At 53.1% G+C, this 144,179-nt stretch overlaps 2 protein-coding genes and 1 pseudogene across 2 annotated transcripts; 1 reads left to right on the top strand and 2 right to left on the bottom strand.

The window, feature by feature from the left end:
* Positions 1-42,130: 42,130 nt before the first annotated feature.
* Positions 42,131-85,284, bottom strand: LOC147118689 (uncharacterized). Its single transcript, XM_085983955.1, has 2 exons — positions 85,173-85,284; positions 42,131-42,768 (listed from the first exon to the last, which is right to left on the bottom strand). Exons 1-2 carry the CDS (start codon positions 85,282-85,284, stop codon positions 42,131-42,133), a joined length of 750 nt encoding a protein of 249 aa, XP_085840081.1.
* A 2,597-nt stretch (positions 85,285-87,881) lies between these two features.
* On the top strand, positions 87,882-136,247 carry LOC147118687 (uncharacterized; annotated as a pseudogene).
* Positions 117,603-124,156, bottom strand: LOC147118688 (uncharacterized). The gene is made up of 2 exons (XM_085984523.1): positions 123,996-124,156; positions 117,603-122,719 (listed from the first exon to the last, which is right to left on the bottom strand). Exon 2 carries the CDS (start codon positions 122,445-122,447, stop codon positions 121,416-121,418), a length of 1,032 nt encoding a protein of 343 aa, XP_085840649.1. The 5' UTR covers positions 122,448-122,719; positions 123,996-124,156; the 3' UTR covers positions 117,603-121,415.
* Positions 136,248-144,179: the final 7,932 nt, after the last annotated feature.

The following is a 144,179-nucleotide window of genomic DNA, read 5'->3' as shown; positions in this document are numbered from 1 at the left end:
CAGTGTGCTACGGTCATCAGTGCGTACGCCCCAACACTGACACCCTAGCCCAGAACCAGTGTGCTTCGGTCATCAGTGCGTACACCCCAACACTGACACCCTAGCCCGGAACCAGTGTGCTTCGGTCATCAGTGCGTACACCCCAACACTGACACCCTAGCCCAGAACCAGTGTGCTTCGGTCATCAGTGCGTACGCCCCAACACTGGCACCCTAGCCCGGAACCAGTGTGCTACGGTCATCAGTGCGTACACCCCAACACTGACACCCTAGCCCAGAACCAGTGTGCTACAGTCATCAGTGCGTACACCCCAACACTGACACCCTAGCCCGGAACCACTGTGCTCCGGTCATCAGTGCGTACACCCCAACACTGACACCCTAGCCCGGAACCAGTGTACTACGGTCATCAGTGCGTACACCCCAACACTGACACCCTAGCCCGGAACCAGTGTGCTTCGGTCATCAGTGCGTACACCCCAACACTGACACCCTAGCCCAGAACCAGTGTGCTTCGGTCATCAGTGCGTACGCCCCAACACTGGCACCCTAGCCCGGAACCAGTGTGCTTCGGTCATCAGTGCGTACACCCCAACACTGACACCCTAGCCCGGAACAACTGTGCTACGGTCATCAGTGTGTACACCCCAACACTGACACCCTAGCCCAGAACCAGTGTGCTACGGTCATCAGTGCGTACACCCCAACACTGACACCCTAGCCCAGAACAACTGTGCTACGGTCATCAGTGCGTACGCCCCAACACTGACACCCTAGCCCGGAACCAGTGTGCTTCGGTCATCAGTGCGTACACCCCAACACTGACACCCTAGCCCGGAACCAGTGTGCTTCGGTCATCAGTGCGTACACCCCAACACTGACACCCTAGCCCAGAACCAGTGTGCTACGGTCATCAGTGCGTACGCCCCAACACTGACACCCTAGCCCGGAACCACTGTGCTACGGTCATCAGTGCGTACACCCCAACACTGACACCCTAGCCCAGAACCAGTGTGCTACGGTCATCAGTGCGTACGCCCCAACACTGACACCCTAGCCCAGAACCACTGTGCTACGGTCATCAGTGCGTACACCCCAACACTGACACCCTAGCCCAGAACCAGTGTGCTACGGTCATCAGTGCGTACACCGCAACACTGACACCCTAGCCCGGAACCAGTGTGCTACGGTCATCAGTGCGTACACCCCAACACTGACACCCTAGCCCAGAACCAGTGTGCTACGGTCATCAGTGCGTACACCGCAACACTGACACCCTAGCCCAGAACCAGTGTGCTACGGTCATCAGTGCGTACACCGCTACACTGACACCCTAGCCCGGAACCAGTGTGCTTCGGTCATCAGTGCGTACACCCCAACACTGACACACTAGCCCGGAACCAGTGTGCTTCGGTCATCGGTGCGTACACCCCAACACTGACACCCTAGCCCGGAACCAGTGTACGACGGTCATCAGTGCGTACACCCCAACACTGACACCCTAGCCCAGAACCAGTGTGCTACGGTCATCAGTGCATACGCCCCAACACTGACACCCTAGCCCAGAACCAGTGTGCTACAGTCATCAGTGCGTACACCCCAACACTGACACCCTAGCCCGGAACCAGTGTGCTACGGTCATCAGTGCGTACACCCCAACACTGACACCCTAGCCCGGAACCAGTGTGCTACAGTCATCAGTGCGTACACCCCAACACTGACACCCTAGCCCAGAACCAGTGTGCTACGGTCATCAGTGCGTACACCCCAACACTGACACCCTAGCCCAGAACCAGTGTGCTACGGTCATCAGTGCGTAAACCCCAACACTGACACCCTAGCCCAGAACCAGTGTGCTACGGTCATCAGTGCGTACACCCCAACACTGACACCCTAGCCCAGAACCAGTGTGCTATGGTCATCAGTGCGTACACCCCAACACTGATACCCTAGCCCGGAACCAGTGTGCTTCGGTCATCGGTGCGTACACCCCAACACTGACACCCTAGCCCGGAACCAGTGTGCTTCGGTCATCGGTGCGTACACCCCAACACTGACACCCTAGCCCAGAACCAGTGTGCTTCGGTCATCAGTGCGTACACCCCAACACTGACACCCTAGCCCAGAACCAGTGTGCTACGGTCATCAGTGCGTACACCCCATCACTGACACCCTAGCCCAGAACCAGTGTGTTACGGTCATCAGTGTGTACACCCCAACACTGACACCCTAGCCCGGAACCAGTGTGCTTCGGTCATCAGTGCGTACACCCCAACACTGACACCCTAGCCCGGAACCAGTGTGCTACGGTCATCAGTGCGTACGCCCCAACACTGACACCCTAGCCCGGAACCACTGTGCTACGGTCATCAGTGCGTACACCCCAACACTGACACCCTAGCCCGGAACCACTGTGCTACGGTCATCAGTGCGTACACCCCAACACTGACACCCTAGCCCAGAACCAGTGTGCTACGGTCATCAGTGCGTACACCCCAACACTGACACCCTAGCCCAGGACCAGTGTGCTACGGTCATCAGTGCGTACACCCCAACACTGACACCCTAGCCCGGAACCAGTGTGCTTCGGTCATCAGTGCGTACGCCCCAACACTGACACCCTAGCCCAGAACCAGTGTGCTACGGTCATCAGTGCGTACACCCCAACACTGACACCCTAGCCCGGAACCAGTGTGCTACGGTCATCAGTGCGCACACCCCAACACTGACACCCTAGCCCGGAACCAGTGTGCTTCGGTCATCAGTGCGTACACCCCAACACTGACACCCTAGCCCGGAACCAGTGTGCTTCGGTCATCAGTGCGTACGCCCCAACACTGACACCCTAGCCCAGAACCAGTGTGCTTCGGTCATCAGTGTGTACACCCCAACACTGACACCCTAGCCCAGAACCACTGTGCTACGGTCATCAGTGCGTACACCCCAACACTGACACCCTAGCCCGGAACCAGTGTGCTTCGGTCATCAGTGCGTACACCCCAACACTGACACCCTAGCCCGGAACCAGTGTGCTACGGTCATCAGTGCGTACACCCCAACACTGACACCCTAGCCCAGAACCAGTGTGCTACGGTCATCAGTGCGTACACCCCAACACTGACACCCTAGCCCAGAACCAGTGTGCTACGGTCATCAGTGCGTACACCCCAACACTGACACCCTAGCCCGGAACCAGTGTGCTATGGTCATCAGTGCGTACGCCCCAACACTGACACCCTAGCCCAGAACCACTGTGCTACGGTCATCAGTGCGTACACCCCAACACTGACACCCTAGCCCAGAACCAGTGTGCTTCGGTCATCAGTGCGTACACCCCAACACTGACACCCTAGCCCAGAACCAGTGTGCTACGGTCATCAGTGCATACACCCCAACACTGACACCCTAGCCCGGAACCAGTGTGCTACGGTCATCAGTGTGTACGCCCCAACACTGACACCCTAGCCCGGAACCAGTGTGCTACGGTCATCAGTGTGTACGCCCCAACACTGACACCCTAGCCCAGAACCAGTGTGCTTCGGTCATCAGTGCGTACGCCCCAACACTGACACCCTAGCCCAGAACCAGTGTGCTTTGGTCATCAGTGCGTACGCCCCAACACTGACACCCTAGCCCAGAACCAGTGTGCTTCGGTCATCAGTGCTTACACCCCAACATTGACACCCCAGCCCAGAACCACTGTGCTACGGTCATCAGTGCGTACACCCCAACACTGACACCCTAGCCCGGAACCAGTGTGCTACGGTCATCAGTGCGTACGCCCCAACACTGACACCCTAGCCCGGAACCAGTGTGCTACGGTCATCAGTGCGTACGCCCCAACACTGACACACTAGCCCGGAACCAGTGTGCTTCGGTCATCAGTGCTTACACCCCAACACTGACACCCTAGCCCAGAACCAGTGTGCTTCGGTCATCAGTGCGTACACCCCAACACTGACACCCCAGCCCAGAACCACTGTGCTACGGTCATCAGTGGTTACACCCCAACACTGACACCCCAGCCCAGAACCACTGTGCTACGGTCATCAGTGCGTACACCCCAACACTGACACACTAGCCCGGAACCAGTGTGCTTCGGTCATCAGTGTGTACACCCCAACACTGACACCCTAGCCCAGAACCAGTGTGATACGGTCATCAGTGCGTACACCCCAACACTGACACCCTAGCCCGGAACCAGTGTGCTTCGGTCATCAGTGCTTACACCCCAACACTGACACCCCAGCCCAGAACCACTGTGCTACGGTCATCAGTGCGTACACCCCAACACTGACACCCTAGCCCGGAACCAGTGTGCTACGGTCATCAGTGTGTACGCCCCAACACTGACACCCTAGCCCGGAACCAGTGTGCTACGGTCATCAGTGCGTACACCCCAACACTGACACCCTAGCCCAGAACCAGTGTGCTACGGTCATCAGTGCGTACACCCCAACACTGACACCCTAGCCCGGAACCAGTGTGCTACGGTCATCAGTGCGTACACCCCAACACTGACACCCTAGCCCAGAACCACTGTGCTACGGTCATCAGTGCGTACACCCCAACACTGACACCCTAGCCCAGAACCAGTGTGCTACGGTCATCAGTGTGTACGCCCCAACACTGACACCCTAGCCCAGAACCAGTGTGCTACGGTCATCAGTGCGTACACCCCAACACTGACACCCTAGCCCAGAACCAGTGTGCTTCGGTCATCAGTGCGTACACCCCAACACTGACACCCTAGCCCAGAACCAGTGTGCTACGGTCATCAGTGTGTACACCCCAACACTGACACCCTAGCCCAGAACCAGTGTGCTTCGGTCATCAGTGCGTACACCCCAACACTGACACCCTAGCCCAGAACCAGTGTGCTACGGTCATCAGTGCGTACGCCCCAACACTGACACCCTAGCCCGGAACCAGTGTGCTACGGTCATCAGTGCGTACACCCCAACACTGGCACCCTAGCCCGGAACCAGTGTGCTTCGGTCATCAGTGCGCATACCCCAACACTGACACCCTAGCCCAGAACCACTGTGCTACGGTCATCAGTGCGTACACCCCAACACTGACACCCTAGCCCGGAACCAGTGTGCTTCGGTCATCAGTGCGTACACCCCAACACTGACACCCTAGCCCGGAACCAGTGTGCTTTGGTCATCAGTGCGTACACCCCAACACTGACACCCTAGCCCAGAACCAGTGTGCTTCGGTCATCAGTGCGTACACCCCAACACTGACACCCTAGCCCGGAACCAGTGTGCTACGGTCATCAGTGCGTACACCCCAACACTGACACCCTAGCCCGGAACCAGTGTGCTACGGTCATCAGTGCGTACACCCCAACACTGACACCCTAGCCCGGAACCAGTGTACTACGGTCATCAGTGCGTACGCCCCAACACTGACACCCTAGCCCAGAACCAGTGTGCTACGGTCATCAGTGCGTACGCCCCAACACTGACACCCTAGCCCGGAACCACTGTGCTACGGTCATCAGTGCGTACACCCCAACACTGACACCCTAGCCCGGAACCAGTGTGCTACGGTCATCAGTGCGTACGCCCCAACACTGACACCCTAGCCCGGAACTAGTGTGCTACGGTCATCAGTGCGTATGCCCCAACACTGACACCCTAGCCCAGAACCACTGTGCTACGGTCATCAGTGCGTACACCCCAACACTGACACCCTAGCCCAGAACCAGTGTGCTACGGTCATCAGTGCGTACACCCCAACACTGACACCCTAGCCCGGAACCAGTGTGCTACGGTCATCCGTGCCTACACTCCAACACTGACACCCTAGCGCAGAACCACTGTGCTACGGTCATCAGTGCGTACACCCCAACACTGACACCCTAGCCCGGAACCAGTGTGCTACGGTCATCAGTGCGTACGCCCCAACACTGACACCCTAGCCCGGAACCAGTGTGCTACGGTCATCAGTGCGTACCCCCCAACACTGACACCCTAGCCCGGAACCACTGTGCTACGGTCATCAGTGCGTACACCCCAACACTGACACCCTAGCCCAGAACCAGTGTGCTACGGTCATCAGTGCGTACGCCCCAACACTGACACCCTAGCCCGGAACCACTGTGCTACGGTCATCAGTGCGTACACCCCAACACTGACACCCTAGCCCAGAACCAGTGTGCTACGGTCATCAGTGCGTACACCCCAACACTGACACCCTAGCCCGGAACCAGTGTGCTACGGTCATCAGTGCCTACACCCCAACACTGACACCCTAGCCCAGAACCACTGTGCTACGGTCATCAGTGCGTACACCCCAACACTGACACCCTAGCCCGGAACCAGTGTGCTACGGTCATCAGTGCGTACACCCCAACACTGACACCCTAGCCCGGAACCACTGTGCTACGGTCATCAGTGCGTACACCCCAACACTGACACCCTAGCCCAGAACCAGTGTGCTACGGTCATCAGTGCGTACACCCCAACACTGACACCCTAGCCCTGAACCAGTGTGCTACGGCCATCAGTGCGTACACCCCAACACTGACACCCTAGCCCAGAACCAGTGTGCTACGGTCATCAGTGCGTACACCCCAACACTGACACCCTAGCCCTGAACCAGTGTGCTACGGTCATCAGTGCGTACACCCCAACACTGACACCCTAGCCCAGAACCAGTGTGCTACGGTCATCAGTGCGTACACCCCAACACTGACACCCTAGCCCGGAACCAGTGTGCTTCGGTCATCAGTGCGTACACCCCAACACTGACACCCTAGCCCGGAACCACTGTGCTACGGTCATCAGTGCGTACACCCCAACACTGACACCCTAGCCCGGAACCACTGTGCTACGGTCATCAGTGCGTACACCCCAACACTGACACCCTAGCCCGGAACCACTGTGCTACGGTCATCAGTGCGTACACCCCAACACTGACACCCTAGCCCGGAACCAGTGTGCTACGGCCATCAGTGCGTACACCCCAACACTGACACCCTAGCCCGGAACCACTGTGCTACGGTCATCAGTGCGTACACCCCAACACTGACACCCTAGCCCGGAACCACTGTGCTACGGTCATCAGTGCGCACACCCCAACACTGACACCCTAGCCCAGAACCACACTGTGCTACGGTCATCAGTGCGTACACCCCAACACTGACACCCTAGCCCAGAACCAGTGTGCTTCGGTCATCAGTGCGTACACCCCAACACTGACACCCTAGCCCAGAACCACTGTGCTACGGTCATCAGTGCGTACACCCCAACACTGACACCCTAGCCCGGAACCAGTGTGCTACGGTCATCAGTGCGTACACCCCAACACTGACACCCTAGCCCAGAACCAGTGTGCTTCGGTCATCAGTGCGTACACCCCAACACTGACACCCTAGCCCAGAACCAGTGTGCTTCGGTCATCAGTGCGTACACCACAACACTGACACCCTAGCCCAGAACCAGTGTGCTACGGTCATCAGTGCGTACACCCCAACACTGACACCCTAGCCCGGAACCAGTGTGCTACGGTCATCAGTGCGTACGCCCCAACACTGACACCCTAGCCCAGAACCAGTGTGCTTTGGTCATCAGTGCGTACACCCCAACACTGACACCCTAGCCCGGAACCAGTGTGCTACGGTCATCAGTGCGTACGCCCCAACACTGACACCCTAGCCCAGAACCAGTGTGCTACGGTCATCAGTGCGTACACCCCAACACTGACACCCTAGCCCGGAACCAGTGTGCTACGGTCATCAGCGCGTACACCCCAACACTGACACCCTAGCCCAGAACCAGTGTGCTACGGTCATCAGTGCGTACACCCCAACACTGACACCCTAGCCCAGAACCACTGTGCTACGGTCATCAGTGCTTACACCCCAACACTGACACCCTAGCCCGGAACGACTGTGCTACGGTCATCAGTGCGTACGCCCCAACACTGACACCCTAGCCCAGATCCAGTGTGCTACGGTCATCAGTGCGTACACCCCAACACTGACACCCTAGCCCGGAACCAGTGTGCTTCGGTCATCAGTGCGTACACCCCAACACTGACACCCTAGCCCGGAATCAGTGTGCTTCGGTCATCAGTGCGTACACCCCAACACTGACACCCAAGCCCAGAACCAGTGTGCTTCGGTCATCAGTGCGTACGCCCCAACACTGACACCCTAGCCCGGAACCACTGTGCTACAGTCATCAGTGCGTACACCCCAACACTGACACCCAAGCCCGGAACCAGTGTGCTGCGGTCATCAGTGCGTACACCCCAACACTGACACCCTAGCCCGGAACCAGTGTGCTTCGGTCATCAGTGCGTACACCCCAACACTGACACCCAAGCCCAGAACCAGTGTGCTTCGGTCATCAGTGCGTACGCCCCAACACTGACACCCTAGCCCGGAACCAGTGTGCTTCGGTCATCAGTGCGTACACCCCAACACTGACACCCTAGCCCGGAACCAGTGTGCTACGGTCATCAGTGCGCACACCCCAACACTGACACCCTAGCCCGGAACCAGTGTGCTTCGGTCATCAGTGCGTACACCCCAACACTGACACCCAAGCCCAGAACCAGTGTGCTTCGGTCATCAGTGCGTACGCCCCAACACTGACACCCTAGCCCGGAACTAGTGTGCTGCGGTCATCAGTGCGTACACCCCAACACTGACACCCAAGCCCGGAACCAGTGTGCTGCGGTCATCAGTGCGTACGCCCCAACACTGACACCCTAGCCCAGAACCACTGTGCTACGGTCATCAGTGCGTACACCCCAACACTGACACCCAAGCCCGGAACCAGTGTGCTGCGGTCATCAGTGCGTACGCCCCAACACTGACACCCTAGCCCAGAACCACTGTGCTATGGTCATCAGTGCGTACGCCCCAACACTGACACCCTAGCCCGGAACCAGTGTGCTACGGTCATCAGTGCGTACACCCCAACACTGGCACCCTAGCCCAGAACCAGTGTGCTTCGGTCATCAGTGCGTACACCCCAACACTGACACCCTAGCCCGGAACCAGTGTGCTACGGTCATCAGTGTGTACACCCCAACACTGGCACCCTAGCCCGGAACCAGTGTGCTACGGTCATCAGTGTGTACACCCCAACACTGGCACCCTAGCCCGGAACCAGTGTGCTACGGTCATCAGTGTGTACACCCCAACACTGGCACCCTAGCCCGGAACCACTGTGCTACGGTCATCAGTGCGTACACCCCAACACTGACACCCTAGCCCGGAACCAGTGTGCTACGGTCATCAGTGTGTACACCCCAACACTGGCACCCTAGCCCGGAACCAGTGTGCTACGGTCATCAGTGCGTACACCCCAACACTGACACCCTAGCCCGGAACCAGTGTGCTACGGTCATCAGTGCGTACACCCCAACACTAATACCCTAGCCCAGAACCAGTGTGCTTCGGTCATCAGTGCGTACACCCCAACACTGACACCCTAGCCCGGAACCAGTGTGCTACGGTCATCAGTGCGTACACCCCAACACTGACACCCTAGCCCAGAACCAGTGTGCTATGGTCATCAGTGCGTACACCCCAACACTGACACCCTAGCCCGGAACCAGTGTGCTATGGTCATCAGTGCGTACACCCCAACACTGACACCCTAGCCCGGAACCAGTGTGCTTCGGTCATCAGTGCGTACGCCCCAACACTGACACCCTAGCCCAGAACCAGTGTTCTACGGTCATCAGTGCGTACACCCCAACACTGACACCCTAGCCCAGAACCAGTGTGTTACGGTCATCAGTGCGTACGCCCCAACACTGACAACCTAGCCCGGAACCAGTGTGCTTCGGTCATCAGTGCGTACACCCCAACACTGACACCCTAGCCCAGAACCAGTGTGCTACGGTCATCAGTGCGTACACCCCAACACTGACACCCTAGCCCAGAACCAGTGTACTACGGTCATCAGTGCGTACACCCCAACACTGACACCCTAGCCTGGAACCAGTGTGCTACGGTCATCAGTGCGTACACCCCAACACTGACACCCTAGCCCAGAACCAGTGTGCTTCGGTCATCAGTGCGTACACCCCAACACTGACACCCTAGCCCAGAACCAGTGTGCTACGGTCATCAGTGCGTACACCCCAACACTGACACCCTAGCCCGGAACCAGTGTGCTACGGTCATCAATGTGTACACCCCAACACTGACACCCTAGCCCAGAACCAGTGTGCTTCGGTCATCAGTGCGTACACCCCAACACTGACACCCTAGCCCGGAACCAGTGTGCTACGGTCATCAGTGCGTACACCCCAACACTGACACCCTAGCCCAGAACCAGTGTGCTACGGTCATCAGTGCGTACGCCCCAACACTGACACCCTAGCCCAGAACCAGTGTGCTACGGTCATCAGTGCGTACTCCCCAACACTGACACCCTAGCCCAGAACCAGTGTGCTACGGTCATCAGTGCGTACACCCCAACACTGACACCCTAGCCCGGAACCAGTGTGCTACGGTCATCAGTGCGTACACCCCAACACTGACACCCTAGCCCGCAACCAGTGTGCTACGGTCATCAGTGCGTACACCCCAACACTGACACCCTAGCCCAGAACCAGTGTGCTACGGTCATCAGTGCGTACACCCCAACACTGACACCCTAGCCCAGAACCAGTGTGCTATGGTCATCAGTGCGTACACCCCAACACTGACACCCTAGCCCGGAACCACTGTGCTTCGGTCATCAGTGCGTACACCCCAACACTGACACCCTAGCCCGGAACCAGTGTGCTACGGTCATCAGTGCGTACACCCCAACACTGACACCCTAGCCCAGAACCAGTGTGCTTCGGTCATCAGTGCGTACACCCCAACACTGACACCCTAGCCCGGAACCAGTGTGCTACGGTCATCAATGTGTACACCCCAACACTGACACCCTAGCCCAGAACCAGTGTGCTTCGGTCATCAGTGCGTACACCCCAACACTGACACCCTAGCCCAGAACCAGTGTGCTACGGTCATCAGTGCGTACGCCCCAACACTGACACCCTAGCCCAGAACCAGTGTGCTACGGTCATCAGTGCGTACACCCCAACACTGACACCCTAGCCCAGAACCAGTGTGCTACGGTCATCAGTGCGTACGCCCCAACACTGACACCCTAGCCCAGAACCAGTGTGCTTCGGTCATCAGTGCGTACACCCCAACACTGACACCCTAGCCCGGAACCAGTGTGCTTCGGTCTTCAGTGCGTACACCCCAACACTGACACCCTAGCCCAGAACCAGTGTGCTTCGGTCATCAGTGCGTACGCCCCAACACTGGCACCCTAGCCCGGAACCAGTGTGCTACGGTCATCAGTGCGTACACCCCAACACTGACACCCTAGCCCAGAACCAGTGTGCTACAGTCATCAGTGCGTACACCCCAACACTGACACCCTAGCCCGGAACCACTGTGCTCCGGTCATCAGTGCGTACACCCCAACACTGACACCCTAGCCCGGAACCAGTGTACTACGGTCATCAGTGCGTACACCCCAACACTGACACCCTAGCCCGGAACCAGTGTGCTTCGGTCATCAGTGCGTACACCCCAACACTGACACCCTAGCCCAGAACCAGTGTGCTTCGGTCATCAGTGCGTACGCCCCAACACTGGCACCCTAGCCCGGAACCAGTGTGCTTCGGTCATCAGTGCGTACACCCCAACACTGACACCCTAGCCCGGAACAACTGTGCTACGGTCATCAGTGTGTACACCCCAACACTGACACCCTAGCCCAGAACCAGTGTGCTACGGTCATCAGTGCGTACACCCCAACACTGACACCCTAGCCCAGAACAACTGTGCTACGGTCATCAGTGCGTACGCCCCAACACTGACACCCTAGCCCGGAACCAGTGTGCTTCGGTCATCAGTGCGTACACCCCAACACTGACACCCTAGCCCGGAACCAGTGTGCTTCGGTCATCAGTGCGTACACCCCAACACTGACACCCTAGCCCAGAACCAGTGTGCTACGGTCATCAGTGCATACGCCCCAACACTGACACCCTAGCCCGGAACCACTGTGCTACGGTCATCAGTGCGTACACCCCAACACTGACACCCTAGCCCAGAAACCAGTGTGCTACGGTCATCAGTGCGTACGCCCCAACACTGACACCCTAGCCCAGAACCACTGTGCTACGGTCATCAGTGCGTACACCCCAACACTGACACCCTAGCCCAGAACCAGTGTGCTACGGTCATCAGTGCGTACACCGCAACACTGACACCCTAGCCCGGAACCAGTGTGCTACGGTCATCAGTGCGTACACCCCAACACTGACACCCTAGCCCAGAACCAGTGTGCTACGGTCATCAGTGCGTACACCGCAACACTGACACCCTAGCCCAGAACCAGTGTGCTACGGTCATCAGTGCGTACACCGCAACACTGACACCCTAGCCCGGAACCAGTGTGCTTCGGTCATCAGTGCGTACACCCCAACACTGACACCCTAGCCCGGAACCAGTGTGCTTCGGTCATCGGTGCGTACACCCCAACACTGACACCCTAGCCCGGAACCAGTGTACGACGGTCATCAGTGCGTACACCCCAACACTGACACCCTAGCCCAGAACCAGTGTGCTACGGTCATCAGTGCATACGCCCCAACACTGACACCCTAGCCCAGAACCAGTGTGCTACAGTCATCAGTGCGTACACCCCAACACTGACACCCTAGCCCGGAACCAGTGTGCTACGGTCATCAGTGCGTACACCCCAACACTGACACCCTAGCCCGGAACCAGTGTGCTACAGTCATCAGTGCGTACACCCCAACACTGACACCCTAGCCCAGAACCAGTGTGCTACAGTCATCAGTGCGTACACCCCAACACTGACACCCTAGCCCGGAACCAGTGTGCTACGGTCATCGGTGCGTACACCCCAACACTGACACCCTAGCCCAGAACCAGTGTGTTACGGTCATCAGTGCGTACACCCCAACACTGACACCCTAGCCCGGAACCAGTGTACGACGGTCATCAGTGCGTACACCCCAACACTGACACCCTAGCCCAGAACCAGTGTGCTACGGTCATCAGTGCGTACACCCCAACACTGACACCCTAGCCCAGAACCAGTGTGCTTCGGTCATCGGTGCGTACACCCCAACACTGACACCCTAGCCCAGAACCAGTGTGTTACGGTCATCAGTGCGTACGCCCCAACACTGACACCCTAGCCCGGAACCAGTGTGCTTCGGTCATCGGTGCGTACACCCCAACACTGACACCCTAGCCCGGAACCAGTGTGCTTCGGTCATCGGTGCGTACACCCCAACACTGACACCCTAGCCCAGAACCAGTGTGTTACGGTCATCAGTGCGTACGCCCCAACACTGACACCCTAGCCCAGAACCAGTGTGCTACGGTCATCAGTGCGTACACCCCAACACTGACACCCTAGCCCAGAACCAGTGTGCTTCGGTCATCAGTGCGTACACCCCAACACTGACACCCTAGCCCAGAACCAGTGTGCTTCGGTCATCAGTGCGTACACCCCAACACTGACACCCTAGCCCAGAACCAGTGTGCTACGGTCATCAGTGCGTACACCCCAACACTGACACCCTAGCCCAGAACCAGTGTGCTACGGTCATCAGTGCGTACACCCCAACACTGACACCCTAGCCCAGAACCAGTGTGCTACGGTCATCAGTGCGTAAACCCCAACACTGACACCCTAGCCCAGAACCAGTGTGCTACGGTCATCAGTGCGTACACCCCAACACTGACACCCTAGCCCAGAACCAGTGTGCTATGGTCATCAGTGCGTACACCCCAACACTGATACCCTAGCCCGGAACCAGTGTGCTTCGGTCATCGGTGCGTACACCCCAACACTGACACCCTAGCCCGGAACCAGTGTGCTTCGGTCATCGGTGAGTACACCCCAACACTGACACCCTAGCCCAGAACCAGTGTGCTTCGGTCATCAGTGCGTACACCCCAACACTGACACCCTAGCCCAGAACCAGTGTGCTACGGTCATCAGTGCGTACACCCCATCACTGACACCCTAGCCCAGAACCAGTGTGTTACGGTCATCAGTGTGTACACTTCAACACTGACACCCTAGCCCGGAACCAGTGTGCTTCGGTCATCAGTGCGTACACCCCAACACTGACACCCTAGCCCGGAACCAGTGTGCTACGGTCATCAGTGCGTACGCCCCAACACTGACACCCTAGCCCGGAAGCACTGTGCTACGGTCATCAGTGCGTACACCCCAACACTGACACCCTAGCCCGGAACCACTGTGCTACGGTCATCAGTGCGTACACCCCAACACTGACACCCTAGCCCAGAACCAGTGTGCTACGGTCATCAGTGCGTACACCCCAACACTGACACCCTAGCCCAGGACCAGTGTGCTACGGTCATCAGTGCGTACACCCCAACACTGACACCCTAGCCCGGAACCAGTGTGCTTCGGTCATCAGTGCGTACGCCCCAACACTGACACCCTAGCCCGGAACCAGTGTGCTTCGGTCATCAGTGCGTACGCCCCAACACTGACACCCTAGCCCAGAACCAGTGTGCTACGGTCATCAGTGCGCACACCCCAACACTGACACCCTAGCCCGGAACCAGTGTGCTTCGGTCATCAGTGCGTACACCCCAACACTGACACCCTAGCCCGGAACCAGTGTGCTTCGGTCATCAGTGCGTACGCCCCAACACTGACACCCTAGCCCAGAACCAGTGTGCTTCGGTCATCAGTGTGTACACCCCAACACTGACACCCTAGCCCAGAACCAGTGTGCTACGGTCATCAGTGCGTACACCCCAACACTGACACCCTAGCCCGGAACCAGTGTGCTTCGGTCATCAGTGCGTACACCCCAACACTGACACCCTAGCCCGGAACCAGTGTGCTACGGTCATCAGTGCGTACACCCCAACACTGACACCCTAGCCCAGAACCAGTGTGCTACGGTCATCAGTGCGTACACCCCAACACTGACACCCTAGCCCAGAACCAGTGTGCTACGGTCATCAGTGCGTACACCCCAACACTGACACCCTAGCCCGGAACCAGTGTGCTATGGTCATCAGTGCGTACGCCCCAACACTGACACCCTAGCCCAGAACCACTGTGCTACGGTCATCAGTGCGTACACCCCAACACTGACACCCTAGCCCAGAACCAGTGTGCTTCGGTCATCAGTGCGTACACCCCAACACTGACACCCTAGCCCAGAACCAGTGTGCTACGGTCATCAGTGCATACACCCCAACACTGACACCCTAGCCCGGAACCAGTGTGCTACGGTCATCAGTGTGTACGCCCCAACACTGACACCCTAGCCCGGAACCAGTGTGCTACGGTCATCAGTGTGTACGCCCCAACACTGACACCCTAGCCCAGAACCAGTGTGCTTCGGTCATCAGTGCGTACGCCCCAACACTGACACCCTAGCCCAGAACCAGTGTGCTTTGGTCATCAGTGCGTACGCCCCAACACTGACACCCTAGCCCAGAACCAGTGTGCTTCGGTCATCAGTGCTTACACCCCAACATTGACACCCCAGCCCAGAACCACTGTGCTACGGTCATCAGTGCGTACACCCCAACACTGACACCCTAGCCCGGAACCAGTGTGCTACGGTCATCAGTGCGTACGCCCCAACACTGACACCCTAGCCCGGAACCAGTGTGCTACGGTCATCAGTGCGTACGCCCCAACACTGACACACTAGCCCACAACCAGTGTGCTTCGGTCATCAGTGCTTACACCCCAACACTGACACCCTAGCCCAGAACCAGTGTGCTTCGGTCATCAGTGCGTACACCCCAACACTGACACCCCAGCCCAGAACCACTGTGCTACGGTCATCAGTGGTTACACCCCAACACTGACACCCCAGCCCAGAACCACTGTGCTACGGTCATCAGTGCGTACACCCCAACACTGACACACTAGCCCAGAACCAGTGTGCTTCGGTCATCAGTGCTTACACCCCAACACTGACACCCTAGCCCGGAACAAGTGTGCTACGGTCATCAGTGCTTACACCCCAACACTGACACCCCAGCCCAGAACCACTGTGCTACCGTCATCAGTGCGTACACCCCAACACTGACACCCTAGCCTGGAACCAGTGTGCTTCGGTCATCAGTGCGTACGCCCCAACACTGACACCCTAGCCCAGAACCAGTGTGCTTCGGTCATCAGTGCGTACGCCCCAACACTGACACCCTAGCCCAGAACCAGTGTGCTACGGTCATCAGTGTGTACACCCCAACACTGACACCCTAGCCCAGAACCAGTGTGCTATGGTCATCAGTGCGTACACCCCAACACTGACACCCTAGCCCGGAACCAGTGTGCTACGGTCATCAGTGCGTACACCCCAACACTGACACCCGAGCCCAGAACCAGTGTGCTTCGGTCATCAGTGCGTACACCCCAACACTGGCACCCTAGCCCAGGACCACTGTGCTACGGTCATCAGTGCGTACACCCCAACACTGACACCCTAGCCCAGAACCACTGTGCTACGGTCATCAGTGCGTACACCCCAACACTGGCACCCTAGCCCAGGACCACTGTGCTACGGTCATCAGTGCGTACACCCCAACACTGACACCCTAGCCCAGAACCACTGTGCTACGGTCATCAGTGCGTACACCCCAACACTGACACCCTAGCCCAGAACCAGTGTGCTACGGTCATCAGTGCGTACACCCCAACACTGACACCCTAGCCCGGAACCACTGTGCTACGGTCATCAGTGCGTACACCCCAACACTGACACCCTAGCCCGGAACCAGTGTGCTTCGGTCATCAGTGCGTACACCCCAACACTGACACCCTAGCCCGGAACCAGTGTGCTTCGGTCATCAGTGCGTACACCCCAACACTGACACCCTAGCCCGGAACCAGTGTGCTACGGTCATCAGTGCGTACGCCCCAACACTGACACCCTAGCCCGGAACCAGTGTGCTACGGTCATCAGTGCGTACACCCAAACACTAACACCCTAGCCCAGAACCAGTGTGCTTCGGTCATCAGTGCGTACACCCCAACACTGACACCCTAGCCCAGAACCAGTGTGCTTCGGTCATCAGTGCGTACACCCCAACACTGACACCCTAGCACAGAACCACTGTGCTACGGTCATCAGTGCGTACACCCCAACACTGACACCCTAGCCCAGAACCAGTGTGCTACGGTCATCAGTGCGTACGCCCCAACACTGACACCCTAGCCCGGAACCAGTGTGCTACGGTCATCAGTGCGTACACCCAAACACTAACACCCTAGCCCAGAACCAGTGTGCTTCGGTCATCAGTGCGTACACCCCAACACTGACACCCTAGCCCGGAACCACTGTGCTAAGGTCATCAGTGCGTACACCCCAACACTGACACCCTAGCCCGGAACCAGTGTGCTACGGTCATCAGTGCGTACACCCCAACACTGACACCCTAGCCCAGAACCAGTGTGCTACGGTCATCAGTGCGTACGCCCCAACACTGACACCCTAGCCCAGAACCAGTGTGCTACGGTCATCAGTGCGTACACCCCAACACTGACACCCTAGCCCAGAACCAGTGTGCTACGGTCATCAGTGCGTACACCCCAACACTGACACCCTAGCCCAGAACCAGTGTGCTACGGTCATCAGTGCGTACGCCCCAACACTGACACCCTAGCCCAGAACCACTGTGCTACGGTCATCAGTGCGTACACCCCAACACTGACACCCTAGACCCGAACCAGTGTGCTTCGGTCATCAGTGCGTACACCCCAACACTGACACCCTAGCCCGTAACCAGTGTGCTTCGGTCATCAGTGCGTACGCCCCAACACTGACACCCTAGCCCAGAACCACTGTGCTACGGTCATCAGTGCGTACACCCCAACACTGACACCCTAGACCAGAACCAGTGTGCTTCGGTCATCAGTGCGTACACCCCAACACTGACACCCTAGCCCGGAACCAGTGTGCTACAGTCATCAGTGCGTACACCCCAACACTGACACCCTAGCCCAGAACCAGTGTGCTTCGGTCATCAGTGCGTACACCCCAACACTGACACCCTAGCCCAGAACCACTGTGCTACGGTCATCAGTGCGTACACCCCAACACTGACACCCTAGCCCGGAACCAGTGTGCTACGGTCATCAGTGTGTACACCCCAACACTGACACCCTAGCCCAGAACCAGTGTGCTGCGGTCATCAGTGCGTACACCCCAACACTGACACCCTAGCCCAGGACCACTGTGCTACGGTCATCAGTGCGTACACCCCAACACTGACACCCTAGCCCAGAACCACTGTGCTACGGTCATCAGTGCGTACACCCCAACACTGACACCCTAGCCCAGAACCAGTGTGCTACGGTCATCAGTGCGTACACCCCAACACTGACACCCTAGCCCGGAACCACTGTGCTACGGTCATCAGTGCGTACACCCCAACACTGACACCCTAGCCCGGAACCAGTGTGCTTCGGTCATCAGTGCGTACACCCCAACACTGACACCCTAGCCCGGAACCAGTGTGCTTCGGTCATCAGTGCGTACACCCCAACACTGACACCCTAGCCCGGAACCAGTGTGCTACGGTCATCAGTGCGTACGCCCCAACACTGACACCCTAGCCCGGAACCAGTGTGCTACGGTCATCAGTGCGTACACCCAAACACTAACACCCTAGCCCAGAACCAGTGTGCTTCGGTCATCAGTGCGTACACCCCAACACTGACACCCTAGCCCAGAACCAGTGTGCTTCGGTCATCAGTGCGTACACCCCAACACTGACACCCTAGCCCAGAACCACTGTGCTACGGTCATCAGTGCGTACACCCCAACACTGACACCCTAGCCCAGAACCAGTGTGCTTCGGTCATCAGTGCGTACACCCCAACACTGACACCCTAGCCCAGAACCACTGTGCTACGGTCATCAGTGCGTACACCCCAACACTGACACCCTAGCCCAGAACCAGTGTGCTACGGTCATCAGTGCGTACGCCCCAACACTGACACCCTAGCCCGGAACCAGTGTGCTACGGTCATCAGTGCGTACACCCAAACACTAACACCCTAGCCCAGAACCAGTGTGCTTCGGTCATCAGTGCGTACACCCCAACACTGACACCCTAGCCCGGAACCACTGTGCTAAGGTCATCAGTGCGTACACCCCAACACTGACACCCTAGCCCGGAACCAGTGTGCTACGGTCATCAGTGCGTACACCCCAACACTGACACCCTAGCCCAGAACCAGTGTGCTACGGTCATCAGTGCGTACGCCCCAACACTGACACCCTAGCCCAGAACCAGTGTGCTACGGTCATCAGTGCGTACACCCCAACACTGACACCCTAGCCCAGAACCAGTGTGCTACGGTCATCAGTGCGTACACCCCAACACTGACACCCTAGCCCAGAACCAGTGTGCTACGGTCATCAGTGCGTACGCCCCAACACTGACACCCTAGCCCAGAACCACTGTGCTACGGTCATCAGTGCGTACACCCCAACACTGACACCCTAGACCCGAACCAGTGTGCTTCGGTCATCAGTGCGTACACCCCAACACTGACACCCTAGCCCGTAACCAGTGTGCTTCGGTCATCAGTGCGTACGCCCCAACACTGACACCCTAGCCCAGAACCACTGTGCTACGGTCATCAGTGCGTACACCCCAACACTGACACCCTAGACCAGAACCAGTGTGCTTCGGTCATCAGTGCGTACACCCCAACACTGACACCCTAGCCCGGAACCAGTGTGCTACAGTCATCAGTGCGTACACCCCAACACTGACACCCTAGCCCAGAACCAGTGTGCTTCGGTCATCAGTGCGTACACCCCAACACTGACACCCTAGCCCAGAACCACTGTGCTACGGTCATCAGTGCGTACACCCCAACACTGACACCCTAGCCCGGAACCAGTGTGCTACGGTCATCAGTGTGTACACCCCAACACTGACACCCTAGCCCAGAACCAGTGTGCTGCGGTCATCAGTGCGTACACCCCAACACTGACACCCTAGCCCAGGACCACTGTGCTACGGTCATCAGTGCGTACACCCCAACACTGACACCCTAGCCCAGAACCACTGTGCTACGGTCATCAGTGCGTACACCCCAACACTGACACCCTAGCCCAGAACCAGTGTGCTACGGTCATCAGTGCGTACACCCCAACACTGACACCCTAGCCCGGAACCACTGTGCTACGGTCATCAGTGCGTACACCCCAACACTGACACCCTAGCCCGGAACCAGTGTGCTTCGGTCATCAGTGCGTACACCCCAACACTGACACCCTAGCCCGGAACCAGTGTGCTTCGGTCATCAGTGCGTACACCCCAACACTGACACCCTAGCCCGGAACCAGTGTGCTACGGTCATCAGTGCGTACGCCCCAACACTGACACCCTAGCCCGGAACCAGTGTGCTACGGTCATCAGTGCGTACACCCAAACACTAACACCCTAGCCCAGAACCAGTGTGCTTCGGTCATCAGTGCGTACACCCCAACACTGACACCCTAGCCCAGAACCAGTGTGCTTCGGTCATCAGTGCGTACACCCCAACACTGACACCCTAGCCCGGAACCAGTGTGCTACGGTCATCAGTGTGTACGCCCCAACACTGACACCCTAGCCCGGAACCAGTGTGCTACGGTCATCAGTGTGTACGCCCCAACACTGACACCCTAGCCCAGAACCAGTGTGCTTCGGTCATCAGTGCGTACGCCCCAACACTGACACCCTAGCCCAGAACCAGTGTGCTTTGGTCATCAGTGCGTACGCCCCAACACTGACACCCTAGCCCAGAACCAGTGTGCTTCGGTCATCAGTGCTTACACCCCAACATTGACACCCCAGCCCAGAACCACTGTGCTACGGTCATCAGTGCGTACACCCCAACACTGACACCCTAGCCCGGAACCAGTGTGCTACGGTCATCAGTGCGTACGCCCCAACACTGACACCCTAGCCCGGAACCAGTGTGCTACGGTCATCAGTGCGTACGCCCCAACACTGACACACTAGCCCACAACCAGTGTGCTTCGGTCATCAGTGCTTACACCCCAACACTGACACCCTAGCCCAGAACCAGTGTGCTTCGGTCATCAGTGCGTACACCCCAACACTGACACCCCAGCCCAGAACCACTGTGCTACGGTCATCAGTGGTTACACCCCAACACTGACACCCCAGCCCAGAACCACTGTGCTACGGTCATCAGTGCGTACACCCCAACACTGACACACTAGCCCAGAACCAGTGTGCTTCGGTCATCAGTGCTTACACCCCAACACTGACACCCTAGCCCGGAACAAGTGTGCTACGGTCATCAGTGCTTACACCCCAACACTGACACCCCAGCCCAGAACCACTGTGCTACCGTCATCAGTGCGTACACCCCAACACTGACACCCTAGCCTGGAACCAGTGTGCTTCGGTCATCAGTGCGTACGCCCCAACACTGACACCCTAGCCCAGAACCAGTGTGCTTCGGTCATCAGTGCGTACGCCCCAACACTGACACCCTAGCCCAGAACCAGTGTGCTACGGTCATCAGTGTGTACACCCCAACACTGACACCCTAGCCCAGAACCAGTGTGCTATGGTCATCAGTGCGTACACCCCAACACTGACACCCTAGCCCGGAACCAGTGTGCTACGGTCATCAGTGCGTACACCCCAACACTGACACCCGAGCCCAGAACCAGTGTGCTTCGGTCATCAGTGCGTACACCCCAACACTGGCACCCTAGCCCAGGACCACTGTGCTACGGTCATCAGTGCGTACACCCCAACACTGACACCCTAGCCCAGAACCACTGTGCTACGGTCATCAGTGCGTACACCCCAACACTGGCACCCTAGCCCAGGACCACTGTGCTACGGTCATCAGTGCGTACACCCCAACACTGACACCCTAGCCCAGAACCACTGTGCTACGGTCATCAGTGCGTACACCCCAACACTGACACCCTAGCCCAGAACCAGTGTGCTACGGTCATCAGTGCGTACACCCCAACACTGACACCCTAGCCCGGAACCACTGTGCTACGGTCATCAGTGCGTACACCCCAACACTGACACCCTAGCCCGGAACCAGTGTGCTTCGGTCATCAGTGCGTACACCCCAACACTGACACCCTAGCCCGGAACCAGTGTGCTTCGGTCATCAGTGCGTACACCCCAACACTGACACCCTAGCCCGGAACCAGTGTGCTACGGTCATCAGTGCGTACGCCCCAACACTGACACCCTAGCCCGGAACCAGTGTGCTACGGTCATCAGTGCGTACACCCAAACACTAACACCCTAGCCCAGAACCAGTGTGCTTCGGTCATCAGTGCGTACACCCCAACACTGACACCCTAGCCCAGAACCAGTGTGCTTCGGTCATCAGTGCGTACACCCCAACACTGACACCCTAGCACAGAACCACTGTGCTACGGTCATCAGTGCGTACACCCCAACACTGACACCCTAGCCCAGAACCAGTGTGCTACGGTCATCAGTGCGTACGCCCCAACACTGACACCCTAGCCCGGAACCAGTGTGCTACGGTCATCAGTGCGTACACCCAAACACTAACACCCTAGCCCAGAACCAGTGTGCTTCGGTCATCAGTGCGTACACCCCAACACTGACACCCTAGCCCGGAACCACTGTGCTAAGGTCATCAGTGCGTACACCCCAACACTGACACCCTAGCCCGGAACCAGTGTGCTACGGTCATCAGTGCGTACACCCCAACACTGACACCCTAGCCCAGAACCAGTGTGCTACGGTCATCAGTGCGTACGCCCCAACACTGACACCCTAGCCCAGAACCAGTGTGCTACGGTCATCAGTGCGTACACCCCAACACTGACACCCTAGCCCAGAACCAGTGTGCTACGGTCATCAGTGCGTACACCCCAACACTGACACCCTAGCCCAGAACCAGTGTGCTACGGTCATCAGTGCGTACGCCCCAACACTGACACCCTAGCCCAGAACCACTGTGCTACGGTCATCAGTGCGTACACCCCAACACTGACACCCTAGACCCGAACCAGTGTGCTTCGGTCATCAGTGCGTACACCCCAACACTGACACCCTAGCCCGTAACCAGTGTGCTTCGGTCATCAGTGCGTACGCCCCAACACTGACACCCTAGCCCAGAACCACTGTGCTACGGTCATCAGTGCGTACACCCCAACACTGACACCCTAGACCAGAACCAGTGTGCTTCGGTCATCAGTGCGTACACCCCAACACTGACACCCTAGCCCGGAACCAGTGTGCTACAGTCATCAGTGCGTACACCCCAACACTGACACCCTAGCCCAGAACCAGTGTGCTTCGGTCATCAGTGCGTACACCCCAACACTGACACCCTAGCCCAGAACCACTGTGCTACGGTCATCAGTGCGTACACCCCAACACTGACACCCTAGCCCGGAACCAGTGTGCTACGGTCATCAGTGTGTACACCCCAACACTGACACCCTAGCCCAGAACCAGTGTGCTGCGGTCATCAGTGCGTACACCCCAACACTGACACCCTAGCCCAGGACCACTGTGCTACGGTCATCAGTGCGTACACCCCAACACTGACACCCTAGCCCAGAACCACTGTGCTACGGTCATCAGTGCGTACACCCCAACACTGACACCCTAGCCCAGAACCAGTGTGCTACGGTCATCAGTGCGTACACCCCAACACTGACACCCTAGCCCGGAACCACTGTGCTACGGTCATCAGTGCGTACACCCCAACACTGACACCCTAGCCCGGAACCAGTGTGCTTCGGTCATCAGTGCGTACACCCCAACACTGACACCCTAGCCCGGAACCAGTGTGCTTCGGTCATCAGTGCGTACACCCCAACACTGACACCCTAGCCCGGAACCAGTGTGCTACGGTCATCAGTGCGTACGCCCCAACACTGACACCCTAGCCCGGAACCAGTGTGCTACGGTCATCAGTGCGTACACCCAAACACTAACACCCTAGCCCAGAACCAGTGTGCTTCGGTCATCAGTGCGTACACCCCAACACTGACACCCTAGCCCAGAACCAGTGTGCTTCGGTCATCAGTGCGTACACCCCAACACTGACACCCTAGCCCAGAACCACTGTGCTACGGTCATCAGTGCGTACACCCCAACACTGACACCCTAGCCCAGAACCAGTGTGCTTCGGTCATCAGTGCGTACACCCCAACACTGACACCCTAGCCCAGAACCACTGTGCTACGGTCATCAGTGCGTACACCCCAACACTGACACCCTAGCCCAGAACCAGTGTGCTACGGTCATCAGTGCGTACGCCCCAACACTGACACCCTAGCCCGGAACCAGTGTGCTACGGTCATCAGTGCGTACACCCAAACACTAACACCCTAGCCCAGAACCAGTGTGCTTCGGTCATCAGTGCGTACACCCCAACACTGACACCCTAGCCCGGAACCACTGTGCTAAGGTCATCAGTGCGTACACCCCAACACTGACACCCTAGCCCGGAACCAGTGTGCTACGGTCATCAGTGCGTACACCCCAACACTGACACCCTAGCCCAGAACCAGTGTGCTACGGTCATCAGTGCGTACGCCCCAACACTGACACCCTAGCCCAGAACCAGTGTGCTACGGTCATCAGTGCGTACACCCCAACACTGACACCCTAGCCCAGAACCAGTGTGCTACGGTCATCAGTGCGTACACCCCAACACTGACACCCTAGCCCAGAACCAGTGTGCTACGGTCATCAGTGCGTACGCCCCAACACTGACACCCTAGCCCAGAACCACTGTGCTACGGTCATCAGTGCGTACACCCCAACACTGACACCCTAGACCCGAACCAGTGTGCTTCGGTCATCAGTGCGTACACCCCAACACTGACACCCTAGCCCGTAACCAGTGTGCTTCGGTCATCAGTGCGTACGCCCCAACACTGACACCCTAGCCCAGAACCACTGTGCTACGGTCATCAGTGCGTACACCCCAACACTGACACCCTAGACCAGAACCAGTGTGCTTCGGTCATCAGTGCGTACACCCCAACACTGACACCCTAGCCCGGAACCAGTGTGCTACAGTCATCAGTGCGTACACCCCAACACTGACACCCTAGCCCAGAACCAGTGTGCTTCGGTCATCAGTGCGTACACCCCAACACTGACACCCTAGCCCAGAACCACTGTGCTACGGTCATCAGTGCGTACACCCCAACACTGACACCCTAGCCCGGAACCAGTGTGCTACGGTCATCAGTGTGTACACCCCAACACTGACACCCTAGCCCAGAACCAGTGTGCTGCGGTCATCAGTGCGTACACCCCAACACTGACACCCTAGCCCAGGACCACTGTGCTACGGTCATCAGTGCGTACACCCCAACACTGACACCCTAGCCCAGAACCACTGTGCTACGGTCATCAGTGCGTACACCCCAACACTGACACCCTAGCCCAGAACCAGTGTGCTACGGTCATCAGTGCGTACACCCCAACACTGACACCCTAGCCCGGAACCACTGTGCTACGGTCATCAGTGCGTACACCCCAACACTGACACCCTAGCCCGGAACCAGTGTGCTTCGGTCATCAGTGCGTACACCCCAACACTGACACCCTAGCCCGGAACCAGTGTGCTTCGGTCATCAGTGCGTACACCCCAACACTGACACCCTAGCCCGGAACCAGTGTGCTACGGTCATCAGTGCGTACGCCCCAACACTGACACCCTAGCCCGGAACCAGTGTGCTACGGTCATCAGTGCGTACACCCAAACACTAACACCCTAGCCCAGAACCAGTGTGCTTCGGTCATCAGTGCGTACACCCCAACACTGACACCCTAGCCCAGAACCAGTGTGCTTCGGTCATCAGTGCGTACACCCCAACACTGACACCCTAGCCCAGAACCACTGTGCTACGGTCATCAGTGCGTACACCCCAACACTGACACCCTAGCCCAGAACCAGTGTGCTACGGTCATCAGTGCGTACGCCCCAACACTGACACCCTAGCCCGGAACCAGTGTGCTACGGTCATCAGTGCGTACACCCAAACACTAACACCCTAGCCCAGAACCAGTGTGCTTCGGTCATCAGTGCGTACACCCCAACACTGACACCCTAGCCCGGAACCACTGTGCTAAGGTCATCAGTGCGTACACCCCAACACTGACACCCTAGCCCGGAACCAGTGTGCTACGGTCATCAGTGCGTACACCCCAACACTGACACCCTAGCCCAGAACCAGTGTGCTTCGGTCATCAGTGCGTACACCCCAACACTGACACCCTAGCCCAGAACCAGTGTGCTACGGTCATCAGTGCGTACGCCCCAACACTGACACCCTAGCCCAGAACCAGTGTGCTACGGTCATCAGTGCGTACACCCCAACACTGACACCCTAGCCCAGAACCAGTGTGCTACGGTCATCAGTGCGTACACCCCAACACTGACACCCTAGCCCAGAACCAGTGTGCTACGGTCATCAGTGCGTACGCCCCAACACTGACACCCTAGCCCAGAACCACTGTGCTACGGTCATCAGTGCGTACACCCCAACACTGACACCCTAGACCCGAACCAGTGTGCTTCGGTCATCAGTGCGTACACCCCAACACTGACACCCTAGCCCGTAACCAGTGTGCTTCGGTCATCAGTGCGTACGCCCCAACACTGACACCCTAGCCCAGAACCACTGTGCTACGGTCATCAGTGCGTACACCCCAACACTGACACCCTAGACCAGAACCAGTGTGCTTCGGTCATCAGTGCGTACACCCCAACACTGACACCCTAGCCCGGAACCAGTGTGCTACAGTCATCAGTGCGTACACCCCAACACTGACACCCTAGCCCAGAACCAGTGTGCTTCGGTCATCAGTGCGTACACCCCAACACTGACACCCTAGCCCAGAACCACTGTGCTACGGTCATCAGTGCGTACACCCCAACACTGACACCCTAGCCCAGAACAACTGTGCTACGGTCATCAGTGCGTACACCCCAACACTGACACCCTAGCCCAGAACCAGTGTGCTTCGGTCATCAGTGCTTACACCCCAACACTGACACCCTAGCCCTGAACCAGTGTGCTTCGGTCATCAGTGCGTACACCCCAACACTGACACCCTAGCCCGGAACCAGTGTGCTACGGTCATCAGTGCGTACACCCCAACACTGACACCCTAGCCCGGAACCAGTGTGCTACGGTCATCAGTGCGTACACCCCAACACTGACACCCTAGCCCAGAACCACTGTGCTACGGTCATCAGTGCGTACACCCCAACACTGACATCCTAGCCCAGAACCAGTGTGCTACGGTCATCAGTGTGTACACCCCAACACTGACACCCTAGCCCGGAACCAGTGTGCTACGGTCATCAGTGCGTACACCCCAACACTGACACCCTAGCCCGGAACCAGTGTGCTACGGTCATCAGTGCGTACACCCCAACACTGACACCCTAGCCCGGAACCAGTGTACTACGGTCATCAGTGCGTACACCCCAACACTGACACCCTAGCCCAGAACCAGTGTGCTACGGTCATCAGTGCGTACACCCCAACACTGACACCCTAGCCCGGAACCAGTGTGCTACGGTTATCAGTGCGTACAACCCAACACTGACACCCTAGCCCAGAACCAGTGTGTTACGGTCATCAGTGTGTACACCCCAACACTGACACCCTAGCCCGGAACCAGTGTGCTACGGTCATCAGTGCGTACACCCCAACACTGACACCCTAGCCCGGAACCAGTGTGCTACGGTCATCAGTGCGTACACCCCAACACTGACATCCTAGCCCAGAACCAGTGTGCTACGGTCATCAGTGTGTACACCCCAACACTGACACCCTAGCCCGGAACCACTGTGCTACGGTCATCAGTGCGTACACCCCAACACTGACATCCTAGCCCAGAACCAGTGTGCTACGGTCATCAGTGTGTACACCCCAACACTGACACCCTAGCCCGGAACCAGTGTGCTACGGTCATCAGTGCGTACACCCCAACACTGACACCCTAGCCCGGAACCAGTGTACTACGGTCATCAGTGCGTACACCCCAACACTGACACCCTAGCCCAGAACCACTGTGCTACGGTCATCAGTGCGTACACCCCAACACTGACACCCTAGCCCAGAACCAGTGTGCTACGGTCATCAGTGCGTACACCCCAACACTGACACCCTAGCCCGGAACCAGTGTGCTACGGTCATCAGTGCGTACACCCCAACACTGACACCCTAGCCCGGAACCAGTGTACTACGGTCATCAGTGCGTACAACCCAACACTGACACCCTAGCCCAGAACCACTGTGCTACGGTCATCAGTGCGTACACCCCAACACTGACACCCTAGCCCAGAACCAGTGTGCTACGGTCATCAGTGCGTACACCCCAACACTGACACCCTAGCCCGGAACCAGTGTGCTTCGGTCATCAGTGCGTACACCCCAACACTGACACCCTAGCCCAGAACCACTGTGCTACGGTCATCAGTGCGTACACCCCAACACTGACACCCTAGCCCAGAACCACTGTGCTACGGTCATCAGTGCGTACACCCCAACACTGACACCCTAGCCCAGAACCACTGTGCTACGGTCATCAGTGCGTACACCCCAACACTGACACCCTAGCCCAGAACCACTGTGCTACGGTCATCAGTGCGTACACCCCAACACTGACACCCTAGCCCAGAACCAGTGCGCTTCGGTCATCAGTGCGTACACCCCAACACTGACACCCTAGCCCAGAACCAGTGTGCTGCGGTCATCAGTGCGTACACCCCAACACTGACACCCTCGCCCGGAACCAGTGTGCTACGGTCATCAGTGCGTACACCCCAACACTGACACCCTAGCCCAGAACCAGTGTGCTACGGTCATCAGTGCGTACACCCCAACACTGACACCCTAGCCCGGAACCAGTGTGCTACGGTCATCAGTGCGTACACCCCAACATTGACACCCTAGCCCAGAACCAGTGTGCTATGGTCATCAGTGCGTACACCCCAACACTGACATCCTAGCCCAGAACCAGTGCGCTTCGGTCATCAGTGCGTACACCCCAACACTGACACCCTAGCCCAGAACCAGTGTGCTTCGGTCATCAGTGCGTACACCCCAACACTGACATCCTAGCCCAGAACCAGTGCGCTTCGGTCATCAGTGCGTACACCCCAACACTGACACCCTAGCCCAGAACCACTGTGCTACGGTCATCAGTGCGTACACCCCAACACTGACATCCTAGCCCAGAACCAGTGCGCTTCGGTCATCAGTGCGTACACCCCAACACTGACACCCTAGCCCAGAACCAGTGCGCTTCGGTCATCAGTGCGTACACCCCAACACTGACACCCTAGCCCAGAACCAGTGTGCTTCGGTCATCAGTGCGTACACCCCAACACTGACATCCTAGCCCAGAACCAGTGTGCTTCGGTCATCAGTGTGTACACCCCAACACTGCCACCCTAGCCCAGAACCAGTGCGCTTCGGTCATCAGTGCATACACCCCAACACTGACACCCTAGCCCAGAACCACTGTGCTACGGTCATCAGTGCGTACACCCCAACACTGACACCCTAGCCCAGAACCAGTGTGCTACGGTCATCAGTGCGTACACCCCAACACTGACACCCTAGCCCAGAACCAGTGCGCTTCGGTCATCAGTGCGTACACCCCAACACTGACACCCTAGCCCAGAACCAGTGTGCTTCGGTCATCAGTGCGTACACCCCAACACTGACATCCTAGCCCAGAACCAGTGTGCTTCGGTCATCAGTGTGTACACCCCAACACTGACACCCTAGCCCAGAACCAGTGCGCTTCGGTCATCAGTGCATACACCCCAACACTGACACCCTAGCCCAGAACCACTGTGCTACGGTCATCAGTGCGTACACCCCAACACTGACATCCTAGCCCAGAACCAGTGCGCTTCGGTCATCAGTGCGTACACCCCAACACTGACACCCTAGCCCAGAACCAGTGCGCTTCGGTCATCAGTGCGTACACCCCAACACTGACACCCTAGCCCAGAACCACTGTGCTACGGTCATCAGTGCGTACGCCCCAACACTGACACCCTAGCCCAGAACCAGTGTGCTACGGTCATCAGTGCGTACACCCCAACACTGACACCCTAGCCCGGAACCAGTGTGCTACGGTCATCAGTGCGTACACCCCAACACTGACACCCTAGCCCAGAACCAGTGTGCTACGGTCATCAGTGCGTACACCCCAACACTGACATCCTAGCCCAGAACAACTGTGCTACGGTCATCAGTGCGTACACCCCAACACTGACACCCTAGCCCGGAACCAGTGTGCTACGGTCATCAGTGTGTACACCCCAACACTGACACCCTAGCCCGGAACCAGTGTGCTACGGTCATCAGTGCGTACACCCCAATACTGACACCCTAGCCCAGAACCAGTGCGCTTCGGTCATCAGTGCGTACACCCCAACACTGACACCCTAGCCCAGATCCAGTGTGCTACGGTCATCAGTGCGTACACCCCAACACTGACACCCTAGCCCGGAACCAGTGTGCTACGGTCATCGGTGCGTACACCCCAACACTGACACCCTAGCCCAGAACAACTGTGCTTCGGTCATCAGTGCGTACACCCCAACACTGACACCCTAGCCCAGAACCAGTGTGCTACGGTCATCGGTGCGTACACCCCAACACTGACACCCTAGCCCAGAACAACTGTGCTTCGGTCATCAGTGCGTACACCCCAACACTGACACCCTAGCCCGGAACCAGTGTGCTTCGGTCATCAGTGTGTACACCCCAACACTGACACCCTAGCCCAGAACCACTGTGCTTCGGTCATCAGTGCGTACACCCCAACACTGACACCCTAGCCCAGAACCAGTGTGCTACGGTCATCAGTGCGTACACCCCAACACTGACACCCTAGCCCAGAACCAATGTGCTACGGTCATCAGTGCGTACACCCCAACACTGACATCCTAGCCCAGAACAACTGTGCTACGGTCATCAGTGCGTACACCCCAACACTGACACCCTAGCCCGGAACCAGTGTGCTACGGTCATCAGTGCGTACACCCCAACACTGACACCCTAGCCCGGAACCAGTGTGCTACGGTCATCAGTGCGTACACCCCAACACTGACACCCTAGCCCGGAACCAGTGTGCTACGGTCATCAGTGCGTACGCCCCAACACTGACACCCTAGCCCGGAACCAGTGTGCTACGGTCATCAGTGCGTACGCCCCAACACTGACACCCTAGCCCGGAACCAGTGTGCTACGGTCATCAGTGCGTACACCCCAACACTGACATCCTAGCCCAGAACCAGTGTGCTACGGTCATCAGTGCGTACACCCCAACACTGACACCCTAGCCCAGAACCAGTGTGCTACGGTCATCAGTGCGTACACCCCAACACTGACACCCTAGCCCGGAACCAGTGTGCTACGGTCATCAGTGCGTACACCCCAACACTGACACCCTAGCCCGGAACCAGTGTGCTACGGTCATCAGTGCGTACACCCCAACACTGACACCCTAGCCCAGAACCACTGTGCTACGGTCATCAGTGCGTACACCCCAACACTGACACCCTAGCCCAGAACCAGTGCGCTTCGGTCATCAGTGCGCACACCCCAACACTGACACCCTAGCCCGGAACCAGTGTGCTACGGTCATCAGTGCGTACACCCCAACACTGACACCCTAGCCCGGAACCAGTGTGCTACGGTCATCAGTGCGTACACCCCAACACTGACACCCTAGCCCAGAACAACTGCGCTTCGGTCATCAGTGCGTACACCCCAACACTGATACCCTAGCCCAGAACAACTGTGCTACGGTCATCAGTGCGTACGCCCCAACACTGACACCCTAGCCCAGAACCAGTGCGCTTCGGTCATCAGTGCGCACACCCCAACACTGACACCCTAGCCCGGAACCAGTGTGCTACGGTCATCAGTGCGTACACCCCAACACTGACACCCTAGCCCGGAACCAGTGTGCTACGGTCATCAGTGCGTACACCCCAACACTGACACCCTAGCCCAGAACAACTGCGCTTCGGTCATCAGTGCGTACACCCCAACACTGATACCCTAGCCCAGAACAACTGTGCTACGGTCATCAGTGCGTACGCCCCAACACTGACACCCCAGCCCAGAACCAGTGCGCTTCGGTCATCAGTGCGTACACCCCAACACTGACATCCTAGCCCGGAACAACTGCGCTTCGGTCATCAGTGCGTACACCCCAACACTGATACCCTAGCCCAGAACAACTGCGCTTCGGTCATCAGTGCGTACACCCCAACACTGATACCCTAGCCCAGAACAACTGTGCTACGGTCATCAGTGCGTACGCCCCAACACTGACACCCTAGCCCGGAACCAGTGTGCTACGGTCATCAGTGCGTACACCCCAACACTGACACCCTAGCCCGGAACCAGTGTGCTACGGTCATCAGTGCGTACACCCCAACACTGACACCCTAGCCCGGAACCAGTGTGCTACGGTCATCAGTGCGTACACCCCAACACTGACATCCTAGCCCAGAACCAGTGTGCTACGGTCATCAGTGCGTACACCCCAACACTGACACCCTAGCCCGGAACCAGTGTGCTTCGGTCATCAGTGTGTACACCCCAACACTGACACCCTAGCCCGGAACCAGTGTGCTACGGTCATCATTGCGTACACCCCAACACTGACACCCTAGCCCGGAACCAGTGTACTACGGTCATCAGTGCGTACACCCCAACACTGACACCCTAGCCCGAAACCAGTGTGCTACGGTCATCAGTGCGTACACCCCAACACTGACACCCTAGCCCAGAACAACTGTGCTACGGTCATCAGTGCGTACACCCCAACACTGACACCCTAGCCCGGAACCAGTGTGCTCCGGTCATCAGTGCGTACACCCCAACACTGACACCCTAGCCCGGAACCAGTGCGCTACGGTCATCAGTGCGTACACCCCAACACTGACACCCTAGCCCGGAACAAGTGTGCTTCGGTCATCAGTGCGTACCCCCCAACACTGACACCCTAGCCCGGAACCAGTGTACTACGGTCATCAGTGCGTACACCCCAACACTGACACCCTAGCCCAGAACCAGTGTGCTTCGGTCATCAGTGCGTACACCCCAACACTGACACCCTAGCCCGGAACCACTGTGCTACGGTCATCAGTGCGTACACCCCAACACTGACACCCTAGCCCAGAACCAGTGTGCTTCGGTCATCAGTGCGTACACCCCAACACTGACACCCTAGCCCAGAACCAGTGTGCTTCGGTCATCAGTGCGTACACCCCAACACTGACACCCTAGCCCGGAACCAGTGTGCTTCGGTCATCAGTGCGTACACCCCAACACTGACACCCTAGCCCGGAACCAGTGTGCTTCGGTCATCAGTGCGTACACCCCAACACTGACACCCTAGCCCGGAACCAGTGTGCTTCGGTCATCAGTGCGTACACCCCAACACTGACACCCTAGCCCGGAACCACTGTGCTCCGGTCATCAGTGCGTACACCCCAACACTGACACCCCAGCCCAGAACCAGTGTGCTACGGTCATCAGTGCGTACACCCCAACACTGACATCCTAGCCCGGAACCAGTGTACTACGGTCATCAGTGCGTACACCCCAACACTGACACCCTAGCCCAGAACCAGTGTGCTTCGGTCATCAGTGCGTACACCCCAACACTGACACACTAGCCCGGAACCAGTGTACTACGGTCATCAGTGCGTACACCCCAACACTGACACCCTAGCCCAGAACCAGTGTGCTACGGTCATCAGTGCGTACACCCCAACACTGACATCCTAGCCCAGAACCAGTGTGCTACGGTCATCAGTGCGTACACCCCAACACTGACACCCTAGCCCGGAACCAGTGTACTACGGTCATCAGTGCGTACACCCCAACACTGACACCCTAGCCCGAAACCAGTGTGCTACGGTCATCAGTGCGTACACCCCAACACTGACACCCTAGCCCAGAACAACTGTGCTACGGTCATCAGTGCGTACACCCCAACACTGACACCCTAGCCCAGAACCAGTGCGCTTCGGTCATCAGTGCGTACACCCCAACACTGACACCCTAGCCCGGAACCAGTGTGCTACGGTCATCAGTGCGTACACCCCAACACTGACACCCTAGCCCGGAACCAGTGTGCTACGGTCATCAGTGCGTACACCCCAACACTGACACCCTAGCCCGGAACCAGTGGGCTACGGTCATCAGTGCGTACACCCCAACACTGACACCCTAGCCCAGAACCAGTGTGCTTCGGTCATCAGTGCGTACGCCCCAACACTGACACCCTAGCCCAGAACCACTGTGCTACGGTTATCAGTGCGTACACCCCAACACTGACACCCTAGCCCGGAACCAGTGTGCTACGATCATCAGTGCGTACACCCCAACACTGACACCCTAGCCCAGAACCAGTGTGCTACGGTCATCAGTGTGTACACCCCAACACTGACACCCTAGCCCGGAACTAGTGTGCTACAGTCATCAGTGCGTACACCCCAACACTGACACCCTAGCCCGGAACCAGTGTGCTACGGTCATCAGTGCGTACACCCCAACACTGACACCCTAGCCCGGAACTAGTGTGCTACGGTCATCAGTGCGTACACCCCAACACTGACACCCTAGCCCGGAACCAGTGTGCTACGGTCATCAGTGCGTACGCCCCAACACTGACACCCTAGCCCAGAACCAGTGTGCTACGGTCATCAGTGCGTACACCCCAACACTGACACCCTAGCCCGGAACCAGTGTGCTACGGTCATCAGTGCGTACACCCCAACACTGACACCCTAGCCCGGAACCAGTGTGCTACGGTCATCAGTGCGTACACCCCAACACTGACACCCTAGCCCGGAACCAGTATGCTTCGGTCATCAGTGCGTACGCCCCAACACTGACACCCTAGCCCGGAACCACTGTGCTACGGTCATCAGTGCGTACACCCCAACACTGACACCCTAGCCTGGAACCAGTGTGCTACGGTCATCAGTGCGTACGCCCCAACACTGACACCCTAGCCCGGAACCAGTGTGCTACGGTCATCAGTGCGTACGCCCCAACACTGACACCCTAGCCTGGAACCAGTGTGCTACGGTCATCAGTGCGTACACCCCAACACTGACACCCTAGCCTGGAACCAGTGTGCTACGGTCATCAGTGCGTACACCCCAACACTGACACCCTAGCCCGGAACCAGTGTGCTTCAGTCATCAGTGCGTACGCCCCAACACTGACACCCTAGCCTGGAACCAGTGTGCTTCGGTCATCAGTGTGTACACCCCAACACTGACACCCTAGCCTGGAACCAGTGTGCTTCGGTCATCAGTGCGTACACCCCAACACTGACACCCTAGCCCAGAACCAGTGTGCTACGGTCATCAGTGCGTACACCCCAACACTGACACCCTAGCCCAGAACCAGTGTGCTACGGTCATCAGTGCGTACACCCCAACACTGACACCCTAGCCCAGAACCAGTGTGCTACGGTCATCAGTGCGTACACCCCAACACTGACACGTTAGCCCGGAACCAGTGTGCTATGGTCATCGGTGCGTACACCCCAACACTGACACCCTAGCCCAGAACCAGTTTGCTACGGTCATCAGTGCGTACACCCCAACACTGACACCCTAGCCCGGAACCAGTGTGCTACGGTCATCAGTGTGTACACCCCAACACTGACACCCTAGCCCGGAACCAGTGTGCTACGGTCATCAGTGCATACGCCCCAACACTGGAATCCACAGACGAGACCAAAGAGGAATTCTACTCCAGCCTCGAACAATCCCTGTCCCGAGTCCCAACGGGCGACAAGCTGATCCTCCTTGGCGACTTTAACATCAGAGTTGGAAAGTACACAGACCTCTGGGAGGTGTGATCGGCAGAGAGGGGGTAGGGAAAGCCAACTCCAACGGTACCCTCCTCCTGACGAAATGCTTCGAACATGGCCTTGTCATAACCAGAACCTTGTTCCAGCAGAGAGACAAGTACAAGGCTTCATGGCAGCACCCTCGCTCCAAGCAGTGGCATCTGCTGGACTACGTCATCGTCCGAGCGAGGGACCGCAAGGACATCTGCATCACCCGCGCCATGACAGGAGCTGACGACTGCTGGACAGACCACCGCCTAATCCGCTCTGTCATCTCCATCAATGTAGCCCCAAAACAGCAGCGGTAGCAGAAACAGTGCCGCAGGAAAATCAACGCTGGAGCACTGAAAGACCCTGCTAAGAAAGCCCTATTCAGCCTGCGCCTCACACCCAACCCGACGACTCCCAATGATGCAGAGACACAGAGTGTCCACAGCGCCTGGTCTGCACTCAAGGCCTCCATAATCAGCACCTGTGAAGAGACGCTCGGTCACTCAACCAGGAAACACCAAGACTGGTTTGACAAGAATGACCAGGAGATCCAGGAGCTAATAAGCCGCAAGCGCAAGGCATTACTGATCTGGAAACGGCAACAGAACTCGAGAGCAAGAAAGCAGCTCTACAGATGCCTGAATGCTGAGGTCCAACAAAAAACTCGCGACCTAAAGAACAAGTGATGGGTGGAGAAAGCGCAGGAGATCCAGCAGCTAGCCGACAACCACGACGTGCGTGGATTCTTTAGCGCAGTCAAGACCGCCTACGGCTCAAGCACACAATGTCCTACCCCACTGCGGGCCAAGAACGGAGAGGTACTCATCAAGGACAGAGAGGCAGTCAATGCCCACAGGAAGGAGCACTTCGAAGATCTCCTTAACCGCGACTCTGCCTTCGACGCGAGTTTCCTCAACTCCATCCCGCTACCCGGCACCATCTCAGCCCAACCCCAGCCCGGCATGAGGTTGAAAAGGCCATCCGACAACTGAAGAACAACAAGACCTCAGGAGCAAATGGAATCCCTGCTGAGGCACTAAGTCATGGTGGAGAAGCACTACTGGTGCGAATTCATGAACTCATTTCTCTTATCTGGAAGGAGGAGAGCATGACGGGATCTCAGAGACGCCATAATTGTGACCATGTTCAAGAAAGGTGACGAGCCCGATTGCGGTAATTACAGAGGAGTTTCCCTGCTGTCTGCCACAGGGAAAGTCATCGCAAGAATCCTCCTCAATCACCTTCTCCCAGTAGCTGAAGAGCTCCTCCCAGAGTCGCAATGCAGATTCCGCCCACTAAGGGGCACAATGGACATGATCTTCACCGCGCGCCAATTACAAGAGAAATGCAGGGAACAGCACCAACTGCTGTACATGGCCTTCTTTGCCCTCACAAAGGCCTTCAACACTGTCAACCGTGAGGGATTATGGAGTGTCCTCTTCAAATTCGGCTGCCCTCAAAAGTTTGTCACCATCCTCCGCCTGCTTCACGACGACATGCAAGCCATGATCCTGACCAACGGTTCAGCCACAGACCCAATTCATGTATGGACCAGGGTCAAGCAAGGCTGTGTCATCGCACCAACGCTCTTCTCAACCTTCCTTGCGGCAATGCTCCATCTCACCCTCAGTAAGCTCCCCGCTGGAGTGGAGCTAATTTACAGAACAAACGGGAAACTGTTCAAACTCTGTCGCCTCCAGTCCAGATCCAAGGTCATCCCATCCTCTCTCGTTGAATTACAGTATGCAGACGATGCTTGCGTCTGCGCATACTCGGAGGTCGAACTCCAAACCATCGTCAACACCTTCACGGAAGCGTATGAAAGTATGGGCCTCACACTAAACATCCGTAAGACAAAGGTCCTCTACCAACCTGCCCCCGCCACACAGTACTTCCCCCCCGATTATCAAAATCCATGACAAGGCCTTGGACAAGGTGGACCACTTTCCATACCTCGGGAGCCTACTGTCAAAAAGGGCAGACATCGATGACGAAGTCCAACACCGCCTTCAGTGTGCCAGTGCAGCCTTCGGTTGCCTGAGGAAGAGAGTTTTTGAAGACCAGGACCTCAGACCCGGCACTAAGCTCATGATCTACAGAGCAGTAGTAATAGCCGCCCTCCTGTATGCCTCAGAGACATGGACCATGTACAGCAGGCACCTCAAAGCACTGGAGAGGTACCACCAACGCTGCCTCCGCAAGATTCTGCAAATCCATTGGCAGGATAGGCGCACCAACATCAGTGTTCTCGCTCAGGCCAACATCCCCAGCATCGAAGCTTTGACCACGCTCGATCTGCTCCGATAGAGGGGTCACATCGTCCGCATGCCCGATACGAGACTCCCAAAACAAGCGCTCCACTCGGAGCTCCGACACGGCAAGATAGCCCCAGGTGGGCAGAGGAAACGCTTCAAGGACACCCTCAAAGCCTCCTTGAAAAAGTGCAACACCCCCACTGACACCTGGGAATCCCTGGCCCAAAACCACACAAAGTGGAGGAGAAGCATCCGGGAAGGCGCTGAACCCCTCGAGTCTCTTAGCCGGGAGCAAGTGGAAGCCAAGCGCAAGGAGTGCACGTCACCACAAGCACCCCACCCACCCGCCCCTTCAACCACCATCTGCCCCACCTGTGACAGAGACTCATCAGTCACCTGAGAACTCATTTTTAACATGGAAGCAAGTCATCCTCGGTTACCTAAGAAGAGGTGTAAAACTGCGATCTGTTCCTGACTGAAAGTGAAACAGGTTTAAGTTTCCAGTGTAAAAATGACTGGCAATTATTCTATGAAGATTTAAAGTGTTTGTGTGACAGTCCTGAGTCTACCATTGTAAGGCAGGTTAAAATATAAATTGGTTAAAGTCTGCATTAAAATAGCAGAGGGAGGAGTTCACAAGAGCCTGTTAACTGCTGGTACAATTATACAACAGACATTTGATCTCCAGATAAAGAAGGACCTGCAGCGTGTTTCCAGGAATTCCCTGTTTTATTGATGTGTGTGTTAGTCACCAGGATAACTAAAAATACATGACCTGGAACATCCACAGGGGTGCGATCCCGACAGTTACTCTGGGATCACTCCCGCTGCGGAACTCCAGCACTGACCCTGCTGAAGGTTGTAGGCTCAGGGAGTGGGGTCTCCAGAAGTGGACGGTAAGGAAGCTGGGCTTCAGTATCCTGACAAATATATGGCGAGGAACCAGAGGAATCCTTACTGAGGAACCATCTGGGGTTTTACCGGCCAGCGTAGGTCTAAGGATGAATGATTCCTGACTCCCCGAACTGTCTTACATTGAACCCAGTTCAGATCAAGGTGAGTTCAGTTTATAGGAGAATAGGGACAAAAATCACCCACAATTGAGAGAGTCAAAAGCAGCCATTAGAGAGGCTAAGAGATCTTTTGGAAGATGGTGTACAATTATGGTAATAATAGTAAAAGCTTTTCCAGCTATGTCAGGAGTCAGAAGACACAGTTACACAGAGTTACATAGAATTACAGAGTCTACAACACAGGAACAGGCCATTCGGCCCAACTGGTCAATGCCGGTGTTTCTGCTCCACACGAGTCTCCTCCCACCACTCTTCATCTAACCCTATTAGCATATCCTTCTATTCCTTTCTCCCTCATGTGCTTATCTACCTTCCCCATGAATGTATCTGTGTTATTCGCCTCAACTACTCCTTGTGGTAGCACGTTCCACATTCTGACCTCTCTTTGGGTAAAGAAGTTTCCCCTGAATTCCCCATTGGATTTATTAGAGACTGTGTTATATTTATGACCTGTAGTTTTGGACTCCCCCACAAGTGGAAACATTTTCTCCAGGTCCACCCGATATAACCTTTTCACAATCTTAAAGACCTCGATCAGGTCACCCATCGGCCTTCTCTTTATTCTAGAGAAAAGAGCCCCAGCCTGTTCAGCCTTTCCTGATAAGTATAACCTCTCAGTTCTAGGATCATCCTTGCAAAGCCTTTTTCCACCTTCTCCAGTGCCTCTATATCCTTTTTATAATATGGAGACCAGAACTGTGCACTGTACTCCAAATGTGGTCTAACCAATGTCCTATACAAGTTTAACATAACTTTTCTGCTTTTTAATTCTATCCCTCTAGAAATGATCCCCAGTCCATTGTTTGCTCCTGTTATGGCCTCATTAACCTGCGTCGCTACTTTTAGTGATTTGTGTATCTGGACCCCGAGATCCCTTTGCTCCTCTACCCCATTTAGACTCTTATTTTCCAAGTAGTTTGTGGCCTCCTTATTATTCCTACCAAAATACACCACCTTTCTTAAAATTCATTTGCCAATTACCCTCCCATTCTGCAAGTTTTCCTGCATGTTCTCACACTCTTCCTCAGTAGTAACTCTACCTCCCAATTTGGTGTCATTGACAAATTTTTAAATTGTACCTCTGATTCCCGAGTCCAAATTGTTTCTGTCAATGGTGAACAACAGTGGTCCCAGCACCGATCCCTGTGGAACACGACTTCCCACCTTTTGCCACTCTTAACCCCTACTCTCTGTTTTCTGTTTTGTAACCAGCTTGCTATCCATAACAGTTTGTAAGATCTAGAAGATGACCAAGGTCAGGCCGTGTGGAGTGATGGGCCAAGCAGCAGAATGGATGGAAAGATGGCTACAGAACAGAAATCAGGATGGGCGGGGCCCATGGGAGGGGGGTCACTCTGGCTGCCTGCCTCTCTCCCGCGGTCTTGTCCCTGCCCGGGTGGCCCTGGAGAGAGAGCAGGCGGTGTCCACCGATTCACTTGATACCTTCCTCGACCGGTGGGCACCTTGGGTTAAAGAGGTGATAATCGATCCTCACAATCACATTGTGATGTAATTATTAATTGTGTGTATGTCACAAATACATTTCTTCTATTTTGATACAAAAGCTCTACTAGACATGTTAAACTACTAGTTATTTAATCCGGGCTGCAGCTGCTGAAAGGTTGACTGTACTGAGGTTTGTGGCCAGAGCTGGCAGACGTGTTGTTCTGAAGTCTGATGTCTCACACCTGAAGAGTCTGTTTATGTCGTGTTGTAATGACCTTTTTCTGTTGCCTGGTGTCAGAAATAGAAATCAAAGGGAGATGATGCCCCACTCTGTTAATCAACTCTTTGACACATTTCCATGCATTTCCTTTCTTAATTTACAAAGATCACAACTCCATTAGTGAACAATGGATTGCCAGTCTGCCACTTTTTAGTGAGGCTTGAAAGGATTCGCTGTGAAGCTACACCTGCCCATCTGTCTGTGTGTCACTGTGTTTGGATTGTGTTGGACAACAGTCCTAATATCTCGCCTACATCCATTACAATTTTTGAAATGTTAGATTGTACTTGGAAGAAGTTGAGTTTGAATCTGACAATTCTGAAATTGGGAGCTGTTAATGATTTCTGTTTTTCACATAACTCTATAGTGATGTGATCAGTCAAAGCAAATTAAAAGATGCTGCTATTTACTGAACACAACTGAATAATTCTACAAGGATGTTATCGCAGTCTTCCTCAATATTAACTACAACCCCCAATTTAGTGTCATCAGCAAATTTTGAAATTGTACCTCTGATTCCCGAGTCCAAATCATTCATGTAAATGGTGAACAACAGTGGTCCCAGCACCGATCCCCATGGAACACCACTTCCCACCTTCCGCCCGTCTGAGTAAATACCTTGAAATCATCCCGTCTCCATTCCCGTGCCGAGGGGATTGCTGTACCAGACGGGAGGGGAAACATTTGGGGACTCTCGATTCTCCACCAATTCCCATTCCCCTTCTTTCTGGTGGATAATGGAGGTGCCACTGTGTGTAATGTGCAAGTCAGTAAGAATTGTCAGCGAGGATTAATCAGCACTTTCTAATTGGAGATGTTAATCAGTGGAAACTTTCAGACACTGAATTGTAGATTTTGTACCAAATATCAATTTAGGATTGAAGTAAAAGTTCATAATTTTATTGTAAAATAATTCAGGGACTTTCATCAGAAATTAAGGGGAAAGATCAGACAGCGGTTCTTAAACAATCACTGCAGCCCCGACAAGTCAATCAGCTATATATCCAGAATATTAAACTCCAGCCCAGTTATAGGGGTTATTAATATCAGCAGAAACAAACCCCAACTGTCAGAATGAACATGGTTCAGTCCCGGATGTGATTAAGAGCAGAATCCAATCCCTGCAGTCACATGTGAACTCGCTGGTGTGTCAGCAAGTTGGATAAACGATTAAATGCCTTCTCACACAAGGAGCAGGTGAACGGCCTCTCCCCAGTGTGAACTTGCTGGTGTGTCAGCAGTTTGGATGACTGATTGAATGCCTTCTCACACACGGAGCAGGTGAATGGCCTCTCCCCAGTGTGAACTTGCTGGTGTGTCAGCAGTTCAGATGACTGATTAAATCCCTTCCCACACACTGAGCAGGTGAACGGCCTCTCCTCAGTGTGAACTTGCTGGTGTGTTAGCAGGTGGGAAGACCGAGTGAACCCCTTCCCACACACGGAGCAGGTGAACAGCCTCTCCCCAGTGTGAACTCGCTGGTGTAGAATGAGGTTGGATGACTGCTTGAATCTCTTCCCACAGTGAGTGTAGCTGAATGGTCTCTCGTCAGTGTGAACTCGCTGATGTGTCTGGAGAATGCACAAGCGAGTGAATCCCTTCTCACACACGGAGCAGGTGAACGGCCTCTCCCCAGTGTGACTGCGTTGATGAGTTTCCAGCTCAGATGGGTAATTGAATCCCTTCCCACAATCCCCACATTTCCACAGTTTCTTCGTGGTGCGGGTGTCCTTGTGTCTTTTCAGATTGGACAATCGGCTGAAGCCTCATCCACACACAGAACACGTGTACAGTTTCTCCCCACTGTGAATGGTGCGATGTTTTTTCAGGCTGTATAACTGGTTAAAGCTCTTTCCACAGTCAGTGCACTGGAACACTCTCACTCAGGTGTGTTTGTCTCGGTGCTTTTCCAGTCACACTGATGTTTGAAATCTTTTCCCACAGACAGAAAAGACAAACATTTCTCCTTCCACATTCAAAGGCCGATGATATTCAGGTCCTGATGAATGGAGTGACCCTTGTCAGATCTCGATGTGATGTTTGGTTTGAGTTTGCGGTGTGTAAATGCTGCCCTTCTCACAGCCTGTAAAAGGAGTTTACAAAAGCCATCGCTGTGAGTCCAGGATAGAAATTGACAAGATTCTGTCCTCCTGGTTCCTGGCCAAGGGGGCCGCGCATGCGTCCTGCTGCCCCCTGAGCCTCTCAAGATGGTGGCCGTTAACCCGGGCCTGTAACCAGGAGAAAGCCCCGCAGCTGCCGCCCCGCTCGGGACAAACGCCCGGCCTGGAGGCTCTTGTTTGGGGCCTGAGACCCACCCCGGGTGTGTGTGAAGTGGATAATGTTGAGTGTTTTAATAATAGGGCCTGGGCCCACCCTCGGGGTGTGAGCAGCCCGCGTCCCCCTGGGGTTTACGTTTATTTTTATTTTTTTTGAGTCAAACATATTTATTTAAATATGGTAGTACTTGTTACAACTCATCAATTACATAATAAATCCATTACAACCATTAGCCGCAATAAAACAAAGCCTTAGAAAGAGAAACATAGAAGATAGGAGCAGGAGTAGGCCATTCGGTCCCTCGAGCCTGCTCCGCCATTTAATGAGATCATGGCTGATCATCCACATTCAGTACCCTGTCCCTGCCTTCTCCCCATATCCCTTGATCCCTTTAGCCTTAAGAAATATATCCAACTCCTTCTTGAATATATTTAATGAACTGGCTTCCACCGCCCTCTGTGGTAGAGAATTCCACAGGTTCACCACTCTCTGGGTGAAGAAATTCCTCCTCATCTCTGTCCTAAATGGCTTACCCCTTATCATTAAACTGTGACCCCTGGTTCTGGACTCCCCGGCCATCGGGAACATCCTTCCTGCATCCAGTCTGTCCAGTCCTGTTAGAATTTTATAAGTTTCAATGAGATCCCCTCTCATTCTTCTAAACTCCAGTGAGTACAAACCCAATCAACTCAATCTCTCCTCATACGTCATTCCTGCCATCCCAGGTATCAGCCTGGTGAATCTTCGCTGCACTCCCTCCATGGCAAGAACATCCTTCCTCAGATAAGGCGACCAAAACTGCACACAATATTCAAGATGTGGTCTCACCAAGGCCCTGTACAACTGCAGCAAGACATCCTTGTTCTTGTACTCGAACCCTCTCACTATGAAGGCCAACATACCATTTGTCTTATTAACCGCCAGCTGCACCTGCATGCCTACCTTCATCGACTGGTGCACAAGGACACGCAGGTCTCGTTGCACTTCCCCTTCTCCTAATCTATTGTTATTCAGATAATAATCTGCCTTCCTGTTTTTGCCACCTCGCATTTATCCACATTATACTGCATCTGCCATGCTTCTGCCCAATCACCCAACCTGTCCAAATCATACTGGAGTTTCTCGGCATCCTCCTCACAGCACACACGCCCACCCAGCTTTGTGTCATCTGCAAACTTGGAGATATTACATCTAGTTCCCTCGTCTAGATCATTTATATATATTGTGAATAGCTGGGGTCCTAGGACCTAGTCCTGTGGTACCCCACTAGTCACTGCCTGCCACTCGGAAAAAGACCCGTTTATTCCAACTCTTTGCTTCCTGTCTGCCAACCAGTTCTTTATCCAAGTCAGTACCTTGCCCCCAATCCCATGTGCCTTAACTTTACACGCTAATCTCTTATGCGGGACTTTTTATCGAAAGCCTTCTGAAAGTCCAAATACACCACATCCACTGGTTCTTCCTTATATATTCTACCAGTTACATCCTCAAAAAATTCCAGTAGATTAGTCAAGCATGATTTACCTTTTGTAAATCCATGTTGACTTTATCCGATCCTGTCACTGTTTTCCAAGTGCTCTGCTATTACATCTTTTATAATGGACTCTAGCATTTTCCCCACTACTGATGTCAGGCTTACCGGTCTATAATTCCCTGTTTTCTCTCTACCACCTTTTTTGAATAGTGGGGTAACATTAGCTACCCTCCAATCCATGGGAACTGTTCCAGCGTCTACAGAATTTTGGAAGATGACCAGCAATGCATCTACTATTTCTAGGGCCACTTCCTTAAGTACCCTAGGATGTAGATTATCAGGCCCTGGGGATTTATCGGCCTTCAATCCCATCAATTTCCCTAACACCATTTCCCTACAAATACTGATTTCTTTCAGTTCCTCCCTCTCATCAGACCCTATGTTCCCTGACATCTCTGGGAGGTTATTTGTGTCCTCCTTTGTGAAGACAGAACCAAAGTATGTATTTAATTGGTCAGCCATTTCTTTGTTCCCCATTATAAATTCCCCTGATTCTGACTGCAAGGGACCTACGCTTGACTTCACCAATCTTTTTCTCTTCACATATCTATAAAAGCTTTTACAGTCAGTTTTTATGTTCCTTGCAAGCTTACTCTCATACTCTATTTTCCCCTTCTTAATTAATCCCTTTGTCCTCCTTTGCTGAATCCTAAACTGCTCCCAATCCTCAGGTTTACTGCTTTTTCTGGCCAATTTATATGTCTTCTCCTTGGATCTTATGCTATCCTTAATTTCCCTTGTTAGCCACGGTTGAGTCACCTTTTTTGATTTATTTTTATGTCAAACAGGGATGAACAAATTCTGTAGTTCATCCATTCGGTCTTTGAATGTTTGCCATTGCCCATCCACCATCAACCCTTTAAGTAACATTCCCCAATCAATCCTACCCAACTCGCACCTCATACCATCGTAGTTTCCTTTATTTAAATTCAGGACCCTAGTCTCTGAGTCAACTACTTCACTCTCCATCTTAATGAAGAATTCTATCATATTATGATCGCTCCGACCTAAGGGGCCTCACACAACAAGATTGCTAATTAATCTTTTCTCATTACATAATACCCAGTCTAAGATGGCCTGATCTCTACTTGGTTCCTCGACATATTGGTCCAGGAAATCATCTCGTATACACTCCAGGAATTCCTCCTCCACAGTATTGTTACTAATTTGGTTAGCCCAATCTATTTGTAGATTAAAGTCACCCATGATAACTGCTGTGCCCTTATTGCACGCATCTCTAATTTCCCATTTAATGCCATCCCCGACCTTCGCATTACTGTTTGGAGGTCTGTATACCACTCCCACTAATGTTTTCTGCCCCTTGGTATTTCTCAGTTCTACCCATACGGATTCCACATCATCAGAGCTAATATCCTTCCTTTCAATTGTGTTAATCCCCTCTTTAACCAGCAAAGCTACCCCACCTCCTTTTCCTTTTTGCCTATCCTTCCTGAATATTGAATACCCCTGGATGTTGCGTTCCTAGCCTTGGTCACCCTGGAGCCATGTTTCCGTAATCCCAATCATATCACATCCGTTTACCTCTATTTGCGCAGCTAATTCATCCACCTTATTACGAATGCTCCTCGCATTAAGACACAAGGCCTTCAGGCTTGTTTTGTTAACACTCTTAGACCTATTAGAATTATTATTTACTGTGGCCATGTTTGATTTAAACCCTTGATTTCTCTGACTGCCACTTTTGTTTTTCTCCTTACTATCTTTGAAGTGGATAATATTGAGTGTTTTAATAATGGGGCCTGGGGCCGCACTCAGGGTGTGTGCAGCCCGCGCCCCCCGGGGTTCATGAACCCGCTCCCTGAGCTCGGGGTGTGAGCGTCCCGCGTCCCCCCGGGGTTCATGAACCCGCTCCCTGAGCTCGGGGTGTGAGCGTCCCGCGTCCCCCCGGGGTTCATGAACCCGTTCCCTGAGCTCGGGGTGTGAGCGGCCCGCGTCCCCCCAGGGTTCATGAACCCGCTCCCTGAGCTCAGGGTGTGAGCGTCCCGCGTCCCCCCGGGGTTCATGAACCCGCTCCCTGAGCTCGGGGTGTGAGCGGCCCGCGTCCCCCCGGGGTTCATGAACCCGCTCCCTGAGCCCTCTCACCTGATGTGTCAGCGGCTGAGCCAAGGTCCGCGCTTACTCAGCTCACACTGCCCGGGTGATTGACGGGAGCTCCGGACCAATAGGAAGAGCGGGGCGGGGCTGGAGGACCGAGCGGGCGGCGGGTCCTCCAACTAATCGGAGTGTGTGAGGGGCGGGGCTTGCGCCACCCAGTGGGCGGCGCTCAGTCCGGAGCTCCCTCATTGGCTGAAACTCTGCATCATTTTCAAACCTGATTTCTCTCCAACTCCAGGAGAAAACTGGGCCTCTCTGTTGTGGCTTTAAACAGATGAAACCCTGTGGGGTGGAGCAAACATTGCAACATTTGGTAGTGAAATGGATTCATTCAGGACAGACAGCAGGGATTATTTCAGGAAATAACTCAGTGTAGTTGTTGTTTCTCTTTGAACTCTTCCCTTGGAGAACAGTGTGAAACAGTGGAAGGATATTTATTATTGAAGGATTCTCCGGCTGTTTAACGCTCCTTCCATGGCCGTTACCATTCTGATACCAGCTGATAGGCTGGTTAGTCCTTAACCAAGAGTTTTATGAGCTCCCACAACTCATACAATGGGGGTGGGCACCCACACCCACCGGACACGCCTGTCCGACCCGATACCAACCCAGAATGAGCTGGAGATCCGTCTCCACTCGCCAGGACAGTCTGCAGCGGGGCTCAAACTTTACACACTTCTGACTCAGAGGTGGGAATGTGATCAGTCATTGTTTATTATTACAAGTGTCACCTAACTGACTGACTCTCTTCCTTTGTATATCCACCTCATTTTCCATATAAGCTCTTGATTCTGTCTTCCACAGCTCAATGTTGGCACGTACGTCATCTAACGCCCTCCTTCCCCCTGACAGTGCGGAACTGCAGCTGCTGCAGAAACCACATCCTTCTCGACACTCTCCCACTGTCGGCCTGATCCTCTCAGACTCAACTCATTCCCATCTTTGTCCAGTATTTTCATTACCCTGAAATTAATTGCATCAGTTTATTATTAATTGTGCTTTATGAATCTAATCCAACTTCTCCAATGTTTATTCTCATTCAGTTTGCATTGTGGTCAATCATAGACTGTCACATCTGCTTCTGTTTCCGCCTTAACTTCCTGTTCCCTCTGGTTTATGGAGAATGTGCTTCCTGTGGTCAGAATTCAGTTACTCAGTGTCGAGCTGCATGTATTCTCTCAGACTAACTTGGTTGTGCCCCTGGTGCCTGTGTTAGCCATTGTCACTGTTTAATGCTCAACCTCTGTAGAAGCACTTTTATTTTCCAACAGGTGCTGTGCTCAGTTTTACACAACAGACCACAGGATGATATATTGGCCTTGGAGCTGATCCTGCACAGATTCACCAGGGCTGAACGGGTTAAATGATGAGGACAGGTTGCAGAGCCTTAGATTGCATTCCCTTGAGTTTAGGATGACGGGTGATCGAAGTGAGGTGTTTGAAACGATTAAACGGTTTCAATGGAGTAGATTCAAAGAAACTATTTCCTCTGGTGGGGAAATCCAGAACAAGATGATGAATCCTCTTGGGGGAACAAAATAAACTAGAATTGTCTGTTCTGAATTTCTATCCTGGACTCTCAGTGATGGCTTTTGTAAACTCCTTTTACAGGCTGTGAGAAGGGCAGCATTTACAGACCGCAAACTCAAACCAAACATCACATCAAGATCTGACAGAGTCACTCCATTCATCAGGACCCGAATATCATCGGCCTTTGAATGTGGAAGGAGAAATATTTGTCTGTTCTGTCTGTGGGAAAATATTTCAAACATCAGTGTGACTGGAAAAGCACCGAGACACACACACCCGAGTGAGAGTGTTCCAGTGCACTGACTGTGGAAAGAGCTTTAACCAGTTACACAGCCTGAAAAAACATTGCACCATTCACAGCGGGGAGAAACCGTACACGTGTTCTGTGTGTGGACGAGGCTTCAACTGATTGTCCAACCTGGAGAGACACAAGGACACCCGCACCACGGAGAAACCGTGGAAATGTGGGGACTGTGGGAAGGGATTCAGCGCCCTGTACCGGCTGGAAACTCATCGGCGCAGTCACACTGGGGAGAGGCTCCATGTGTGGGAAGGGATACAGTCAGTCATCCCAGCTGGCGTCGGAAGAGTCGCGAATGTAGGTGGGAAGAGACTGGACAAGGGGAGAAAAAATAGAGTCGAGATAGGAAGAGATTCCTACGCCCTCCGTCACTTTAACAGTTTCCAGTTTCCTGGCCCCAACCGTCTCCTTTTCACTATGGATGTCCAATCCCTCTACACCTCCATCCCCCACCAGGATGGCCTTCGGGCGCTCCGTTTCTTCCTTGAACAGAGGCCCAACCAGTCCCCATCCACCACCACCCTCCTCCGCCTGGCTGAACTTGTTCTCACATTGAACAACTTCTCCTTTGACTCCACTCACTTCCTCCAAATTAAAGGTGTTGCTATGGGAACCCGCATGGGCCCTAGCTATGCCTGCCTTTTCATGGGATATGTGGAACATTCTTTGTTCCAGTCCTACTCGGGTCCCCTCCCTCACCTCTTTTTCCGGTACATCGATGACTGTATTGGTGCCGTTTCCTGCTCTCGCCCTGAACTAGATAAGTTCATTCACTTTACTTCCAATTTCCACCCTTCCCTCACCTTCACATGGTCCATCTCTGACTCTTCCCTTCCCTTCCTTGACTTCTCCGTCTCCATTTCTGGTGATCGGCTTTCAACAAACATCCACTACAAGCCCACCGACTCCCACAGCTACCTGGACTACACTTCCTCCCACCCCGCTTCCTGTAAGGACTCTATTCCATTCTCCCAGTTTCTCCATCTCCGCCGCGTCTGTTCTGACGATGCCACCTTCCATACCAGTGCTTCCGACATGTCTTCCCTTTTCCTCAACCGAGGATTCTCCTCTACTGTGGTTGACATGGCCCTTGACTGTGTCCGTTCTATTTCCCGCACTTCTGCTCTCACCCCTTCCCCTCCCTCCCAGAACCACGATAGGGTTCCCCTTGTCCTCACCTTTCACCCCACCAGCCTCCACATTCAACGGATCATCCTCCGCCATTTCCGCCACCTCCAACGTGATCCCACCACCAAACACATCTTCCCCTCACCTCCCCTTTCAGCATTCCAAAGGGACCGCTCCGTCCGCAACACCCTGGTCCACTCCTCAATCACACCCAACAGCCCTTCTCCTTCACCTGGCACCTTCCCGTGCAAGCGCAGTAGATGCAACACATGCCCTTTTACCTCCTCCCTTCCCACTGTCCAGGGCCCCAAACACCCCTTCCAGGTGAAACAGCGATTTACTTGTACTTCTTGCAATCTAATATACTGTATTCGCTGCTCACGATGTGGTCTCCTCTACATTGGGGAGACCAAACGCAGATTGGGCGACCGCTTTGCGGAACACCTCCGTTCAGTCCGTAAGGGTGACCCTGAGCTTCCGGTCGCCTGTTGTGGTAAACCACTGTTATTGTTACACTGTTGTTATCACCTACACAAGGTTACCTCTTGCCTCGCACACTGTTATACCTAGGCATACCTCAGCTGACTCCGCCCATGGCTCCGCCTGCTTGCCCAGGTATAAAGGTGATTGCTTGGCTAGTATTCTTCCTTGCTGGAACCGATCACCCACGAGGGTGGGCTCTGTTATTTAGCCAATAAAAACCTATAGTTACTATCTTAACTCGTTGCTTTTCATGGAATGAATTGATAGGTATATCAATTTTATTGGCTAAATTTTGAAATGACTGACCAGCCCCAGCAGCCGACCTGGCTGCGAGCCCTCCGACCGCCGTACCTGGATCTAAATCCACAGGCAGCGAATTCAGCCCTCGACTTTGACCACTGGCTGAGCTGCTTTGAATCCTACCTGGTAGCCTCCGGCGTGCCATCGGAAGCTGACAAGCTAAGAGTTCTGACCGCCCAGGTGAGCCCTAAAGTATTTGCACTCATCCGGGACCTTACTACATACAAGGAGGCCCTCGACCTGCTAAAAGAGCAGTACCGGAGCCCAGTAAATTCAATGTATGCCAGACATCTCCTAAGATCCCGCTCGCAACAGCCAGGAGAGTCTGTAGATGAATTTTTACGGGCGCTACAAACACTCGGCAGGGACTGTGACTTTAAAGCTGTATCGGCTGCACAACATGCTGAAGGAAATATCCGTGATGCCTTCGTGAAAGGCCTTCGGTCCGACTACTCACGGCAAAGACTGCTTGAATCAAAGGACCTCGACTTGAAAGCAGCTACAGCCCTCGCTCGCTCCCTGGAAGTGGCCCATCGGGACCTCGAGGCGTACTCCGGGTACAGTGCTGCGCGACCGTGGGACTCGGGCCCGACTCCGGCCGCAATACCCCTCGCACCGCCGCTCCTGGGACCTACTACGGCGTCGGTGTCCCGGAATCGATCGGGACCGCCACCCCCGGGACCTGCTGCGGCAGCGGAGCCCCGCGATCGGGCCGCCAGCTGCTATTTCTGTGGCCAGGCGAGACATCAAAGGGCGCGCTGCCCTGCAAGGAACGCGACCTGCTCCGGCTGCAGAAAAAAAGGCCACTTCGCGAACGCCTGCAGAGGGAAAGCCACAGATGCCAGCAGTGCCTCATGTGAGTTGTGGGGGTGGCTATCTTTGATCAAGGCCACAGACGCCAGCAGTGCCTCGTGTGAGTCGTGGGGGCGGCCATCTTCTCCGCCATTTTGTTCGCCGCACTCGGCCGCCATTTTGTCTCCAGACCCGACCACCGCCTCACCTGCCGACGACAGCAGCACACTCAGCCATAAACTGGCCTCCGTCACGCTGGACCAAGCTCTCCCGCATCATCTGTCCAGGTCCATGATGGACATCGAGGTAAACGGCCACGCCACGACCTGCTTGTTCGACAGCGGGAGCACGGAGAGTTTTATTCACCCAGACACAGTGCGCTGCTACTCCCTCACTGTCCGGCCAACGCGCCATCGGATCTCGATGGCATCGAAGTCCCATTCAACAGACGTCAGCGGATACTGTGTGGTGACCCTGTCGGTTAGGGGCACGGAATATAAAAACTTTAAACTTCTCGTCCTGTCCCAGCTCTGCGCTGCCGTCCTACTAGGGCTGGATTTCCAATGCCACCTCCAAAGTGTCACTTTGGCATACGGTGGACCCCTCCCCCCACTCACAGTCTACAACCAGCAGTTTTTAAACTGCCCGCCGCATACCACCTGCGGCCTCTCCACTCTCAAAGTCCCGCCCCCCTCCTTGTTCGCTAACCTCACCCGCGACTGTAAACCCGTCGCTACCAAGAGCAGGCGGTACAGCGCCAGGGACAGAGCTTTTATTAGCTCTGAGGTGCAGCGTCTCCTGAAGGAGGGCATCATCGAGGGGAGCACCAGCCCCTGGCGTGCCCAGGTCGTAGTCGTTAAGACCGGCAATAAAAACCGCCTGGTCATCGACTACAGCCAAACCATAAACCGGTACACCCAGCTGGACGCATACCCCCTTCCCCGCATATCTGACATGGTCAACCAGATTGCACAGTACCGGGTATTCTCCACCATCGACCTTAAGTCGGCCTATCACCAACTCCCTATCCGCCCTGAGGACCGCCTTCGAGGCGAATGGCCACCTCTACCACTTCCTTAGGGTTCCCTTCGGCGTCACCAATGGGGTTTCGGTCTTCCAAAGGGAGATGGACCGGATGGTTGACCAGAACGCGCTGAAGGCCACGTTTCCTTATCTAGATAACGTCACCATCTGCGGCCGCGACCAGCAGGACCACGATGTTAATCTGGAGAAATTCCTCCGTACGGCCCAACGGCTGAATCTCACTTACAATAAGGAGAAATGTATATTTAACACCTCGCGCCTTACCATCCTCGGCTGCGTAGTAGAGAACAGAGTCATCGGCCCCGACCCCGAAAGAATGCGCCCCCTCATGGAGCTTCCCCTTCCCCACTGTCAAAAGGCACTGAAGAGAACCCTGGGGCTCTTCGCTTACTATGCCCAATGGGTGCCCAATTATGCGGACAAAGCCAGACCCCTCATGAAGTCCACCTCCTTCCCCCTGACAGAAGAAGCATGCGCAGCCTTCTCCCTCATAAAAGGAGACATTGCGAAGGCCACAATGCTCACAGTGGATGAGTCCATCCCTTTCCAAGTGGAGAGCGATGCATCCGACTTCGCCCTAGCTGCAACCCTTAACCAGGTGGGGAGACCTGTGGCCTTCTTCTCAAGGACCCTCCAGGGCCCTGAGAGCCGACACTCTTCTGTCGAGAAGGAGGCCCAGGCGATTGTGGAAGCGGTACGACGCTGGAGGCATTACCTGGCAGGCAAACGATTTACCCTCCTCACCGACCAGCGTTCGGTTGCTTTTATGTTTAATAACAAGCTGAGGGGCAAAATCAAGAACGACAAGATCTTGAGGTGGAGAATCGAGCTCTCCACCTACGAGTACGATATCTTGTACCGGCCGGGTAAACTCAACGAGCCCCCAGATGCTCTATCACGAGGTACATGCGCCAACGCGCAAGTTGATAGACTGCGGACCCTCCACAACGACCTCTGCCACCCCGGGGTCACTAGACTTTACCACTTCATTAAGGCCCGCAACCTGCCCTACTCCATCGAGGAGGTCAGGACCATGACCAGGAACTACCAATGGGGGAACGGCCAGGTGGAAAGAGAGAACGCGACAGTTTGGAAGGCCGTCCTCTTAGCCCTAAAGTCTAAGGGCCTCCCAACCTCTCGCTGGCAGGAAGTCCTCCCGGCAGCGCTCCATTCCATCCGGTCACTGCTTTGTACTGCCATTAACGCCACCCCTCATGAGCAAATGTTCATTTTCCCCAGGAAGTCGACTACGGGAACCTCGCTACCAACATGGCTGACTTCTCCGGGGCCCGTCCTGCTGCGGAAGCACGTGAGGACCCATAAAACGGACCCCCTGGTCGAGAGGGTGAACCTCCTGCACGCCAACCCCCAATATGCCTATGTGGAATACCCAGACGGGCGGGAGGACACAGTCTCCTTGCGAGACCTCGCACCCTCGGGCACCCGAGACACCACCGTTATCCCCCACCACTCCCCCAAATCCAGCTCCTGTAGGCGGCATGCCGGAACCTCAGGGGCCTTCGTCGACCATGCAGACACCAGCATTAACATCGGATACGGCACCACTGCCGCGCCGGTCAGAAAGGCTTACGAGGCCTCCTGATAGACTGACATACACGAACTAGTAGTACACTTCACCCCGCCGGACTCAATTTTAAACAAGGGGTGAATGTGGTAAACCACTCTGTTATTGTTACACTGTTGTTATCACCTACACAAGGTTACCTCTTGCCTCGCACACTGTTATACCTAGGCATACCTCAGCTGACTCCGCCCATGGCTCCGCCTGCTTGCCCAGGTATAAAGGTGATTGCTTGGCTAGTATTCTTCCTTGCTGGAACCGATCACCCACGAGGGTGGGCTCTGTTATTTAGTCAATAAAAACCTATAGTTACTATCTTAACTCGTCGCTTTTCATGGAATGAATTGATAGGTATATCACCTGTCACTTTAATTCACCGCTTCACTCCCACTCTGATCTCTCTGTCCTCGGGCTATTGCATTGTTCCAATGAAGCTCAACGTAAGCTCGAGGACCAGCACCTCATCTTTCGACTGGGCACTTTGCAGCCTGCCGGACTCAACATTGAGTTCAACAATTTCAGATAATTATCTCTGCCCCCATTTTTCATGCTGTATGATTTTTGCCATTCCCATTTGCAACATTTTATCTTTCCTGCCTCTTACAAAAGTACAGGATGTTCTTTCTATTCCTTCCTCCCCTCCTAACCGCCGCCCCCCTTGTCTCTGCACCTGCTTAATACCTGTTACATCTCCAGCTTTTTCCAGTTCTGATGAAGGGTCCCAGACCTGAAACATTAACTCTGTTTCTCTCTCCACGGATGCTGCCTGGCCTGCTGAGTATTTCCAGCATTTTCTGTTGTTATTTCAGATTTCCAGCATCCACCGTATTTTGCTATCATATATGTTCAGTATTGTGTTTCCCTGGAGTTCCGGTTCTGAGTTTCAGACACTTCAGTGCCAAGTGGACCAGGTGTTTAAAGCTCATTCATTTCCCTCGCTCCATGTCGCTGTTAGTTAAAGGTACAGAGATTGATTTCCCTTATTGTGCATCTGTTGGTGATATTTAGAGAAAGAAAGACTTGCATTTATATAGCACCTTTCATGACCAGCGGACCTCCCAAAGCGCTTTACAGCCAATGAAGTACTTTTTGAAATGTAGTCACTGTTGTAATGTAGGAAATGCGGCACCCAGTTTCTGCACAGCAAGCTCCCACAAACACCAATGTGATAATGACCAGATCGTCTGTTTCTGTGATGTTGATTGAGGGATAAATACTGGCCAGGACACCGGGGATAACTGCCCTGCTCTTCTTCAAAATAGTACCCTGGGATCTTTTACGCCCACCCAAAAGAGCAGACGGGACCTCGGTTAAACATCTCATCCGAAAGGCAGCATCTCCGACAGTGCAGCAGCTCAGTACCACACTGGAGAGTCAGCCTACATTTTTGAGCTCAAGTCTCATGGGGTGGAATTTGACCCCACAAGCCATTACTGACTCAGAGGTGAGGGTGCTACCAGCTGAGCCCATGGCCTGACACAAGCACAATGGTTCACCTCTCTACACCTATAGTAGTTAAAGTAACATCCTTCCTGTTAGTAGTGAGCCACATTCTGTACTGGGGGAGATTGCTTTCTATTTTGGTGGCTTCAGCTTTTAAAATTCTCATCCTCCAGCCGTACAACCCTCCGAGACCCCTGCACTCCTCCAACTCTGGCCTCTTGTGCAACCCCCACTTCCTTTGCTCCACCATTGGCAGCCATTACCACAGTTGCCGAGGCCCTAAGTCTTTGACCAAAGCTTTTAGGCACCAGTTCGAATGTCTCCTTCTCTGGCTCGGCGTCAATTTTTGACTGATTCTGCCCTTGTGAAGCACCTTGGAACATTTTACTGCATTAAAGGCGCTGTGTAAATGCACGTTGTTGATGCTGTGCTACTATAGGTCTCAACTTTGCCAGACAGAATCAGCCAAGGATGGCAGCTGTGCTGCTCCCCATGGTCGAAATGCTGGCAGCTCACTCGACAGACCCACAAGCTCAGAATTACCACTTGGTGAGGTACTGGAGGGCAGACAGTGACTGGGGCCGAACCCCACCATCACACAGCACCTTCAGTATAGGCTCACAGCTCAGAATTCCCACTTGGTGAGGTACTGGAGGGCAGACAGTGACTGGGGCCGAACCCCACCATCACACAGCACCTTCAGTATAGGCTCACAGCTCAGAATTCCCACTTGGTGAGGTACTGGAGGGCAGACAGTGACTGGGGCCGAACCCCACCATCACACAGCACCTTCAGTATAGGCTCACAGCTCAGAATTACCACTTGGTGAGGTACTGGAGGGCAGACAGTGACTGGGGCCGAACCTCACCATCACACAGCACCTTCAGTATAGGCTCACAGCTCAGAATTACCACTCGGTGAGGTATTGGAGGGCAGACAGTGACTGGGGCCGAACCTCACCATCACACAGCACCTTCAGTATAGGCTCACAGCTCAGAATTACCACTTGGTGAGGTACTGGGGGGCAGACAGTGACTGGGGCCGAACCCCACCATCACACAGCACCTTCAGTATAGGCTCACAGCTCAGAATTACCATTTGGTGAGGTACTGGAGGGCAGACAGTGACTGGGGCCGAACCCCACCATCACACAGCACCTTCAGTATAGGCTCACAGCTCAGAATTACCACTTGGTGAGGTACTGGGGGGCAGACAGTGACTGGGGCCGAACCCCACCATCACACAGCACCTTCAGTATAGGCTCACAGCTCAGAATTACCACTCGGTGAGGTATTGGAGGGCAGACAGTGACTGGGGCCGAATCCCACCATCACACAGCACCTTCAGTATAGGCTCACAGCTCAGAATTACCACTTGGTGAGGTACTGGAGGGCAGACAGTGACTGGGGCCGAACCCCACCATCACACAGCACCTTCAGTATAGGCTCACAGCTCAGAATTACCACTCGGTGAGGTATTGGAGGGCAGACAGTGACTGGGGCCGAATCCCACCATCACACAGCACCTTCAGTATAGGCTCACAGCTCAGAATTACCACTCGGTGAGGTACTGGAGGGCAGACTGTGACTGGGGCCGAATCCCACCATCACACAGCACCTTCAGTATAGGCTCACAGCTCAGAATTACCACTTGGTGAGGTACTGGAGGGCAGACAGTGACTGGGGCCGAATCCCACCATCACACAGCACCTTCAGGAGAGAAAGGGAGAAAATTCAGAGCCTGCGATGAATCTGGATTTCAAACGGCAAGTGTGTGGGACGGGGGAGAGTGTGTGGGACGGGGAAGAGTGTGCGGGACGGGGGAGAGTGTGCGGGACGGGGGAGAGTGTGGGGGACGGGGGAGAGTGTGCGGGACGGGGGAGAGTGTGCGGGACGGGGGAGAGTGTGCGGGACGGGGGAGAGTGTGCGGGACGGGGGAGAGTGTGCGGGACGGGGGAGAGCGTGCGGGACGGGGGAGAGCGTGCGGGACGGGGGAGAGTGTGCGGGACGGGGGAGAGTGTGTGGGACGGGGGAAGAGTGTGTGGGACGGGGGAAGAGTGTGTGGGACGGGGGAGGGTGTGCGGGACGGGGGAGAGTGTGCGGGACGGGGGAGAGTGTGCGGGACGGGGGAGAGTGTGCGGGACGGGGGAGTGTGTGCGGGACGGGGGAGAGTGTGTGGGACGGGGGAGTGTGTGGGACGGGGGAGTGTGTGGGACGGGGGAGAGTGTGTGGGACGGGGGAGAGTGTGTGGGACGGGGGAGAGTGTGTGGGACGGGGGAGAGTGTGTGGGACGGGGGAGAGTGTGTGGGACGGGGGAGAGTGTGTGGGACGGGCGGAGAGTGTGCGGGACGGGGGAGAGAGTGCGGGACGGGGGAGAGTGTGCGGGACGGGGGAGAGTGTGCGGGGACGGGGAGAGTGTGCGGGGACGGGGAGAGTGTGCGGGGACGGGGGAGAGTGTGCGGGGACGGGGGAGAGTGTGCGGGGACGGGGGAGAGTGTGCGGGGACGGGGGAGAGTGTGCGGGGACGGGGGAGAGTGTGCGGGGACGGGGGAGAGTGTGCGGGGACGGGGGAGAGTGTGCGGGACGGGGGAGAGTGTGCGGGACGGGGGAGAGTGTGCGGGACGGGGGAGAGTGTGTGGGACGGGGGAGAGTGTGTGGGACGGGGGAGAGTGTGTGGGACGGGGGAGAGTGTGTGGGACGGGGGAGAGTGTGTGGGACGGGGGAGAGTGTGTGGGACGGGGGAGAGTGTGTGGGACGGGGGAGAGTGTGTGGGACGGGGGAGTGTGGGACGGGGGAGTGCGGGACGGGGGAGTGTGGGACGGGGGAGTGTGGGACGGGGGAGAGTGTGCGGGACGGGGGAGAGTGTGCGGGACGGGGGAGAGTGTGCGGGACGGGGGAGAGTGTGCGGGACGGGGGAGAGTGTGCGGGACGGGGGAGAGTGTGCGGGACGGGGGAGAGTGTGCGGGACGGGGGAGGGTGTGCGGGACGGGGGAGGGTGTGCGGGAAGGGGGAGGGTGTGCGGGACGGGGGAGGGTGTGCGGGACGGGGGAGGGTGTGCGGGACGGGGGAGAGTGTGCGGGACGGGGGAGAGTGTGCGGGACGGGGGAGAGTGTGCGGGACGGGGGAGAGTGTGCGGGACGGGGGAGAGTGTGAGGGACGGTGGAGAGTGTGCGGGACGGGGGAGAGTGTGCGGGACGGGGGAGAGTTTGCGGGACGGGGGAGGGTGTGCGGGACGGGGGAGGGTGTGCGGGACGGGGGAGGGTGTGCGGGACGGGGGAGGGTGTGCGGGACGGGGGAGGGTGTGCGGGACAGGGGAGGGTGTGCGGGACGGGGGAGAGTGTGTGGGACGGGGGAGAGTGTGTGGGACGGGGGAGAGTGTGTGGGACGGGGGAGTGTGGGACGGGGGAGAGTTTGCGGGACGGGGGAGAGTGTGCGGGACGGGGGAGAGTGTGCGGAACGGGGGAGAGTGTGCGGAACGGGGGAGAGTGTGCGGGACGGGGGAGAGTGTGCGGGACGGGGGAGAGTGTGCGGGACGGGGGAGAGTGTGCGGGACGGGGGAGAGTGTGCGGGACGGGGGAGAGTGTGCGGGACGGGGGAGAGTGTGTGGGACGGGGGAGAGTGTGTGGGACGGGGGAGTGTGGGACGGGGGAGATTGTGCGGGACGGGGGAGTGTGCGCGGGACGGGGGAGAGTGTGCGGGACGGGGGAGAGTGTGCGGGACGGGGGAGAGTGTGCGGGACGGGGGGAGTGTGTGGGACGGGGGAGGGTGTGTGGGATGGGGAAGAGTGTGCGGGACGGGGGAGGGTGTGTGGGACGGGGGAGAGTGTGCGGGACGGGGGAGAGTGCGTGGGACGGGGGAGAGTGCGCGGGACGGGGGAGAGTGTGCGGGACGGGGGAGAGTGTGTGGGACGGGGGAGAGTGTGTGGGACGGGGGAGAGTGTGTGGGACGGGGGAGGGTGTGTGGGACGGGGGAGAGTGTGTGGGACGGGGGGAGTGTGTGGGACGGGGGAGAGTGTGTGGGACGGGGGAGAGTGTGTGGGATGGGGGGAGAGTGTGCGGGACGGGGGGAGAGTGTGCGGGACGGGGGAGATTGTGCGGGACGGGGGAGAGTGTGCGGGACGGGGGGGAGTGTGTGGGACGGGGGAGGGTGTGTGGGATGGGGAAGAGTGTGCGGGACGGGGGAGGGTGTGTGGGACGGGGGAGAGTGTGTGGGACGGGGGAGAGTGTGCGGGACGGGGGATTTACAGCTTAGGAGGGGCAAGAGAGGAAAGAATGTTCCTGAGAAACTAGAACTGTCTGTTGAGAATTTCCATCCTGTACTTCCAGAGGTGACATTTGTAAGTTATGACGACAGGTTGCACAGACTGGGCTTGTATTCCCTTGAATATAGAAGATTACGGGGTGATCTAATTGAGGTGTTTAAGATGATTAAAGGAGGTGACAGGGTAGACAGAGAGAAACTATTTCCTCTGGTCAGGGAGTCCCCAGCAAGGGGACACAACCTTGATTTAGACCCAGGCCATTCAGGTGTGATGTCAGGAAGCACAACTTCACACAAATGCTGAGAGGCTGTTTCCTTTGGCTGGAGAGTCTAGGACCAGGGGTCACAGTCTCAGGATAAGGGGTCGGCAATTTAGGACTGAGATGAGGCATGTGACTCTTTGGAATTCTCTACCCAGAGGGCTGTGGGTGCTCAGTCATTGAGAATATTCAAGACTGAGGTCGAATTTGGACACTAAAGGAATCGTGGGATATGGGGATAGGGCGGGAAAGAGCAGGCTCCAGGGGCCCTATAGCCGACTCCTGCTCCTGTTTCTTATATTCATAAAGGGTCGTGGAAATCTGGAATTCTGTCCCCCAAAAGCTGCTGAGGTTGGGGACCAAATGAAAATTTCAAAACTGTGTGTGTGAGATTTTTGTTAGGCGAGGATAGTAAGGGTTACAGAATGAAGGCGGGAAGATGGGAAGATGGAGTTCGGATACAGATCAGCTATGATCACATTGAATGGCGGAACAGGCTCGAGGGGCTGAATGACTGACTCCTGTTCCTATGTTCCTACTTACTGTGACGAATTTCGTAAACAGCTTTTACCGGGAATTAGACAGGGAGGATACACAGACGGGATTAAGCCTGGGCCTCTCCTGTTCCTATGACTCAGCTGCACTGGGCGGTGCCTTTACCCACTGAGCCATTGGGAGGAGGGTCCAGTGACCCTGCTGGAAAACGCACGTGTGAGGCCTCAGGTGAGGACAGTGGAACAGCCTGTCGACACTCACTGTCGAGGTTCACACATGGAGATTGGGCACATGGGTCACATATTGGAGAGAAACTGCTGAGTATAGAACTGAATCCAGCCAGAGTCAACACCTTCAGGGGAGGAGAGGGAGGGGAACCAGTGAGTGTAGAACTGAACCCAGCCAGAGTCAGCACCTTCAGGGGAGGAGAGGGAGGGGAACCAGTGAGTGTAGAACTGAACCCAGCCAGAGTCAGCACCTTCAGGGGAGGAGAGAGAGGTACCAGGGAGTGTAGAATTGAACCCAGCCAGAGTCAGCACCTTCAGGGGAGGAGAGGGAGGGGAACCAGTGAGTGTAGAACTGAACCCAGCCAGAGTCAGCACCTTCAGGGGAGAGAGGGGAACCAGTGAGTGTAGAACTGAACCCAGCCAGAGTCAGCACCTTCAGGGGAGGAGAGAGAGGGGAACCAGTGAGTGTAGAACTGAACCCAGCCAGAGTCAGCACCTTCAGGGGAGGAGAGTGAGGGGAACCAATGAGTGTAGAACTGAACCCAGCCAGAGTCAGCACCTTCAGGGGAGGAGAGAGAGGGGAACCAGTGAGTGCAGAACTGAACCCAGCCAGAGTCAGCACCTTCAGGGGAGGAGAGGGAGGGGAACCAGTGAGTGTAGAACTGAACCCAGCCAGAGTCAGCACCTTCAGGGGAGGAGAGAGAGGGGAACCAGTGAGTGCAGAACTGAACCCAGCCAGAGTCAGCACCTTCAGGGGAGGAGAGGGAGGGGAACCAGTGAGTGTAGAACTGAACCCAGCCAGAGTCAGCACCTTCAGGGGAGGAGAGTGAGGGGAACCAGTGAGTGTAGAACTGAACCCAGTCAGAGTCAGCACCTTCAGGGGAGAGAGGGGAACCAGTGAGTGTAGAACTGAACCCAGCCAGAGTCAGCACCTTCAGGGGAGGAGAGAGAGGGGAACCAGTGAGTGCAGAACTGAACCCAGCCAGAGTCAGCACCTTCAGGGGAGGAGCGAGTGGGGAACCAGTGAGTGTAGAACTGAACCCAGCCAGAGTCAGCACCTTCAGGGGAGGGGAACCAGTGAGTGTAGAACTGAACCCTGCCAGAGTCAGCACCTTCAGGGGAGGAGAGGGAGGGGAACCAGTGAGTGTAGAACTGAACCCAGCCAGTGTCAGCACCTTCAGGGGAGGAGAGGGAGGGGAACCAGTGAGTGTAGAACTGAACCCAGCCAGAGTCAGCACCTAGAATTGTCTGTTCTGGTTTTCTATCCTTGCTTTGCAGTGATGACTTTTGTAAACTCCTTTTACAGGCTGTGAGAAGGGCAGCATTTACAAACCACAAACTCTAACCAAACATCAGGTCAAGATCTGACAGTCACTTAATTCATCAGGACCCGAATATCATCGGCCTTTGAATGTGGAAGGAGAAATCTTTGTCTGTTCTGCCTGTGGAAGAAGCTTTCAAACATCAGTGTGACTGGTAAAGCACCGAGACACACACACCCGAGTGAGAGTGTTCCAGTGCACTGACTGTGGAAAGAACTTTAACCAGTTACAGTGCCTGAAAAAACATCGCACCGTTCACAGCGGGGAGAAACCGTACACGTGTTCTGTGTGTGGACGAGACTTCAACTGATCGTCCAACCTGGAGAGACACAAGGATGCCCGCAGCATGGAGAAACCGTGGAAATGTGGGGATTGTGGGAAGCGATTCAATTACCCATCCCAGCTGGAAACTCAGCGACGCAGTCACACTGGGGAGAGATCGTTCAGTTGCTCTCACTGCCTGAAGACTTTCAAAGAATCATCAAACCTGCTGAAACACCAGTAAATTTACACTGGGGAGAGGCCGTTCACCTGCTCATTGTCTGGGAAGGGATTTTCTCAATCCAACCACCTGCTGACACACCAGCGAGTTCACAGTGACGAGAGACCGTTCAGGTGCTCTAACTGTGCAGAGACATTTGCCCACTCATCCAACCTACTGAAACACAAGCACTTTCTGGGGAGGGAGAGGACTGGAGAGGAAATAGTAGGAATTTGTGAAATGCTCCTTGTTCTCTCCCTGGATCCTAAAACTACTGAACTCAGTCTTCCCCTCCTGAAGTCTACAGGCTCTAAAACTGAAGCTTGGTGTCCCTCAGTCCCGACTCCTTGATTTACCTCCCCTTCTCTCCTCCTCTTTCCCCCTTGGTTGTGTTCCACACTCTGGGCCTTGGGCCTTCCCCGGGGATTCTCAGTATGAACAGGTGGGATGTGTTTGGAGACAGGGTGTCCCGGCTCTCCACCTTTAAAGGGACAAGGAGACGACCAGCTGGGCTGAATGGCCTTGCTTTATGACATCACTGCAGTGCCTAGCAACCAGCCTCCCTGAGCCCTGCTCATTATGGGCTGGGTTTAGCTCAGTGCTGTTACAGGAAGGGAAACAGGAGCAGGATTCACCCCGTGTGGAGCCCAGGATTAATGGGGAGAGGTACAGGATCAATTTATACCTTATTGAGTGAGAAATGTCATTATCCTGGGCACTCCCTGTCCCTCGGTATCTGTGTCAGGGAGCGGCTGATGGGTTTGTGTTACCTTCTTTAGGTGCATCTTTGTGCTCATCGAGGTGATGGATGTCAGAGCCGGGGAGTGAGACATTTTATCAGACAGAGCACCTTTGTTAGCTTCTGGGACTCCCGAGGCACGGACAGCACAGTTTACATCCAGAATAAAGCTCCCTCGTCATGGCCCTGGGAGTGTTTGATGGGACAGTGTAGAGGGAGCTTTACTCTGTATCTAACCCATGCTGTACCTGCCCTGGGAGTGTTTGATGGAACAGTGTGGAGGGAGCTTTACTCTGTATCTAACCCGTGCTGTACCTGCCCTGGCAGTGTTTGATGGGACAGTGCAGAGGGTGCTTTACTCTGTATCTAACCCATGCTGTACCTGAGCTGGGAGTGTTTGATGGGACAGTGTAGAGGGAGCTTTACTCTTTATCTAACCTGTGCTGTACATGCCCTATGAATGTTTGATGGGACAGTGTAGAGAGAGTTTTACTCTGTATCTAACCCGTGATGTACCTGCCGTGGGAGTGTTTAATGGGACAGTGTAGAGGTGGCTTTACTCTGTCTCTAACCCGTGCTGTACCTGCCCTGGATGGGACAGTGTAGAGGAAGCATTACTCTGTCTCTAAACCGTGCTGTACCTGCCCTGGGAATGTTTGATGGGACAGTGTAGAGGGAGCTTTACACTGTAACTAACCCGTGCTGTACCTGCCCTGGGAATGTTTGATGGGACAGTGTAGAGGGAGCTTTACTCTGTATCTAACCCACGCTGTACCTGCCCTGGGAGTGTTTGATGGGACAGTGTAGAGGGAGCTTTACACTGTATCTAACTCATGTTGTACCTGCCCTGGGAGTGTTTGATGGGACAGTGTAGAGGGAGCTTTATTCTGTATCTAACCCGTGCTGTACCTGCCCTGGGAGTGTTTGATGGGACAGTGTAGAGGGAGCTTTACTCTGTATCTAACCCGTGCTGTCCCTGCCCTGGGAGTGTTTGATGGGACAGTGTAGAACATAAGAACATAAGAAATAGGAGCAGGAGTGGGCCAATCGGCCCCTCGAGCCTGCTCCGCCATTCAATAAGATCATGGCTGATCTGATCCTAACCTCAAATCTACTATCACTCTACATCCCTCCCGAACCCATGTGATCTCCTGGGAGAGGCGAAAAACCAGGTAAAAAACCCAATGGCCAATTTGGGAGCAAAAATCTGGGAAAGTCCTCTCCGACCCATCTAGGCGATCGAAACTCGTCCAGGAGATCACTCTGTCCCTATATTTTCTACAGTACTTACCTTCTGTAAAAGGTGATCTCCACCCCAGCCAGGAACAGCAATAGAACCATCTCCTGAAATCTAACACAGAATTAGAACACAAGAAGTAGGAGCAGGATCAGGCTACACGGCCCCTGGGCCCGCTCCGCTACCCACAGGGCCATGACCGTTCCGAACCTAGACTCATGTCCAATTTCCTGCCCTTTCCCCGTAACCCCTAATTCCCTTTACTTCTAAGAAACTGTCTATTTCTGTTTTAAATTTATGTAATGATGTAGCTTCCACAGCTTTCTGGGGCAGCAAATTCCACAGACCTACTACCCTCTGAGTGAAGAAGTTTCTCCTCATCTCAGTTTTGAAAGAGCAGCCCCTTATTCTAAGAATATGCCCCCTAGTTCTAGTTTCACCCATCATCGGGAACATCCTCACCACATCCACCCGATCAAGCCCCTTCACAATCTTATATGTTTCAATAAGATCGCCTCTCATTCTTCTGAACTCCAATGAGTAGAGTCCCAATCAACTCAACCTCTCCTCATATGACCACCCCCTCATCACCGAGATTAACCGAGTGAACCTTCTTTGTACTGACTCGAGAGCAAGTATGTCTTTTCTTAAGTATGGACACCAAAACTGTATGCAGTATTCCAGGTGCGGTCTCACCAATACCTTGTACAACTGCAACAATATCTCCCTGTTTTTATATTCTATCCCCCTAGCAATGAAAGCCAACATTCCATTGGCCTTCTTAATCACTTGCTGCACCTGCATACTAACTTTTTGAGTTTCGTGCACCAGGACCCCCAGATCCCTTTGTACTACAGTATTTTCCAGTTTCTTGCCATTAAGATAATAACTTGCTCTATGATTTTTCCTGCCAAAGTGCATAACCTCACACTTTCCAGTATTGTATTCCATCTGCCAAATCTCTGCCCACTTACTTAGCCTGTCTATGTCCCTTTGCAGGTTTTTTATGTCCTCCTCACTCACTACTTTCCTTCCCATCTTTGTGTCATCTGCAAACTTTGATATGTTACACTCGGTTCCCTCCTCCAAATCGTTAATATAGATTGTAAAGAGTTGGGGACCCAGCACTGACCCCCTGCGGAACACCACTAGTTACTGATTGCCAGTCTGAGAACGAACCATTTATCCCAACTCTCTGCTTTCTGTTAGATAGCCAATCCTCTATCCATGCCAGAATATTACCCCCAATCCCATGATTTTTTATCTTGAGCAATAATCTTGTGTGGCACCTTGTCAAATGCCTTTTGGAAGTCTAAATACACTACGTCCACTGGTTCCCTTTTATCCACCCTGTATGTTACTTCCTCAAAGAACTCAAGCAAATTTGTCAAACATGACTTCCCCTTCATAAAACCATGCTGACTTTGTCCTATTAAATTATGTTTATCCAAATGTCCCGTTACTGTCTCCTTAATACTGGACTCTAAAGTTTTACCAACCACAGATGTTAGGCTAACCGGTCGATAGTTTCCAGCCTTCTGCCTACTACCCTTTTTAAATAAGGGTGTTACATTAGCAGTTTTACTCTGTATCTAACCCATGCGGTACCTGCCCTCGGAGTGCTTGATAGGACAGTGTAGAGGGAGCTTCACTCTGTATCTAACCCATGCTGTACCTGCCCTGGGCGTGTTTGATGGGACAGTGTAGTGGGAGCTTTACTCTGTATCTAACCTGTGCTGTACCTGCCCTGGGAGTGTTTGATGGGACAGTGTAGTGGGAGCTTTACTCTGTATCTAACCCGTGCTGTACCTGCCCTGGGAGTGTTTGATGGGACAGTGTAGAGGGAGCTTTACTCTGTATCTAACCCGTGCTGTACCTGCTCTGGGAGTGTTTGATGGGACAGTGTAGAGGGAGCTTTACTCTGTATCTAACCCGTGCTGTACCTGCTCTGGGAGTGTTTGATGGGACAGTGCAGAGGGAGCTTTACTCTGTATCTAACCCGTGCTGTACCTGCCCTGGGAGTGTTTGATGGGACAGTGTAGATCAGGGGTTCTCTGAGGCCCCTCCTGTGTTATAAAAATTCCCCGGACCACCTGTAACACAACACGCTTTGGGACATCCTGAGATCACAGAAGCCTCTCTATAAATGCAAGTCTTTCCATTTCAAATCACTGTGCTTTATTTTTTGAATTAAATAGTTATTTGACGATTAAGTGCGGCAATAGTATGTTTTAAACTCCCTCCTCCTTGATTCTCCAATACAAGAGGCCCAGTGACCTCACAAGCTGCCTTGTGGCGGCCTTCCTTCCAGCCCACGTGATCTGCTCACCTGAGCAAAGCCCAGCTCCCAGGCGGAGAGTGCACTGATTGGCCCTTTATCGCCCCGCCCACCCCCGAATCCACCAATTGGAGTGAGCAGGCTGCAGTGGGCGGGGCTGCCATTTGATTGACAGTTTGAGCTCCCGCTTGCGGCGCTTTGAATTTTGCCCCAACAATGGACGGCGGTTGGAGGCGGGACTTGGGCCAAGCGGATTGGCTGCTGGCCTTTGATTGACGGTTCCAATCCCTGAGGCCGCGGGCTGTCCTGCTCAGTGGCGCCGCCTGGTGTGAGGGCGAGCGGCGGCTGGAGCTGCGGGTCCCGCAAACTGCGCCTGCGCACTGCTCCTGTTCCAGTGGGAGGTGTTCAACGGGCTGGGCTCCTGGAATTGGGAATGGCCCCACCCTCCAATTAACCCCAGCCTGGATTTGTAGGGGGGAAGGGGGGAGATGGGGGCAACAGGCTGGATGGAGAGATTGGCAGCGAGAGAGGGGGGGCTTCCGCAGCCTTGGCCCCATCGCGCCCCACATCGCTTCCCCCGCGGCTGCTCAATGGGAACTGAGCCGGCGCCCGGTGTGAGGGCTGCTTGTGAGAGAAAGAATGAAAAAGGGAGAGTTTCTGGGCCCGCCCCTTGAAACCTTCTCACGGACCCCGGTTGAAAACCTCTGATCGACAAGAGGCGCTGCAGCAACTCGCCAAGGCTTCTTCGGCAGCACCTTCCAAACCTGCCACCTCCACCACCGAGAGGGACGAGGACAGCAGACGCAGGGGAACACCACCACCTCCAAGCTCCCCTCCAAGACACACACCATCCCGACATGGAAATATATCGCCGATCCTTCGTCGTTACTGGGTCAAAATCCTGGAACTCCCTCCCTAACAGCTCTGTGGGAGAACCTTCATCACACGCACTGCAGAGGTTCAAGAAGGTGGCTCACCACCACCTTCTCAATGGGCAACTAGGAATGGGCTATAAATGCTGGGCCATCCAGCGACGCCCACATCCCATGAATGAATTTTTTAAAATTCCTACCACAGTCGTTAATATAGGAATAACACTATTTAATATATATATACCATAAGTACATAAATATATATACACATAAATATACATACAAAAAAACATTTTCTCCAACTTTGACGAGTTTATCCTGTCTGATAAAAACCAACCCCAGTCACTGACACCAATCTCCTCCTGTCTGATATAAACCAAACCAACAGTCACTGACACCAATCTCCTCCTGTCTGATATAAACCAACCCCACAGTCACTGACACCAATCTCCTCCTGTCTGATATAAACCGACCCCACAGTCACTGACACCAATCTCCTCCTGTCCGATATAAACCAACCCCACAGGCCCAGAAAGATTAAACTCAGCCCATTACTTGGATTGGACTTGTCTCCGTTCCCGTGCCGAGGGGATTGCTGTACCAGACAGGAGGGGCAACATTTGGGGACTCTCGATTCTCCACCAATTCCCATTCCCCTTCTTTCTCGTGGATAATGGAGGTGTCACTGTGTGTAATGTGCAAGTCAATAAGAAATGTCAGCAAGGATTAATCAGCACTTTCTAATTGGAGATGTTAATCAGCAGATCCTTTCAGACACTGAATTGTATACCAAAGATTAAAGGATTGAAGTAAAATGTATAATTTTATTGCGAACTAATTTCTGATGAGAGTCCCTGAATTAAGCGGAAAGATCACAGACAGCGGTCGTTAAAGGGACACTACAGCCCCAAGAACACAATCAGCTATATATCCAGAATATTTAACTCCAGCCCAGTTATAGAATTTAATAACATCAGCAGAAACAAACCCCAAATGTCAGAATAAACATGGTTCAGTCCTGGATGTGATTAACAGCAGGAAAAGCAGCAGAATCCAACCCCTGCAGCCACTGGTGAACTCGCTGGTGTCTCAGCAGGTGGGTTGAATTCGTAAATCCCTTCCCACACACGGAGCAGGTGAACGGCCTCTCCCCAGTGCGCCGATGATTTTCCAGCTGGGATGGGTATGTGGATCCCTTCCCACAATCCCCACATTTCCATGGTTTCTCCGTGGTGCGGGTGTCCTTGTGTCTCTCCAGGTTGGACGATCAGTTGAAACCTCGTCCACACACAGAGCACGTGTACGGTTTCTCCCCGCTGTGAATGGTGCAATGTTTATTCAGGCTGTGTAACTGGTTGAAGCTTTTTCCACAGTCAGTGCACTGGAACACTCTCACTCGGGTGTGTGTGTGTGTCGGTGCTTTTCCAGTCACACTGATGATTGAAATCTTTTCCCACAGACAGAACAGACAAACATTTCTCCTCCACTCTCAAAGGCCGATGATATTTGGGTCCTGATGAATGGAGTGACTCTGTCAGATCTTGATGTGATGTTTGGTCTGAGTTTGCGGTCTGCAAATGCTGCCCTTCTCACAGCCTGTAAAAGGAGTTTACAAAAGCCATCACTGTGAGTCCAGGATAGAAACTGACAAGATTCTCTCCTCCTGGTCCCTGGCCAAGAGGGCCGCGCATGCGCCCTGCTGCCCCCTGAGCCTCTCAAGATGGCAGCCATTAACCCGGGCCAGTCACCGGGAGAAAGCCCCGCAGCTGCCGCCCCGCTCAGGGCAAACGGCCGGCCCGGAGGCTCTTGTTCGGGGCCTGCGGCCCACCCCAGGTGTTTGTGAAGCGGATAATGTTGAGTGTTTTAATAATGGGGCCGGGGGCCGCACTCGGGGTGTCAGCAGCCCGCGTCCCCCCGGGGTTTATTAACCCGCTCCCTCCACCCATCTCTCACTTCTCACCTGCTGCCTCACCCACAGTCGCCACCATCGCCCACGCATACTCAATTCACACTGCCCAGGTGATTGACGGGAGCTCTGGACCAATAGAAAGAGCGGGGCGGGGCTGGAGGACCGAGCGGGCGGGGCGGGGCTTGCGGCACCCTGGGTCATAGAGGCCACGATTAAACCATCACAAACACTCTCAGCGCAGGCAGCTGGTGAGAAAACCAACACGCAGGAATAACCTACTTGACCGCATCCTCAGCAATCCACGTGTCACAGATACATCTGTTTATGACAGTATTGGTCGGAGTGACCACTCCACAGTCCTTGTGGAGACCAAATACTGTCCACACACTAAGGACCCCCCACCATCGTATCGTGTGGCACTACCACCGTTCTAAGTGGGATAGATTAAGATCAGATCTAGCAGCTCAAAACTGGATGTCCATGAGGCGCTGTGGGCCCACAGCAGCAGCTGAATTGTGTTCCACCAAAATCTGTAAACTCATGGCCCTCACTCCTCCATCACCATCAAGGCAGACAACCAGCCCTGGTCAATGAGGAGTGTAGAAGATTCAACCCGGCCAATTACCGTCCTGTCAGCCTGCTCTCAATCATCAGAGTGATGGAAAGAGTCATCAAGCAGCACCTGGTAACCAATAAGGGCTGGAAGTGATGTTACAGCTGTACAGAGCTCTGGTTAGACCCGATCTGGAGCACTGGATTCAGATCTGGGCTCGGCCCCTCAGGAAGGATATATTGGCCTTGGAGAGGGAGCAGCGCAGATTCACCAGAATGATCCCGGGGCTAAAAGGGATAAATTATGAGCACAGTTTGCACAGACTCGGCTTGTATTCCACTGAAGATCAAAGATTAAGCGGTGATCCAAACTAGGTTCACTGTCAGACAGTTCGGCAAGTCAGACGCTATTGACCTCTAGACCTATGCTGGCAGGTAAAACCCCAGACGGTTTATCCAGAATAATAAGAACCCCTGTAACTGAGCTGGAGTTTAAGATCAGCAGAAATGAAAGCCAACTGTCAGAGTGAACATGGTTCAGTCCTGGATGTGATTAACAGCAGAATCCAACCCCTGCAGTTACTGGTGAACGCCCTGGTGTTTTAGCTGGTCGGATGAACGGGTGAATCTCTTCCCACCACGGAGCAGGTGAACGGCCTCTCCCCAGTGTGAGTGCGTTGGTGTGTCAGCAGATCCCTTGTGCTTTTAAAGGTCTTCTCGCAGACAGAACATTTAAAAAGTCTCTCGTCACTGTGAACAAGTCGGTGTCTCAGCAGGTTGGATGACCAAGAGAATCTCTTCCCACACACGGAGCAGGTGAACGGCCTCTCCCCAGTGTGAGTGCGTTGGTGTGTCAGCAGATCATTTTTGCTTTTATACTTGTTCTCACAGTCAGAACACTGAAAAGGTCTCTTATCAGTGTGAACAAGTTGGTGTGTGTCTGGAGCTTAGACAACTCTGTGAATCCCTTCCCACACACAGAGCAGGTGAACGGCCTCTCCCCGGTGTGAATTCACTGGTGGGTCACAAGGCCGGATGATTTAGTGAAACCCTTCCCACACACAGAGCAAGTGAACGGTCTCTCTCCAGTGTGAATGTAATAATCAGTTTCCAGCTGGGACGGGTATTTGAATCCCTTCCCACAGTCCCCACATTTCCAGGGTTTCTCCATGGTGCAGGTGTCCTTGTGTCTCTCCAGGCTGGACGATCAGTTGAAGCCTCGTCCACACGCAGAACACATGTACGGTTTCTCCCCGCTGTGAACGGTGTGATGTTTTTTCAGGCTGTGTAACTGGTAAAAGCTCTTTCCACAGTCAGTGCACTGCAACACTCTCACTCGGGTGTGAGAGTCTCGGTGCTTTTCCAGTCACGCTGATGTTTGAAATCTTTTCCCACAGACAGAACAGACAAACATTTCTCCTTCCACATTCAAAGGCCGATGATATTCGGGTCCTGATGAATGGAGTGACTCTGTCAGATCTTGATGTGATGTTTGGTTTGAGTTTGCAGTGTGTAAATGCTGCCCTTCTCACAGCCTGTAAAAGGAGTTTACAAAAGCCATCACTGTGAGTCCAGGATAGAAATTGACAAGATTCTCTCCTCCTGGTTCCTGGCCAAGGAGGCCGCGCATGCGCCCTACTACCCATTGAGCCTCTCAAGATGGCGGCCGTTACCCCGGGCCTGTCACCGGGAGAAAGCCCCGCAGCTGCTGCCCCGCTCGGGGCAAACGCCCGGCCCGGAGGCTCTTGTTCGGGGCCTGAGGCCCACCCCGGGTGTTTGTGAAGCGGATAATGTTGAGTGTTTTAATAATGGGGCCTGGGGCCGCATTCGGGGTGTGAGCAGCCCGCGTCCCCCGGGGTTCATGAACCTGCTCCCTGAGCTCGGGGTGTGAGCAGCCCGCGTCCCCCGGGGTTCATGAACCCGCTCCCTGAGCTCCGGGTGTGAGCGTCCCGCGTCCCCGCGGGGTTCATGAACCCGCTCCCTGAGCTCGGGGTGTGAGCGTCCCGCGTCCCCGCGGGGTTCATGAACCCGCTCCCTGAGCTCGGGGTGTGAGCGGCCCGCGTCCCCCCGGGGTTCATGAACCCGCTCCCTGAGCTCGGGGTGTGAGCGGCCCGCGTCCCCCCGGGGTTCATGAACCCGCTCCCTGAGCTCGGGGTGTGAGCGTCCCGCGTCCCCCCGGGGTTCATGAACCCGCTCCCTGAGCTCGGGGTGTGAGCGGCCCGCGTCCCCCCGGGGTTCATGAACCCGCTCCCTGAGCTCGGGGTGTGAACGGCCCGCGTCCCCCCGGGGTTCATGAACCCACTCCCTGAGCTCGGGGTGTGAGCGGCCCGCGTCCCCCCGGGGTTCATGAACCCGCTCCCTGAGCTCGGGGTGTGAACGGCCCACGTCCCCCCGGGGTTCATGAACCCGCTCCCTGAGCTCGGGGTGTGAGCGGCCCGCGTCCCCCCGGGGTTCATGAACCCGCTCCCTGAGCTCGGGGTGTGAGCGTCCCGCGTCCCCCCGGGGTTCATGAACCCGCTCCCTGAGCGCGGGGTGTGAGCGGCCCGCGTCCCCCCGGGGTTCATGAACCCGCTCCCTGAGCTCTCTCACCTGATGTGTCAGCGGCTGCTGTCAAGGTCCGCGCATGCTCAGCTCACCTTCTGTTGTTCAGGTTTGAAGGTCAAGCCCCGCCCCTCACACACTCCGATTGATTGGAGGACCCGCCGCCCGCTCAGTCCTCCAGTCCCGCCCCGCTCTTCGTATTGGTCCGGAGCTCCCGTCAATCACCCGGGCAGTGTGAGCTGAGCATGCGCGGCCCTTGGCAGCAGCCGCTGACACATCAGGTGAGAGGTCAGGGAGCGGGTTCATGAACCCCGGGGGGACGCGGGACGCTCACACCCCGAGCTCAGGGAGCGGGTTCATGAACCCCGGGGGGACGCGGGACGCTCACACCCCGAGCTCAGGGAGCGGGTTCATGAACCCCGGGGGGGACGCGGGCCGCTCACACCCCGAGCTCAGGGAGCGGGTTCATGAACCCCGGGGGGACGCGGGACGCTCACACCCCGAGCTCAGGGAGCGGGTTCATGAACCCCGGGGGGACGCGGGCCGCTCACACCCCGAGCTCAGGGAGCGGGTTAAATTATTACACCGAGAAAGCAGTGTGAGTGTCGGAGCGCACTGTGGACAGGCTCTGCCCGGTGCTCATGGTAAAATAGTGAAATCTTTGCTATTCCGATCTTCTACTTGATCGGCCCTTCCCTCAGACTGCTCAAGCAGGGCAGAGAGAAACAGAAATCTCCTGACAGAAGCAACACCTGAAGTTACATTGAGTGAAATACAGTCTGCCCACAAGGTCCACACACAGGCTTCGTTGCTATAGAAACTATCACAACATTTATATCGGACCCAATGAAAGGTCTAATCAGAAACTGCCCTCGGGCTTCTTTTACCAAGCTGCCGCCAATGACCTTCTCACAGACAGGCAGCAAATTCAACTGAAACTATTGTATTGGCAAACAGGTGACTGAATGCTCGTGTATTTCAACTGCTATAGTCCAGGATATGTGAAATATATCTGAGTTTATATGAAGGTTTATACAGGGATCTTAATCTTCTCGCAAGTCAAATTATTTTCCCAATGCAATCGAGAGTAATCTTCAGGTAACTAGTGTATCTCTCATGGCGTTGCTCAGGGGGAATACAATCTGGTGTGGGGGTCAATGATTACTGTGATTGAAAAATGTTAAATGGTGATTTTATTATACACCATCATAGGAGTGTTAATATTATAGGGCTCAAATTCTATGAGCATGTGCAGATTTGCATAGAAGCTGTAATCAGTGGCCTTGATTATAATTAAAAATTCAACTAACTATGTAAAAAAAAAACAAAGATAAATAAATAAATAAACCCGGGGGATGCTCACACCCCGAGTGCTGCCCCAGGCCCCATTTTTAAAACGCTCAACATTATCCGCCTCCCCACAACTACCCGCCAGTTTAAGACACAAACTCCGGGACAACCAGGAAGTGCTGGGAAATCCCCAGCGAGTCAGGGAGCGTCTGTAAATGGAGGAGAAATGGTGACTGGTCAGGGAGCGTCTGTAAATGGAGGAGAAATGGTGACTGGTCAGGGAGCGTCTGTAAATGGAGGAAAAATTAGGACTGGTCAGGGAGTGTCTGTAAATGGAGGACTGGCAGCTCAACATAGCATCTTCAGGCGAGACAGGGGGATGTAAAAGAGGAGAGGATGTTGCAATATTAATCGAGTCAATTACTGCAGTAAGGAGGGATGATATCTTAGCAGGTTCCTCTAATGAGGCCATATGGGTAGTACTTAAAAACAAAAAGGGGGCATGCACTTTGCTGGGAGTGTACTATAGGCCCTCAAACAGTCAGGGGGAGATAGAGGAACAGATATGTAGGCAAATCTCAGAGAAGTGTAGAAATAATAGCGTAATAATAGTGGGGGATTTCAACTTCCCCAATATTAACTGGGATAGTCAGAGTGTGAAAGGCTTAGAGGATGTGGAATTCTTAAAGTGCATCCAGGAGAGCTTTTTGAGCCAGCATGTAGAAAGTCCTACAAGAGAGGGGGCGTTACTGGACCTAATTCTAGGGAATGTAGCTGGGTAAGTGGTAGAAGTGTCCGTAGGAGAGCATTTTGGTGGCAGTGACCATAATTCGGTGAGATTTAAGGTAGTCATGGAAAAGGAAGATGGACCGGAAATAAAGGTTCTAAATTGGGGGAAGGCCGATTTTAATATGATAAGGCAGGATGTGGCCAAAGTGGACTGGGACCAGCTACTTAGAAACATAGAAGATAGGAGCAGGAGTAGGCCATTCGGTCCCTCGAGCCTGCTCCGCCATTCAGTGAGATCATGGCTGATCATCCAAATTCAGTACCCTGTCCCTGCTTTCTCCCCATATCCCTTGATCCCTTTAGTCTTAAGAAATATATCTAACTCCTTCTTGAATATATTTAATGAATTGGCCGCCACTGCCTTCTGTGGTAGAGAATTGTACAGGCTCACCACTCTCGGGGTGAAGAAATTCCTCCTCATCTCTGTCCTAAATGGCTTTCCACTTATCCTTAGACTGTGACCCCTGGTTCTGGACTCCCCGGCCATCGGGAACATCCTTCCTGCATCTCGTCTATCTAGGCCTGTTAGAATTTTATAAGTTTCAATGAGATCCCCTCTCATTCTTCTAAACTCCAGCGAGTATAAGCCCAATCGACCCAATCTCTCCTCATACGTCATTCCTGCCACCTCAGGGTATCAGTCTGGTGAATCTTCGCTGCACTCCCTCCATGGCAAGAACATCCTTCCTCAGATAAGGCGACCAAAACTGCACACAATACTCAAGATGTGGTCTCACCAAGGCCCTGTACAACTGCAGCAAGACATCCTTGTTCCTGTACTCGAACCCACTCGCTACGAAGGCCAACATGCCATTTGCCTTCTTAACCGCCTGCTGCACCTGCATGCTTACCTTCAGCGACTGGTGCACATGGACACCCAGGTCTCGTTGCACTTCCCCTTCTCCCAATCTATTGCCGTTCAGATAATAATCTGCCTTCCTGTTTTTGCCACCAAAGTGGATAACCTCGCATTTATCCACGTTATATTGCATCTGCCATACATCTGCCCAATAACCCAACCTGTCCAAATCATACTGGAGTTTCTTGGCATCCTCCTCACAGCACACACGCCCACCCAGCTTTGTGTCATCTGCAAACTTGGAGATATTACACCTAGTTCCCTCGTCTAGATCATTTATATATATTGTGAATAGCTGAGGTCCCAGGACTGATCCCTGCGGTACCCCACTAGTCACTGCCTGCCACTCGGAAAAAGAGCCGTTTATTCCAACTCTTTGCTTCCTGTCTGCCAACCATTTCTTTATCCAAGTCAGTACCTTGCCCCCAATCCCATGTGCCTTAACTCTACACGCTAATCTCTTATGCAGGACCTTATCGAAAGCCTTTAGAAAGTCCAAATACACCACATCCACTGGTTCTTCCTTATCTATTCTACCAGTTACATCCTCAAAAAATTCCAGTAGATTAGTCAAGCACGATTTACCTTTTGTAAATCCATGTTGACTTTGTCCGATCCTGTCACTGTTTTCCAAGTGCTCTGCTATTACATCTTTTATAATGGACTCTAGCATTTTCCCCACTACCGATGTCAGGCTTACCGGTCTGTAATTCCCTGTTTTCGCTCTACCACCTTTTTTGAATAGTGGGGTAACATTAGCTACCCTCCAATCCATGGGTACTGTTCCAGATTCCATCGAATGCTGGAAGATGATCAGCAAAGCACCAACTATTTCTAGGGCCACTTCCTTAAGTACCCTAGGATGTAGATTATCAGGCCCTGGGGATTTATCGGCCTTCAATCCCGTCAATGTCCCTAACACCATTTCCCTACAAATACTGATTTCTTTCAGTTCCTCCCTTTCATCAGACCCTATGATCCCCGACATCTCTGGGAGGTTATTTGTCTCCTCCTTTGTGAAGACAGAACCAAAATATGTATTTAATTGGTCTGCCATTTCTTTGTTCCCCATTACAAATTCCCCTGATTCTGACTGCAAGGGACCTACGCTTGACTTCACCAATCTTTTTGCCTCTACCACCCTTTCAGGCAGTGAGTTCCAGATTCCAACCACCCTCTGGGTGAAAAGGTTTTTCCTCAAATCACCTCTAAACCTCCTGCCCCTTACCTTGAAACTATGCCCCCTGGTTATTGACCCCTCTACTAAGGGGAAAAGTTCATTTCTATCTACCCTATCTATGCCCCTCATAATTTTGTACACCTCAATCAGGTCCCCCCTCAGCCTTCTCTGCTCTAAGGAAAACAATCCCAGCCTGTCCGGTCTCTCTTCATAGCTGAAACGCTCCAGTCCAGGTAACATCCTGGTGAATCTCCTCTGCACCCTCTCCAATGTAACCACATCCTTCCTACAGTGTGGCGACCAGAACTGCACACAGTATTCCAGCTGTGGCCTAACTAGTGTTTTGTACAGCTCCATCATAACTTCCCTGCTCTTATATTCTATGCCTTGGCTAATGAAGACAAGTATCCCATATGCCCTTTTAACCGCCTTATCTACCTGTCCTGCTGACTTCAGGGATCTATGTACATGCACACCAAGGTCCCTCTGATCCTCTGTCCTTCCATTCATTGTGTATTCCCTTGCCTTGTTAGTCCTCCCAAAATGCATCACCTTACACTTTTCAGGGTTAAATTCCATTTGCCACTGTTCTGCCCATCTAACCAACCGATCTATATCGTCCTGTAGCCTGAGACTTCCCTCCTCGCTATTTACCACTCCACCAATTTTCGTGTCATCTGCGAACTTACTGATCATACCTCCTACATTCATATCTAAATCATTAACGTACACTACAAACAGCAAAGGACCCAGCACCGATCCCTGCGGTACACCACTGGACACAGGTTTCCAGTCACAAAAACAACCTTCGACCATCACCCTCTGCCTCCTGCCACTAAGCCAATTTTGGATCCAATGTGCCAAATTGCCCTGGATCCCATGGGCTCTTACCTTCTTGACCAGTCTCCCATGCAGGACTTTGTCAAAAGCCTTACTGAAGTCCATGTAGACTACATCAACTGCACTACCCTCATCCACACACCTAATCACCCCCTCAAAAAATTCAATCACATTTGTTAGACATGATCTCCCCCTGACAAAGCCATGCTGACTATCCTTGATTAATCCTTGCCTCTCCAAGTGGAGACTAATTCTGTCCCTCAGAATTTTTTACAATAATTTCCCTACCACTGATGTTAGGCTCACTGGCCTGAAATTCCCTGGTTAACCCTACTACCCTTCTTGAATAATGGTACTACGTTAGCTATTCTCCAGTCCTCTGGCACCTCCCCTGTGGCCAGAGAGGTTCTGAAAATTTGTGTCAGAGCCCCTGCAATCTCCTCCCTTGCCTCACACAGCAGCCTGGGATACATCCCGTCAGGGCCTGGGGATTTATCTACTTTTAAGCCCGCTAAAACCGCTGGTACCTCCTCCCTCTCAATACTAATTTGTTCAAGTATATCACAATCCCCCTGCCTGATTTCGATGCCTACATCGTCCTTCTCCATAGTGAACACAGATGCAAAATATCCATTTAAAACCTCACCCACATCTTCCGGCTCTACACACAGATTGCCACTTTTGTCCCTAATGGGCCCTACTCTTTCCCTGGTTATCCTCTTGCCCTTAATAGACTTATAAAACACCTTGGGATTTTCCTTTATTTTGCTCGCCAGTGTATTTTCATGCCCCCTCTTCGCTCTCCTAATTTCCTTTTTAAGTACCCCCCTGCACTTTCTATACTCCTGTAGGGCTTCCACTGTTTTTAGTCCTTTGTATCTGCCAAAAGCCTCCCTTTTTTTCCTAATCCATTCTTGTATATCCCTTGCCATCCAGTGTTCCCTGGGCTTGTTGGTCCCACCCTTGACCTTTACGGGAACATGATGGCATTGTACTCTCTCTATTTCCTTTCTGAAAGACTCCCGTTGCTCTGATGAGGATTTTCCTGCAAGTGGGGAAAATGCTAGAGTCCATTATAAAAGATGTAATAGCAGAGCACTTGGAAAACAGTGGGACAAGGAGACGACCAGCTGGGCTGAATGGCCCTGCTTTATGACATCACTGCAGTGCCTAGCAACCAGCCTCCCTGAGCCCTGCTCATTATGGGCTGGGTTTAGCTCAGTGCTGTTACAGGAAGGGAAACAGGAGCAGGATTCACCGGGTGTGGAGCCCAGGATTAATGGGGAGAGGTACAGGATCAATTTATACCTTATTGAGTGAGAAATGTCATTGTCCCGGACACTCCCTGTCCCTCGGTATCTGTGTCAGGGAGCAGCTGATGGGTTTACTCTGTATCTGACCCGTGCTGTACCCAACTGGAGAGTGTTTGATGCTGACACTAGGGGCTCAGCTCCACGAGCACAACATTTAACCCAAAGATGATCTGATAAACCCATCAGCTTCTCCCCTGGACACAGGTCCTGAAGGACAGGGAGTGTCTCTGATGTTTTGGTCGGTGTCGTTGATCAAGTTTAAACACCTCGCTCACATCTCCTCTCACCCTGCTTTGTTCTAATGAGAAGTGCCCCAGTTTCTCTCGTCTCTCCTCCTGGGAAAGAGAAGTTCGCCTCAGTTAGAAACTCAAACAGGCGCTTCACTGCAGACAGGCCATCATGAGGAAACATTTCTTTACCCAGCGAGTTATTATGATCTGAAATGCACTGCCGGAAAGGGTGGAGGAAGCAGATTCAAGCGTAACTTTCAAAAGAGAATTGGATAAATATTTGAAGGGAAAACATTTACCGGGATATGGGGAAAGAGCAAGGGAGTGGGACTAATTGGATAGCTCTCCCAAAGAGCTGGCACAAGCATGATGGGCCAAATGGCCGCCTTTTGTGCTGTATCATTCTCTGATTCTCTGATAACTAAAGCCTCTTATCCGTGGTATAACCTCAGTGAATTTATTCTGCAGCCTCTCTGTGGCCCCGACATCCTTCCTAGTGTAAGATGCCCAAAACTTATTCTAACTGTAGCCGAACCGATGGTTTTGTTTTCTACGCCCCATTTATAAAAAACCTTGGTTAACATTTTTAAACCACTTTATAAACTTGTCCTCCAACTTTTAAAGATTTGTGTATCTGATCTCCCTGTAGATTTTAGAGATATTAACATAACATGGCTGAAATACATTGACATAAAATGTCTGATATAATGTGTATTATGGGAAAGAGAAGTTTAGTCTGAGTTAGAAACTCAAACAGGTGTTTCACTGCAGACAGGTCACCATGGCAACACTGATAAGATATTCCATTCACTGAATCGACTGGTTGGAATCTGTAATCAGATCAGGGGAAAGAACAGGGTTTGTCTGTTATTAACCACAATATAAGCTTAGAATCATAGAATGGTTACAGCACAGAAGGAGGCCATTCAGCCCGTCGAGCCTGTGTCGGCTCTCTGCAAGACCACTTCAGCGAGTCCCACTCCCCGCCCTTTCCCCGTAACCCTGCAAATTTCTTTACTTCAGGTGATGCGCCATCAATTACTCAAAAGACTGAAGTTGAGCGAGTAACAATCAGGCTTTTATTAACTAAAGAATGAAGGTCTTGTCTCGAGTGGTCGACCCGTCCAGAATACTAAGGGACTGGGAGGTAGTCACTTATATACCTGGAATAGTGGGAGGAGTCAGCCGAGGCATGTCCAGACCTGTACCTAGTGGAATACACATACAGACACAGACAGGTATGACAGTGGTTTACCACATTCACTCCTTGTTTAAAAATGAGTCCGGCGGGGTGAAGTGTATTTAAAAGTTCGTGTATTGGAGTCTCTCCGGAGGTCTTGTCTGCCGCTGTGATCGACGTGGCGACGGCAGGGGTGGTGGAGCTTCCGGCGTCGCGTCCCGTGTAGGCTGGGGCCCTGGAGTGTAGTCCTCATGGGTGACGGTCCAAGGCGAGCCGGCTGCTGGGGTTGGATATCGGGTCGTGGGGGGGGGTGGTAATGGGTAGTGGGTTACAGCGGTCCCCGAGGGTGCGAGGTCTCGTATGGAGACTGTGTCCTCCCGCCCGTCCGGGTACGCAATGTAAGCGTACTGGGGGTTGGCGTGGAGGAGGTCGACCCTCTCGACCAGGGGGTCCGTTTTATTGGCCCTCACGTGTCTTCTCAGTAGTACCGGCCCTGGGGACGTCAGCCATGGCGGTAACGATGTCCCCGATGTGGACTTCCTTGGGAAGACAAACATTTTCTCGTGAGGGGTGGCATTGGTGGCAGTGCAGAGAAGTGACCGAATCGAGTGGAGCGCATCGGGGAGCACCTCCTGCCAGCGGGAGGTCGGAAGGCCCCTAGACTTTAAGGCTAGTAGGGCAGCCTTCCAAACAGTTGCATTCTCTCTTTCCACCTGTCCGTTCCCCCGGGGGTTGTAACTGGTGGTCCTGCTTGTGGCTATACCCCTAGCGAGCAGGTACTGGCGGAGTTCGTCGCTCATAAACGATGAGCCCCGGTCGCTATGGATATAGCTGGGGAAACCGAACAGGGTGAAGAGGCTGTTCAGACATTTAATGACCGTGGCACTGGTCATGTCCGGGCAGGGGATAGCGAACGGGAACCGGGAGTACTCGTCAATGATGTTGAGGAAGTACACATTGCGGTCGGAGGAGGGGAGAGGCCCTTTAAAATCGACGCTCAGGCGTTCGAAAGGGCGAGTGGCTTTTATCAGGTGGGCTCTGTCTGGTCTATAAAAGTGCGGTTTGCACTCAGCGCAGACTTGGCAGTTCTTGGTCATGGTCCTGACCTCCTCAATGGAGTAAGGCAGGTTGCGGGCCTTGATGAAGTGGAAGAACCTGGTGACCCCCGGGTGGCAGAGGTCATTGTGGAGGGCCCTCAGCCTATCGATCTGCGCGCTGGCGCAGGTGCCACGCGATAGGGCATCTGGGGGTTCATTGAGCTTCCCAGGCCGGTACAAGATCTCGTAATTGTAGGTGGAAAGTTCGATTCTCCACCTCAAGATCTTGTCATTTTTGATTTTGCCCCTCTGCTTGTTGTTGAACATAAAAGCAACTGAACGCTGGTCAGTGAGCAGGGTAAATCGTTTTCCGGCCAGGTAGTGCCTCCAATGACGCACAGCCTCCACGATAGCCTGGGCCTCCTTCTCGACCGCGGAGTGTCTGGTCTCCGGGCCCTGGAGGGTTCGTGAGAAGAATGCCACAGGTCTCCCCGCCTGATTAAGGGTGGCGGCCAGAGCGAAGTCGGACGCATCGCTTTCCACCTGGAAGGGGATGGATTCGTCCACTGCGTGCATGGTGGCTTTGGCAATGTCTTCCTTGATACGGTGGAAGGCTAAGCGGGCCTCTGCCGTCACGGGAAAAGAGGTGGACTTGATCAGCGGACGGGCTTTGTCTGCATAGTAGGGGACCCACTGAGCGTAGTAGGAAAAAAACCCTAGGCACCTCTTCAGAGCTTTTAGGCAGTGGGGCAGTGGGAGTTCCATAAGGGGACGCATCCGGTCCGGGTCGGGACCGATGACCCCGTGTTCTACAACACAGCCAAGGATGGCGAGGCGGTCTGTGCGGAATATGCACTTCTCCTTGTTATATGTCAGGTTCAGGAGTTGGGCGGTGCGGAGGAATTTCTCGAGGTTTGCGTCATGGTCCTGCAAGTCATGGCCGCAGATGGTCACATTATCTAGGTAAGGGAAAGTGGCCTGCAGCTCGTTTTGATCGACCATCCGGTCCATCTCCCTTTGGAAGACGGAGACCCCGTTGGTAACGCCGAAGGGAACCCTAAGGAAGTGATAGAGGCGGCCGTTTGCCTCAAAAGCAGTATACTGGCGGTCTTCAGGGCTGATGGGGAGCTGGTGGTACGCTGATTTCAGGTCAATGGTCGAAAAGACGCGGTACTGCGCGATCTGGTTGACCATGTCAGCTATGCGGGGGAGTGGGTAGGCGTCCAGCAGGGTGTAGCGGTTTATTGTTTGGCTGTAGTCGATGACCAGGCGTTGTTTCTCGCCGGTCTTAACGACCACAACCTGGGCTCGCCAGGGGCTGGAGCTGCCCTCAATAATCCCCTCCTTCAGGAGCCGTTCCACTTCGGTTTTGATGAAAACCCTGTCCCCGGCACTGTATCGCCTGCTCTTTGTGGCGATGGGCTTACAGTCGGGGGTGAGGTTAGCAAACAGTGGGGGGGGTGGGACTCTGAGTGTGGAGAGGTTGCATCTAGTGCGCGGCGGGCAATTTGGAGGCTGCTGGCTGCGGACTGTGAGTGGGGGGAGGGGGCCACCGTACGCCATCGTAACGCTTTTGAGGTGGCACTGGAAATCCAACCCCAGTAGAACGGCAGCGCAGAGGTCGGGCAGGACCAGGAGTTTAAAATTATTGAACACAGTCCCGTCTACTACTAGTGTCACCATGCAGTAGCCGCCAATGTCCGCTGACTGGGACTCGGAGGCCATAGAAATCCGCTGGTGCGCAGGCAGGACTGGGAGAGAGCAACGCCGCACCGTGTCGGGGTGGATGAAGCTCTCTGTGCTCCCGGAGTCAAAAAGGCAGTTTATTGCATGGCCGTTTACCTTAACGTCCATTTTGGACCGAGCTAGCTGGTGCGGTCTCGTTTGGTCCAGCGTCACAGAGGCCAGCGTAGGGGTCGGTGTGTCGCTGCGAGTATCAGATGGGGGGGGGTTGGCGGTCTGCTGCGTCCCGGCTGGTGTCCAAGATGGCGGCGCCCATGATTCCCATGTGGCTGGAGTCGTCCAAGATGGCTGCTGCTGCGGTGGTTCGCACATGGCTGGGGAGGCCCAAGATGGCGGCTCGCACGGCCCACACGCGGCGCTGCTGGCGTTCGGGGTGGCTTTGGCCTTGCAGACGCTGGCGTAGTGTCCCTTTTTCCCGCAGCCCGAGCAGGTTGCATTCTTCGCCGGGCAGCGCGCTCTGGGGTGTTTGGCCTGGCCACAGAAGTAGCATTTCTGGCCTTGGGATACTGCTGTCTGGCTTTGGGACACTGCTGCGGTAGTTGGGCCGTTGTTGGGCTGTGGCTGGGGTGGCACGGTGCTATGGGGCTGTCCTACCGTGTCCCAGGTTGTCGTTCCCCGCAGCGTCCACGGTGCAGAGGAGTAGGCATCCATGCCCCGGAAGGCTGCGTCCAGCGTTAGTGCGATGTCGGAGGCTTTGTCGAGGGTGAGGTCACTCTGCTCCAGCAGTCGCTGTCTGGTGTAGTTGGACCTGTGGCCCGCTACGAAGGCATCCCGGATCAGTTCCTCCGTGTACTTAGTGGGCGTTACCGCCTTACACCCACAGGCCCGGCCAAGCACGGACAGTGCTTGGAGGTATTCCTCAGTCGATTCCCCAGGTTGTTGCTTGCGACTCCCCAGAAGGTGCCTAGCGTATACTTCGTTCACAGGGCGCGTGTACTGGGTCTTGAGGAGCTGGAGGGCGGCTGTGTACGAGGTCGCATCCCGGATGACTGAGTACACTCGGTGGTTCACCTTGGAGATCAGGACAGACAGTTTGTCCGCATCCGTTTCGACCGCAGTGGAGGCAGTCAGGAATGTCTCGAAGCACGTGAGCCAGTGAGCAAACTTGGTGGAAGCGTCCGCTTCCCGACTGTCCAGGTCCAGGCATGCTGGTGTGAGGATCTTCTCCATTATAAAAAATTTAGTTAATAAAATTGATGCGCCATCAATTACTCAAAAGACTGAAGTTGAGCGAGTAACAATCAGGCTTTTATTAACTAAAGAATGAAGGTCTTGTCTCGAGTGGTCGACCCGTCCAGAATACTAAGGGACTGGGAGGTAGTCACTTATATACCTGGAATAGTGGGAGGAGTCAGCCGAGGCATGTCCAGACCTGTACCTAGTGGAATACACATACAGACACAGACAGGTATGACAGTGGTTTACCACATCAGGTACTTATCCAATTCCCTTTTGAAAGCTGTGATTGAATCTGCCTCCACCACCCTTTCAGGCAGTGCATTCCAGATCCTAACCATTCGCTGCGTAAAAAAGTTTCCCCTCATGTCGCCTTTGGTTCTTTTCCCAATCACCTTAAATCTGTGTCCTCTGGTTCTCGACCCTTCCACCAATGGGAACAGTTTCTCTCTGCCTAGACCCCTCGTGATTTTGAACACCTCTATCTGATCTCCTCCCAACCTTCTCTGCTCTAAGGAGAACCACCCCAGCTTCTTCTGTCTATCCACGTAACTGAAGTCCCTCATTCCTGGAACCATTCTTGTAAATCTTTTCTGCACCATTTCTAAGGCCTTCACATCCTTCCTAAAGTGTGGTGCCCAGAATTGGACACAATACTCCAGTTGAGGCCTAGCCAGTGTTTTATGAAGGTTCATCATAACTTCCTTGCTTTTGGACTCTGTGCCTTCCTTGCTTTTGTTGCCTCTTGTTGCTGGCTCCAGGCACTGGAGCGGTTCCTGTGTGTTCAGCTCTCAGCTGCAGTCAGTACCTGGGCCGGGCTCAGCACTTTACCCAGCACATCTCTGTCCACATTGTCATACTTGACACGGAGGGGCTGCGCAAGCTTCTCGTCCACCTCGGTCAGGACGAGAGGTCCCGACCACTCGTGCAAGTCTATGGGCATGTTGCGGCCGCACTGCGGACAGCCCGGGCTTAGGCTGCGCGAGCTGGAGCTGCGTGAGCTACACTGGAGAAGGTTGAGATTCCAGAAATAGTGGGGAACCAAGGGGCTACTGAGAGCGAGGAACTTAAAGTAATTCATATCAGTCGAGAAAAATGACTTGAGAAACTAACGGAACTAAAAGCCGACAAATCCCCTGGACCTGACGGCCTACATCCTAGGGTTCTAAAGGAGGTGGCTGCAGAGATAGTGGATGCATTGGTTGTGATCTTCCAAAATTCCCTAGATTCTGGAAAGGTCCTAGTGGAATGGAAGGTAGCAAATGTAACCCCGCTATTCAAGAAAGGAGGGAGAGAGAAAACAGGGATCTACAGGCCAGTTAGCCTGACATCAGTCCTCGGGAAAATGCTGGAATCCATTATTAAGGAAGTGGAACAGGGCACTTAGAAAATGATTATATGATTAGGCAGAGTCAACATGGTTTTATGAAAGAGAAATCATGTTTGCATAAAGCTCCAAAGTGGGTTCCAAATTATTAATGCTCCAGATTCTAAGATTGGGAAGTGAACAGCTGTGAAATGGTAGGTTTTAGACCACTTCTGCAGCTTTCACCTATTCACAGCAATCCACAGTCACTGAGAACCCGACATACTTACCTGACGTGATAGCCGCTCTCCGGGAACCTCATTAAAAATCTGGTAAAATGGTAAGTACATGGGAAAATGGTGCTCTAACTACCTTTTAACAAGCTTTAAAGTATCTAAATTGGCTGACCCACTGCTTGGTGTTGGGTCTGTTCAGGGATGACAGACCCGACACTTAGGAAACTCACAAGGAGGCGGTTCAGAGCAGGGTACCGACCCGCTGTCAATCTTTTTGTGGTTTTGACAGCAGACTCGCCTCCAAACCCACACTCTGAGCGCCGGCAAAAATCAGCCCTTCGAGAACTGTGTACAGTTCTGGTCACCATATTATAAATAGGATATAGAGGCACTGGAGAGAGTGCAGAGAAGATTTAGAAGGATGATACCAGAAATGCGAGGGTATACATATCAGGAAAGGATGAATCGGCTGGGTCTCTATTCACTTGAAAAAAGGCTGAGGGGTGACCTAATAGAGGTCCTTAAAATTATGAAAATGTTTTGATAGAGTGAATACAGAGAGAATGTTTCCACTTGTGGGGAAGAGCGTAACTAGAGGCCTCAATATAAGATAGTCACCAAGAAATCCAATAGGGAATTCAGAAGAAACTTCTTTACCCAGAGAGTGGTGAGAATGTGGAACTCACTACCACAGGGAGTGGTTGAAGCGAATAGTATCGATGCATTTAAGGGGAGGCTGGACAAGCATATGAGGGAGAAGGGAATAGTGGGTTATGGTGATAGATTTAGATGAGGAAAGATAGGAGGAGGCTCGTGTGGAACATAAACGCAGGCATGGACTGGTTGGGCCGAATGGCCTGTTTCTGTGCCGTATATCCTGTGTAATTCTAACAATCTCAGTTTTGCCATTGTCAGTTCACTATTCCCTGTAAACCGATTTTTAAAACCTGAGCCAGTGTGTTGTGAGACAAAGAGCCTTGTGTCCAGTAAGGGGAATAAAGGCCCACAGCCTCCCCTGGCCCCGGGCCCTGAACAAGGGACTGGAGAAACTCGCTGCCCTGCGGATCAGACAATCAGCCGGTGCTAGTCCCGCCCCTCGGGCTCCCCAATTGGTTGGAGGACCCGCCGCCAGCTCGCTCCTCCAGCCCCGCCCCGCTCGCTCCCTATTGGTCGGAAGCTCCTGTCACTCAGGCCGTGGAGCCGGGTCACGTGTCCCTGGAGAGAAATTAGAGTCGATGTTTCGGGTCAAGACCCTTTATCAAGACCCGAAACGTCGACTCTAATTTCTCTCCACGGATGTTGCCTGGCCTGCTGAATTTTTCCAGCATTTTCTGTTGTGATTTCGGATTTCCAGCATCTGCAGTATTCTGCTATCATCACGTGTCTCTCCCCGACTTCACAAAGAAAGCCTCACGCGGTTGCCGGGTGGAGCTGCAGGTCGGCGGGAGCGGGGTCGGGAGATTAATAAACTGTGGGTAGGCCACGCCGCAGGGTTTATAAAGTTGGAGAACGGCCTCAGGCCCGAATGAGATCCAGCGGCCGAATGTGTTCCGCCGGACGGCAGTGGTGAGGCTTTTTCTCGGTGACAGGCCCGGGTTAGGCGCAGCCATCTTGGTGGAGCGAAGACAGACTGGTTCCACCTGCAGCACGGCGCATGCGCGGCCATCTTGGGCAAGGAGTGGGCGGGGCTTCAGGGTCCCAGTGAGCAGGAGAGACAATCATTGACTCATTGATTTTATTCTCACTCTGCACACAGCGGGTGTAGAACTGACCCCAACCAGAGTCGAGGGAAGGGGAAAACTGGGAGTGGAGGAAAGAAATGTTGGAGATGGTGCGATGGGTTTGGATTTCAGCACAGGGAGGAGGGAGAGTGTGTGGGACGGGGATTTACAGCTTTGGGGGAAAAGAGAGGAAAGAATGGTCTGTTCTGAATTTCTATCCTGTACTTACAGTGATGACTTTTGTAAACTCCTTTTACAGGGTATTAGAAGGGGAGGATTTACAGATGAGAAACTCAAACCAAACATCACGTCAAGATCTGACAGAGTCACTCCATTCATCAGGACCTGAATATCATCGGCCTTTGAATGTGGAAGGAGGAATGTTTGTCTGTTCTGTCTGTGGGAAAAGATTTCAAATATCAGTGTGACTGGAAAAGCACCGAGACACACACACCCGAGTGAGAGTGTTCCAGTGCACTGACTGTGGAAAGAGCTTTAACCAGTTACACAGCCTGAAAAAACATTGCACCATTCACAGCGGGGAGAAACCATACATGTGTTCTGTGTGTGGCCGAGGCTTCAACTGATTGTCCAACCTGGAGAGACACAAGGACACCCGCACCACGGAGAAACCGTGGAAATGTGGAGACTGTGGGAAGGGAGTCAAATACCCATCAGATCTGGAAAAACATCGACGCACTCACACTAGGGAGAGGCCGTTCACCTGCTCCGTGTGCGGGGAGGGATTCACTCAGTCATCCAACCTTCTGAAACACCAGCGAGTTCACACTGGGGAGAGGCAGTTCACCTGCTCCGTGTGTGGGAAGGGATTCACTGGGAGATCCAGCCTTCGAACACACCAGCGAGTTCACACTGGGGAGAGACCGTTCACCTGCTCTGAATGTGGGAAGGGATTCACTCGTTCATCCACCCTGCTGACACACCAGCGAGTTCACACCGGAGAGAAGCCGTTCCTCTGCCCCATGTGTGGAAAGGGATTTGCTCAGTCATCCCACCTGCTGACACACCAGCAGATTCACACTGGGGAGAGATCTTTGGAATGCTCTGACTGTAAAAAGAGCTTTAAAGGCACAGAGCAACTGGTGACCCATCAGCGCACTCACACTGGGGAGAAGCCATTCACCTGCTCAGTGTGTGGGAAGGGATTTACTCGGTCTTCTACCCTGCTGACACACGAGCGAGTTCACTCTGAGGAGAGGCCATTCACCTGCTCTGAGTGTGGAAAGGGATTCACTGTGTCATCCCACCTGCTGACTCACCAGCGAGTTCACACTGGGGAGAGGGCGTTCAACTGCTCCGTGTGTGGGAAGAGGTTCACTGAGTCATCCAACCTGCTGAAACACCAGCGAGTTCACAAGTGACTGCAGGGGTTGGATTTTGCTGTTAATGTTGCTGTTAATCACATCCAGGACTGAACCATGTTCATTCTGACAGTTGGGGATTGTTTCTGCTGATGTTACTAACCTCTATAACTGGCTGGAGGTTAATATTCTGGATGTATAGCCGATTGACCTGTTGGGGCTGCAGTGTCCCTTTAAGAACCGTTCCCCTTAATTCAGGGATTGTCATCAGAAATTTGTTTGCAATAAAATTATGAACTTTTACTTCAAACCTAAACTGATCTTTGGTACAAAATCTACAATTCACTGTCTGAAAGATTCCATTGATTAACATCCCCAATTAGAAAGTGCTGATTAATCCTCGCGGACAATTCTTACTGACTTGCACATTACACACAGTGGCACCTCCATTATCCACCAGAAAGAAGGGGAATGGGAATTGGTGGAGAATCGAGAATCCCCAAGTGTTGCCCCTCCCATCTGGTACAGCAATCCCCTCGGCACGGGAATGGAGACAAGTCCAATCGAAGCAACGGGCTGAGTTTAATCTTTCTGGGCCTGTGGGGTTGGTTTGTATCAGACAGGAGGAGATTGGTGTCAGTGACTGTGGGGTTGGTTTATATCAGACAGGAGGAGATTGGTGTCAGTGACTGTGGGGTTGGTTTATATCAGACAGGAGGAGATTGGTGTCAGTGACTGTGGGGTTGGTTTATATCAGACAGGAGGAGATTGGTGTCGGTGACTGTGGGGCTGGTTTATATCAGACAGGAGGAGATTGGTGTCAGTGACTGTGGGGTTGGTTTATATCAGACAGGGGGAGATTGGTGTCGGTGACTGTGGGGTTGGTTTATATCAGACAGGAGGAGATTGGTGTCAGTGATTGTGGGGTTGGTTTATATCAGACAGGAGGAGATTGGTGTCGGTGACTGTGGGGTTGGTTTATATCAGACAGGAGGAGATTGGTGTCAGTGATTGTGGGGTTGGTTTATATCAGACAGGAGGAGATTGGTGTCGGTGACTGTGGAGTTGGTTTATATCAGACAGGAGGAGATTGGTGTCAGTGACTGTGGGGTTGGTTTATATCAGACAGGGGGAGATTGGTGTCGGTGACTGTGGGGCTGGTTTATATCAGACAGGAGGAGATTGGTGTCGGTGACTGTGGAGTTGGTTTATATCAGACAGGAGGAGATTGGTGCCAGTGACTGTGGGGTTGGTTTATGTAGTGTCCGTGTGCAGATAAAGACACTGAAGACAGGAGTTGGTTCATAGGTATTTACTAAGCAAGTCTGGGGGGGGGTCTAAAGGATATACACAATACACAGGCTTATATAGCCCAAGTGGCAATTACTGGCATTACGCACACCTGGGGCTCTTAAAGGCACATACACCACCATTGCTCTTAAAGGCACATACACCACAATTCCTCCCCTTCTAGCTAACTAGTACATCATATTTTAAGTAATTATTAATTAAATGTTATATGCAAAATAAGATACATTGCTGTATTAATTAATTGTAAGTTAGTCTCTCAGGAGGCTTCCTGACTCGGTCCGGATAACGCCTCGGGGGTGTAGTAGTTTCTGGTGGTGTAGTAGGTTCTTCTGGCAAGGCTGATTCGGCTTGAATGCCAGTGTCGGGTTCATCGGGTTCCAGTCTCACCGGATCGGAGGTAGATATGGGTATATCTACTTCATCGTTAGATGTATAGAGTGGTGGTGTAGGTTGTCCCTTTTCGGATGACTTGATGATTTGGTCAGCATGGCGTCTTATTATGCTTTCTCCGATGTCCACGGTATACATCAGTGGTCCTAGTCGTGTGCAGATAGTTCCAGGCTGCCATTTCTCGGTACGGTAGTCCCGGGCCAAAACCGGTTGGCCTATCTGGAAGGTCCTAGTTGGCTTTTCATTCATGCCCTGAAACTGCCGGTTCTCCACGTCCCTTCGGATGTTGGGCTTGACCAAATCCAGCCGGCATCTTAGGTTTCTATTGTAGAACATCATGGCGGGAGTTTGGTTAGTAACCATATGTGTTGCATTCCTATATGCAAATAAGAAGTTATCCACCTTGTGCTGAAGTTTTATGTCTTCATTACTCATGGCCTTTATGGCCTTCTTGAAGGTCTGGACAAACCTTTCAGCCAATCCATTGGTGGCGGGATGGTATGGGGCGGACGTGTAGTGCTTTACCCCATTGTTCTTTAAGAACTTTCTGAATTCTTCGGACACAAATTGCGGTCCATTATCAGAACATATCTGTTCCGGCAGCCCATTCCTGGCAAATATGGTCCTTAATACTGTGATGGTTTTTTCCGTGGTGGTGGAGGACATCTTTATTACCTCCGGCCACTTGGAGTGTGCATCAACTGCGATTAGAAACATTGAGTCCATAAATGGACCAGCAAAGTCGATGTGCACCCTTTGCCAGGGAGATGAGGGCCACTCCCATGGATGTGGAGGGGCTTGTGGTGGAGCGTTTTGGACCTTCTGGCATCCTAGGCAGCTCTTGGTCATTTCTTCGATGTCTCCATCGATACCTGGCCACCATACAAACGCCCTAGCTAGGTTCTTCATTTTCACTCCACCCAGATGCCCCTCGTGAAGCTCCTTTAGCACTTTATCCTGGAGTTTGGGTGGAATCACCACTCTGGATCCACACATCAAGGTTCCTCGGCACACTGACAGCTGTTCTCTTCTTTGCGAGAATGCTGGCAACAGTGGTTCGCCATGTGCTGGCCATCCCTTCACTGTTAAATCGTAGACCCGTGAGAGAGTAGGGTCATTTCTTGTCTCCCTTTCAATGGCAGAATTTGTCACCGGTAGACATTCCACTATGGTAGAGTGGAATATCTCTACTGGGTCTACTGTAGGTGCCTCTTCTATCGTTGGCAACGGTAGGCGCGATAAGCCGTCAGCATTCCCATGCTGTTTTGACCCTTTGTATTCAATGTTGTATTGGTGTGCCCCTAGAAAAAGGGACCACCTCTGTAGTCTTTGTGCCATCATAATGGGGACACCTTTTTTAGGGTTGAATATGGAGATGAGGGGTTGATGGTCAGTCAGCAAGGTAAATTTTTGTCCGTGTAGGTAATGGTTGAATTTCTTCACTCCCCATACCAGGCTGAGTGCTTCCCTGTCTATCTGGGCATAGTTACGCTCAGCTGAGTTCAATGAGCGTGACGCAAAAGCTATCGGCCGTTCTGAGCCATCAGGGAATCTATGGGATAATACCGCTCCTATGCCGTAAGGGGATGCATCGCACGCCAGTCTGATTGGTAGTGATGGGTTGTAATGAGCCAAAACTTTCTCGGATGTGATTAAGTCTTTACATTTATGGAAGGCACGTTTACAGTCTTCGTTCCATTTCCAAATCACTCCTGTCTGTAGAAGATCATTAAGAGGGTGTAGAATAGTTGATAAGTTCGGTAAAAATTTATGATAGTAATTTATTAATCCCAGGAATGACCTTAATTGTGAAACATTTTCAGGTGCTGGGGCTTTTATAACTGCTTCAATTTTTTCAGGTGACTTATGCAACCCTTCCTTATTAATTATGTGGCCACAATATGATATCTGATTTTGGAAAAATTCGCACTTGGGGCGATTTGCTCGTAGGCCCCGTTCTTTCAGCCTAGTGAGCACCTGCTCCAAATTGGCAAGGTGCTCGTTGTCGTTTTCTCCTGTTATAAGGATGTCGTCTAGGTAGCATTGAGTCCCCGGAATCCCTTGCAGGACTTGCTCCATAGCTCTTTGCCAGATAGCTGGAGCTGATGCTACTCCAAAAACCAGTCGATTGTACTGGTACAGGCCTTTGTGTGTGTTTATTGTGAGATACTTTTTAGAGGTCTCCTCAACCTCCATCTGTAGATATGCCTGTGCCAAGTCAATTTTTGTGAAACGTTTCCCTCCGGATAGTGAGGCGAAAATATCTTCTATCCTCGGAAGAGGATACTGTACCGTGTGAAGGACCGGGTTTACAGTCACCTTAAAGTCCCCACAGATGCGAATTTTTCTCTGTTCCTCAGAGTTATTTTTCAATGCTTTTTTCATGACTGGAACGATGGGTGTTGCCCATTCGCTCCAATCTACTTTGGATAATACGCCTGCCTTTTCCAAATTCTTCAGCTCTGCCTCGACTGCCGGACGTATTGCGTATGGCACCGGTCTTGCCTTAAAAATTTTTGGAATTGCTGTATCTTCCACTTTTATTGAGGCGGTGATGCCTTTCAAGGTTCCTAGTTTCTCTTGAAACACTTCTTTGGCGTTGGCCAAGATGTCTTTTAATCGTTCAGGTATGATGTCATCATTGTTTTTTTCCTTACTGGTCACCGTCAGTGCCTGAATGGAGTGCCAGTCTAAACGTATCTTCCTTATCCATTCACGTCCCAACAACGGTGGACCACCATCTTGTAGAATGTATAAATACAACTTTTGTATTTCTTTGCCGTTGTATACCACAGGCACCCTTATTTTTCCTTTGGGGTAGACTTTCTGCCCCGTATATGTTTTTAAGATAATGGATGTGTCTTTTAGAGGCATATGCGAAAATAGCCTCTCGTAATCTCGTCGATTTATCACGGTTAGAGCTGATCCTGTATCTAGCTCCATTTTAACTGGGGACCCTGCTACTGTGAGGGTAACCCAAATGGTTTGGTAATCTTCATTGGCAATTACATTGTGTAATTTGAGAGAGCTTAGTCTCTTGTTCCCAGAGTCGCTATCGCTCTTCTGGTCTTTGGAGCTACTGTCCGTCATCATTTGTACCTTTCTGTGCTTTTCCTTATTGATTCTTTTCCCGTTAGTGGATTTTTTATTTTCAGATCGGCATACACGTGGAATGTGTCCTATCTTTCCGCATCGCTTGCATGCTTTTTCTTTGAACCAGCAATCCCTCTGGTCATGGTTGGATCTGCCGCATCGATAACATTTCTTGAAACCCCGTGTCATTTCATGGGTGCCGAAGTCCTGTGGCCTTTGCTTTATCTTTGCCACTCCTATTGCACTGAAAGCCTTGTCCAGTGTTAAATCTTTTCTAGAAGATACCTTCTTTTGTGTTTCTACACTTAGGGGATCGCAGATGAATTTGTCTTGCAGAGAATCTGCCAGTCCTGCCTCGAATTGGCAGTGTAGGGTATCAACAATCTCCTCAAAATTCTTGTCCATCGGTTCGGCTGGAGTGATTAAGTTGCGTAACAGCTTGTATGTTTCTGCGCCCATTAGATCCAGAAGAACTGAAGCTTTTTTTTCATCTTCTATTCCATTTGCGGTGCAAAACACCTCCACTCTTTCTACATATGTGGTCCAATCCTCTATCTTGTTATCAAAAACATCAATATTGCCAAAGTTAGGCTTTGTTTCGTTATCAAAAGCATCAATATTGCCAGACTTAGGCATTTCAAAAAAAAGATATGGCGCTTCCCGCGTTTTTTTTTTCTCTGTAGCAACGATATGGCGCTTCCCGCGCTTCCCCGCCACTGCTACCAACAACAACGCTGTTTTACTGTGGTTTCCGTTTATTCACTGTTGGAGACTCATTCCCGACGGAGGTCTAAATGCTGACCTGCTTGCCGCGCCGGCCGTCTCCCGAGTGCACCCTCCCAGTCCGTTATTGCTTGCCTCCGATTTCGCTGCTTGTCTCAGCTGTAGAGCCCGCCGCTGGAGCCCCAGCCTGACGCCCAGGAAGGATTAGCGCAGTACCTGCCACCAGCTTGGCCAGCTGGTGAAACCACAGTTTCTATTACTTCCTTGAGTCTTCTGGACGCTGGAGGAATCGATGTCCTTGAGGTGCTGCCGAATTGCAGGTAAGTCCGTTTCCACTTCGTCATCACTGTAGTGTCCGTGTGTAGATAAAGACACTGAAGACAGGAGTTGGTTCATAGGTATTTACTAAGCAAGTCTGGGGGGGGGGTCTAAAGGATATACACAATACACAGGCTTATATAGCCCAAGTGGCAATTACTGGCATTACGCACACCTGGGGCTCTTAAAGGCACATACACCACCATTGCTCTTAAAGGCACATACACCACAGTTTATATCAGACAGGAGGAGATTGGTGTCAGTGACTGTGGGGTTGGTTTATATCAGACAGGAGGAGATTGGTGTCAGTGACTGTGGGGTTGGTTTATATCAGACAGGAGGAGATTGGTGTCAGTGACTGGGGTTGGTTTATATCAGACAGGAGGAGATTGGTGTCAGTGACTGTGGGGTTGGTTTATATCAGACAGGAGGAGATTGGTGTCAGTGACTGTGGGGTTGGTTTATATCAGACAGGAGGAGATTGGTGTCAGTGACTGTGGGGTTGGTTTTTATCAGGCAGGGGGAGATTGGTGTCAGTGACTGGGGTTGGTTTATATCAGACAGGAGGAGATTGGTGTCAGTGACTGTGGGGCTGGTTTATATCAGACAGGAGGAGATTGGTGTCAGTGACTGTGGGGTTGGTTTATATCAGACAGGAGGAGATTGGTGTCAGTGACTGTGGGGTTGGTTTATATCAGACAGGAGGAGATTGGTGTCACTGACTGTGGGGTTGGTTTATATCAGACAGGAGGAGATTGGTGTCAGTGACTGGGATTGGTTTATATCAGACAGGAGGAGATTGGTGTCAGTGACTGGGATTGGCTTATATCAGACAGGAGGAGATTGGTGTCAGTGAATGTGGGGTTGGTTTATATCAGACAGGAGGAGATTGGTGTCAGTGACTGGGGTTGGTTTCTATCAGACAGAAGGAGATTGGTGTCAGTGACTGGGATTGGTTTATATCAGACAGGAGGAGATTGGTGTCAGTGACTGGGATTGGTTTATATCAGACAGGAGGAGATTGGTGTCAGTGACTGGGGTTGGTTTATATCAGACAGGAGGAGATTGGTGTCAGTGACTGTGGGGTTGGTTTATATCAGACAGCAGGAGATTGGTGACAGTGACTGGGGTTGGTTTATATCAGACAGGAGGAGATTGGTGGTGGTGATGTGGGGTTGGTTTATATCAGACAGGAGGAGATTGGTGTCAGTGACTGTGGGGTTGGTTTATATCACAGGAGGAGATTGGTGTCAGTGACTGGGGTTGGTTTATATCAGACAGGAGGAGATTGGTGTCAGTGACTGGGGTTGGTTTATATCAGACAGGAGGAGATTGGTGTCAGTGACTGTGGGGTTCGTTTCTATCAGACAGGAGGAGATTGGTGTCAGTGACTGGGGTTGGTTTATATCAGACAGGAGGAGATTGGTGTCAGTGACTGGGGTTGGTTTATATCAGACAGGAGGAGATTGGTGTCAGTGACTGGGGTTGGTTTATATCAGACAGGAGATTGGTGTCAGTGACTGTGGGGCTGGTTTATATCAGACAGGAGGAGATTGGTGTCAGTGACTGGGATTGGTTTATATCAGACAGGAGGAGATTGGTGTCAGTGACTGGGGTTGGTTTATATCAGACTGGAGGAGATTGGTGTCAGTGACTGTGGGGTTGGTTTATATCAGACAGGAGGAGATTGGTGTCAGTGACTGTGGGGTTGGTTTATATCAGACAGGAGGAGATTGGTGTCAGTGACTGTGGGGTTGGTTTATATCAGACAGGAGGAGTTGGTGTCAGTGACTGTGGGATTGGTTTATATCAGACAGGAGGAGATTGGTGCCAGTGACTGTGGGGCTGGTTTATATCAGACAGGAGGAGATTGGTGTCAGTGACTGTGGGGCTGGATTCTATCAGACAGGAGGAGATTGGTGTCAGTGACTGGGGTTGGTTTGTATCAGACAGGAGGAGATTGGTGTCAGTGACTGTGGGGTTGGTTTATATCAGACAGGAGGAGATTGGTGTCAGTGACTGTGGGGTTGGTTTATATCAGACAGGAGGAGATTGGTATCAGTGACTGTGGGGCTGGTTTATATCAGACAGGAGGAGATTGGTGTCAGTGACTGTGGGGCTGGTTTATATCAGACAGGAGGAGATTGGTGTCAGTGACTGGGGCTGGTTTATATCAGACAGGAGGAGATTGGTGTCAGTGTCTGTTGGGTTGGTTTATATCAGGCAGGAGATTGGTGTCAGTTACTGTGGGGTTGGTTTATCTCAGACAGGAGGAGATTGGTGTCAGTGACTGTGGGGTTGGTTTATATCAGACAGGAGGAGGTTGGTGTCAGTGACTGTGGGGTTGGTTTTTATCAGACTGGAGGAGATTGGTGTCAGTGACTGTGGGGTTGGTTTATATCAGACAGGAGGAGATTGGTGTCAGTGACTGGGGCTGGTTTATATCAGACAGGAGGAGATTGGTGTCAGTGACTGTGGTGTTGGTTTATATCAGACAGGAGGAGATTGGTGTCAGTTTCTGTGGGGCTGATTTATATCAGACAGGAGGAGATTGGTGTCAGTGTCTGTTGGGTTGGTTTATATCAGGCAGGAGATTGGTGTCAGTGACTGTGGGGTTGGTTTATCTCAGACAGGAGGAGATTGGTGTCAGTGACTGTGGGGTTGGTTTATATCAGACAGGAGGAGGTTGGTGTCAGTGACTGTGGGGTTGGTTTTTATCAGACAGGAGGAGATTGGTGTCAGTGACTGGGGTTGGTTTTTATCAGACAGGAGATTGGTGTCCGTGACTGGGGTTGGTTTATATCAGACAGGAGGAGATTGGTGTCCGTGACTGGGGTTGGTTTATATCAGACAGGATAAACTAGTGAAAGTTGGAGAAGGTATGTTATTCCTATAGTTAATGACTGTGTTAGGAAAGACTTATATATTCATTCATGGGATGTGGATGTCGCTGGATGGCCCAGCGTTTATTGCCCATCCCTAGTTGCCCTTGAGAAGGGGGTGGTGAGCCGCCACCTTGAATCGCTGCAGTCCGTGTGGTGAAGGTTAGGGAGGGAGACCTTGTTAAGACCTTGAATTGCCTGCAAAGAACATCCTTTAACTCCAGTGTAAAACGAAATAGGGAGAATAGCAGAAATTAGGAGAATGAAGCCGAGAGGTACAAATGTGCTGTTAGGGATGGAGTTCCAGGATTTTGACCCAGCGACGATGAAGGAACAGCGATAATTTCCATGTCCGGATGGTGTGTGACTTGGAGGTGATGACGTTCCCATGCGCCTGCTGGCCTTGTCCTTCTAGGAGGTGCTGCCGAAGAAGCCTTGGTGAGTTGCTGCAGCGCATCTCGTCGATCAGAGGGTTGCAACCGGGAGTCCCTGAGAAGGTTTCAAGAGGTCGGCCCTGAAATTCTCTCCCGCGAGGCTGAGAGTTACGTGGATAGCACGTTTCTGGAGGTGGTCACCCCACAGCTTAAGAGTATGGAGGCAGAGAGGGAATGGGTGACCGCCAGACAGAAGAGGAGGACCAGGCAGGTAGTGCAGGAGTCCCTGGAGTGCATCTCACTCTCCAACCAGCATTTTGTTCTGAGTACTGGAGAGGGCGATGATTCCTCTGGGGAGTGCAGCCAGAGTCAAGTCCACGGCACCACGGGTAGCTCAGCTGCACGGGGGGGGGGAGGAAAAAGAGTGGAAGAGCAACAGTGGTAGGGGATTCAATAGTTAGGGGAGCAGACCAGTGTGTCTGCGGGCGTAGACGTGACTCCAGGATGGTATGTTACCTCCCTGGTGCCAGGGTGAAGGATGTCACTGAGCAGCTGCAGGACACTCTGAGGGGGGAGGGTGAACAACCAGAGGTTGTCCATATCAGTACCAACGACATAGGCAGAAAGAGGGATGAGGTCCTGCAGGCAGAGTTTAGGGAGCTAGGAGAGAGATTAAAAAGCAGAACCTCAAAGGTAGTAATCTCTGGATTACTCCCGGAGCCATGTGCTAGTGAGTACAGGAACAGGAGGATAGCACAGATGAATGTGTGGCTGGAGAGATGGTGCACGAGGGAGGGCTTTAGATTCCTGAGGCATTGGGACCGTTTCTGGGGAAGGTGGGATCTCATAGAGTCATAGAGTCATAGAGTTTTACAGCACAGAAAGAGGCCCTTCGGCCCATCGTGTCTGCGCCGCCCATCCATCCCTGTCCAGTCTAATCCCATTTTCCAGCATTTGGTCCATAGCCTTGTATGCAATGGCATTTCAAGTGCTCATCCAAATGCTTCTTGAATGTTGTGAGGGTTCCTGCCTCTACCACCCTTTCAGGCATTGAGTTCCACATTCCAACCACCCTCTGGGTGAAAAAGTTCCTCCTCAAATCCCCTCTAAATCTCCTGCCCCTTACCCTGAATCTATGCCCCCTTGTTATTGACCCCCCTACTAAGGGGAAAAGTTCCTCTTTGTCTACCCTATCTATGCCCCTCATCATTTTGTACACCTCAATCAGGTCCCCCCTCAGCCTTCTTTGCTCCAAGGAAAACAACCCCAGCCTGTCCAGCCTCTCTTCATAGCTGAGGCGCTCCATCCCAGGTAACATCCTGGTGAATCTTCTCTGCACCCTCTCCAAAGCAATCACATCCTTCCTATAGTGAGGCGACCAGAACTGCACACAGTACTCCAGCTGTGGCCTCACCAGCGTTTTGTACAGTTCCATCATAACCTCCCTGCTCTTATATTCTATGCCTCGGCTAATGAAGGCAAGTATCCCATATGCCTTTTTAACCACCTTATCTACCTGTTCCGCTGCCTTCAGGGATCTATGTACATGTACACCAAGGTCCCTCTGACCCTCTGTACTTCCTAGGGTCCTACCACTCATTGTGTATTCCCTTGCCTTATTTGTCCGTCCAAAATGCATCACCTCGCACTTTTCAGGGTTAAATTCCATTTGCCACTTTTCCGCCCATCTGACCAACCCGTTTATATCGTCCTGTAGCCTGAGGCTTTCCTCCTCACAATTTACCACCCCACCAATTTTCGTGTCATCTGCGAACTTACTGATCATACCTTTTACATTCTCATCCAAATCATTTATGTAGATCACAAACAACAAGGGACCCAGCACCGATCCCTGAGGTACCCCACTGGACACAGGCTTCCAGTCACAAAAGCAACCTTCGACCATCACCCTCTGCCTCCTGCCACTCAGCCAGTTTAGGATCCAACGCGCCAAGGCACCCTGGATCCCATGGGCTCTTACCTTCTTGACCAGTCTCCTATGCGGGACTTTGTCAAAAGCTTTACTGAAGTCCATGTAAACCACATCCACAGCATTTCCCTCATCCACCCCCCTAGTCACCCCCTCGAAAAATTCAATCAGATTTGTCAGACATGATTTACCCTTGACAAAGCCATGCTGACTATCCCCGATTAATCCTTGCCTCTCCAAGTGGAGACTAATTTTGTCCCTCAGAATTTTTTCCAATAATTTCCCTACCACAGATGTTAGGCTCACTGGCCTGTAATTCCCTGGTTTATCCCTGCTACCCTTCTTGAATAATGGTACTACGTTAGCTGTTCTCCAGTCCTCTGGTACATCCCCTGTGGCCAGAGAGGTTCTGAAAATTTGTGTCAGAGCCCCTGCAATCTCCTCCTTTGCCTCCCACAGCAGCCTGGGATACATCTCGTCTGGGCCTGGGGATTTATCCACTTTTTGGCCTGCTAAAACCGCTAGCACCTCCTCCCTCTCGATGCTAATATGTTCAAGTATGTCACAGCCCCCTTGCCCGATTTCTATGTCTGCATCGTCTTTCTCCATAGTGAACACAGATGCAAAAAATTCATTTAAAACCCCGCCTACATCATCTGGCTCTACACACAGCTTGCCACTTTGGTCCCTAATGGGCCCTACCCTTTCCCTGGTTATCCTCTTGCCCTTAATATACTTATAAAACATCTTAGGATTTTCCTTTATTTTGCTCGCCAGTGTTATTTCATGGCCCCTCCTCGCCCTCCTAATTTCTTTTTTAAGTATGCCCCTGCATTTTTTATACTCCTCTAGGGCTTCTTCCGTCTTTAGTCTTTTGTAACTGCCAAAAGCCCCCCTTTTATTTCTAATGCATTTTTGTATATCCCTTGTCATCCAAGGTTCCCTTTGCTTGTTGGTCCCACCCTTGACCTTTACAGGAACATGTTGGCGTTGTACTCTCTCTATTTCCCTTCTGAAAGTCTCCCACTGTTTTGATGCGGATTTTCCTATAAGTAGCTGCTCCCAGTCCAATTTGGCCAGATCCTGCCTTATCATATTAAAATCGGCCTTCCCCCAATTTAGAACCCTTATTTCCGGGCCGTCTTTGTCTTTTTCCATGACCACCTTAAATCTCACCGAATTGTGGTCACTGTCGCCAAAATGCTCTCCTACTGACACTTCCACCACTTGCCCGGCTACATTCCCCAGAATTAGGTCCAGTACCGCCCCCTCTCTTGTAGGACTTTCTACATGTTGGCTCAAAAAGCTCTCCTGGATGCACTTTAAGAATTCTGCACCCTCTAAGCCTTTCACACTCTGACTATCCCAATTTATATTGGGGAAGTTGAAATCCCCCACTATTATTACCCTATTATTTTCACACTTTTCTGAGATTTGCCTACATATCTGTTCCTCTATCTCCCCCTGACTGTTTGGGGGCCTATAGTACACTCCCAGCAAAGTGCTTGCCCCCTTTTTGTTTTTAAGTTCTACCCATATGGCCTCATTAGAGGAACCCGCTAATATATCATCCCTCCTTACAGCAGTAATTGACTCCTTAATTAATATTGCAACACCCCCTCCCCTTTTACACCCCCCTCTGTCTCGCCTGAAGATTCTATACCCCGGAATATTGAGCTGCCAGTCCTGACCCTCCCTCAACCATGTCTCCGTGATAGCAACAATATCGTACTCCCATGTGTTCAACAACAACTTCAGTTCATCCACCTTATTTGCAAGACTCCTTGCATTAAAATAAATGCCTTCCAGCCCTGCCATATTCTCTTTTGCCTTCACATATTTGCTTTGCCTTCCCAGCTGACTTGTTTTTCCCTCTGTATTTGGCTGTAAATCACCCCCTACTATAGCTCCACTCTGTACCCCATCCCCCTGCCAAGTTAGTTTAAACCCCCCCCCAGCAGTGCTAGCAAACCTCCCCGCAAGGATATTGGTTCCCCTCTGGTTCAGGTGTAAACCGTCCGACTTGTACAAGTCCCACCTTTCCCAGAAGCAGACCCAGTGATCCAGGAAACTAAAGCCCTCCCCCCTGCACCATCCCTTTAGCCATGCATTCATCTGTTCTATCTTCCTATTTCTATACTTACTAGCACGTGGCACCGGGAGTAATCCAGAGATTACAACCCTTGAGGTCCTGCTCTTTAATCCTTCACCTAGCTCCCTAAATTCTTGCTGCAGGACCTCATCCCTCTTTTTACCTATGTCGTTGGTACCAATGTGGACCACGACCACTGGCTGTTCACCCTCCCCCTCCAGAATGCCCTGCAGCCGCTCAGTGACATCCTTGACCTTGGCACCAGGGAGGCAACAAACCATCCTGGATTCACGTCTACGGCCACAGAAACGCCTATCTGTTCCCCTTACTATAGAATCCCCTACCACTATTGCTCTCCCACTCTTTTTCCCCCCTTCCTGGGCAGCAGGAGCACCGCCAGTGCCAGGAAGTTGGCTGCTGCTGCGTTCCCCTGGTGAGTCATCCCCCTCAACAGTATCCAAAGCGGTATACTTGTTTGAAAGGGGGATGTCCGCAGGGGTTCCCTGCACTACCTGCCTGCCTTTGTTGCTCCGCCTGATGGTCACCCCCTGTGCTGCCCTACCCTGAGGCGTGAACAACTCGCTAAACGTGCTATCCACGAGCCTCTCAGCATCGCGTATGCTCCAAAATTCATCCACCCGCAGCTCAAGCGCCACAATGCGGTCTACAAGTAGCTGCAGCTGGATGCATTTCCCGCACACATGGTCGCCAGGGACACTGGCAGCGTCCCTGATTTCCCACATAGAGCAGGAGGAGCAGAACACGGGTCTGAGCTCTCCTGCCATGACTTACTCCTTTAATTAATCTAAAAATTTATTCAATACCCCAGTTACAGGTATACTCTAGGGCGCTTTATTTACCAACTGTCCTCACCACAACAGAGCCCCTAGAAATTTAACACCACAGAATTCAAGCTTGTAATGAAAAGAGAGAAATACTCACCAACCAATCATTTACCTGCTCCCTGGTGACGTCACACCCCGATTACTTTTTACCTCCCTGCAACTACCGAGCTCGCAGACTGGAGTTTGGTTGGTCTCTCCTGGCCCCGCTGCCGCTTTTTGTACCTCGCCGCCGCGTCTCCCTCAGGTCCCGCCTCTCGCTGCCTGCCGCCGCTGCTCTGAGGCCTCTCCTGGCCCCGCTGCCGCCGTTTGTACCTCGCCGCCGCGTCTCCCTCAGGTCCCGCCTCTCGCTGCCTGCCGCCGCTGCTCTGAGGTCTCTCCTGGCCTCGCTGCCGCCGTTTGTACCTCGCCGCCGCGTCTCCCTCAGGTCCCGCCTCTCGCTGCCTGCCGCCGCTGCTCTGAGGTCTCTCCTGGCCTCGCTGCCGCCGTTTGTACCTCGCCGCCGCGTCTCCCTCAGGTCCCGCCTCTCGCTGCCTGCCGCCGCTGCTCTGAGGTCTCTCCTGGCCTCGCTGCCGCCGTTTGTACCTCGCCGCCGCGTCTCCCTCAGGTCCCGCCTCTCGCTGCCTGCCGCCGCTGCTCTGAGGTCTCTCCTGGCCTCGCTGCCGCCGTTTGTACCTCGCCGCCGCGTCTCCCTCAGGTCCCGCCTCTCGCTGCCTGCCGCCGCTGCTCTGAGGTCTCTCCTGGCCTCGCTGCCGCCTTTTGTACCTCGCCGCCGCGTCTCCCTCAGGTCCCGCCTCTCGCTGCCTGCCGCCGCTGCTCTGAGGTCTCTCCTGGCCTCGCTGCCGCCTTTTGTACCTCGCTGCCGCGTCTCCCTCAGGTCCCGCCTCTCGCTGCCTGCCGCCGCTGCTCTGAGGTCTCTCCTGGCCTCGCTGCCGCTTTTGTACCTCGCCGCCGAGTCTCCCTCAGGTCCCGCCTCTCGCTGCCTGCCGCCGCTGCTCTGAGGTCTCTCCTGGCCTCGCTGCCGCTTTTGTACCTCGCCGCCGAGTCTCCCACAGGTCCCGCCTCTCGCTGCCTGCCGCCGCTGCTCTGAGGCCTCTCCTGGCCTCGCTGCCGCTTTTGTACCTCGCCGCCGAGTCTCCCACAGGTCCCGCCTCTCGCTGCCTGCCGCCGCTGCTCTGAGGCCTCTCCTGGCCTCGCTGCCGCTTTTATACCTCGCCGCCGAGTCTCCCACAGGTCCCGCCTCTCGCTGCCTGCCGCCGCTGCTCTGTATAAGCCGGATGGGTTACACCTCAACAGGCCAAATACAATAAGTTGAGAGGGGATGTGAAGATGAAAATAAGATTGGCAAATAGAGAATATTAGAGTAGAATGGCGGTTAACATAAAAGGGAACCCAAAAATCTTCTACCGGCATGTAAACAGTAAGCGGGTCGTAAGGCGGGGTGGGGCCTATTAGAGACAAAGAAGGTGATATATGCTTAGAGACGCAGGGCAAGTCTAGAATACTCAATGAGTACTTTGTATCGGTGTTTACCAAGGAGGTGGATGCTGACAAAATATCGGTAGAAGTGGAAAAGGTCAAAGCAATGGAAGGGGTGAAAATTAGTAGACAGGGTGTACTAGAAAGGCTGGGTATGCTTAGAGTGGACAAGTCGCCTGGTCCAGATGGCTTGCATCCCAGGTTGCTAAGGGAATTGGGGGAGGAGATAGCAGAAGGGCTTGCCATAATCATCCAATCTTCCCTAGATGCGGGGGAGGTGCTTGAGGATTGGAAAGTGGCAAATGTGACACCATTGTTCAAGAAAGAGTGTAAGGACAATCCTAGTAACTACAGGCCGGTCAGTTTAACATCAGTGGTGGGTAAAGTTTTAGAAACAATAATCAAGAAAAAAATTAACGGGCACTTGGAGAGGTTTAAGCTAATTAAGGAGAGCCAACACAGGTTTGTAAAAGGAAGATCGTGTTTGACTAATCTAATTGAATTTTTTGATGAAGTAACAGGGAGGATTGATGAAGGGAATGCAATGTCTTTTTGGATTTTCAGAAGGCGTTTGACAAAGTACCACATAGAAGGCTCGCTAACAAAATTGAGGCTCTTGGAGTAGGTGGGTCAGTGACAGCTTGGATAAGGAATTGGCTTAAGGACAGAAAACAGCAAATTGTGGTAAATGGCTGTTTTTCAGACTGGAGGATGGCAGACAGTGGTGTTCCCCAAGGGTCAGTGCTGGGGCCACTGCTTTTTTGATATATATAAATGACCTGGATATTGGAATACAGAGTCGAATTTCTAAATTTGCCAATGACACCAAACTTGGGGTGTGGCAAACAGTGAGGATGATACCAATCGACTGCAACGGGACATAGAAAGGCTAGTAGAATGGGCAGTCAAGTGGCAGATGGAATCTAATACAGAGAAGTGTGAGGTGATGCATTCTGGCAGAAGGAACAGGGAGAGGCAATATACACTTAATGGTACAGTTTTAAAGAGTGTGCAGGGACAGAGGGACCTGGGAGTTAATGTGCATAGGTCCCTGAAGGTGGCAGGACATATTGAGAGAGTGGTTAGCAAAGTGTATGGGATCTTGGGCTTCATAAATAGAGGTATTCAGTACAAAAGTAGAGAAATTATGCTGAACCTTTACAAAGCGCTGGTTAGGCCACAACTGGAGTTTTGCGTCCAGTTCTGGTCACCACATTTTAGGAAGGATGTGAAGGCCCTCGAGAGGGTGCAGAGGAGATTGACCAGAATGGTTCCAGGGATGGGGGATCTTAGCTACAAGGACAGGTTGGAGAAGCTGGATTTGTTTTCATTAGAGCAAAGGAGGTTGAGGGATGATTTGATGGAGGTGTACAAGATTATGACGGGTTTGGATAGGCTAGACGGGGAAAGGCTGTTCCCACTAGTTGATGGTACAAGGACTAGGAGACACAGATTTAACGTTTGGGCAAGAGATACAGAGGGGACGTGAGGAAAAACTTTTTTACGCAGCGAGTGGTGATGACCTGGAACTCGCTGCCGACGGAAGTGGTGGAAGCGGAGAGACGCGATGTTTTCAAGGGGAGACTGGATAGGCACTTGAGGGAAATAAACTTGCAGGGCTACGGGGATAGAGCGGGGGAATGGGACTGACTGGATTGTTCTCCAGAGAGCCGGCACGGACCCAATGGGCCGAATGGGCTCCTTCTGTGCCGTTATGACTCTCTCCCTCTTTCATTCTTTCTCTCACAAGCAGCCCTCGCACCGGGCGCCGGCTCAGTTCCCATTGAGCAGCCTCGGGGGAAGCGATGTGGGGCGCGATGGGGCCAAGGCTGCGGAAGCCGCCCCTCGCTCGCTGCCAATTGGGTTGATCCAGATTCCCATCATCTCCATCCAGCCTGTTGCCCCCATCTCCCCCCTACAAATCCAGGCTGGGGTTTATTGGAGGGTGGGGCCATTCCCAATTCCAGGAGCTCAGCCCGTTGACCACCTTCTCCCACTGGAACAGAGCAGTGCGCAGGCGCAGTTTGCGGGACCCGCAGCTCCAGCCGCCGCTCGCCCTCACACCAGGCGGCGCCACTGAGCAGGACAGCCGGCGGCCCCGGGGATTGGTCCTGTCAAACATCAATCAAAGGCCAGCAGCCAATCCGCTTGGCCTAAGTCCCGCCTCCAACCGCCATCCATTGCTGGGGCAAAATTCAAAGCGCCGCGACCGCAGCTCAAACTGACAAAGGTCAGCCCCGCCCACTACACCCTGCTCACTCTCCGATTGGTGGCTGCGGGGGTGGGTGGGGCGATAAAGGGCCAATCAGTGCACTCTCCGCCTGGGAGCTTGGCTTTGCTCAGGTGAGCAGATCACGTGGGCTGGAAGGAAGGCGGCCACAAGGCAGCTTGTGGTTAGCACTGTTGCCTCACAGCGCCAGGGACCCAGGTTCAAATCCAGCCTCGGGTGACTCTCTGTGTGGAGTTTGCACATTCTCCCCGTGTTTGCGTGGGTTTCCTCCGGGTGCTCCGGTTTCCTCCCACAGTCCAAAGATGTGCAGGTTAGGTTGATTGGCCATGATAAAAATTGGCCCTTAGTGTTAGGGGGGATTAAATATGTGGGGTTACGGGGATAGGGCTTGGGTGGGATGGCTGTCGGTGTAGGGACCGGGTGCTAGGGTTTGGATGATCAGCCATGATCTCGTTGAATGGCGGAGCAGGCTCGAAGGGCCGAATGGCATACTCCTGCTCCTTGTTTCTATGTTTCTATGTCACTGGGCCTCTTGTATTGGAGAATGAAGGAGGAGGGAGTTTAAAACATACTATTACCGCACTTAATCGTCAAATAACTATGTATTTCAAAAAATAAAGCAGTGATTTGAAATGGAAAACTTGCATTTATAGAGAGGCTTCTGTGATCTCAGGATGTCCCAAAGCGCTTTACAGACAATGAATACTTGTGTTGTGTTACAGGGGGTCCGGGAAATTTTTATAACATGGGAGGGGCCTCACAGAACCCCTGATCTACACTGTCCCATCAAACACTCCCAGGGCAGGTACAGCACAGGTTAGATACAGAGTAAAGCTCCCTCTACACTGTCCCATCAAATACTCCCAGAGCAGGTACAGCACGGGTTCGATACAGAGTAAAGCTCCCTCTACACTGTCCCATCAAATACTCCCAGAGCAGGTACAGCACGGGTTAGATACAGAGTAAAGCTCCCTCTACACTGTCCCATCAAACACTCCCAGGGCAGGTACAGCACAGGTTAGATACAGAGTAAAGCTCCCTCTACACTGTCCCATCAAATACTCCCAGAGCAGGTACAGCACGGGTTAGATACAGAGTAAAGCTCCCTCTACACTGTCCCATCAAACACTCCCAGGGCAGGTACAGCACGGTTTAGATACAGAGTAAAGCTCCCTCTACACTGCCCCATCAAACACTCCCAGGCAGGTACAGCACGGGTTAGGTACAGAGTAAAGCTCCCTCTACACTGTCCCATCAAACACTCCCAGGGCAGGTACAGCACGGGTTAGATACAGAGTAAAGCTCCCTCTACACTGTCCCATCAAACACTCCCAGGCAGGTACAGCACGGGTTAGATACAGAGTAAAGCTCCCTCTACACTGTCCCATCAAACACTCCCAGGGCAGGAACAGCACGGGTTAAATACAGAGTAAAGCTCCCTCTACACTGTCCCATCAAACACTCCCAGGGCAGGTACAGCACGGGTTAGATACAGAGTAAAGCTCCCTCTACATTGTCCCATCAAACACTCCCAGGGCAGGTACAGCACGGGTTAGATACAGAGTAAATCTCCCCCTACACTGTCCCATCAAACACTCCGAGGGCAGGTACAGCGCGGGTGAGATACAAAGTAAAGCCCCCTCTACACTATCCCATCACACACTCCCAGGGCAGGTACAGCACGGGTTAGATACAGAGTAAAGCTCCCTCTACACTGTCCCATCAAACACTCCCAGGGCAGGTGCAGCACGGGTTAGATACAGAGTAAAGCTCCCTCTACACTGTCCCATCAAACACTCCCAGGGCAGGTACAGCACAGGTTAGATGCAGAGTAAATCTCCCTCTACACTGTCCCATCAAACACTCCCTGGACAGGTACAGCATGGATTAGATACAGAGTAAAGCTCCCTCTACACTGTCCCATCAAACACTGCCAGGGCAGGTACAGCATGGGTTAGATACAGAGTAAAGCTCCCTCTACACTGTCCCATCAAACACTCCCAGGGCAGGTACAGCACGGGTTAGATACAGAGTAAAGCTCCCTCTACACTGTCCCATCAAACACTCCCAGAGCAGGTACAGCACGGGTTAGATACAGAGTAAAGCTCCCTCTACACTGTCCCATCAAACACTCCCAGGGCAGGTACAGCACGGGTTAGTTACAGAGTAAAGCTCCCACTACACTGTCCCATCAAACACTCCCAGGACAGGTACAGCACGGGTTAGATACAGAGTAAAGCTCCCTCTACACTGTCCCATCAAACACTCCCAGGGCAGGTACAGCACAGGTTAGATACAGAGTAAAGCTCCCTCTACACTGCCCCATCAAACACTCCCAGGCAGGTACAGCACGGGTTAGGTACAGAGTAAAGCTCCCTCTACACTGTCCCATCAAACACTCCCAGGGCAGGTACAGCACGGGTTAGATACAGAGTAAAGCTCCCTCTACACTGTCCCATCAAACACTCCCAGGCAGGTACAGCACGGGTTAGATACAGAGTAAAGCTCCCTCTACACTGTCCCATCAAACACTCCCAGGGCAGGAACAGCACGGGTTAAATACAGAGTAAAGCTCCCTCTACACTGTCCCATCAAACACTCCCAGGGCAGGTACAGCACGGGTTAGATACAGAGTAAAGCTCCCTCTACATTGTCCCATCAAACACTCCCAGGGCAGGTACAGCACGGGTTAGATACAGAGTAAATCTCCCCCTACACTGTCCCATCAAACACTCCGAGGGCAGGTACAGCGCGGGTGAGATACAAAGTAAAGCCCCCTCTACACGATCCCATCACACACTCCCAGGGCAGGTACAGCACGGGTTAGATACAGAGTAAAGCTCCCTCTACACTGTCCCATCAAACACTCCCAGGGCAGGTGCAGCACGGGTTAGATACAGAGTAAAGCTCCCTCTACACTGTCCCATCAAACACTCCCAGGGCAGGTACAGCACAGGTTAGATGCAGAGTAAATCTCCCTCTACACTGTCCCATCAAACACTCCCTGGACAGGTACAGCATGGATTAGATACAGAGTAAAGCTCCCTCTACACTGTCCCATCAAACACTGCCAGGGCAGGTACAGCATGGGTTAGATACAGAGTAAAGCTCCCTCTTCACTGTCCCATCAAACACTCCCAGGGCAGGTACACCACGGGTTAGATACAGAGTAAAGCTCCCTCTACACTGTCCCATCAAACACTCCCAGAGCAGGTACAGCACGGGTTAGATACAGAGTAAAGCTCCCTCTACACTGTCCCATCAAACACTCCCAGGGCAGGTACAGCACGGGTTAGATACAGAGTAAAGCTCCCACTACACTGTCCCATCAAACACTCCCAGGACAGGTACAGCACGGGTTAGATACAGAGTAAAGCTCCCTCTACACTGTCCCATCAAACACTGCCAGGGCAGGTACAGCACGGGTTAGATACAGAGTAAAGCTCCCTCTACACTGTCCCATCAAACACTCCCAGGGCAGGTGCAGCACGGGTTAGATACAGAGTAAAGCTCCCTCTACACTGTCCCATCAAACACTCCCAGGGCAGGTGCAGCACGGGTTAGATACAGAGTAAATCTCCCCCTACACTGTCCCATCAAACACTCCGAGGGCAGGTACAGCGCGGGTGAGATACAAAGTAAAGCCCCCTCTACACTTTCCCATCACACACTCCCAGGGCAGGTACAGCACGGGTTAGATACAGAGTAAAGCTCCCTCTACACTGTCCCATCAAACACTCCCAGGGCAGGTGCAGCACGGGTTAGATACAGAGTAAAGCTCCCTCTACACTGTCCCATCAAACACTCCCAGGGCAGGTACAGCACAGGTTAGATGCAGAGTAAATCTCCCTCTACACTGTCCCATCAAACACTCCCTGGACAGGTACAGCATGGATTAGATACAGAGTAAAGCTCCCTCTACACTGTCCCATCAAACACTGCCAGGGCAGGTACAGCATGGGTTAGATACAGAGTAAAGCTCCCTCTACACTGTCCCATCAAACACTCCCAGGGCAGGTACAGCACGGGTTAGATACAGAGTAAAGCTCCCTCTACACTGTCCCATCAAACACTCCCAGAGCAGGTACAGCACGGGTTAGATACAGAGTAAAGCTCCCTCTACACTGTCCCATCAAACACTCCCAGGGCAGGTACAGCACGGGTTAGATACAGAGTAAAGCTCCCACTACACTGTCCCATCAAACACTCCCAGGACAGGTACAGCACGGGTTAGATACAGAGTAAAGCTCCCTCTACACTGCCCCATCAAACACTCCCAGGCAGGTACAGCACGGGTTAGGTACAGAGTAAAGCTCCCTCTACACTGTCCCATCAAACACTCCCAGGGCAGGTACAGCACGGGTTAGATACAGAGTAAAGCTCCCTCTACACTGTCCCATCAAACACTCCCAGGGCAGGTACAGCACAGGTTAGATGCAGAGTAAATCTCCCTCTACACTGTCCCATCAAACACTCCCTGGACAGGTACAGCATGGATTAGATACAGAGTAAAGCTCCCTCTACACTGTCCCATCAAACACTGCCAGGGCAGGTGTGGTAAACCACTGTATTGTATATTGCCACCTCTGGGTGGCGCTGTGTATGGAGGCATGCCTCAGCTGACTCCACCCACCACTGTGTGGGTTTCGTTCAGACTTGTTCAGTCACTCACGAAGAAGCATGGTCTCTTCTTAGCTAATAAAAGCCTTATTCATCTCTTCTTTCGACTCATCATCTCTTCTTCGACTCATCACCTTTTATGAAGTAATTGATAAGCGTATCAATTTTATTAGCTAAAAGTTAAATGGCGACACCTGAGGAGCAACAACAGCAACGGATACAGCAGACATTGCTGAGAGCCCTCAGACCACCACGCCTGGACCTCGACCCTCAAGATGTGGGTGCATCAGCCAAGTTTGAACACTGGCTGAGCTGCTTTGAATCCTTCCTCGCAATCTCACAGGTTACAGAGGAGGATCACAAACTGAAAATTTTGACCGCCCAGGTGAGCCATCAAGTATATATGCTAATCCGGGACTCTAATACGTACGTGGCGGCCCTCGAGCTACTAAAAGGGCAATATACGCGCCCAGTGAACACAATTTACGCCCGACACCTCTTGGGATCCCGCAGGCAGCAACCGGGAGAATCGGTAGGGGCATTTGCACGGGCGCTACTGGCACTCTGCAGAGACTGCGATTGTAAAGCGGTAACGGCTGTGGAGCACGCGCAGGGACTCGCCTGTGATGCCTTCGTCAGGGGCCTCCAGTCAGACCACACCCGGCAGAGACTGCTAGAAAGCAAGGAACCCGACCTGAAGACGGCCATTGCCCTTGCGCTCTCGTTAGAGGAGGCCCACCGAAACCTCGAGGCATACCCCCGTAACGGCGCCGAGACATGGCAATCGAAACCGTGGGACACGGGACCGCCGCCCCCGGCACCAACCGCTGCAGCGACCCAACCGAGACAGCAGCCTCCGGTAAGAACTGCTTCGATGCCCAGTAACCAGGCCCAAAAATGCTATTTCTGTGGCCAGTTAAAACATCCCAGAGCGCACTGCCCAGCTAAGACAGCTACCTGCTCGGGCTGCGGGAAGAAAGGCCATTACGCTAACGCCTGCAAGGGGAAGCCAGCCAGCAGCGCAGCGTGCGGGCCGTGGGAGCAGCCATCTTATCCGCCATTTTGTGTACCCCCGGCCGCATGGCATCCGCCGCCATCGTATCCAACGCACTCAACCGCCATTTCGTCACCGGAACCGACCACCGTCTCGGCGGATGACTATAGTGACTCACTAAGCCACATACTGGCCTCCGTGACGCTGGATCAAGGCCACCCTCACCATCTATCCAGCTCCATGATGGATATCGCGGTAAACGGCCGCGCCACCAGTTGCCTGATCGACAGCGGGAGCACAGAGAGTTTCGTCCACCCCGACACGGTACGTAGCCACTCCCTCACGATTCTGCCAACGCACCATCGCATTTCTATGGCGTCCAAGTCCCAGTCAATGGACATCAGCGGCTACTGTGTGGTGACCCTGTCAGTAGGGGGCACTGAATATCAAAAATTTAAACTGCTAGTCCTGCCCCGTCTTTGCGCTGCCGTCCTGCTAGGGTTGGATTTTCAGTGCCACCTTAAGAGTGTCACACTAGCATACGGTGGACCCCTCCCCCCACTCACAGTCTGCAACCAACAACTTTTTAATCGCCCGCTGCAAACCACCTGCAGCCTTTCCACATTAAAAGTCCCCCCCCCTCCCCTGTTCGCTAACCTCACCCGCGACTGTAAACCCATCGCTACCAAAAGCAGGCGGTACAGTGCCAGGGACAGAGCTTTTATCAGCTCTGAGGTGGAGCGGCTCTTGAAGGAGGGCATTATCGAAGGTAGCACTAGCCCCTGGCGAGCCCAGGTTGTAGTCGTTAAAACCACTGCAAAACGCCGCATGGTAATCGACTACAGCCAAACCATAAACCGGTACACCCAGCTGGACGCGTACCCCCTCCCTCGCATATCTGATATGGTCAATCAGATTGCGCAATACAAAGTATTCTCCACCATCGACCTTAAGTCAGCGTACCACCAGCTGCCCATCCGCCATGAGGACCGCCAGTATACTGCCTTCGAGGCAAACGGCCGCCTCTACCACTTCCTTAGGGTCCCCTTCGGCGTCACCAACGGGGTTTCGGTCTTCCAAAGGGAGATGGACCGAATGGTTGACCAGAACGCGCTGCGGGCAACCTTCCCCTATTTGGATAACGTCACCATCTGCGGCCACGACCAGCAGGACCACGACGTTAATCTAGCAAATTTCCTCCGTACGGCCCAACGGCTGAACCTAACATACAATAAGGAAAAATGTATGTTTCACACCAAGCGCCTGGCCATCCTCGGCTGCGTGGTGGAGAACGGAGTCATCGGGCCCGACCCCGACAGAATGCGCCCCCTAATGGAGCTACCCCTTCCCCACTGCCAAAAAGCACTGAAGAGATGCCTGGGGTTTTTCTCCTACTACGCCCAGTGGGTGCCCCTCTATGCAGACAAAGCCAGGCCCCTCATCAAAGCCACCTCCTTCCCCCTGACACCAGAGGCGTGTGCAGCCTTCACTCTTATCAAGAACGATATCGCGAAGGCCGCAATGCACGCGGTGGATGAGTCCATCCCCTTCCAAGTGGAGAGCGATGCCTCCGACTTCGCCCTAGCCGCGACCCTTAACCAGGCGGGCAGACCCGTGGCCTTTTTCTCAAGGACCCTCCAGGGCCCCGAGACGAGACACTCCTCCGTCGAAAAGGAGGCCCAGGCTATTGTAGAAGCGGTGCGTCACTGGAGGCATTACCTGGCCGGGAAACGATTTACCCTGCTCACTGACCAGCGTTCAGTAGCTTTTATGTTTAATAATAAGCAGAGGGGTAAAATCAAGAACGACAAGATCTTGAGGTGGAGAATCGAACTCTCCACCTACAATTATGATATCTTGTATCGGCCAGGGAAACTCAATGAGCCCCCAGATGCCCTATCACGTGGTACATGCGCCAACGCGCAGAGCGATAGGCTGCAGTCCCTCCACAATGACCTCTGCCACCCGGGGGTCACCAGGTTTTTCCATTTTATCAAATCCCGTAACCTGCCCTACTCCATCGAGGAGGTCAGGACCATGACCAAGAGCTGCCAAATCTGCGCCGAGTGCAAACCGCACTTCTATAGGCCGGACAGAGCAAGCCTGATCAAGGCCACCCGCCCCTTCGAACGCCTGAGCGTCGATTTTAAAGGGCCCCTCCCCTCCGCTGACCGCAATGTGTACTTCCTCAACATAGTTGATGAGTACTCCCGTTTCCCCTTTGCCATCCCTTGCCCAGACATGACCAGTACCACGGTCATCAAGTGTCTGAATGACATCTTCGCTCTGTTCGGGTTCCCCAGCTATATACATAGCGACAGGGGCTCATCGTTCATGAGCGACGAACTTCGGCAGTACCTGCTAACAAGAGGTATCGCCACGAGCAGGACCACCAGTTACAACCCCCGGGGGAACGGCCAGGTGGAAAGGGAGAACGCGACGGTTTGGAAGGCAGTCCTCTTAGCACTAAAATCTAAGGGCCTTCCGACCTCCCGCTGGCAGGAGGTCCTCCCTGCAGCGCTTCACTCCATTCGGTCACTGCTTTGTACTGCCACTAATGCGACCCCTCATGAGAAAATGTTCGTTTTCCCCCGGAAGTCTACATCGGGAACCTCGCTACCGGCATGGTTGACTTCTCCTGGGCCCGTCCTACTGCGGAGGCACGTGAGGACGCATAAAACGGACCCCCTGGTCGAGCGGGTGCACCTCCTACACGCCAACCCCCAGTATGCCTGGGTGACATACCCAGACGGGCGGGAGGACACGGTCTCCATACGAGATCTCGCACCCTCGGGTACCCCTGAATTACCACCGTTATCCCCCTTACCACCGTTATCCCCCTTACCACTGTTATCCCCCACCACCCCTCCCAACCCAACCCCTGCAGACGGCATGCCAAAGCCCCAGGAATCTTCGCCAACCACCCAGACACCAGACCCGACGTCGGATGCTGCAACACCACCGCTGCCACCACGACGATCAGGACGTCAGACAAGGCCTCCTGATAGACTTAACTTGTAGTACCCTTCACCCCGCCGGACTTCACATTAAACAAGGGGTGAATGTGGTAAACCACTGTATTGTATATTGCCACCTCTGGGTGGCGCTGTGTATGGAGGCATGCCTCAGCTGACTCCACCCACCACTGTGTGGGTTTCGTTCAGACTTGTTCAGTCACTCACGAAGAAGCATGGTCTCTTCTTAGCTAATAAAAGCCTTATTCATCTCTTCTTTCGACTCATCATCTCTTCTTCGACTCATCACCTTTTATGAAGTAATTGATAAGCGTATCAGCAGGTACAGCATGGGTTAGATACAGAGTAAAGCTCCCTCTACACTGTCCCATCAAACACTCCCAGGGCAGGTACAGCACGGGTTAGATACAGAGTAAAGCTCCCTCTACACTGTCCCATCAAACACTCCCAGAGCAGGTACAGCACGGGTTAGATACAGAGTAAAGCTCCCTCTACACTGTCCCATCAAACACTCCCAGGGCAGGTACAGCACGGGTTAGATACAGAGTAAAGCTCCCACTACACTGTCCCATCAAACACTCCCAGGACAGGTACAGCACGGGTTAGATACAGAGTAAAGCTCCCTCTACACTGTCCCATCAAACACTCCCAGGGCAGGTACAGCACGGGTTAGATACAGACTAAAGCTCCCTCTACACTGCCCCATCAAACACTCCCAGGCAGGTACAGCACGGGTTAGGTACAGAGTAAAGCTCCCTCTACACTGTCCCATCAAACACTCCCAGGGCAGGTACAGCACGGGTTAGATACAGAGTAAAGCTCCCTCTACACTGTCCCATCAAACACTCCCAGGCAGGTACAGCACGGGTTAGATACAGAGTAAAGCTCCCTCTACATTGTCCCATCAAACACTCCCAGGGCAGGTACAGCACGGGTTAGATACAGAGTAAATCTCCCCCTACACTGTCCCATCAAACACTCCGAGGGCAGGTACAGCGCGGGTGAGATACAAAGTAAAGCCCCCTCTACACTATCCCATCACACACTCCCAGGGCAGGTACAGCACGGGTTAGATACAGAGTAAAGCTCCCTCTACACTGTCCCATCAAACACTCCCAGGGCAGGTGCAGCACGGGTTAGATACAGAGTGAAGCTCCCTCTACACTGTCCCATCAAACACTCCCAGGGCAGGTACAGCACAGGTTAGATGCAGAGTAAATCTCCCTCTACACTGTCCCATCAAACACTCCCTGGACAGGTACAGCATGGATTAGATACAGAGTAAAGCTCCCTCTACACTGTCCCATCAAACACTGCCAGGGCAGGTACAGCATGGGTTAGATACAGAGTAAAGCTCCCTCTACACTGTCCCATCAAACACTCCCAGGACAGGTACAGCACGGGTTAGATACAGAGTAAAGCTCCCTCTACACTGTCCCATCAAACACTCCCTGGACAGGTACAGCATGGATTAGATACAGAGTAAAGCTCCCTCTACACTGTCCCATCAAACACTGCCAGGGCAGGTACAGCATGGGTTAGATACAGAGTAAAGCTCCCTCTACACTGTCCCATCAAACACTCCCAGGACAGGTACAGCACGGGTTAGATACAGAGTAAAGCTCCCTCTACACTGTCCCATCAAACACTCCCAGGGCAGGTACAGCACGGGTTAGATACAGAGTAAAGCTCCCACTACACTGTCCCATCAAACACTCCCAGGACAGGTACAGCACGGGTTAGATACAGAGTAAAGCTCCCTCTACACTGTCCCATCAAACACTGCCAGGGCAGGTACATGGACATGATATCGATACATTCCCTGGATACCAAAGCTAGGAGAGGAACTCTGGATGGTATGGGTAGCTGGGAGTTGTCCATGAGTAACTGAAGGCATCAGACCTGAAATAATCTACAGTGATGATCGGGTGTTAGTCGTGTCTCAGTGGGAGCACTCTCTCTCTCTCTCTCTCTCTCTCTCTGTGTCTCAGTGGGAGCACTCTCTCTCACTCTCTCTCTCTCTCTCTCTCTGTGTCTCAGTGGGAGCTCTCTCTCTCTCTCTCTCTCTTGTCTCTCAGTCAGGAGGTTGTGGGATCAAGTCCACCTCCAGAGACTTGAGAACAAAATCTAGGCCGACATTCCAATGCAGTACTGAGGGATCGCAGCACTGAAAGAGGTGCTGTCTTCGGACGAGATGTTCAAACGAGGCCCCATCTGCCCTCTCAAGTGGACATAAAAGATCCCATGATGTTATTTCGAGGAGCAGGGGAGTTCTCCCTGGAGTCCTGGCCAACATTTCTCCCTGAACCAGCATCACTAAAACAGATCATCTGGTCATTATCACAGTGCTGTGTGTGGGACCTTGCTGTGCACAAATTGGCTGCTGCATTTCCTACATTACAACAGTGACTGCTCTTCAAAAGTACTTCATTGGCTGTAAAGCACTTTGGGATGTCCTGAACTTGTGAAAGGTGCTGTATGAATACAAGTCTTTCTTTAACAAAGGAGAAAAGGCCCAAAATGGAACAGTCGGTAACAGGACATCAATTAGTCTCCTCTTATCTTAGAGACGTCAAGGACTCAATACAAAGTGTGTTTGAAACAAAGCAGTTTTATTTGACTTATTTCTAGTATATTAAACTCCAGCCCAGTTAGAGGGGTTACTAACATCAGCAGAACAAACCCCAACTGTCAGAATGAACATGGTTCAGTCCTGGATGTGATTAACAGCAGCAATAACAGCAGAATCCAACCCCTGCAGTCACTTGTGAACTTGCTGGTGTCCCAGCAGGTTGGATCAATGAGTGAATCCCTTCCCACACATGGAGCAGGTGAACGGCCTCTCCCCAGTGTGAGCTCGCTGGTGTCTCAGCAGGTGGGAGCTGTACAGAGCTCTGGTTAGAACCCATCTGGAGTATTGCGTTCAGATCTGGGCAGCGCACCTCAGGAAGGATATATTGGCATCGGAGAGAGGTTGCGGCGCAGATTCACCAGAATGATATCGGTGTGAAAGGGTTAAATTTCTTCAAAAATCTCAAGCAGGTTTGTAGGACGCGAGCATCTTTTCCAGAAGCGGGGTGAGTATCTCTAACGGCCCCTTCTCCTCCCCGGTGATCATAAACAGCATCTCTTAGGATCCCCTCAAGCATCTTCCTTGTGGTCGAGGTCACACTGATGCGCCTGTGTTCCCCTGCTCTGATTTGTCCCCTTTTTGGAAAATGGGAACTCTGTGAGCTGCCTTCCAATCTCGGGGAACAATCCCTGACTCTGTTGAGCTGTTGAAGATATGGACAAGGGCAGCGGTGGGTAAATACGGCCCGTGGGCCATTTCCAGCCCAGCAATAGATTCAATCCAGCCCAAGGCCTGGTTTCGAGGCCGAACATCCGCCGCACCCGACCCCAGCCTGACCCCAGCCCACATAACGTCAGGAGGTGGATCATTGTCTCCGAGGCAGCAGGGGAGTCACAACCACAAACAGAGGCGGGCAAATGGAATCTGCCGTTTGCTGCATCAATGTGCCTGGCTCTGTTCCATGGAGGAGCCGGCAGATTTCCAGTGTCACCCACCCCCCACCCTCCGATCTGCAAGCTCCCTGTCAGCCCTGGTTTAGCGGTTGGAGCTGGATATTGCACAGACGAGGCCCGACCATCAAAATGGCTGGGTCCTCTCGCCGAGGACATTGGACAGGCAGCACCATCGCACCGCTCGCCCGATGTCCACCCAGAATGAAAATCAGCCCCAAGAAGTCTAAGCTCAGCAATCTCAGCAACGTCAAACACATCCAAGATCCCCAATCAGCTGCAAGAGAAGGATCGACATTCCATTCTTGTCCATGTGCCAGTTGCAATTGAGCCTTTCTTTGAAAATGAGCCTGACTGAATGATCTGATCTGTGGTGTTTAATGGACTTGGGAAGCCAATCATATTTGGAAATATGAAACTGAACCCTGTATTTACTAAAAATATCAAATCTACCTTATTCAGCTGACTGATGCATCTCAATGGCAAGAGCATTGCGATAATAAAGGTTTGCAAATCAGAGCTGAATTTGCTATTTCCAATAAAAATCAACCTCAATATTTCACAAATCCGAGATGTTCCAAGAGTTTTCAATGTGGAGGACTAGACTGGATGATGATAAATATTTGGACATCTGCAAGCACACTGCCTGACACTAGATTGTCCTCCACATTACAAGCTGTCTTATCCTCTTCAGCAATGCACATCTTCAAATGAGAGAAAAGGTCGTTGCGTGTCTGGGTTTCTTCCTGCACAATGGACCTCCAGTTTGTTCCCATTTGCTCACTGCATGTGACGAGATCACTGCTTTGCTGTCAGATCACAGGCCAAATGTCAGAATTAAAGCAATTGTGGTGATAAGAGTAGCTGGAACATTATTAAGGATCAGAACCAAACTATTGTCAGGAGAAATTTGCTTGGGTTGTGTTTGAAAACAGCAGGGGGTGATTTTAACCTCACACACCCGACGGGAAACTAATGCGATCAGATCGGCCGCTTGTTTTACACCCCGCCCGATTTCACTTTTGACTGAAATCATTGGAGAGCAAAATCGGGGAAGGTGTAAACCGGGCAGGAAATTCAATCCCGTTAGGTGGGGGAGGTTCAAATTACCCCCAGCATATCTGAACTAGAAGGACAACTACTAAAAATGGCCAAAAGGACAATAAAATAACGATGGAAACAGCCTGAGCAGTTCCGCAGCAACACGAATCCCCAAATGGGAACATTTCTGCTTTTTAACCTCGTACACTATTTATCGACAAAGTACATCTCTAATTATCATCAACAGCAAGCTGCAATATCACTTATTGGAATATGATTGTTTGACTAAGTAAGAGTTTAGCCAAAGAACTACCTGCAGTTATTTTAGAAATATAATATTTTCTTACTTTAAGCAAATCCTTTGAAGTTTTCTTTTACCTTTTACTTTTTGTGGTGTGTTTTTTTCTCTTTAGGTCCCTGCACACAACCAAAGCATTCTCAGCTGAGGGAACAGGTGGGCAGCTTGCTCTGACCCTGCCGTTCTACTGTGACCCGTGGGGTCTCACCCACCAAATGGACTTCCTTGTGGGGACACGCTCACTTTCTGTTGACCCCCCTCTTTCTTCCCGACAGTCCAGTGGAGATTAAGGATTTGCAGTGTGAGGGAGAATGGGCATTAACCCACATTCCACCATTCTTTGGTGCCATTTGTTGAGCTGGCATGCTGTGCCCATCTCCGTTAATGACTTCTGATGTTCTTCAGTTTTTTGAAGCAGAAACAGTGTCCACAAAGAGCTACTTGTGCTTCAAAAGACTCGAGCCGCTCGGCCAAACAGCCACGTGGACTTTCAGTCCAACATATAATCCATCGATCGATCGATCACTCATTTCCCTCATTTAGTAACGGCAGATTTTACTATCTTACACCACATTCTGTGTATTTAAGATAGTATCTGAGGACTATCTGAATTTATGTTGATAAATTATTGGGAGGGTAGAAGTGATGCGATGCTCAACACGAAGAGTCGGACTGTTTCCGATTCACCAATTGAACACTTTGCTCTCACCAACGTGCGCGGTCCCTTTAAATGTGCTGCGCGGTTTCTCTCCCAGCGGCAGGAGCTGGTGAGCGGCCTGCGCGGGGCCTCGCCATTGCTGCGCCACCGTGCAGCCGCGCACCTTAGGGGCAACATTGGTGTGCGGCCCTCAACAGCTCACCACAACTTGTTAAGTGGCCCTCCAGCCCAAATCACTGCCCAGCCCTGCCCGAAACTATCTTTAACGGGATTCTGCCTCCTGACGGAGCTGGGAAAGATTTTGCCATTATTACCACAATTTCCAAAGATCTCTGAGCTTCTCTAATGGCTGCTTTTGTCTCCCTCAACTGTGGGTGATATTTCTCTCTATTCTGCTGTAAACTGAATTCATCTTGATCTGAACTGGCTTCAATGTAAGGCAGTTCAGGGAGTCAGGCATCATTCACCCCTAGACCTACACTGGCTGGTAAAACCCCAGTCATTTCCTTAGTAAGGATTCCTCTGGTTCCTCGCCATATATTTGTCAGGATACCGAAACCCAGCTTTCTTACCGTCCACTCCTGGAGGCCCCACTCCCTGAGCCTACAACCTTCAGCAGGGTCAGTGGTGGAGTTCAACAGCAGGAGTGACCCCAACTGTCAGAGTGAACAGGGTTCAGGCCTGGATGTGATTAACAGCAGCATCCAACCCCTGCAGTCATTTGTGAACTTGCTGGTGTCTCAGCAGGTTGGATGACCGAGTGAATCCCTTCCCACACTCGGAACAGATGAACGGCCTCTCCCCAGAGTGAACACGCTGGTGTGTCAGAAGGTGGGAAGTACTGTGGAATCCATTTCCACACACGGAACAGGTGAACGGCCAATCCCCAGTGTGAGTGCGTTGGTGTGCCAACAGATCCTTCTTGCTTTTAAAGCTCTTCTCACAGTCAGTACATTTAAAAGGTCTCTTATCAGTGTGAACAAGTTGATGTTCAGTGAGGCTGGATGGACAAGCAAGTTTCTTCTCGCACACGGAGCAGGTGAACGGCCTCTCCCCAGTGTGAACTCGCTGGTGTGTCAGAAGGGCGGATGGACGAGTAAATCCCTTCCCACACACGGAGCAGGTGAAAGGTCTCCCCCCAGTGTGAAGTCGCTGGTGTGTTTTAACGTGGGATAAACAAGTGAATCCCTTCCCACACATGGAGCAGGTGAACGGCTTCTCCCCAGTGTGAATGCTCTGGTGTCTCAGCAGATCCTTTTTGCTTTTAAAGCTCTTCTCACAGTCACAACATTTAAAAGGTCTCTTATCAGTGTGAACAAGCTGGTGTCTCAGCAGGGTGAATGAACAAGTGAATCCCTTCCCACACTCGGAGCAGGTGAACGGCCTCTCCCCAGAGTGAACATCCTCGTGTGTCAGCAGATGTGTTTTGCTTTTAAAGCTCTTCTCACAGTCAGAACATTTAAACAGTCTCATATTGGTTAGAATAAGCTGGTGTTCCAGTAGATGGGATGAACCAGTGAATGCCTTCCCACACATGGAGCAGGTGAACGGCCTCTCCTCAGAGTGAACCTGCTGGTGTGTCAGCAGAGCCTTTTTGTTTTTAAAGCTCTTCTCACAGTCAGAACATTTAAAAGGTCTCACATTGGTGTGAACAAGTTGGTGTCTCAGTAGGTGGGATGAAGAAGTGAATCCCTTCCCACACACAGAGCAGGTGAACGGCCTCTCCCCGGTGTGACTGCGCCGATGCATTTCCAGCTGATACGGGTAATCAAATCCTTTCCCACAGTCCCCACATTTCTCCCCGGTGTGACTGCGCTTGTGTTTCGCCAGGCCAGAGGATCGACCGAATCCTCATCCATACACAGAACATGTGTACGGTTTCTCCCTGCTGTGAACAGTGCTTTTTGCTTCCATGTTATGTTTGCTGATATTCAGGTCCTGATGAATTGAGTGACTCTGTCAGATCTTGATGTGATGTTTGAGTAAAATTTCCCATCGACAAATCCTCCCTTTCGAATACCCTGTAAAATGAATATAAAACAGGAAAAAGGGAGTGTGAGAGAGAACCCACAAAAACACAAAGACAGGTTGTGAAATTGAGCTCAATGAATCTGGGAAGTTGTGGGGCCGGTACTAGAAAAAAAGTAATGATGAAAGCTGCTGGATTGTCATTAAAATCCCAACTAGCTCTCTAATGTCCCTCAGGGATATGGGGATCGGGCGGGAAAGTCAAGTTGAAGTCGAAGATTAGCCATGATCATATTGAATGGCGGAGCAGGCTCGAGGGGCCGTATGGCTTACTCCTGCTCCTAATTCTTGTGTTCTTATGGAATGGAACCTGCCACCCTACCTGTCCCACGACTTCTACCGCCTAGAAGGAAAAGAGCAGCAGGTGCATGGGAACACCATCATCTGCAAGTCACACACCATCCTGACTTAGACATATATCGTCATTCCTTCATTGTCACTGGGTCACAATCCTGGAACTCCTTACCGAACAGCACTGTGGGAGCACCTTCACCACACGGACTGCAGCGGTTCAAGAAGGTGGCTCACCACCACCTTCTCCAGGGCAACTCGGGATGGGCAATAAATGCTGACCTTACCAGGGTACTGAGTTTGGATGATCAGCCATGATCTCATTGAATGGCAGAGCAGGCTCGAGGGGCCGAATGGCCTACTCCTGCTCCTATCTTCTATGTTTCTAGGAGCCACAGCTGAGTCCAGTCTTTTATACAGTTTTTTCATAACTTCCTTGCTTTTTGCACTCTACGCCTCTCCAAAAGCAAGGAAGTTATGATGAATTGTTAAACAGTTTTTTTGCACAGTGACCAAGGCTGTCTGTAGGAAAAAATTTTGCATTTGAAAGAAGCTTGTATTGTGAAGCTTGTGCCCCTTTGCCAGGCCCGCTGCCTGCGGCCCCTCTCCCAGATTCCAGCCCCAGCTCTGTGCTGACTGCGGCCCCTCTCCCAGATTCCAGCCCCAGCTCTGTGCTGACTGAGCTGCTCTCACCTGGGGACAGCGCGTCACAATCGGCCCCAGCGCACCTGAGCTGGAGAGGATGCCCCGCCTCCTAGCCGCACCGCCATTGGTTGGAGGGCCAGGCCGCCACCTCAGCCCTCTTCCTACTGGTCAGCGCTCCCGTCAGTTAGAATCACGTGCTCCGGCTCACACCGCCACCCCACGTGACGGGGCGCGGCTGAATCGCTCGGTTCGGCGTCCGGGGAGGTCCCGCCAGACTCTCAGGTTGTTTTTCTCGTATTTTACTTTATAATCTCGCTCTCCGCTCCCCCTCACCTCAATTTAAATCGATTTCCAAGACTTTACTTTACCCGGCCGCTGATTCCGTCTCTTCCCGGGCCCGGCCTTCCGTCTTTTCCCAGGAGGCCCCGCGCCGTTGCCCTGGTAACCCAGTGTGCAGGCACACTGGCAGCCTCGTATTGTGGTGGGGAGGCCGAATGAGCATGCGCGGCCCCGCCTCTCCACATTTAAAGGGACACCCAGCCCGGCCACTTTAAAGGGACTCCCTCCCCCTCTCATGTGTTCTTCTGATTAAAGGGACAGTGACAATTCCCCCCGGCCACCGCACTTTAGCAAGGATGTGAAAGACCTTGAGAGCCAGCCAGTGGCTCAGTTGGTAGCACCCTCGTCTCTGAGTCAGAAAGTTGTGGGTTCAAAGTCCCCACTCCAGGGACTCGAGCAAATCACAGAATCACAGAAACCCCACAGTGCAGATAGAGGCCATTTCGGCCCATTGAGCCTGCACCGACACACATCCCACCCGATCCCCGTAACCCCTACACCAACACATATCCCACCCTATCCCCATAACCCCACGTATTTAATCACCCCCTAACACTAAGGGTCAATTTATTATAGCCAATCAACCTAACCTGCACATCTTTGGACTGTGGGAGGAAACCGGAGCACCCGGAGGAAACCCACGCAAACACAGGGAGAATGTGCAAACTCCACACAGACAGTCACCCGAAGCCGGATTCGAACCCGGGTCCCTGGCGCTGTGAGGCAACAGTGCTAACCACTATGCCACCGTGCTGCCCGGTGGCACTATTTGCTCCCCAAATAAATCTAGGCTGATGCTCCAGGGCAGTGCCGAAGGAGCGCCGTACTGTCGGACAGGGCGGTGCTTAGGGGGCGCGGCACTGTCGGCGGGGCGGTACTGAGGGAGCGCCGCACTGTCGGAGGGACAGTACTGAGGGAGCGCTGCACTGTCGGAGGGACAGTGCTGAGGGAGCGCTGCACTGTCGGAGGGACAGTACTGAGGGAGCACTGCACTGTCGGAGGGACAGTACTGAGGGAGCGCTGCACTGTCAGAGGGGCAGTACTGAAGGAGCGCTGCACTGTCGGAGGGGCAGTACTGAGGGAGCGCCGCACTGTCGGAGGGGCAGTACTGAGGGAGTGCTGCACTATCGGCGGGGCGGTACTGAGGGAGCGCTGCACTGTCAGAGGGATGGTACTGAGGGAGCGCTGCACTGTCGGAGGGGCAGTACTGAGGGAGCGCTGCACTGTCGGAGGGACAGTACTGAGGGAGCGCCGCACTGTCGGAGGGACAGTACTGAGGGAGCACTGCACTGTCGGAGGGACAGTACTGAGGGAGCGCCGCACTGTCGGAGGGGCAGTACTGAGGGAGCGCCGCACTGTTGGAGGGGTGGTACTGAGGGAGCGCTGCACTATCGGCGGGGCGGTACTGAGGGAGCGCTGCACTGTCAGAGGGATGGTACTGAGGGAGCGCCGCACTGTCGGGGGGCAGTACTGAGGGAGCGCCGCACTGTCGGGGGGCAGTACTGAGGGAGCGCCGCACTGTCGGAGGGGCAGTACTGAGGGAGCGCCGCACTGTCGGAGGGGCAGTACTGAGGGAGCGCCGCACTGTCGGAGGGGCAGTACTGAGGGAGCGCCGCACTGTCGGAGGGGCAGTACTGAGGGAGCGCCGCACTGTCGGAGGGGCAGTACTGAGGGAGCGCCGCACTGTCGGAGTGGCAGTACTGAGGGAGCGCCGCACTGTCGGAGGGGCAGTACTGAGGGAGCGCCGCACTGTGGGAGGGGCAGTACTGAGGGAGCGCCGCACTGTTGGAGGGGCAGTACTGAGGGAGCGCCGCACTGTCGGAGGGGCAGTACTGAGGGAGCGCTGCACTGTCGGAGGGCCGTCTTTCGGATGAGACGTTCAGGTGGTCATTATTAATATGCAAATTGGCTGCAGAGTTTCCCACATTACAACAGCGACTACACTTTAAAAAGTGCTTCATTGGCTGTAAAACTATTGGTCATGAAAGGCGCTGTATAAATGCCAGTCTTTCTTTATTTTCTCTCCTATATTTACATTAATTACTTATATAAACCTGTTTTACCGTCTCTTGCAAGGGGAGGAATTGCAGATGGGCAGCTTAACGCAAACTTCACACGAAGATCTGACAGAGTCACTCGATTCATTAGGACCTGAATATCATCGACACATGGAAGCGGAAAGCAGCAATCAGAGTGCGGACAAACTGCACACGTGTCTTGTGTGTGGACGTGGATTTAACCGAAGGTGCAGCCTGGGGAGGCACAAGTGTAACCAAAGCGAGGAGAGTCCGTGCAAATGTCGGGACTGCGGGAAGGGATTCAGTTGCCTCTCTGAGCTGGAGACTCATCAACGCAGTCACTCCGTGAAATGGCCGTTCACCTGCTCCGTGTGTGGGAAGGGATTCACTCAGTCAGGCTCCCTGCGGACACACCAGCGAGTTCACACCGGGGAGAGACCGTTCACCTGCTCCATGTGCGGGAAGGGGTTCACTCAACAATCCGCCGTGCTGAGACACCAGCGAGTTCATACCGACGAGAAGCCATTCGCCTGCTCTCACTGTGAGAAGAGGTTTAACCAGTCTTGCCATTTGTTGACACACGAGCGTGTTCACACCAATGAGAGACCTTTTCAGTGCTCCGACTGCGAGAAAGGCTTCAGAAGATCCAGCGACCTGATACAGCACCAGCGAGTTCACACCGGGGAGAGGCCGTTCACCTGCTCCGTATGTGGGAAGGGATTCACTCTCTCCTCCACCCTGCTGATACACCAGCGAGCTCACACCGGGGAGAGGCCGTTCACCTGCTCCGTATGCGAGAAGGGATTCAGCCATTCTTACTCTCTGCGGGTGCACCAGCGAGTTCACACTGACAAGAGACCCTGTAAGTGCCCTAACTGTGAGAAGAGCTTTAAAAGCGCCGAAGATCTGAGGAAGCATCAACGCGTTCACACCGGGGTGAGGCCGTTCAGCTGCTCCCACTGCGGAAAGAGGTTTGGTAAGTCATCGAACCTGGTGAGACACCAGCGAGCTCACACCGGGGAGAGGCCGTTCACCTGCTCCGTGTGTGGGAAGGGATTTGTCCAGTCCTATACTCTGCTGGTACATGAACGTGTGCACACTGACGAGAGGCCCTTCTCCTGCGCCGAGTGCGGGAAAAGATTCACTCGTCCCTCCTCTCTGCGGGAACACCAGCTGGTTCACACTGACGAGAGGCCGTTTAAATGTTCCGACTGCGACAAGAGTTTCAAATGCTCCAAGGACCTGAAGATGCATCGACGCATCCACACTGGGAGAGGCCGTTCAGCTGCTCTCACTGCGGGAAGAGGTTTACGCACTCATCCGGTCTTCTGAAACACCTGCGCATCCACACCGGGGAGAGCCCGTTCCCCTGCTCAGTGTGTGAACAGCGATTCACCAGTCCATCTGACCTGCTGAGACACCAGTGAGTTCACACCGGGGCGAGGCCATTCTCCTGCTCCCTGAGTGAACAGCGATTCACCAGCCCATCTGACCTGCTGAGACACCAGCGAGTTCACACCGGGGAGAGGCCGTTCCCCTGCTCCCTGAGTGAACGGCGATTCACCAGTCCATCTGACCCGCTGAGACACCAGTGAGTTCACACCGGGGAGAGGGCGTTCACCTGCTCAGTGAGTGAGCAGCGATTCACCAGTCCATCTGACCTGCTGAGACACCAGCGAGTTCACACTGGGGAGAGGCCATTCACCTGCTCAGTGAGTGAACAGCGATTCACCAGTCCATCTGACCTGAGACACCAGCAAGTTCAGACCTGAGACACCAGCGAGTTCACACCTTTGTGCGCTGGTCCCATTCTGCTGTTAATCACATGAAGGACTAACCTGTGTCGATAATGCCGATTACGGGGTGGGGGGGGGGTTGAAGATGCTGATAACCCCAGTAACTAGGCTGCAGTTTAAGAGGTGTCAGCCTCAGCTCAGTGGGTGATTACGGGGTGGGGAGGGGGGTTTGAAGATGCTGATAACCCCAGTAACTAGGCTGCAGTTTAAGAGGTGTCAGCCTCAGCTCAGTGGGTGATTACGGGGTGGGGAGGGGGGTTTGAAGATGCTGATAACCCCAGTAACTAGGCTGCAGTTTAAGAGGTGTCAGCCTCAGCTCAGTGGGTGACTCTCTCACCTCTAGAGTCAGAAGCGCAGGAGATGTAACACCTGCCCCTATACCTCCCCCCTTCCCACTGTCCAGGGCCCCAAACACCCCTTCCAGGTGAAACAGCAATTTACTTGTACTTCTTGCAATCTAGTATACTGTATTCGCTGCTCACGATGCGGTCTCCTCTACATTGGGGAGACCAAACGCAGATTGGGTGACCGCTTTGCGGAACACCTCCGTTCAGTCCGTAAGGTTGACCCCGAGCTTCCGGTCGCCTGTCATTTTAATTCACCGCTCCATTCCCACTCGGACCTCACCGTCCTTGGCCTCTTGCATTTTTCCACGGAAGCTCAACGTAAACTCGAGGAACAGCACCTCATCTTCCGATTAGGCACTTTGCAGTCTTCCGGACTCAATATCGAGTTCAACAATTTCAGATCATAACCTCGGCCCCTATTACAATTTTACTTATATTTTTTTCTACCCCTTTGTTTAGGGTCTTCCCTTTCCCCCCCCTTTGCTTTTTTTTCTCTCTCCCACATGGCAGCTGTGTCTCATCCTGCCAGTACACTTCACACCTAATCCTAGCCGTCTTTTGTCTCCACTTGTCCTATTACCATCTCGTCTGGTTTTGAATACCTCTTAATGTCTCTGTTACTTATTTTGTTCTATCGCAGCCCTGCCTTCGATCTATTTTATTTCCTTTCCAGTTTTGAAAAAGGGTTTCGTCCCGAAACGTCAACTCTAATTTCTCTCCACGGATGTTGCCTGGCCTGCTGAGTTTTTCCAGCATTTTCTGTTGTTATTTCGGATTTCCAGCATCTGCAGTATTTTGCTATCATACTAGAGTCAGAAGGTCATGGGTTTGAGTCCCACTCCGGAGACTTGAGCAGGTAATCTAGGCTGACATTCGAGGGCAGTATTGAGGGAGAGCTTCTCTGTCAGAGGTGCCATTTTTCGGGTGCGACGTTAAACTGAGGCCCCGTCTGCCATCTCAGGTAGGCGTAAAAGATCCTGTGGCCGCTATTTTGAAGGACAGAAGCAAGAAAGGATTTTGGCTCGGAATATCAGGAAGTAGAATCAGCATGGGTGGAGATAAGGAATAACAAGGGGCAGAAAACACTGGTAGGAGTAGTATATAGGCCCCCTAACAGTAGCTATACCGTTAGACAGAATATTAATCAAGAAACAGCAGGAGCTTGCAACAAAAGTAATGCAATAATATTGGGGGACTTTAATCTTCATATAGAATGGACAAATCAAATTGGCAAAGGTAGTCTGGAGGATGAGATCATGGGATGCATTTGGGACAGTTTCCTAAAACAATATGTCATGGAACCAACCAGGTAACAGGCTATATCAGATCTTGTATTGTGTAATGAGACAGGGTTAATTAACAATCTCATAGTAAAGGATCCTCTGGGGCAGAGTGATCATAATATGATAGAATTTTACGTTCATTTTGAGAGTGACTTGCCTCAGTCCAAAACCAGAGTCTTAAACTTAAATAAAGCCAATTACATAGGTATGAGGAGCGAGTTGTCTAAGGTAGATTGGAAAAATAGATTAAAAGGTATGGTGGTAGATAAGCAGTGGCTAGCATTTAAAGAAATATTTAATAATTCTCAAAAATACATTCCATTGAGAAACAAGAACTCCATAGGAAAAGTGATCCAACCGTGGCTAACTAAAGAAATTAAGGATAGCATTAGATTGAAAGAAGAAGCTTATAATGTTGCAAAGAATAACAGTAAGCCTGAGGATTGGGAGAGTTTCAGAAACCAGTAAAGGTTGACCAAAAAATTGATAAAAAGGAAAAAAATAGAATATGAGAGAAAACTAGTAAGAAATATAAAAACAGATTGTAAGAGTTTCTACAAGTATGTAAAAAGGAAAAGAGTAGCAAAAGTAAATGTTGGTCCCTTAGAGGCTGAGACAGGAGAAATTATTATGGGGAATAAGGAAATGGCAGAAACGTTAAAAAAATATGTCTGCACAGTAGAAAACACAAAAAGCATACCAGAAATGGTGGGGAACCAAGTGTATAAAGAGAGTGAGGAACTTAACGTAATTAATATAAGTAGAGAACAAGTACTAGAGAAACTAATGGGACTAAAAGCCGACAAATCCCCTGGACCTGACGGCCTACATCCTAGGGTTCTAAAAGAGGTGGCTGAAGAGATAATGGATGCATTGGTTTTGATCTTCCAAAATTCCCTAGATTCTAGAATGGTCCAAGCGGATTGGAAGGTCGCAAATGTAACACCGCAATTCAAGAAAGGAGGGAGAGAAAAAACAGGGAACGACAGGCCAGTTAGCCTGACATCAGTCGTTGGGAAAATGCTGGAATCCATTGTTATGGAAGTTGTATCAAGTCACTTAGAAAATCATAATATGATTAGGCAGAGTCAACATGGTTTTATGAAAAGGAAATCGTGTTTGACAAATTTATTAGAGTTTGTTGAGGATGTAACTAGCAAGGTAGATAGAGGGGAACCAGTGGATGTAGTTTATTTGGATTTACAAAAAGCATTCGATAAGGCGCCACATAAAAGGTTATTACACAAGGGCTCATGGGGTTTGGGGTCATATAGTAGCATGGATAGAGGATTGGTTAACGGGCAGAAAACAGAGAGTAGGGACAAACTGATCTTTTTCAGGTTGGCAGGCTGTAACTAGTGGGATGCCGCAAGGATCAGTGTTGGGGCCTCAGCTATTTACAATCTATATTAATGACCTAGATGAAGGGACTGAGTGTAATGTATCCAAGTTTGCTGATGATACAAAGCTAGGTGGGACAGTAAGCTGTGAGGAGAACACAGAGTCTGCAAAGGGATATAGATAGACTAAGTGAGTGGGCAGTAAGGTGGCAGATGGAGTATAATGTAGGGAAATGTGGCTGAAGAGATAGTGGATGCATTGGTTTTGATCTTCCAAAATTCCCTAGATTCTAGAATGGTCCAAGCGGATTGGAAGGTCGCAAATGTAACACTGCTATTCAAGAAAGGAGGAAGAATAGAAAAACAAAATATTTTTTAAATGGTGAGAAACTTTCAAATGTTGGTGTTCAGAGAGATTTGGGTGTCCTCGTGCAAGAAACACAGAAAGCTAGCATGCAGGTACAGCAAGCAATAAGGAAGGCAAATGGCATGTTGGCCTTTATTGCAAGGGGGTTGGAGTATAAGAGTAAGGAAGTCTTGCTACAATAGTACAGGGCCTTGGTGAGACCACACCTGGAGTACTGTGCACAGTTTTGGTCTCCTTATCTAAGGAAGGATATACTTGCCTTGGAGGTGGTGCAACGAAGGTTCACCAGATTGATTCCTGGGATGAGAGGGCTGTCCTATGATGAGAGATTGTGTAGAATGGGCCGATACTCTCTGGAGTTTAGAAGAATGAGAGGTGATCTCATTGAAACATACAAGATTCTGAAGGGGATTGACAGGGTAGATGCTGAGAGGTTTTTCCCCTGGCTGGAGTGTCTAGAACTAGGGGGCAGAGTCTCAGGATAAGGGGTCGGTCATTTAAGACCAAGATGAGGAGGAATTTCTTCACTCAGAGGGTTGTGAATCTTTGGAGTTCTCTGCCCCAGAGGGCTGTGAATGCTGAGTCTTTGAGTATATTCAAGGCTGTGATAGATAGATTTTTGGACTCTGGGGGAATCAAGGGATATGTGGATCAGGCGGGAAAGTGGAGTTGAGGTTGAAGATCAGCCATGATCTTATTGAATGGTGGATCAGGCTCGAGGGGCCGTGTGGCCTACTCCTGCTCCTAATTCTTATGTTCTAACAATTCCGCACCTTCGTGGCTCGACAACAACCTTCTTTCTGGGGCCTCGGAGCCTATTTTCTGGCCAGAGCCAACATTCCCATCATCTTCTATCTTTTCTGAATTTATCTCGGCTTTCTCTCGACTATACGCCTCATCATTAGGAGGACAACCAGCATAACCAGCGACACCGCCAACAGGAAAGCAGAGGCTCTTCTTATCCAAGGATCTTGTCCTGAATGTTGCCCATAAACTCGAGGTCATCCGAAATTCTGCTACTCATGTCCTAACTCATACCAAGTCCCGTTCACCCATCGCCCTGTGCTCGCTGACTTACATTGGCTCCCGGTCCGGCAATGCCTCGATTTTTAATTTCTCATCCTCGTGTTGAAATCCCTCTGGCCCCTCCCTATCTCTGTAACCTCCTCCAGCCCCTCCAACCCCCCGAGATCTCTGCGCTCCTCCAATTCTGGGCTCTTACACATCCCCGATATCCATCACTCCACCATTGGTGGCCGTGCCTTCAGCTGACTGGGCCCTAAGCTCCTGAATTCCCTCCCTAAATCTCTCTGCCTCTCTACCTCTCTGTCCTCTTTAAGACTTTCACCAAGCTTTTGGTCACTTGTCCTAAAATGTCCTTATATGAGTCAGTGTCAAATTTGATCTGATGGTGCTCCTGTGAAGTGACTTGGGACGTTTTTACTACGTTACTAGGATTACACAGGATATACAGCACAGAAACAGGCCATTAAGCCCAACCAGTCCTAAAATGTCCTTATATGAGTCAGTGTCAAATTTGATCTGATGGTGCTCCTGTGAAGTGACTTGGGACGTTTTTACTACGTTACTAGGATTACACAGGATATACAGCACAGAAACAGGCCATTAAGCCCAACCAGTCCATGCCGGCGTTTATGCTCCACTCAAAATCAAATCAAAATCAAATCAAATCAACTTTTATTGTCACTGTTAGTGCACAAGTGCAGTACAACGAAATGTAGGCTTGCGGCTTCCGAGAGTGTACATTTGGATTAAGTCATTTAAACATTCAACATACATTTGGCTTGACTCGAGCCTCGTCCCAGCTTTCCTCATCTAAATCTATCAGCATAACCCTCTATTCCCTGCTCCTTCATATGCTTGTCCAGCCTCCCCTTAAATGCATCGATACTATTCACTTCAACCACTCCCTGTGGTAGCGAGTTCCACATTCTCACCACTCTCTGGGTAAAGAAGTTTCTTCTGAATTCCCTATTGGATTTCTTGGTGACTATCTTATATTGATGGCCTCTAGTTATGCTCTTCCCCACAAGTGGGAACATTCTCTCGGTATCCACCTTTATTAGGTCACCCCTCAGCCTTTTTACAAGAGAAGAAACCCAGCCTATTCATCCTTTCCTGATATGTATACCCTCGCATTTCTGGTATCCTTGTAAATCTTCTCTGCACCTTCTCCAGTGCCTCTATATCCTTTTTATAATATGGTGACCAGAACTGTACGCAGTTCTCCAAGTGTGGTCTAGCCAAGGTTCGATACAGATTTAGCATAACTTCCCTACTTTTCAATTCTATACCTCTAGAAATAAACCCTAGTGCTTGGTTTGCTTTTTTATGTCCTTGTTAACCTGTGGTGCATCTTTTAGTGATTTGTGTATTTGTATTCGAGATCCCTTTGTTCCTCTACCCCACCTAGACTCGCATCCTCCAAGTGATGAGTGACCTCCCTATTCTTCCTACCAAAATGTAATATATCGCGTTTATTTGTGTTGAACTTCATTTGCCAATTATATGCTCATTCTGCAACTTTATTAATGTTCTGCTGTAATTTGTTGTAGTCCTCCTCAGTATTGACTATTCCACAAATTTGGTGTCATCCACAAATTTAGAAATTGTGTTTTTTGCTTCCAAAGTTTAAATCGTTCATTTAAATTGTGAACAACAGTGGTCCCAGCACTGATCCTTGTGGAACACCACTACCCACCTTCTGCCACTGTCAATAGCTACCTTTTACCATTGATTTGTGAAATAAAGTGTATCAATCAGACGTCTCAATGTTTCCTGTTCCACGAGCTTGTTTCGGGGGTCTGGCTCAGCAACTATCCTGTAATCACACCAACAAGTCCCACTGAGCTGAACAATGGAGGAGAGGCGTTGGAGGAGGACGGTGTGATCAACCGTGGCAAACCTTGCAGACAGGTCGAGAAGGATGAAGAGAGCTAGTCCACCGGTTACAGCCACGGAGGATGTAATTCGTGACTTTTGTTGAGGGCCGTTTCATAGAATCATAGAAAGTTACAGCACGGAAGGAGGCCATTTCGGCCCATCGTGTCCGCGCCGGCCAACAACGAGCTATCCAGCCTAATCCCACTTCCCAGCTCTTGGTCCGTAGCCCTGCAGGTTACAGCATCCCAAGTGCACATCCAAGTACTTTTTAAATGTGGTTAGGGTTCCTGCCTCTACCACCCTTTCAGGCAATGAGTTCCAGACCCCCACAACCCTCTGGGTGAAGAAATTTCCCCTAAAATCCGCTCTAAACCTTCCACCGATTACTTAAAATTTGTGCCCCCTGGTTTTTGACCCCTCTGCTAAGGGAAATAGGTCCTTTCTATCCACTTTATCTAGGCCCCTCATAATTTTATATACCTCAATAGGGTCTCCCCTCAGCCTCCTCTGTTCCAAGGAAAACAGACCCAGCCTATCCAGTCTTTCCTCATAGCTAAGATTCTCTACTCCCAGCAACATCCTTGTAAATCTCCTCTATACCCTCTCTAGTGCAATCACATCTTTCCTGTAATGTGGTGACCAGAACTGCACGCAGTACTCTTGCTGAGGCCTAACTAGTGTTTTATACAGTTGTAGCATAAACCCCCTGCTCTTCTGGGTCCCAGTGACCAGGAGAGACAATCATTGACTCATTGATTTTATTCTCACTCTGCACACAGCGGGTGTAGAACTGAACCCAACCAGAGTAGAGGGAGGGGGAACACTGGGAGTGGAGGAAAGAAATGTTGGGGATGGTGCGATGGGTTTGGATTCCTAAACAGGGAGGAGGGAGAGTGTGGGGGAACGGGGATTTACAGCTTTGGGGGAATAAGAGAGAAAAGAATGTTCAACAGAAACTAGAATTGTCTGTCCTGAATTTCTATCCTGTACTTACAGTGATGACTTTTGTAAACTCCTTTTACAGGGTATTAGAAGGGGAGGATTTACAGACAGGAAACTCAAACCAAACATCACCTCAACACCTGACAGAGTCACTCAATTCATCAGGACCTGAATATCATCGGCCTTTGAATGTGGAAGGAGAAATGTTTGTCTTTTCTGTCTGTGGGAAAAGATTTCAAACATCAGTGTCACTGGAAAAGCACCGAGACACACACACCCGAGTGAGAGTGTTCCAGTGCACTGACTGTGGAAAGAGCTTTAACCAGTTACACAGCCTGAAAAGACATTGCACCATTCACAGTGGGGAGAAACCGTACATGTGTTCTGTGTGTGGACGAGGCTTCAAATGATCGTCCAACCTGGAGAGACTCAAGGATACCCGCACCATAGAGAAACTTGAGGACTGTAAATGTGGGGACTGTGGGAAGGGGTTCAATTACCCATCAGATCTGGAAAAACATCGACGCAGTCACACCGGGGAGAGGCCGTTCACCTGCTCCGTGTGTGGGGAGGGATTCACTCAGTCATCCGACCTTCTGACACACCAGCGAGTTCACACTGGGGAGAAGAAGTTCACCTGCACTGTGTGTCGGGAGGGATTCACTCAGTTATCCGACCTTCTGACACACCAGCGAGTTCACACTGGCGAGAGGTCGTTCACCTGCTCCGCGTGTGGGAAGGGATTCACTCAGTCATCCAACATGCTGAAACACCTACAAGTTCACAATGGGGAGAGGAAGTTCACCTGCACTGTGTGTCGGGAGGGATTCACTCAGTCATCCGACCTTCTGACACACCAGCGAGTTCACACTGGCGAGATACCGTTCACCTGCTCTGCATGTGGGAAGGCATTCACTCATTCATCCAACATGCTGAAACACCAGCAAGTTCACAAGTGACTGCAGGGGTTGGATTCTGCTGTTAATGTTGCTGTTAATCACATCCAGGACTGAACCATGTTCATTCTGACAGTTGGGGATTGTTTCTGCTGATGTTACTAACCTCTATAACTGGCTGGAGGTTAATATTCTGGATGTGCAGCCGATTGACTTGTTGGGGCTGCAGTGTCCCTTTAAGAACCGTTCCCCTTAATTCAGGGACTCTCGTCAGAAATTTGTTTGCAATAAATTTATGAACTTTTACTTCAAACTTAAATTGATCTTTGGTACAAAATCTACAATTCACTGTCTGAAAGATTCCATTGATTAACATCTCCAATTAGAAAGTGCTGATTAATCCTCACTGACAATTCTTACTGACTTGCACATTACACACAGTGGCACCTCCATTATCTACCAGAAAGAAGGGGAATGGGAATTGGTGGAAAATCGAGAGTCCCCAAATGTTGCCCCTCCCGTCTGGTACAGCAATCCCCTCAGCACGGGAATGGAAACAAGTCCAATCGAAGCAACGGGCTGAGTTTAATCTTTCTGGGCCTGTGGGGTTGGTTTATATCAGACAGGAGGAGATTGGTGTCAGTGACTGTGGGGTTGGTTTATATCAGACAGGAGGAGATAGGTGTCAGTGACTGGGGTTGGTTTATATCAGACAGGAGGAGATTGGTGTCAGTGACTGTGGGGTTGGTTTATATCAGACAAGAGGAGATTGGTGTCAATGACACGGGTTAGATAGAGAGTAAAGCTCCCTCTACACTGTCCCAAACACTCCCAGGGAGAGAGAGAGGTGAGCGTTCGAGTGGACCAGGGACAGTCTGTTGAACTCTGTTTGCTGTGAACAGTTTTCCTTCAGTTAAAAATGGCCTCCTGTAGCCCAGTGACACAAACAGCCCATTAAACTCCACCAATGGCCTTTGGTCTGGTGAGGTCTCCCTTTGTGAAACATCGGCTGTTGTTAAAGCTTTTCATTCTGACACGCTCACACTGAGAAATGAGCTGCAGAACTGCCGACACCGTCAGCTTTAAGGAGACGTTTCCCTTTGGAGATCGGATTGTCCATTGAGTTTGATTAAACTGATGTTAAAATAACAAGGCTGCTTTGCCCCGTGACAATAACAGATTATCAGAATATTTCCCATAGGTTAAAATCCAATGTTACAGGGGCTCGCTGCCCTGGAGGGTTGAAGTGGACCCTGTGATATAATAGAATTTTCTGTCCTGTCAGACTTGGACATCTTGTAGATCCATCTTTTAACAAGTTGTGGGATCTCAGTTCTCAGATGGATTCCACTCAGTTTGTAACAAGTCCTCAATCAGCTCATCTTATTGTCGAGATATCAAGGACTCGACACACTGCGTGTGTGGGAAACAAAGCTCATTTATTTGACATTGATACAGTTTAAACTCCAGCCCAGTTATAGGGGTTACTAACATCAGCTGAAACAAACCCCAACTGTCAGAATGAACATGGTTCAGTCCTGGATGTGATTAACAGCAGAATCCAACCCCCGCAGTCACTTGTGAACTCGCTGGTGTCTCAGCAGGTTGGACGACTGAGTGAATCCCTTCCCACACACGGAGCAGGTGATCGGCCTCTCTCCCCACTGTGAACTCGCTGGTGTGTCAGCAGGTTGGATGATAGACTGAATCCCTTCCCACACACGGAGCAGGTGAACGGTCTCTCCCCAGTGTGAACTCGTTGGTCTGTCCGCAGATACTTTGCACTTTCAAGAAGTCAAACAGGCACTTCACTGCAGACAGGTCGCCATGGCAACACTGATAGGACATTCCACTGAATCGACTGGTTGGAAACCATAATCAGATCAGGAGAAACAACAGAGTTTGCCATTATTAACCACAATATAAGCTTAAACAAGAGTGGGTAATACATTAGATTATAATGTGTGATGAAAGGTTCTGACGGAAGGTCAGTGACCTGAACCGTTAACTCTGTTTCTCTCTCCACAGACGCTGCCTGACCTGCTGAGGATTTCCAGCATTTTCTCTCTTTATTTCAGATTTCCAGCATCCGCAGTATTTTGATTTTGTAATTGGATGGATCTTTCAGAGAGCCGCACAGGCACGATGGGCCGAATGGCCTCCTTCTGTGCTGTATCATTCTAGGATTCTGTGAAGTGTCGGTTAATGCAATTTAAGAAACATCAAAGGGTTTGTGTCAGAATTTAATTGAGTATCGAGCCAACATGTCCAGGTTATGTAAACTGGGCCTGTTCACACTGGAAAGAGAAGGTGGAGAGGTGATAGGATTGCTGTTTTTAGGATTCTAAAGGGACTGGATAATGTAGAACACGACAAGTTATTTCACCCTGTCCAGAACAGTAGAACCAGAGGACACGGCCTGCGCTTGAAGGGGGTAAATTCAAATCCAATCTGTGGAAACAATATTTCAGTGAGTGAGTGGTCAATCTATGGGACAGGCTCCCTAGGGAGACGGTGGAAGCAGTTAGTGTTGATTCATTTAAATGTAAATTGGACCGATTTCATTCATAGAATAAGATTTTGGGACACAGTGTGAGTAATTTGAGGCAGGACATGCGGTCAGTGTAGAATGCTCAGGAGGAAGAGGTGACTTTGGTCTGATGGCGGGGGGGGGAAGGGAGGGCGGGGGGGGAGGGGGGGGGAAGGGAGGGTGGGGGGGAAGGGAGGGGGAAGGGAGGGTGGGGGGAAGAGGGGGCAGGGAGGTAGGGCGGGGGCCCCCCCGAGGGTCGCGGCCCCCCCCCCGAGGGTCGCGCCCCACCCCGAGGGTCGCGGCCCCCCCCCCCCCGAGGGTCGCGGCACCCCCCGAGGTGAAGACCGCCGATTGCGGCTGTGCGAGACGGCCGGCGGGCCCGGTTGCCAGGGTAACGCTGGACGCTCAGCAAGCCCCGCCCCCCGGCCGAGCCAGAGAGAGACGCCGCGTCTCAGCTCCTGCTGCGCGCGCACCCTAGCGGCGCTGGGCTGAGGCTCGGCCCTCCAGCCTTCGAGTGGGGCCGGGAGGTGCCTAGCTCGGGCGTGGGTGCAGAGGAGACGCCGAGGCTTCTAGGCCTACCTGGAAAAACGGGGAAAGGTAGGAAAATTAATGAGATTAGATAAGTTAATTACTTTCTAAATCATTTTTTAAAAAACCAATATGTGTTTTAAAAGCAACGTTTTTTTTTAAGACACAGAAAGCGGGAAAAAGAAAGGAAAAGTTTGGAATCAAGATGGCGGCGACTCACCTCGGTTCAGAACGATAAGGCCCGGCCACACACGCACCGATTGGCCCGGCGGCACACGCCAGCAACCCGGCGTATGATTGGTCGAGCTCGAGGTCACTCTGTCGCTAATGAGCGGATAATGAGATGCTAATGAGTGGAATGTTGAAGGTTTTTGGGATACCGCGGGCGCGATTTTAGCCCGGCTGAAACGTAAATACGCTTAAAACCGTCTCGGAAGCGTAAGCTTTCTTTGGAGGGAACGCGCGCGTAGGTACGCCCTGTAACTTTCGAGCGCATAGCCCGACAGACGCACAGGCGATGACAGACAGAATGACAGACAGACAGATGTACCGATTTATATATATAGATAGCTGGGGGAGCCCGGCTTTGCCAGGGCTGTTTTGGGCCGGGCGGTTTAAATCGAGTGCGAGGCTTTGAGGCCTCTCTGTGTCCCTCTGTGAATCTGGTGCCGGGCAACATTTTAAATGGAGTCCCAGGCTTATGGGCCCTGTCTCTGTGTCCCTCTCTCAATCTGCTGCCGGGCAACATTTTAAATCGAGTACCAGGCTTTCAGGCCGTGTCTGTCTGTCCCTCTGTGAATCTGCTGCCGGGCAACATTTTAAATCGAGTCCCAGGCTTTTGGGCCCTGTCTGTGTCCCTCTCAATCTGCTGCCGGGCAACATTTCTACCTTTTAATACCTTGAAAGATGAAAGCGAAAGTACTTATAAAACATTTTTGGTAAATGTTATGTTATTTTTAAAAGAGATACTAACTTTTTCAAAGCTGGATAAGGAGAATAGTTTGAGCTGGTAGCAGTGAAACAATGGCTGGCACATCCCTGAGATGAAAACGATTAGTCCCGCCCACACACACACACCGATTGGCCAACCATCAGGGGACTGTACTGTAGGATTGGTCAATCGTGACGGCACAGGATTGGTGGAACCTTGACGTCTGTCAATCAATGCTAAGTAGCAGATAATGAGTTTAATTTTGAAGGTTTTTTGCATAAGGCGCAAACAATTTTCGTCCGACCGAAAAGTAAATACGCTTACGACCGTCCCGGAAGCGTAAGCTTTCTTTGGAGGTAACGCGCGCGTAGGTACGCTCTATAAATTTCAAGCGCATAGCCGGACAGACGCACACGTGAGGACAGACAGAAGGACAGACAGACAGATGTATCCTTTTATATATACTCACTGGAGTGCCCGGCGGTGCCGAGGGTCTTTTGAGGGCAAGTTGTTGTTGGAAGAGAGAGAGAGGGAGCGACTGGGGGGGAAGAGAGGGAGCGACTGGGGGGGAAGAGAGGGAGCGACTGGGGGGAAGAGAGGGAGCGACTGGGGGGGAAGAGAGGGAGCGACTGGGGGGGAAGAGAGGGAGCGACTGGGGGGGAAGAGAGGGAGCGACTGGGGGGGAAGAGAGGGATCGACTGGGGGGGAAGAGAGGGAGCGACTGGGGGGGAAGAGAGGGAGCGACTGGGGGGGAAGAGAGGGAGCGACTGGGGGGGAAGAGAGGGAGCGACTGGGGGGGAAGAGAGGGAGCGACTGGGGGGGAAGAGAGGGAGCGACTGGGGGGGAAGAGAGGGAGCGACTGGGGGGGAAGAGAGGGAGCGACTGGGGGGGAAGAGAGGGAGCGACTGGGGGGGAAGAGAGGGAGCGACTGGGGGGGAAGAGAGGGAGCGACTGGGGGGGAAGAGAGGGAGCGACTGGGGGGGAAGAGAGGGAGCGACTGGGGGGGAAGAGAGGGAGCGACTGGGGGGGAAGAGAGGGAGCGACTGGGGGGGAAGAGAGGGAGCGACGGGGGGGAAGAGAGGGAGCGACGGGGGGAAGAGAGGGAGCGACTGGGGGGAAGAAGGGGGAAGAGAGAGAGCGACTGGGGGGAAGGAGGGGGAAGAGAGAGAGCGACTGGGGGGAAGGGGGGAGAGAGAGCGACGGGGAAGAAGGGGGGAAGAGAGAGAGCGACTGGGGGGGAAGAAGGGGGGGAAGAGAGATAGTGACTGGGGGTAAGAAGGGGGGGAAGAGAGAGCGACTGGGGGGAAGAAGGGGGGAAGAGCGAGAGCGACGGGGGGAAGAAGGGGGGGAAGAGGGGGAAGAAGGGGGGGAAGGGGGGAAGAGAGAGCGACTGGGGGGAAGGGGGGGAAGAGAGAGCGACTGGGGGGAAGAGGGGGGGAAGAGAGAGCGGCGGGGGAAGGGGGGGAAGAGGGGGGAAGAGGGGGAGGGGAGGGGGGAGGGGGAAGGGGAGGGGGGGAGGGGGAAGGGGAGGGGGGAAGGGGAGGGGGGGAAGGGGAGGGGAAGAGAGAGCGCGACTGGGGGGAAGAAGGGGGGGAAGAAGGGGAAGGGGGGAGGGGGGGAGGGGGGAAGGGGGAGGGGAGGGGGGAAGGGGAAGGGGAGGGGAGGGGGGAAGGGGAGGGGGAAGGGGAGGGGGGAAGAGGAGGGGGGAAGAGGAGGGGGGGAGGGGGGAAGGGGAGGGGTGGAGAAGGGGAGGGGTGGAGGGGGGGAAGTGGAGGGGGGGAAGTGGAGGGGGGGAAGTGGAGGGGGGGAAGTGGAGGGGTGGAGGGGAGGGGGTGGAGGGGAGGGGGTGGAGGGGGGGAAGGGGGGAGGAGGGGGAGGGGGGAAGGGGAGGGGGTGGAGGGGGGGAAGGGGAGGGGGGGAAGGGGAGGGGGGAGGGGGTGGAGGGGGGGAAGGGGAGGGGGTGGAGGGGGGGAAGGGGAGGGGGTGGAGGGGGGGAAGGGGTGGAGGGGGGGAAGGGGGGGAGGGGGGAAGGGGTGGAGGGGGGGAAGGGGGGGAGGGGGAGGGGGTGGAGGGGGAGGGGGTGGAGGGGGGGAAGGGGAGGGAGCGACTGGGGGGGGGAAGAGAGGGAGCGACTGGGGGGGAAGAGAGGGAGCGACTGGGGGGGAAGAGAGGGAGCGACTGGGGGGGAAGAGAGGGAGCGACTGGGGGGGAAGAGAGGGAGCGACTGGGGGGGAAGAGAGGGAGCGACTGGGGGGGAAGAGAGGGAGCGACTGGGGGGGAAGAGAGGGAGCGACTGGGAGGGAAGAGAGGGAGCGACTGGGGGGGAAGAGAGGGAGCGACTGGGGGGGAAGAGAGGGAGCGACTGGGGGGGAAGAGAGGGAGCGACTGGGGGGGAAGGGGGAAGAGAGGGAGCGACTGGGGGGGAAGAGAGGGAGCGACTGGGGGGGAAGAGAGGGAGCGACTGGGGGGAAGAGAGGGAGCGACTGGGGGGGGGAAGAGAGGGAGCGACTGGGGGGGAAGAGAGGGAGCGACTGGGGGGGAAGAGAGGGAGCGACTGGGGGGAAGAGAGGGAGCGACTGGGGGGGAAGAGGGAGCGACTGGGGGGAAGAGGGAGCGACTGGGGGGGAAGAGAGGGAGCGACTGGGGGGGAAGAGAGGGAGCGACTGGGGGGGAAGAGAGGGAGCGACTGGGGGGAAGAGAGGGAGCGACTGGGGGGAAGAGAGGGAGCGACTGGGGGGGAAGAGAGGGAGCGACGGGGGGGGAAGAGAGGGAGCGACGGGGGGAAGAGAGGGAGCGACTGGGGGGAAGAGAGGGAGCGACTGGGGGGAAGAAGGGGGAAGAGAGAGAGCGACTGGGGGGAAGGAGGGGGAAGAGAGAGAGCGACTGGGGGGAAGAAGGGGGGGAGAGAGAGCGACGGGGAAGAAGGGGGGAAGAGAGAGAGCGACTGGGGGGAAGAAGGGGGGGAAGAGAGATAGCGACTGGGGGGAAGAAGGGGGGGAAGAGAGAGAGCGACTGGGGGGAAGAAGGGGGGGAAGAAGGGGAAGGGGAGGGGGGAAGGGGAGGGGGTGGAGGGGGGAAGGGGAGGGGGTGGAGGGGAGGGGGGGAGGGAGGGGATGGGGTGGAGGGAGGGGAGGGGGTGGAGGGGGGGAAGGGGAGGGGGTGGGGGGGGGAAGGGGAGGGGGTGGAGGGGGGGAAGGGGAGGGGGTGGAGGGGGGGAAGGGGAGGGGGTGGAGGGGGGGAAGGGGAGGAGAGAGAGACGGGGGGGGAGGAGAGAGAGACGGGGGGGAGGAGAGAGAGACGGGGGGGAGGAGAGAGAGACGGGGGGGAGGAGAGAGAGACGGGGGGGATGAGAGAGAGACGGGGGGGAGGAGAGAGAGACGGGGGGAGGAGAGAGAGACTGGGGGGAGGAGAGAGAGACGGGGGGGAGAGAGAGACGGGGGGGAGAGAGAGACGGGGGGGGAGAGAGAGACGGGGGGGGAGAGAGAGACGGGGGGGGAGAGAGAGACGGGGGGGGAGAGAGAGACGGGGGGGGAGAGAGAGACGGGGGGAGGAGAGAGAGACGGGGGGGGAGGAGAGAGAGACGGGGGGGGAGGAGAGAGAGACGGGGGGGGAGGAGAGAGAGACGGGGGGAGGAGAGAGAGACGGGGGGGAGGAGAGAGAGACGGGGGGGAGGAGAGAGAGACGGGGGGGAGGAGAGAGAGACGGGGGGGAGGAGAGAGAGACGGGGGGGAGGAGAGAGAGACGGGGGGAGGAGAGAGAGACGGGGGGGAGGAGAGAGAGACGGGGGGGAGGAGAGAGAGACGGGGGGGAGGAGAGAGAGACGGGGGGGAGGAGAGAGAGACGGGGGGGAGGAGAGAGAGACGGGGGGGAGGAGAGAGAGACGGGGGGGAGGAGAGAGAGACGGGGGGAGGAGAGAGAGACGGGGGGAGGAGAGAGAGACGGGGGGGAGGAGAGAGAGACGGGGGGAGGAGAGAGACGGGGGGGAGGAGAGAGAGACGGGGGGGAGGAGAGAGAGACGGGGGGGAGAGAGAGACGGGGGGGAGAGAGAGACGGGGGGAGGAGAGAGAGACGGGGGGAGGAGAGAGAGACGGGGGGAGGAGAGAGAGACGGGGGGGAGGAGAGAGAGACGGGGGGGAGGAGAGAGAGACGGGGGGGAGGAGAGAGAGACGGGGGGGAGGAGAGAGAGACGGGGGGGGAGGAGAGAGAGACGGGGGGGGAGAGAGAGACGGGGGGGAGAGAGAGACGGGGGGGGAGAGAGAGACGGGGGGGAGAGAGAGACGGGGGGGAGAGAGAGAC

The sequence above is a fragment of the Somniosus microcephalus genome, chromosome 4, assembly GCF_052327205.1.
Source record: "Somniosus microcephalus isolate GS21.2 chromosome 4, FLI_Smic_1.0, whole genome shotgun sequence".
Lineage (NCBI taxonomy): Eukaryota > Metazoa > Chordata > Chondrichthyes > Squaliformes > Somniosidae > Somniosus > Somniosus microcephalus.
This window is presented reverse-complemented; position numbering and strand designations above follow the sequence as displayed.

Coding starts and splice junctions, on each gene's coding strand:
- LOC147118689 (XM_085983955.1), bottom strand. CDS start 85,284: ATGCCCATAGACTTGCACGAGTGGTCGGGACCTCTCGTCCTGACCGAG. Junction 42,769..85,172: donor TGTGGACAGAGATGTGCTGG/GTAAAGTGCTGA, acceptor TGTGTGGATGAG/GCTTCAGCCGATTGTCCAAT.
- LOC147118688 (XM_085984523.1), bottom strand. CDS start 122,447: ATGCATCGGCGCAGTCACACCGGGGAGAGGCCGTTCACCTGCTCTGTG.